Here is a 144,179-nt window from a genome sequence, read left to right as displayed (position 1 = left end):
GCCTTGCTGCCTTGGCATTTGGCCATTGTCAAGAATCAAGAATTCACCCCAAATTGCCCCTAAATTGATGAAATTACAGGCCTGGTATGGTCCATATTGTATACATTATTCTATGTTGTTGTTGTCCAGTCCAAGTTGTACTCACTTGACTTTAGAAGGTCCCACTGCTGCATTCTGGATCTCCCCATTGACACACAAACCACTTGTTGCACGATAAGATGCTTGTATTCCCACGAGGGGAGGCCCGAGTTCGAATCCCGGTTCTTACGTAGCCTATAGACGCACACAACGCAGCAAAGGGATTTTGCTCTTGTTTACACGGTCATTTCTGGCCTCCAGCTTAAAGGCTTGAACTCTGTGGATCCTCTGGTTGCGTCTCGGTTTTCCATCTTCACTCCTTTACTGGACTTCTCCCACGTGCATTTGGACACTGTGTTGAGCAATTATTAAATGCATTAAATCCACCTGTTCTGTTATGACGAGCAGAGCAGAGCTGTATAGCTTACAGTATAGGACTCGACTGATGGTCACTCTCCTTAAGGACTGGCTGGGTAAGATGGCAGGCTAATGTGGGAAAAGAAGATTTAGAGAGGCTTAGCAACGACCTCGAAATGGCTGTGAGCACACGATGCAGGGAAATGATCCATTACATCCCTCCCCACCCCACCGTGACTAATGTCAAATTACTGGCATATAGTTTCATTATACATTATGTAAAAATACTGAATAAATTAGAGTAAAATCTGTTGTCTTTTGGGGCATATTTCAGTTGTTGCCCAAGCTGAAACCTGATTGATATTGACACAGTTTTTGCACACCTATAGGCCTACGTTTATTCACAATTGTACACACATTACAAAACACACTGACACAGTTTACACTTTAGTACTTATTGGTTGAGTTTTTAACTCATATTACTTGTTTTATTATATATAGTTATTTTTTATCATTTATCATTTTGTATCATTGTGTATGTCATACCAACATTTCACTGCACATAGAAGCAGGACAAATACATCTTAACATAACCATTACACTTATTATTATTATTATTAGTAGTAGTAGTATTAGTATTATTATTATTATTATTATTATTATTATTATTATTATTATTATTATTATTATTATTATTATTATTATTATTACCCGTATTATTATTATTATTATTATTGGCTGAGTTTAGCTGTGTCTGCCTACAGAGGGCGCTGGAGGACAGGGCAGCCATGTGCTCATATGGATGCAACTGAACTGGCTCAGGAGAACTGGGCCCGGTGCAAATGTACAGTGTATGTATGGATCTGTGTGGAGCTGGAGCATTATGTTAAATTATAATATTGATTATATTAGGTGCATTATCTCACATGTTGTTTAACAATTCTCATACCCACATGAGCCACAGGCCATCCATCCAATCCATCACAATAAACCTTTTAACATAAATTGTTTTTTAGAAACATTCAGGTTTCATTTACATTTAATTAAAAAATGAATTGAGAACTTCTAGGTTGCTTAAAAAATACTGCCACTGTTTTGTAATTAAAAAGTACAATTCTGTTAAAAATGTCAAACTTTTGTGTATCCTCAATGTCTGAGTGAGCACCCTTGTCGTGTTTATGGATTTTCACAGAACAAAGAAAGCTGTATGTTTGAATAGTAGCCTGCTTGAATAGTATCCTCAATATGTCATAAAAAAAATGCAAAAAGCCAAAATCTCCAAGTGACTGGCTGCAGACAAGATGGCGGACCTCCACACAACAGTTACATGACAATAACCTCGCATCACCAGTCTTAACATGACAGTTACATGACCTCAGCAAGTCAAGTCTTGTTTAACACGCGACGCGGGGCAGCGCCAGCGGTGGCCTAAAGGTTAGAGGAGCGAGTTTGTAACCAAAGGGTTCCCAGTTCGATGAATGGCCACCACTTACCTCTCCCCCAACACTGCTGAAGTGCCCTTGAGCAAGGCACTGAACCACCAACTGCTCCAGTGGAGCCGCTCAGTTGCCAACGGTATAAGACTGTGGTTATACTGGTCAGCTTCCAGGTTTTAATTGTGTCTGTCTGTCTGTCTGTCTGTCTGTCTGTCTGTCTGTCTGTCTGCCTGTGTGAGTGTGATGCAGAGCATTCCTGAAAAAGAGAAATCATTCTCAGCCAACCTCCCCTGGGTAAATAAAGGTTAAAGAAAAATATTTCATGAAGGTGCAAACTCAATTAGCTTCACATTAAAATACAAAGACGCACAAATATAGAGTGACCAACCTAACCTCACGCACGCACACACACACACACACACACACACACACACACACACACACACACACACACACACACACGCACGCACGCACGCACACACACACACACACACACACACACACACACACACACATTCTAACCATTAACGCTAGGTCTTTGATCTGATTTTAAGAGTAGGTGCATAGTCACCAACACTGACCACACTCTAGGTTTGTCCAGCTGTAGACTCAGCACTATCCGCATTGCAGGGTGGGAATCTGTTAGAATATATTTTTAAATTGCACATAGAGATAGTACTTGAAATAAATGTTGTGTTCAGATGATACATTTTCATTATGGATATATGGTGGCCTGGTTACAGCATCATTACAGCAGCAAGTAAAGGAGTGAAGGAGCACAATGCTATTTGTGAAATATTAATCAACGTTGAGCATGGCCTATTACTCATTACAGAGGGTGTTTTTAACTCTATGTTGTTAAAAAATAAGTCTTCTTTCAATTTTAAAGCAGCTGTCATTTAAATGTGTTAATCCTTCAACGAATATGCAATATAACCTACAGCAGGCTATCTACAAACTCGTGTCCATGTTGAAGAGGTGCCAACCAGGGAACCATGGTGTTGGGGACAAAATCCCCTTGGAATCGCATGAACCAGTTCACCAGGTGAGGCTATGAGGTATAGCATAAACCTTAGTTTGCTATTTTTCAGCTACCTTATGCTGCATGGACCAGAATAACCCACAGATGCCTGCTGACCCAGCTGCTATCTCTGAAGCTGGTCCTAACAGTGCCGTCTGTGTGAGGGTGTCCCCACCTAGCTGGCCCTGGACCAATCCAACCAGGCGATTCAAGTCCAGATGAGCTGGTTTGAGGTGACCCAGATGACGCTGACGTCCGTGATAAATTGCTTGTCTCTGCCCTCCAGGATGTGGAATGGCCGTCATGCATGGCAGGTGAAAACTTAATCTCCAACCCTGTTGCTGCAGTGGCCAACTGTCATGTCTGGGCAGTGGTGAAAAGGGTGGGGCAGGAAGCAGTGTGGCCGCACAATGTTGTTGACCAGCCAGGAAATACTCATCAGCCTCCACGACTCCACCGCCAGAGTACAGCAGTCAGTCAGTGTTGACGGTGCTGTTGGCCAAAGCCTGTCTGTTTGATATACGCATGCTGTCCGTCGCATTTTATCAGTCCCATTCAATCCCATTCAAACATCTACACAGACTGGCGTTGAAGGATGGTTATAGACTGCTGCTCCTTCTCCTCTCCTGGTAATCCTTAGATTGGCACTATCCAGCCGCCATATACTCCATACACCTTTCAGTTCCAACTTTCCAGATGTCTGTACTATCCCCTGATCCACTGTTTCCACCATGGTTTGTGTAAAACACCCACCCCAAATTGGTGAATTATGTCCATAGAGCCTCTTCAAAACAGCCTCCCACAGTGTCACACCCCTGCAAGTAGTGGTGGAAGATAGTTAACCAAGTACTGTCCTTAAGTACAATTCTGAAGTATTTTTTACTTTAAGAGTATGCCTAATTCCAATTTCCGACGACCTGGAGCACGTCGATCACCTCCTAGACTTGAACCGCCTGGGACACCCTCCTCCTAGCCTGCCCCCACCCCCCAACAAGGCCCCTACGGTCCCCTCGCGCCCTACCCTACACCTCCACACTGCCGCAGGGTATAGACGAATCCACAGAGCGCTCCCCTGGCGCAATCATAACTGCGGTGTCAGAATGCACACCGCAGCAGGAGTCTGACACAGCAGCGGTCTGTGGATTCGTCTATGCTGTAGGTTACTTCTTAGGCCCCCACACCTGTTCATCAGAGCCGTCATGCGACGGGGCCATCCGCCCCTCCACGTTAACCTTTTCTATAATGATGAATTCTGGGGGTATATATAGTGGGCTTTATGGATATAATTCACCGTAGTTTAGTGATTTATACTGTGTTCTATACTATTTTTTTCCAAAAAGGTACACAGTGTGTATACCTTTTTTGGGAAAAAAATAACAAAAACAATGCCTGGGTGCCCGAGGCTATAGTGTTTGGGAGACACGGCCCCTTTAATAAGTGGTGCTTTCTGGGTAACTGAACTATGATTATTATTGTGTGCAACGCCATATTGAGTTGTTGGTGTGCTAGAGGAAATAAAAGGCATGTGTTCATTTAGTTCAATGAGAGAAATTATCTGTATTTAATTTCCTACAATTTCTACACTATCCAATGTTCTTGCTGATGGTAAATACATGGGGTCCTGCTCTGTCTAAAACCTCGACCCTGCTCCACAGAGCAATGGTTCTCAAACTGGGGTCCAGTGGCAGCCTGGCAGGGACCCCCAGGGGTCCTTGAAGGGGTTCCAGGGGTTCATCATGACATCAAAATCAATTTAACCACTTTAACCCTCCGATCTACAAGTTCACAACTTGTCGCAATTTTGTTGTAAGCTTTGAAGATCAGCTATTTTCAAAGATTCTTGAACCACAAAAATCAACATTTTCACAGCACAACTCTTGTAGGTTATGGGGGTTCCTATAGATGGCAATACATATTTTCAGATGGGGATCTGCAGCCAAATAGCCTACATCAATTTGGGGGTCCTGACTCCCTGACATGAACAAAGTTTGAGAACCACTGCCATAGAGAACACACATGAATCTTAACCACTAGACTATCTTATGACATAAGTAGTGGCAGTAAACTGTGGGTTCCTGAAATGATTGGTATGTTCCTTTAATAAGCCCAGACACCGGTGACGCTGCTCGCCCTTGCGCGGTTTCCTTGCTGCACACACAGAACAGAACTCATGCTGCATGCCCTTGAGCGTAAACATCCATCATTTACTACAGTACAGTTAATGTTTAGAGTGCGGCATAACAGTTCTACACTAAGTGATTCATGTGTAATAGTCCACATGATGTGAATTATAGGCCTAATGTCCTTTTCTATGCAACGCTGTGATGCTGTGCTGAAAGATCAGCATCGGTAAAGGGAACAAGTTTAGTCTTTTCAACCATGACTTTGCAAAAAAAAATGTAAAGGCTCAACTTGGATATTATTAGCTGGTATAAGACATAAACATTTGTCTTGCACTGTTAGGATGCACTGACTGTGTTGCTATGCGAACGCGATTCTAATGAAGAAGAGGGGGGGGGGCTGGAGCTTAAAACACAAAACAAAAACAAAAAAAGATCTACAAGCTGACAACGCGTCGCGACGTCAGTTTGTAGATCAGTTATATTGGGGCGAGCTAGCTCTGCTCATGACTGAAAATTCCTCTGCGCTACAAAATATTATTTTATTTGCTCCACTGCGCCCTCTACAGATCTGGTCAATATAAATTACCATTGATCAGATCTGTAGAGGGCGCAGTGGAGTAAATACAATAATTTCCATCTGGCGGACATATTTCATTTTCTGCCCCAAAAAGAGTATTATACAGAGAAGGTGGGGTGCTGGGAGGCTTGAATAGACTTTCAACAACACAAAACAATCTTTGTTTCGGTGAGTAGCGAAATCGTTTTGTTTATTTATGACTAAAGATTGAGACCTCGCACACTAGTGTAATTCTCAGTCTACGAGAATAGCAGCGCGCCTGGCAGAGCCAGGGGCGGATATTTGCACTAGGCATACCAAGCACTTGCTTGGAGCCCCAAGGCATGGGAGCCCCCACCCCCCCCCCCCCTTTTTTTTTTTCTTAATTAAAAAAACGTTTCTTCGCATTTTCGCGCGCGCAAAATAGGCCCCGAACCAGAGCTTTGCTTGGAGCCCCTAACTTCTTAAATCCGCCCCTGGGCAGAGCGTTAGAGAGAGAACTCACTAAACGCTATGGACCAGAGGTAGGGGCGAGCGACACCCGCGTACGACGGAGAATAAACGAGCCGCTCCGCTGCAGCGCATCTTTCTACTGCAGTGAAATAACGTCCCGTTGGCGACCCGCACACACCCACTGACCGCTGTGTGTAGCCTGTTATTTGTCACCCAAATAGCTGCCACTGTCATCTATAGGACTAGAATACACCGATTTATGTGACAGGATTAAAAACATCTAATTATCTGATCCAGAGGAGGTAAGACAGAGATCTTTGTGTTTATGTTAAAACTATGGGACGTGATGATGCCGATGATGATGATGACGATGTTGATGATGAAGGTAGGCTATAGGCTGCATATCGTGAATTCCTTTACAACATTTAATCATGGGTCCAAATAATATCAAATAAATGAGAGCTCTTGGCATCTATAGGCTCTGCTGTTTCTGATCAGTTTAGTTAGGCTATTGTGGAATTATTGGTTAAGTTGTGAGATGAAGTCAGACATGGAGGCAGGTTCATGCTGTATGGTGGCGCAGTGTGCTTGGAGACTTGCCAAAAACTGACTGCGTGGTCCTGAAGCTGATTTATCCTCTAAGGTGAATGTAGGCCTACTGCCATGAAGCAGCAATATGTCTCTAAGAACAGATGATTGGTTGCATGTTAATGTCATGTTTCTGATCAATTGTATATTTAACTTCCACATACTGCTTGATTTATAGTGCTTTGTTTAAAGATTATTAGATTATTGTTGAAAAGTAGATGATTTCAATATAGGCCTATAGGATAAAGTAGGATGATTAAATCAGAAGTCAAATTGGACTGGTTCCTTTAAATCTTTGCCTTTTAAATTGTTTTCAAGAATCCAGAATACAGGTAGAAAAAGGCTTATTTTTTAATCCAGTTTCCTTACATTCCTTTTCTTTCCCCTGTAGGCCTATGATTTAACTGATTTAAGTATATAGGCTATACAGGCCTATACATCATTATGTTTGCTAGTTGAAATGAATGTTTACCTCTTGATTTCTATAAAATGAGAGCTCCATTCAGTCAGTGTAAATAAAAACAATGTAACCAGTCAAAGTAACCACTGGAGGTCCCCCTCCCCTCTTCTATACTGAAACATAGGCATATATAAAGAAGCATACACTCAAATCATTATTTAATAGGCTCTATTCACAGCAGCCATATTATGAAGACATTCACAGGTGTTACCAATGATACTAATGAAGGCTTTGTTCCATTTAGTCTAGCACAGTGGTTTCCACGACCCCCACTACTCTGAGAGTGTACCAATGGAACCAAATGGACCCTTACGGGTCCATTTGGTTCCATTTGTACACTCTCAGAGTTACACACCTGTAAGGGGCCATTTGGAAGCCCATGAGGGTCCCTGGACCCCAACTGTAGACCCACTGGAACAGAGCCTTCATTAGTATCATTGGTAACACCTGTGAATGTCTTCATGATATGGCTGCTGTGAATAGAGCCTATTACAAACATATTGTTGCATGACCATATAATGGTAAAATATAGGTATTTTCCACTCACATTTCAATCGTCTGCCTTCTTAAAGCTTGTACTATGTGTTATGGAGTACATTTATGCTAATGTTTGCCCTTTTTTAAACTAAGGGAATAAGGGATTCATCATTGGCTGCAGATGCTTTGGAGAAAGATAGATTCTGTATTGTAGTGACCTTCTGATCTAAGTCATGACAACAACCTTTGTTAGGAATACTTTTTTTGATGTAACAGCACACATGTACGACGTGTCTCCAACCAACTCATGCTCCTATCAATTAACCCTACATCCTCCACTGTTTAACACATATCAATTATATAACACAACACAATACAATGCACGTCAATTCCCCTCCCAATTCATTCCCTTGACAAAGAACAATTGAACTACTTGAACCCTATAGTGTCTCTATTCTGTGTTGAAAATCCGGGGAAACTAACCGATCATGAAGTGGTAGCCACAGTGCGATCTGTGGAGGACATTGGCAAAACACAATTTGATGGCTTTGTGGAGAAGCGAATCAAGGATCCTTCTATCAATTTCTATGATAACATCGCAAATAACAATCTACCTCTGTTCAAATCAAAGCTGAGGAAAGCATCATCAAAGTCTCAGGTGAAGATAACAAGTATGAAAAGTGACGTGCAGCTGTTTTCCAAGCTACATTGCTTGCCAAGCTAGAGATGGTGATCTTGACACATTCTTTGAACACGAGTGCATTGGCTGAAGGTATCAATACAATGTGCCCACCAATCAGTAAAGCTGATCTCTTGCCCTGTTTGGAAACTGTAGCACCACGTCCTGGTGATACCCCCAAAAGAGTTTTGTATTTTTGATAGCGCTGCCTTAATTAGTGCATCAGTTAGAGCCTAAGAAATGTAACCGTGTGGTCAGTACATTTGATGACTATGTACAGCAACAGTTCCTTTCGTACATTGCACGAAAGTTGAACGAGGAGACTGTGATGCGTGTTGATGTGGTGTGGGACACGTATAGAACCGACAGTCTCAAGGAAGGAACTTGGTTGTGGCACCGGCATACCACTCCATGTGACTGAACAGACATCTGTGCCACGAAACTGGAGCAGCTTCCTTCGTGTAGATTCCAACAAAAAGACATTATTCGGCTTCCTCGCAGCTGCTCTGGAAATAATGGTTGTACTTGTTCCAGATGGGAAAACACTTTTCACAACCCATGAAGAAGATGTTTTTCAACTTCAACCATGTAGGCTACACATGAAGAGGCTGAGTCACGAATGTTGCTACATGCCTGGCACGCTACCAGCAGGGGTACAGATGTGGTTGTGTTGGCTATCGCAATGGCAAGTGTCATGAATGGTTGTGAACTGTGGTTGGCATTTGGACATGGGAAAAAGTTTGGAGAAAGTCTTCTTCATCTCTCACACGCAGCGGCAGAAGTAACAAATGATGATACTGTACGGATGAAATAGAGAGGTTCTTTGTTGTCCTGTACAGAAGAACTCCTCTGAAGAAAGTGAACGAGGCACCCAAGCAGCTATTTTCTCATAGAAATCGCAAAGTAGAAAATATTCCACCGACAAAGGAGGCACTTCGTCAACATGTGAAGAGAGCAGTCTTTCAAGCCGTAACTGGTCAGGTCAGAAGAGTGGGCACCTGGACGAGTGCGCACCTGAATTAGGATTTGTGTTAGCATGCTGCTTTGTTGTTGGTAAGTGTATATTTAACCCACTGTTCTTTAAACTCCCAAACATGACACAGCAACGAGGTCAAAAGTGCAATAGAAGAGTTTATTTGCCAAAATAGTACTGAGGTCAAAAGTACATAATAACATAGTTTCAAAGTACAATAGAAGGGTGTTTGCCAAAATAGAAGTACAGTTAAAAAATAGGGGAATAAATGGGAACATTTTTAAATACCAAAATAAATTAAGGATACCAAAGAATTGTCAAATGATCAATATTAAGATAGAGAAAACATAGCTAAACAGTACACTATAAATGATTGAAGAAAAAATAGTAGCCTAAAAAAATAGAACAGTACACTATAAAATGAGGGGGAAATGGAGATAAATAGTAACCTACTGTTAAAAAATAGAGGGGAGAAAAACAGTACACAATAAAAGGATAACAGTACTTCTATTTTGGCAAATACACTCTTATATTGTACTTTGAAACGCTGTTATAGTGTACTTTTGACCTCGTTGTTGTGTCGTGTTTGGGGGTTTAAAGAACAGTGGGTTGAATATCACTTAATACCAACAACAAAGCAGCATGCTATGTAAAGTTAAAAAAACACCAAATATTATTGTTTACTATGGGATTCAGAACTAACAAACATCTTAAGTTTTGTCATAGCGGCCATGTTGGAATTCAAGATGGCGGCAAACCCTTTGGTCCGAACTCTTGGATCCAGCAATGTTTGAATTCAGCCCACAAAAATACCTCAAGATGCAAAATTTCACACTTTCTGCCAGAAGCGAACAACTTTTTCACATATTTCCCTGACTATTGTGAATTGAACCCATTCTAAGAAAAAAGAGTGGATGTTGAAAGAATGCTGTGCTTCACCATATTATCTCTGTGCTGCCTAGGCCAGTGGTTCTCAAACATTTTCATGTTCAGGGCCCCCAAATTGATGGCCGTGGACCCCCATCTGAAACAATTTTGTTCTAGGGAATCTATAGCTGAAGCATACAATAGGGTTATAGTGGTGAAACGCATTTTGATGTTATATCAACTAATTTTGCTGGGAACCCCCTCAAGGACCACTGAGAGTCCCAGAAATTGCTTTGAGAACCACTGGTGTAAGCACATGTCTTGTGTACAAGATCTTTACAAATGTCATGAACAACCAACAAGGCTAATGCTGTGCCTACAAATCACCCAATTACTTTGGAGTGTGTTGGTTCAAAGAAATCAAATTCTGGAAAAACGAAACATACTCTGGAAAAAAATCTATTAAAGATGACACAAACTGATTGTGTTGATATTCAACTTAATACAGTATGACTGTACTGTTTTGCTGCCTTGATAACTGTGATGTTGTAATTTATTTTTTTACTGTGAATTTGTAAAATGTAATGCTCCATATAAGTTACATTTTGAGATTTTCTCTGTTCTGTTGTTCATTGTGTGTTAAACAGGAAGTCAAGTCACATTTCCTTGCACTAGACGTCCGAGCGACTCCAAGATGATGGCGAAGGACATGGCGCCCCCGGTGTCCACTCTGTCCCCGGGACAGGTGGATTCTTACCACCGGATGGAACCCAAAACACTCGGGGTGAGCTAACCTCATTCATGGCTTCCACTGCACTCTTTAAACACATCACATACACTGCACTGCACAAGAGTCAAGACTGCACTGATGTGTATGCACGCTGTGTAAATGTACACATGATGTAACTAGCACATAATAGAAACCATGGACACAGCATCTTCTCCAAGCGTGCTATGAACATGCTTATTCTCTTTCTTACTGTTGTTGCTATATGCTTAATTATTTCTGTGTTATTGTTGTTGTTGCAGCTACAATGTTGACGAACCAAAACCAAAGAATTGCACTCCTGTGTACTTGTACAGAAGATGTAACGCACGCACGCACGCACGCCAATTAAATTCAAATGAGCTTTATTGGCATGAGAAAACATACTGTACGTTCACATTGCCAAAGCAAGTGTCAAACCATTATAAAACAATTTAAGAAAAACATGGGGAAAGTGCATACAGTTGGAGGGGGTACAGCATCGTGTTAAACAGAGCTATGTCTCATTGGATGTTATATATCGTTGCTGTCCGGCAGAAACCAGCTACTGTAACTCCATTTCGACGCTTTTGCATGTTTTCCCATAAATCAGGGCCATTGAACACCCTTTATTTCTGTGTGTTGGTAAAAAAAAATATTGTAAAAATGAAAAGCATTAAAAAGCACTTCTGACAAAACCAGCTAACTCCATTGGATCCTCAAACTTTCTGCTAAACCAGCTTAGTCCACCAAAGGGGGGTGGAGTTAGCTGGTTTTGCTGACTCCAGGCTCCACCCCCTTTTGACCGCCAACCTCATTGTGAGCTTGGAGGTCCATTCAGCTGTTCTTATCAATGATGAACAAAACCTCCGAACTCCACTTTTTGTTTTGTTTTCGTCATTTCCTGAAAAATGCACATTTTGGAATTAGCTGGAGATACACACTAAATGTTATATATAAATGTTATACAGGGTATACATCTTTTTTAAACAAATAGCAGCAATCTTTTGCAGTCACTTTTGGGACAATTAGCAGCATTTTTCCTAAAAATATTTAAATAGCAGGCCTATACAAAAAAAACTCATATTTAAAATGTGTTAGCAGCTCTGTTTATATGTGCAGCAGGTCTATGTCAGAGGTCCCTATACATACACCTAGTTTATACATACTTATACTGTATCTCCTCCCAGGCCATCCAGATCATCATCGGAGCTCTCATCCTGTGTCTGAGTGCCTCAGTCCTGCAGATCCATGAGGTCCACTTCACTGGAGACGTGGCTCTGTTCCTCATTGTTGTGGTCCAGGTCAGTGACAACACACACACACGCACACGCACACGCACACGCACGCACGCACGCACGCACGCACGCACACACACACACACACACACACACACACACACACACACACACACACACACACACACACACACACACACACACACACACACACACACGTTCTGGGGACCCACATGCGGTCCTTGAGGGGGTTCCAAGGGATCCCCGGCAGCTAGGGTTAGGGACCAAATGGACCATTACGGGTCTGTAACTCTCAGAGTTATGGGGGTCAGTGGTCTAATGCATACCAAACTGGAGGTCCTTGAAATTAAAAAGAGAACCACTGTCATACAGCAGCAATCCATATACAGTAGGCCTACATAGTGATCCACATCATTTGTTTTCCTCCAATTTGTTTAAATTTGAGCTTATTCACCTTAAAACCTTCTCAGTTTTTACAAGGAAACCTTGTTTTAAACCTTTTTTTTGTGGTGGTCCACCCCCTTGTTATTAGAATGATTTTAAATTCTTATTTTATTACAGATTTTAGTGTAGTCTCGTATTTGTCAAGATTCGTGTCAGAACAGCTATAAGCTCAGTTTATTGTTGTTGTTGTTGTTGTTGTTGTTGTTGTTGTTGTAAAACATTTCATTGTGATGTACAGGTGACGTTGTCTGGTTCAGTGCTGGTCCACAGTGGGAGGTTCCCATCTCTCTTCTGGGTGAGTTTTAATGACAGGACAATGATCTTAACCACATTTACCGTAGTGTCCCAAAATAAATGTATACAATTGTCAGCTTGTACATCGGCTGTTTTCGAGTAGCCAAGGTATAAAACAGGGCTTAATAACTAGTTAAATAAGTTGTTAATAATACGTAAATAATAATAATAATAATTGCTGTGTTGGCAATGATTAATTAGTGTTAATTGATTGATTGATTGATTGATTGATTGATTGATTGATTGATAGTTAGACTGACAATAGAAGACATTTGATACTCACTGTAATGTACTGTAATGTATATGAGCTTTTTGTGTGACTTGTGTAGGTGAAAGTTGTGCTGGTGCTGCATCTGATCAGTGCTGCGTTTGCGACGGCAGCCCTGGGCCTGATGTCCAAACACCTGCCGTACCGCCAGGACTCCTACCACTGTGAACACTGCCGCAGGCTGGAGCTACACGCTGTGGTAAACTCTTCATAAGCCTTGTTGGCATGGAGGTGGGAATCTGGGTCCTGCACACTGGATGCTGAAAAAAGCTCCACTGTACCTTATTGCTGACAGCAATAAAATAGGAGCTTTTTTCAGTGTTTCCAGTGTCCATACTCTATTTCTTCTTAGAATAAAACATGGACATACCAGACAAATCATTCAGTGAAGTAATTGAAGAAACTTGCTGGATTCATAACATTTCACAGGTTGTAGGCCCTACCACTATGATATCCCTATAGTTTCTGAGAGGAGTTAGGGAGCACAGATCATGCCTATATTGACTGATTCTTTCTAGACCGGATTAGAAGATCATAAAAATAAATAAAAAAAGCCCAGACTAATGTCTACTACGGTAATCTCTGGATCCAAATATGTTATGATCACACTTCACACATTTAAGCCATGGTGATGATAAGAGTTGAAAACTAAGACAGCAGTCAGGGAGCATTTAGCGTAAGGATGGGGTACAGCTAAATACTGTAAGTGCACCCACGTGAAATTGGGTGCACAAATACAACTAATTCCACAGCATGTCAACACAATGGGCTGAACCTCACACAGTTTGATGATGACTATTAGTATAGGATCAACATTCATTGCATTGGTCCAATTGGTCAATCTGATATGCAATGAAAGCAAAAGACCATAATTGTGTGAGGATTGAATGAATTATTGTACCAGGTCGAAACATATTGAGTATTTTAAGGGAAGTGGGACAGCCTGCTGTGGGCTAATTTAGCAGATGCAGGCATGTTAGACTTGAATCAACCACTGTTGTTTTTAATATAGGCCCACTTAATCCATTACTGTGGTCAAAGATGCAGAATTCGAATCTCTGCCTCCAAGTCAAGCGATAATATTTTTTGCACATCTGCATTCAGATTGATTAAAACAATTGATGTGATGAAATTTAAGGTCTCATCAGTATACAACCCTTTTGAAGAATTATAGTAAAAAATTATAATAATTTACTGTTCAAAGTCCAACTACACAAGCTTGCCTGGTGCAAGAATGAAACAATGTTTGCATGTAGGACAATTCACACATGCTATTCTGTTCAATATAAAACAATTTGTATCAAATTCTGACAAGCATGTGTATAATCTAAAAATAGGTCTCAATAAATTCATGGATTTGAGAATTACTTCAAATACAATTACACTCATTGCACAATACAGTACATTGCAGCATACTGTGCATACAGGGCTTTCAGTTTCAACATTTCATCTTAGCTCCCTCTTTATAATTTGTATTATGTACAAAAGCTTCCTGCTCCGTAACGTGTTTATTCTTGTTAAATGGTTAGTTTGGTGATTTTATGCCTATGTATTATTTGTGTCTTGCATATCTGTAGTGTTTGGACCTGCATGGAACATAAGCTGGCGTCACTATTTTGGGCATATCATTAATTAATGGCATGCCCATTAATTAATTAATTAATGAATTGTCAAAAATGGTATGTCTTTTTTTGAATAATGAAAATAGCTCATAAATAAAAAAACATCACATGGATGCACCTGGGACGTATCACCAGTGTTGTAGCCTGGGGTCGAGGGGTGTTAACTTTCGGGTCTCGCAACATACACCCTCGCCCAGGTGACCCAGCCGGCGTTAATCAAGCCCTGACTTACGTCCCAGCTACCCACGGTCAGTCCTCTTAGGGAAAAACAGGGCCCCTCAGTACGCTTCTCCGGAACTACTCTGCCGGGACCGGGGGAGGCTCTGGCACGTGGAGGGACTAGGCTCTGTGGATGGCCTCCTGTCCGGGCCCCTCCTTTGTCTCACCAGGTCTACATTCCGGCCGTCAACTGTCTCTCCGGTGGTCACCAGACTGTTCCCGGTTGTCACATGCATTGTAATGCAAGTTGTGACCTTGTACGTACAGTGGCTATTTTTTCTATTTGTCACTAATTAACTTAAGTAGTTAAATTACCAAATTGACCCTTTAACTTACAGCAAAGGGGTACATAAATACAATTATCAATCACTATAATCAACAGCAAATGGCATGTATCATTGATGAGACACTTAATAAATGAGATAAAAGTTGGCCTGATACAGTAGATCCATGGTAGATCTTTGACCACAGTCATTAAATCATTGTTAAGTGGGAGCTATTTTGAAATCAGAAACCATCTTCATATACAGTATGTGGTAGAAAGCTTTAAGGAAAGACATCTCCCTAATATTTGACTGAAGAACGGAACATAAAACATACATAGTTGTTTATTTTTGTTGTTTTAGGAATTGTACTCTTTTGAAGAACATTTACTGAATGAATACACTTTAAATTTAGTCGAATCAAATCCATAATAATGTACATTAGAACATGATTTAAAAAATAAAAAAACAGATCCCATATCTCTTTGTCTGCAGCAACATTGTTTCAGGAAATGCACTGAGCTGATCGAGCAAAAGTGTAAAGTAAGTGATGCTCTTATCAAGCAATACTTTATGTTTTAATCCAAATTAATTGCATTATTCAGGACTCTTGAGTAGTCTTGTGAAATGTATTGTAAGAGAAAGACATGCCCTGAACCTATACAGCATGACTGGTGTTGGCTGTGTAAAAATAAACAACATGTTTGTATTTTGTTTTTATACCTACATGATAATTATGTAGCAAGAAACAAGGAAAAACAAATGTTTATTATAGTCACTGAACTTCAGTCACATTAAATGTTTCTTTTTGAATGCTGATATTGACAAATGTGCACATTCTCACAAGCAATAAGTAGGTTCTGTAGTCTAGGGTTTCCAGAAGGTGGTATGCCCACTTACTGCTCTGGTTAATTTTTTCATAGCTTAATTAGCTTAAAATATGCTTCTGAGCCAATCAGAAGCTATGGGAAAATCAACCAGAAAATGAAATGGGTATTCCACCTCCTGGAAACCCTAAATTACAGTTAAGCACAGAGCTACACCGTATGTCCACCATGATTGATATGTGTCTCTTCTTGTGGATGGTTGTGGTTAGCTGTTGATCGACGGCATCCTGGGAACCCTGGTGATCTTCTTGGTCCTGGAGCTTCTGCTCTGTATCACCGCCATGATGTTTGGACTCAGCGTCATGGCTGCTGGTGGAACCCAGGTGAGTCCACATGCATTTTTTTTTCTGCTCCTTTTGTCTCACTGGACAATGCTGTGCTAATATTTTCAAAAACGTATTTTTTCTTTTAATAGTTTTCTGTTTTAACCACTTAAACCCTATACTTTGTTGACTGGGTCCCCCAGGGTATTCCACTCTACACTACTCTGCACTATTCCACTATAGTATTCCACTCTGTCTACACCAAATGTCTTTGCCAAATATAGCAGTTTTACAATCTGACGACGCATCGCATTTGCGTTTGCTGATCTTGTAGATCAGCAAACGTTCACCCCATGACGCTAGCTTTTGCTATTCAAGTTAATTAATAAGTCTAGGTTGTTTTGGTGGTTTTTATTTTTATTTTTCTACGTTTAGCCACAAATCAAAAACATATCTGTGTCTAAGTTCTGCTACCATGGCTCTACATTAGCAAGTGATGTTACCTGCTCTTCACACTGTTTGATTCATCCTTGCAGGCTCCCAGCCAGCGGCCGGCCTATCCTCAGACTCGCCCTCCAGCCGTCCCTGCAGTGCAGGCTGCTACAGCTGCTGCAGCCATGCCGCCTGCATCTCCTGTGGTTCAGTCCCCTGTGGTGCAGCCTGCAGGACCACAGGTAACCCATGATGGTCCATAGAGGACACCTTGTTACTATACACCAGTGGTTCCCAAACCAGGGGGGTCCCCAAATTATTTTTTGGGGGTCCCCAGATGATTAGCTTAATGTGCAACATTGTTTTCTCACTCAACAGTAAACAAAGCAACATACAGTATAAGTGTATACAGGGTATCTGCACATTTCTAAAGTTACAATTCAATGACTTTGCAGAGAGTGGCTGATGTAGGCTACAGTATTCTACATGTAGTGTAACTACTGTATACAAAATGACCACGCATCAATGTTCTTAACCATAATATCCAGGGACGACAGTTATGTCAAAGAATTCAACTCACTGGATCATATGAATTTGAGCGAATATGTGAAACGCAGTTTAAAGCCTTCAAATCAAGTCCAGTTCTATCCTGTTGTGCGATGGATCATTTGTCTGTCGATAGGCTATATAGTTTGCAAAGTCATTATTTATTTATTTTTTATTTTTTTAAGATTTGTTTTTGGTATTTTTTTATTGTTTTTATTGGAGAGGGACAGGGAAAGTAGTCTGACAGGAAGAATGGGGAGAGAGATGGGGGGAAGACATGCAGGAAAGGCCGACGGGAACAGGACGCGAACCCGCGGCACACTGCAACCAGGGTGCCTAGACCGCGACGCCACGGTCTAGGCCTCATTATTTATTTTTTGACCTTCAATGATATAATTATAAAAGGACTTTGTATTTGTATTGCTTCATTGGGATTAAACAAACTGCATTTTTGTGTTGCAGTTTGTGGTTTTATCTAGCTCAATAATTACAATACAAAAATCCAGTAGTTCTATGACTTGAAATGTAAAATTGTACAAAATACTGTTTTCTCATGAAAGAAAGTGATTCATAATGTTTTTAACCCTCCATACTCTTACTGTACCTGTCCATATTTACACTCTAGAACCAACACCCAATATTTTACCATGCACTGTTGAACTATAAAGCTGTAAGTTACGTTATCAGGTCACTCACTGTACAACACACTTAGTAAGTTGTCTCTCTCTGCATCCCCAGCAGGTGGCAGTAGTTGTGACAGAGCCAGACTTGGAGCAGATGGAGGTGGAGGAGGAAGCCACCACCCCACCTACTGAACCGCAGGTGGAGCCCATTGAAATTGAGATCATCGCTACAGAACCCTGAACCCCCGCCCCTCCGCCCCAACTGTGTATTTAAAATCCTGTTTATTTTATAGTGGTGGTGAGAAGGAACAGCAATGTCCCAGCATGGACAGCTCCTGTACGGTTCACTTCATAGCATACAGGCACAGGAACACCTCAACGACACACACACATATGGGTCCTCACTAATGCTCACTATGTGACAGTGGCATTTCTGTCTACATGCTCTCATTGCTCTGTGTTTCTGTGTGCTCTGTGTCTGGATGGTTCCAAAATGTGCCTACAAATGTCATCCTGGTCATTTCAAACAACTTATTTTATTTATTCATTGTTTATTGATGCAAGAACACTGGCTTTTATTTCATCACGCAAACTTACCAGGAAGAGAAAGACTGTTGTTTCTATCAGCTTGGAATCCCCACCAAATCACCGATGATGTCATTGGTAGGCAGGTTTCTGAACTGTCCACATACCCTCCCCTGAGAGACAGTGAGTGGACAGAAATGGTGCCATCTTATAATGAGCATTAATGTATGAAGATAAGGTTGAAAATGGGTGACGTGCTCCTTTAACAGTAAGTAAACTTGAGGTGTGTTTACCTGTCAGAATGGATGTTGGGGAAAGGGTCCATATCGCTAGTGCTACAGGAATGGTGTCATCGTGTTCTAGACCAACCACAAGTTTACCTCTGACATGTGCTCCTACCACAGATTTACAATAGATTAAGAAAATCAGTAGCTTGCTCTGTAGCGAATAGAGGAAGATATATCCACACATCAACATTTAACATTTTTTTAACCACCCACCCGATTAATAGACGGTTAATAATGTTTAAGCTCACTATGGCTCCACAATTCACAGTTGCGATATGTACGTGTGTGAATTATGACATAGAACAAAATGTCAAATTCTATAGGCTTATATTCAGGCTGCACTATGTAACTTTCGTCTTCTACCCCAGTTTCCTGTGCAAGTGCTGACATTGTTACCATTGAGCAAATAGAGCCTGCCTGCTTGCTCAGGAGATAAATTGAATCTTGACCATCAGGTAAAAATGTGTGTCAGATCCTGTGTCTAGGTGAGACATGAACTTTGACACAATCTAAATGTCTCAATAGTCGAGCAGGGAGACAAAATACAACCACCCCAATTGAATAAGTTAATACATTAACATACTCTACCATACAGATTGGACACAATTTTAATTCATAAAAAAAAAGTTACATAGTGAGGCTTTAAATATTTTCCAAAGAGGCCAAAATGTAGTGCAGAATCATTGTACTAGGTTTGGCACAGAAAGTCGGCTTTGTTTCTTTGTCAACCTCACTTAGCCAAAGAATCAGAGATCTATGCCTACCAGTAGTCCGGTAACAAAAAACAATGTATGGGCTACAACAGTGGCGAACATTACCACTAACATATCTACTGTGAAAACATATCATATCACAGTCCCAATATGAAGGACCGCCCTAAAGTCTTTGCACTGGTTCTCCGAATTGTTTCCACACAATTTTACTCCAGTTTAGATGTCACCAGACGTATCAGCAGGCTGATGTATTATAATCGTGTGGCTGTACTGTACGTGAGAAACTACTTTTATCTGTTGCAGCCAAAAATCCAAATTCAGTGTGAGATGACACCTTTTCCCTATTCATGGTCCTAAAACATGCTCCCTCACTTACTACTGCTAAAATGTTCGATGATACATGTATGTTAATTTGAGGATATTTAGAAAGTTTAAGAAGTTATGGTAATCAAAGTTATATGAATGTAAAAAAATATATATAACTGAAGCGTTGAAGCGTTGTAGTTTTTCATGCACTAAATGTCTTATTGCGTTAGCGATGTCTTGTTAGCGAAGGAGGGTAATTGATGTTGAGCACAGACACTGCTGCATGTAGTGAACACAGAATGTCCATAATCATTTACAAAAATACCACGAAAATATAGACATAATGCAATATACTGTATCTACAGCTGCTGTAATGTTTCTTAGTTTACCATGTCATGTGTAGGCTGCAGCAGTGTTTTTCAAACAATAGGATATTACCCTAAAGATATCGTGTCGTGACATCTTGCAGGTTTGGTGTAAGGTAAGAGATTGCTTGGGTTCAAAGTAATGAATTATTTAATTAATGAATTACAGTATTAATATCAGTGCTGTCATATCTGTATTCGGGTATTTAGGCCTTTCTCGTGAGAACTGGGTTTTTCTCCAGACCCTATGGTGCTTTGATCTTCTCTTTAAAAGCTGGTCAAACTATTTAGCTCAATCGCTTCCTCTGTTGTGTCTCAGAATATCTGTTTGTTTGTTATTTTTCACAAGAATGTATTATTATTATTATTATAAAAAAAATGTTCAGGCCCCAAAATGTTGCACTTATTGACCACAGGGTCAAGACCCATTAGTAATAATAGTTCTTCACCACTTAAACCCTATAATTCTTATATATCTACCCCCCCCCCCCCCCACCGGTGTCATCGTCGTCACACACATTTTTAACTTTTAAACATCAAATACATCAATGACATCAGTCATTATTTATCGATCTAGTATCTGTCTACTGTAGCCTATCTATCTCCTCCATTTTCTCCCCATTCATTTAATGATTGCTAAAGGTACTACTGTGTTTCAATAAAAGGTTCTATACATCAAATATATATCCTGGATATGGTTTTCATTGTTTTGTTTCATTGTCGTCGCAGATACAGTATCTGTTTATTGTATGTATTGCATTGTATTGTATTGCATTGTTTTCCGGTATACACCTGTTTACAGTTCCATCAGTTAAAACACCCGTCTGTCATCAATTCATCAAGCCTTTTCTTTTTTTTCCAATGTTAAAATACAGGACATACATACACAGAAGAAAAATAATACAAGAAACACGACACAACTATTTAAACTCTGGTCTCCTCTCCACTCATCACCACATCGTTGTACAGCTTGGCTGTTTCACAACCAGTAGGCCTACTTTGACTGCTCACTGTGTATCTCAGTATTACCTCTGTGACTTCAGTTATCCTTTCAAGTTATTCTCAGTGCTCCTTGCCTCTGACTCATTACCTGCTCTCCCCCTGCCATTGAACCATAATAACTCATGCTGCCGTGCGTGTATGCCTGCTCGCCTCCTCTCCGCTGATCCACACATGCTTCCATGCCACCTTCAAGCCTACCCCCCTCAACCCCGTCACTTGTAGTGAATAAATACTTTTTAGCATGACTCTCTGAGTTCATGTCTTCATTTTGTTCACCGGCATGGCTCTGTAAGAGCCGATATGTCTATAAATAGGTCTGTCTGTTTGTTTTGTCTGTCTCTGTGTTCGCAGTCTGTTTGTCCGTGTGTGGGCTAATCTTGCAAACCACTTGACCGATTAGCGCAAACTGGCATGCTGCCAGAAGGCCAAATAACTCCCTCCATCCATTAAAATGTTTGCGTTTTATAAATTATTTTATAATAATTGTACGTACGCAGGCTGACGTCGCAGGCTGACGTCACAGGCTGGCCACATGAAGCCTGCGTTCCACATGTGAGCTTCGCTTTTGTTAGACCGCGTATTGTTTCATCGCAAAAACAAACTTGTATGAGCATGCATGTGGTGCCAAAATCCACATGGCTTGTGCAAATCCCTCGCTATTTATGTGTAGCTTATCAGCTAAATTTGCTTTTAGTTGTTCACAGTGTTGATAAAAGCTGATAAGATCAATAAAGGAAGTGTTTACTCCACCTTCTGTTTATGACGCACGTCATACGGGAGGGAGCGGAGGGGAGGGGAGGAGGACACGACATTAGAACCTACAAGTGCTGTGGAAGGTGGTGACGTTGGCGAGCACACACCAGGGAGCTCTCTCCCGCATCTGCAGGACATTATACAGTATAGGAGGCTATACAGTATGACAGCAGGTGCTTGAGTAGGGCAAAGAGAATTATGAAGGACAAACATCTTCCTAGACTTGGACTTTTTGTGATGATATGAAATGGGAAGCACTGGAGGTCTCTCACAGGGGCTCAAGTTTTTTCCCCTCCGGCTGTCAGAGCCCTAAATGAGGACAAAAAAAACTAAAAGAATGGAGCAAAAAATAGCCAAAACAAAATAGTGAAACATAGTGACTTTCTTCTGATGTATAGTTACCTTCTGCTTCTTCTGCACATTTAACATTGCTGCTAAAGATATAAAAAAATAATGTATTTTGCCTCTGCTCTTGCACTTTTTTACACCGCTGCTAAAAGATAGTGGATACTGCACTTTGAGAGGTTTAGCATACTGCCGTTTTACCTCTATCTACCTTTTTTCTATCTCCTCCAGAATTATTACCTTCATTTTTATTCTTGTTTGATTACTATCTTGTGTTGTATCGTTGTGTTAGCACAGTTCTGCGGAACATGTTCCACCAACATTTTGCTGCTTGTACTTGTACTAGAAGTTCGGGCCGCGAACGTCTAGCGTGACGCGTCGTTCACTTTGCAGTGCCACCTTACAGGCACCTGACAGTGTGAGAGAGAGTTTTGTGCTCTCCTAAATCCACGGCAGGCTTTGAAAGTACCCACTTCAGAAAGAGGTGAGGTGCATCACCTCTCCAATGACCAAAACCCACTATGGAAGCCGTCGAACTGGTGCGATCTGACGGCATCCTAGAATTTATAGGTACGTGATGTCAGATTACGTCACACTGGCGTGATGTCAGATTACGTCACACTGGCCACATACAACGTTCGTACATACTGACAACCGACATGGCGCAGGATTCAAATTGTATATATATACTAGAAGTTCGGGCCGCTACGCGGCCCGAACGTCTAGCGTGACGCGTCGTTCACTTTGCAGTGCCACCTTACAGGCACCTCACAGTGTGAGAGAGAGTTTTGTGCTCTCCTAAATCCACGGCAGGCTTTGAAAGTACCCACTTCAGAAAGAGGTGACGTGCATCACCTCTCCAATGACCAAAACCCACTTTGTGATTACTCAGACCTGGTATGGCAGACCTGTGGGGAGTGTGCAGTGGTGTACAATGTGAAAAGATAGTTGAAATCGCAGGAGATGAAGTTAGCAGTTTATTTGTGTAAATAGTCAGGTTCACTATGTAAAACAATATACCTTCGTTCAAAATTTGTGGAGATTAGCAAAACTATACATTTTTTTTATCTTCAGAACATGGGGAATCCAAAAATCTATGTTTGCATTTGCACACACACCTGCATGTCCGCCATATTGGACGTTCAAAATGGCCGCCATAAAATATATAATTTTTGCTATCTTGGCTTCTAGACGACATAGACAGTTAATTAAATATGCTAATCCTATGTTTTCTGGGTCAAGGAATCCAATAGAGACCTAAAGGATAGTGCACAGGGACTTGCAGCAGCGCCCCCTAGGGGATGGCCATGGAAATGCAGGTTGACTATGTTAGAAAATATACTTTTGTTACGAATTTTTGATTAGCAAAACTATAACACTTTTGGAATCTTCAGAGCATGGGGAATCCAAAAATCCTTGTTTGCATTTGCACATATACCTGCATGGCCGCCATATTGCATGTTCATTATGGACCACATAAAATATATAAGTCTAATTTGTGCTACGTTGGATTCTAGACAACCAACCTTAATTAAATATGTTTTCCAGGTCAAGGAGTCCAATACAGACCTCAATGTAGTTCTCAGGATTATAGAAAAGCAAGAAAACAAATGTAAATGTAAAACATAGTGTTTATTTGTGTAGTATCAACACATCATTGACTTTACAGGTTTACAGGTGTAAAGAAATGGGTGGAAAAACCCTTTGTTTCTGTTGTTTTCAAAGAGAAGAAAAGAAAAGAAGAGGGGGGGTAAGGGAGAGCAAGGAGATCTAACAGTAATAGAACACATGTCAAGGATATACAGGTGGCATAAACCAACAGATACAGTATGTACATGAGGTTAGACATAAGGCGAAAGGGCCTACTCTGTGTGGAGTTTGCATGTTCTCCCGTGTCTCCTAGGGTAGTTAATACCCTCACAAAAACATGTAGTAATCCTGGTCACTATACTGCCTCCCCCTGGTCAGCCGGGGCGCCTGATGGAGGGGAAGGGAACTGGTTGGAATAACGTGTTCCTTGCACACGCTACGTCCAACCAGGGAAACTCCCCCCTGTCAGGTGACAAGAAGGTCATTGGCTCTCATGCATTGAAGAAGGCATGAGCTCGGCCTTGGCCTCCCTAGGCTGGTGGGGGGAGTGTAGTGCCCAGGATCACTTAGCTAATTGGTACCGGGTGAAAAAAGGGTTACAGAATCGAGCGATAAAAATTAGGGAAAAAAAGCCACAAGGTGCAAGGAGGTGACACTTTGGTAGGTCTACATTAGCAGCAGGTATGATATTAGACATTAAGGTGCAAAAACAGTATGAACGATTGAACTATATACATACAATATCTACTAGATCTATCATTCAGGAATATTCTTTTACAGCTCGTCATCACTGTCTGGGGTGTCATTTTCAGCATTACAGACAGTCCGTGTCGTTTTCGCAGTCACTTCCACACAAACAAAGTTCTGTGCAAGCCAAGTTGTGTCCCCTGCATGAACTTCTCTGGGTTGTCCAATGGGTTTTGCACTGACATCTGACCACTAACAGAAACTAACAGAGGAAGGCGACCTAACACAGGAGGTGAATGATGTATTGGCCAACTTTGTATGATGTACTGCCCAAGGGGCATCCATATAACAAGCATTCCTGACCTAAGGTGGTATCTGTTTTGTAAACATCTGGCATAAAGCAGCAAGTTGCCTCCTACCGTTGGTGCCCTTGAGGAGAACATTGAACGTGTGCATGATCAAAGTAGGGTGTGGTGCCAAGCCACTGTGACGTGGCAGAGTCTTTTTGACCCACTCAAACATGGAGCCATGGTGAGATACTACCTACTACCACAAAGGTTCCTCCTGCACCACAGGCCATTGTAGAGTTGGTCAGATGTCAGTGCAAAACCCATTGTACAACCCAGAGATGTTCATGCAGGAGACAACTTGGCTTGCACAGAACTTTGTTTGGAAGTGACTGCGAAAACGACGCAGACTGTAATGCTGAAAATTACCCTCCTAACAGTGATGAAGGGCCGTAAAAGAATGATAGATGATATTGTATACAGTTCAATCTTATAACTTGTCAATACTGTTTTTGCAAGTTAATGTGTAATCTCATGTACATACCTGCTGCTAATGTAGACCTACCAAAGTGTCACCACCTTGCACCTTATGTCTAATCTCATGTACATACTGTATCTGTTGGTTTATGCCATTTGTATATCCTTGACATGTTTTCTATTACTGATAGATTGTTCTCCTTGCTCTCCCCGCCCTCTTCTTTTCTTCTCTTCTCTTTGAAAACAACAGAAACAATGGAGTTTTTCACCCATTTCTTTACATCTGTAAACCTGTGGTGTAATAAAGTCAATGATGTGTTGATATTACACAAATATAAAGACTATATTTTCCATTTACATTTGTTTTCTTGCTTTTATATAATAACTACATTGAGGTCTTTATTGGACTCCTTGACCTGGAAACATATTAACTAAGGTTGGTTGTCTAGAATCCAAGATAGCACAAATTAGGCTATATATTTTATGTCGTCCATATTGAACAATATGGTGGGCCATGCAGGTATCTGTGCAAATGCAAACAAGGATTTTTGGATTCCTCATGCTCTGAAGATTCCAAAAGTGTATATTTTTGCTAATCTAAACTTTTTAACGAGAATATATTGTTTAACATAGTAAACCTGAATTTCACTGGCCATCCCCTAGGTGGCGCTACTGCAAGTCCCTGTGCACAATCCTTTAGGTCTCTATTGGATTCCTTGACCCAGAAAACATTGGATTAGCATATTTAATCAACTTTCTATGTTGTTTAGAAGCCAAGATATCACAAATTATGTATTTTATGGTGGCCATTTTGAACGTCCAATATGGCGGACATGCAGGTGTCTGTGCAAATGCAAACATAGATTTTTGGATTTCCCATGTTCTGAAGATAAAAATAAAGTATTGTTTTGCTAATCTCCACAAATTTTGAACAAGAACACATAGTGAACCTGACTAAAAGGGTCGTCGGTGTGGGTTGTGTTGAGGATGGAAGCCGTCGAACTGGTGCATCCTACCTATTTATAGGTAGGATGTGATGTCATGCTGTCGAGAGATTACGTCACACTGGCGTGTCTCATCGTGATGTCACGACCGTGATGTCATATGACGTCACACTGGCCACATACAACGTTCGTACATACTGACAACCGACATGGCGCAGGATTCAAATTGTATATATATATATATATATATATATATAGATAGATAAGTAAGTGACAAATTAAACCCTTCTTGATTATTAAGTCTTGATTGAAGCATCTTCAATCTATTATTGGAATAAAGTTTAATCTCCCACATTTAGACTCATCAATCAACTTTCAATTATTGTACCATGTTTCAGAAATATACAAAGGACGAACAATGACTTCACAGTGAAGAATGAACGATAAAGATTTATAGTAAAGTCCACCGTATTAAAGGAAGTTAAATAAGAGGATTCTGCATCATGAACCAATATCAGTTCCAAAAAAAAAGTGTGTGTGTGTGTGTGTGTGTGTGTGTGTGTGTGTGTGTGTGTGTGTGTGTGTGTGTGTGTGTGTGTGTGTGTGTGTCTGTCTGTCTGTCTGTCTGTCTGTCTGTCTGTCTGTCTGTCTGTCTGTCTGTCTGTCTGTCTGTCTGTCTGTCTGTGTGTGTGTGTGTGTGTGTGTGTGTGTGTGTGTGTGTGTGTGTGTGTGTGTGTCTGTCTGTCTGTCTGTCTGTCTGTCTGTCTGTCTGTCTGTCTGTCTGTCTGTCTGTCTGTCTGTCTGTCTGTCTGTCTGTCTGTCTGTGTGTGTGTGTGTGTGTGTGTGTGTGTGTGTGTGTGTGTGTGTGTGTGTGTGTGTGTGTGTGTGTGTGTGTGTGTGTGTGTGTGTGTGTGTGTGTGTGTGTGTGTGTGTGTGTGTGTTTGCGTGCGTGCGCGCGCGCGCGCGCGTGCGTGCGTGTGTGTGCGTGCGTGCGTGCGTGTGTTTGCTTTGGATACACTGATTCTTCTAATGATATTTGGTTACACCTTGTATTGTGCACAGGCCCTTCAAAAGCTCTTAGTTTGTCCACTCCATTCTTTGTCCCTTTCTGTCATGTCTTCTGTTTGTAGAGGACCGATTAATAACTGTTAACAGTTCAAATAACACGCTGGACAATAGCCTTGAATGCTATTGTAGTATAACACACCTCAGCACTGGCTCATTCATGATTTATCTTTGTCATTTGCATTCTGATAAAGCGGTGAATTTCTTATATCAAGCCACAATAAAGTGTTCATTGAATGACTTGCGTGTGCAGTTCTGAACAGGGCTGCTTGCTCAGTATTGTCGCACCACAATGGACAATAGTGGCTTGGACTTAAATTAAAGGTTAAATGCCACTGTAATAATACTATTAAGTAAAGGCGTGACTAGTTTTCATTTTCCATTATACTCATGAAGTGAAACTTCGTTTTGATGTCACTCCTCCCTGGTTCCGGTCCATTGTTTCGACAAACACTAAGAGTAGCTTTATTCTAAAGCTTGGCTATGAAGCACTGTGGTAGTGGTGTTACAATACTCAAATACTATCTCTATCACGACACCCTCCCTATATAAAACCAGGAAAATAACTACATTTAGTCATGTACGGTATAAGTGCAATTGTGAGGTATGTTTCTTATACTTGAGTATTTCAATTTTCTCCTCTACATCTCAGAGGCAAATATTTTTACTCCATCACACTTATTTGACAGCTTTAGTTACTAGTTATTTTGCAGATTTAGATTATTAATACAAAACATACATTAAGTCACAAATAAAGATGTATCTATAGGTTAAGCTACCCAGCAGCACATAAAGTAAATGGTAAATTGTACATTTATATTATTGGAAGGCACCAACCTGCTCATTGGGAGCAGTTACGGTTCAGTGTCTTGCTCAACAAGGATACTTCAAAGGGTTCAGCCCCGCCTTTACCAGCTGCAACATTAAAGTGATTAACACAGGAATGCATGACTAATTACAATAATATAATATGTTTTGTGAAATAGACAATTTTGCCTAATGAGAAACGTTTGGTACTGAAGGTACAATTTTGAATTTTGAACTTTTACTTGTATCAGAGTATTTCGATATGAAATTGTGGTATTAAAACTTTTACTTGAATGAATCTTCTACCCCCCCCTCAGCTACGGGCCTATTGATTATCTGTTGACTTAAAAAGGTGGAGCTAAGGTGTGACCAAAAAAGAAAAGCTTTTTTTCTTTCTTTCTTTTTTCTCTTGTTGTGGTTCCCTTTTCTGTTCCTGTTCCTGTTTTCCCCTTTCCCTCTATGGCACGCTTCACAAACTAAATAACAAAACTGTTACATTATTAATGTGCCAAAAAAAAGCAATCAAGTTTAAAATTCAATTGAAACTTTTACTTGAGTAGAATAAAGATCTGAGCACTTCTTCCACTACTGATAAACTAGCGGGTTTATTCCAAAGCTTGCATGGCAGTGAATCACTGTGGGCTTTGTGGAGTATAATACTTAAATACTATCTCTACATCATGACCTATACAAAACAATGATACCATACACATACAGTACAATATGTAATATGTGGGTGTCATGAGAGATGAAAGGTTTTCATGTGAGTTATATAGAGTACATTACAACACGGTGAAATTCCCACTGTTCATTCATCAATTTTTACAAATTAAAATGGATGTGGTCAGCGAGAAGATCATTTTAGTTCATGTATCAGTTTGAAAAAATGCATTCACTCTGCTTTGAATTAAACTATTTATTTCAATGACCCATTTTATATATTTAAATGTAATGCATGGGCCATTATACTTTCAGAGTTTTTCCAGGGTTGGATTCTCTGAAAGGGATGGGGAAATCAATGCCTCTGCTTTTGATATCCCTATCTGGTCATTAATTTGCATGGCAGGTGGGGATATGTTTTATCCCTGCTTCTTGTCAGACTGAATTAAATGCATGCATTTCCTTTTGATATGTTTGATATGTATGGTAAAGGGATAGTACACGCTCAAAATAACTTTTTTTCAGGCGATTAGTCACCCCATGGAGACTTTCAATTCATGGATATTTTTTGTTTTTGTCGCATTCCTAAGCCAATAATTTGATGACCGGCAGAGGTTTCGGTAGGAGTCTCCTTTGTGTCTCCTACCGGAACCGCTGCCTACCGGTCCGCTGGGTCATCAAATTATTAGCTTAGGAATGCGACAAAATATCCATGAATTCAAGTCTCCATGGGGTTACTAATCGATCGAAAAAATACATATTTTGGGTGAACTGTCCCTTTAATACAATAATATCACAATTTGACAATTACAAAAAAAAAGGTTCAAGTCACGATGTGACACGTTTTCACCATGCAGCTATGGTCCATGTGATAGAGAGGTGCGGCCCCTGTTATGATTAATACTTAAATGTTTGCTTTTAATAAGCCATCCATCCACATGCACACATCAGATGAAGGATGTTGATGAGGTGCTGTCAGTCACACCTCATTCAGTGTGTTATGGGTGGTACCACTAATGACCTGTCACCTGTCACTGGAACACCGTTGCCATGGGGGAAAATAAATAAACACTAACATGCCCCCCCTCCCTCTTTTTCCATATTAAAGGGATAGGTCACTCACCCCCAAAATGACGTTGTTTCTATCGATTAGTCACCCCATGGACACTTGAATTCATGGCTATGTTTTCGTCTTTGTCTCATTCCTAAGCCAATCATTTGACTTTGTGTCTCCTACCAGAACCGCTAGGAGACTCCGGTAGGAGACTCAAAGTGTCAACTCTGTTTCTCCTACCGGAACCGCTGTCTACCGGTCCGCTGGTCATCAAATTATTGGCTTGGGAATGCGACAAAAACAAGAAAATATCCATGAATTCAAGTCTCCATGGGGTAACTAATCGATAGAAATAGTGGTCAGACTCAGAACACACTGGGACACTAGCTGGAGCCCTCCAATATCATTTTGACTATGCATGCGCCTCATGGTACTTTAGCACCACAAAGGCATAAAAGCAAAGCTCAGACCCCTCAAAACAAACTGGTCAGGATAACTTCTAGGCCTTACACCCAGAACTCACCTAACGCCTGCTCATTATGCTAGGGTGGGATGGCTCAGGGTAGAGGATAGAATAAAGCAATTAGCAATGGACCTGGTCTTCAAGATACACAAGGAAACATGTACCTGTCAGACTACTTCAATAACGTGAAAGACCCAACACACAACGCCAGATTTGGCACAAACATTCGTTCTATTGCTATGCCACCAAAATGTGGAATGCCCTTCCAACAAACATTGTCTGCAATTTGTAAATGGTCGTTGAAAAGCCCATAAGCTTAACATCCGAGATGACCCCACCCCCCACCCAAATGTTTACTGTATATACGTTCTACTACGTTCTAATAGGTTGCTACTAGTGTTGATTATGTCTTGTTTATTATTTGTATATTATTGTATGTCTTTAAATTTCTTAATGAATTGAATACATAGGACCACAATGGAAACAAGGGCTTTTTGTACTATCCTTTTGACAATCATTGTAAATCGTACTCTGTACTAATTGCAAATGATAATAAAGTATTCAATCAATCAATCAATCAAAACATTTTATATCAAATGTTACGTTCTTCAGGTTGAGCCGAATGAGCACTGGTACTGCATTTTGACAACAGATTTCCTTGGAAACCAATACAAATGTACATCAGCTGCCTTTTTAAAACGCTGTTTATTTACTGTTCGGTGTTGTAACGTGTTGTCAAAACATGCTTGTATGTCTGTCATCATGAATCACGTCATTATTTAGGACGGTTAACCATTCAGTGTACAGTAAATAGAGATGACTATAAAGTTGGGCTTGACTGTATGGGAATGCTTCCTGCTACAGCAATAGAATACAAGCATAAGAACATGAAATATGCATGATAAAACATGCCTGGAGCATTACACAACCTACTGTAATGCAGGTGGAGGCTGGGCTGGAGGAGGTTTTGATTGATTGATTGATTGATTGATTGATTGATTGATTGATTGATTGATTGATTGATTGAGTGATTGATTGATTGATTGATTGATTCATTCATTCATTCATTCATTCATTCATTCATTCATTCATTCATTCATTCATTCATTCATTGACCAAATATTTGTAAATATCTGACAAAAGGATAAAACACAAAAAGCTTGAGCACTTATTTTCATTGTTGTCATTTGAGTGCAAATGTGTGTAAACTGAATACCATGCAATGTTTTATTTTATTTATTTATTTTTGTATTTATTTATGTCAATGTACTAGACAAGTAAAATAGCAAAGAACATTAATGGTATACTGTAAATGGAACATGTTACAACTCGACTAGTTGAAGATACAGATAGCAGCAGCAGCAGTAGGAACAGCAGCAGCAGCAATACACATCAATATACACATACTGTAGCTTAAAAAGTGTAGGTGAGCCTCTTAACTTACACTCTATACACGATATATAGAATTTTACATTCTTTATATTTTATGACATTAACTAGCCTCTTAAATATGAACATTAATTACAACTAGCATACATAATGTAGTAATGTTACATTTCTACTTTGTAGATGTATGAAATATGTACTGTATATCTATCTATATGACTGCAGATTTACAACTCCTATGATACATTACATGAAACACATATTAATAAATAAACTGTCAAACCATCCATGGCAATGACTTAATTCGTGGATTGAACAATAGCATACATTTTACCACTGAAATCATATAGACTTAATTGACTGCAGTCCCAGAGGGCGAGGTTAGTTAGTTCCTTAAACACCAAATTTCTTGGCCGAAAACAGTCGATCTACAAACGCACATCGCCTTGCAAATGTTCGCTCCAGAATAGAGACGCTAGCGTTCGTCAGGTTAAACTATTCCAATACATGATCCACAGCAGATCTTTGACTTTTAATTGGAGCTCTGTCTTCTTTACCGGTGTTAGACTGGTCACCTGAAAAGAGAAACACATTGTTACCTTGCTAAAATAATGGCCTAATTTTTTTTCTTCAGAAAACACAAAAAACTTAACCAAAACAAACAACATGATATTATTAAACATTTCACCTAAAAGGTTCATAACAATAGGCCTAGATGACTATTGACATACAAATAACGCTGTCTGTCAACGAATTGGTGACCTTCTGAATTCCAGACAGCCTCTCTATCCACTAAGGAAATAAATTCCCTCAAGACGTTATTGAGATGCACTCAGGAGAATAGGAAAGACAGACGGACGAATGAACACACAGACCGACGACGGATGAAAAAAAAATAACACAATGCCTCCAGCCACTGCAGAAATGCCTAAATAACAATCTCACCTGCTGCTGTTATTGTTGTGGCCCCCGCTGGTAGCTCCATCTCAGGGGTTGACTGCATAGAAACCTGATTTGTTCCTCTTGGGAGCGTCACCCTGTTTCCAGAAGATTCACACCTCAAACTGTGAGACCGTTCATCATCAAAACGAATTCAACAAAGAACCATAACTGAGTTTTACACTATTGTCTTTTACAGTATTTTCAACATATACAGTTCAATAGATAAAAAGTAATATAGCTGCACACAACCCTTTACTTTACAGTGTCTTTTACCATTTTTGTTGAACAGTATTGCATTGGTATAAAATGGGAATTATAGGCATAAGCCATGCTTACAATGATGAGGGGTGTTTGTCCTGGCGATGGCGTTGGTCTGTTTGGCGCTGGCGAGCGGGGGGAGTATTCTGGCAGAGAGTCCTGAGGAGGCGCTTTTCTCTCGTTATAAATCGGATCCCCAGTGTTATCCATGTAGTCACCGTTTGTCCTTACACAGCACCAGCGAATCACCTGGAACATCAAACAATACGAACAATTATTATAAAGTTTCCACGTCATGAAACTGTACACAAATTAAACGCACCAGGGACAGGTGTACTGAATGACAACCACTGTCCACGACCAAATGAGATCACAGGAAAACGGCCAACACAGCATTGTTGCGCTTCCGTGGCCACTTATCAAAGAAACACAAGAGAGGCTGCGATAATAAAACACACAGCAATGCAAGTGCATACATACTGTAATATGATCCTCATGACACGAAACACACAACAACGTTAGCACAGACATTCTTCTAATACCAGAGCAAGCTACCTACGCTAGGGCACAAAATGTGCTTTAGGTCTCACACACCCACACACACGCATGCACGCACACGCACGCACGCACGCACGCACGCACACACACACACACACACACACACACACACACACTGTCTTTTGACAACTCAACCTCTGTACCCGCACATTTGTCAAATGGCTTATACAGGTTCTTTGTATGCCAGCTGTGCTATATGGCACCTCAACTGCCCCAAAGAACTGCTTTTGTTTGTCACGTCAAGTTTTCATTTATTTTGTTATATTTAGGTCAAATTATCAAAGTGGGTGCATGTTTGATAACTTACCATCATGATGAATATAATGATGAGCAGCAACAGGATGGCAGAAGCTAGCACTAGCAGAGCAATGCCCCATCCAGGTACCCTGTCTGAATGCTCACTGCTTCCACCGTCTGGAGCGACGGCGGTGGTTTCCGTTAAAATGTCGTGGTGAGCATCTGTTGGGTGTCCAATGGGCTGGTTCGCCGTGGGGTTTCCTCCTCCGCTGGTCGGGTGAATGTTACTGCCATTTTTCTTTGAACTTGGCTTGGTGGTTGAAGCCAATGTCACGTCACCAAACGAGCCGTTTCTTGGGTTGGACGAAGATATTGGCACTGTAGAGGCATGGTTTGCATTTTTGGATGTAGACTCTGGGGTTGTGGTTGTAGTTTTGGTTTCTGGGGTTGTAGTTGTAGGGTCTCTGGTTGTTGCTGCAGTTTCCCGGGTTGCAGTTGGAGTTGTAGGGTCTGTGGTTGGAGTTGTAGGGTCTAGGGAGCCGTTTCTCGGGCTGGAGGAAGATATTGGCACTGAGGTTGTAGTTATAATGTCCAGGGTTGTGGTTGGATTTTTAGGGTCTGTTGTAATAGTTGTTGTTTCCTGGGTTGTGGTTGTAGCTTTAGGGTCTGTGGTTGTAGTTTCCCAGAGCATGTTTGTAGTTGGAGGGTCAGGGATTAGAGTTGTAGGGTCTAGGGAGACATTTCTTGGGTTGGAGGAAGAAACTGGCACTGGGGTTGTGGTTGCAATGTCTGGGGTTGTGGTTGCAATGTCCAGGGTTGTGGTTGGATTTTTAGGTTCTGTTGTTATAGTTGTAGTTTCCTGGGTTGTGGTTGTAGTTTTAGGGTCTGTGGTTGTAGTTGTAGGGTCTGTGGTTGTAGTTTCCCAGAGCGTGTTTGTAGTTGGAGGGTCTGGGGTTAGAGTTGTAGGGTCTAGGGAGCCGTTTCTTGTGTTGGAGGAAGATACTGGCACTGGGGTTGTGGTTGCAATGTCCGGGGTTGTGGTTCGATTTGTAGGTTCTGTTGTTATAATTGTAGTTTCCTGGGTTGTGGTTGTAGTTTTGGGGTCTGTGGTTGTAGTTTCCCAGAGCATGGTTGTAGTTGGAGGGTCTGGGGTTAGAGTTGTAGGGTCAAGGGAGATGTTTCTTGGGTTGGAGGACGATACTGACACTGGGGTTGTAGTTGTTATGTCTGGGGTTGTGATTGGAGTTGTAGGGTCTGTAGTTGGAGTTGTAATTTCCGTGGTTGTAGTTATAGTTGTAGGTGTAGGGGTTGTAGGTGTAGGGGTTGTGGTTGTAGTTTCCATGGTTGTAGTTGTAGGCTCTGTGGTTGTAGTTGTAGGGGTTGTGGTTGTAGTTGTAGGGTCTGTGGTTGTAGTTGTAGGGGTTGTGGTTGTAGTTGTAGGCTCTGTGGTTGTAGTTGTAGGGGTTGTGGTTGTAGTTGTAGGCTCTGTGGTTGTAGTTGTAGGGGTTGTGGTTGTAGTTGTACGGTCTGTGGTTGTAGTTGTAGGGGTTGTGGTTGTAGTTGTAGGGTCTGTGGTTGTAGTTGTAGGGGTTGTAGTTGTAGGGGTTGTGGTTGTAGTTATAGGGTCTGTGGTTGTAGTTGTAGGGGTTGTAGTTGTAGGGGTTGTGGTTGTAGTTGTAGGGTCTGTGGTTGTAGTTGTAGGGGTTGTAGTTTTAGGGGTTGTGGTTGTAGTTGTAGGGTCTGTGGTTGTAGTTGTAGTTGTAGGGGTTGTTGTAGTTGTAGGGGTTGTGGTTGTAGTAGTTGAGGTTGTAGTTGTAGGTGTTGTGGTTATGGTGGTAGTTGGAGGAACTGTTGTAGTCAGATGCGCAACTTTTGGTGGTGACGCTTTGAAAAAAAAAGATAGATAAGATTACATACGTACAAACTCAATATATTTAAACACACACCTATACTTGAAGAAAGAAACGAACTAGAAAAAGTGCTCCTCGGAGCACAAGTCTCCGCCAGGTCAGGTAGATTATTGTGGCCTCCTGGTGGTGCTATAATAGGCCAATGTGAAAAGGGTGCCATTTCTTCTTAGGCCTTGCACGGCAATCGGACACTGCATTCATGATTTGAGGCATTTTGTTCCAAAAATATGGTTTGCTAAATTAGACCTGCTGGTGGCGCTATAACAGGCCTATGTGAAAAGGGTGGCATTTCTTCCTCCTCCATGTGCGTGCAAAATTTCACGTAAATCGCACACTGCATTCACGATTTGAGGACTTTTGTTCAAAACGGACCTATCCTGCAAACTTTGGAAGCCAATGTTAGCCAAGTAGGATGGAATATGAAATATCGGACAAATCCATCTTGATCACATGACTATAGAGATACTGTGTACCGATTTGCGTGATTTTTGGACGGAATCTGAAGCAGTAAGAGCAAAACTTGTTTTACAAAACTCAAAGCTCTAAAAGGCATATGTGAAAAATGCAGGGTTTTCCTGGGCCAAGTGGGAATCTACGTGGAAAAATTCACGAAAATCGCATGCTGTGTTCATGATTTGAGGCATTTTGTTCGAAATGAACCAATCCTGCAGACTTTGGAAGCCAATTTTAGCCAATCAGGATGGAATATGGAAAATCAGACAGATCCGTGTTGATCACATGGCTATGGAGATACTGTGTACCAATTTGCGTGTTTTTTGGACAAAATCTGTAGGAGTAATATAAAAACATGTGTTTAGCAAAAGTCGGCCTCATGGTGGCGCTATGACAGGCTGATCTAAAAAATGTGGGGCAGAGGTTCTGCTGTGGCATCCAGGGAGTGTGTGTGCGCAGTTTTCACAGCGACCGGGTCAACGGTGGCGGAGATGTATACATGTATGTGTGTCTGGCCCACACCAACCCCTGTCAAAAACAAAAAGGGAAAACCTTTTTACAACCAAGGTTTATGTTTTAGATTGTAATTAAAGTAAATAAAAGATGAGTGTTAAAATGTTTTAATTTACTGCTCAGTGTAGTTTTAGCAATTTTGGCAATCTTTTTTTACAGTGGGTGGGGGCATTCTGTCCGGTGGCTAAATATGCCTTTTTTTACACAATAACCCAGTGTTTTCTTTATTATTATTCTAGCTATCTCTTCTAGCCCCCAATAACTCACATCTGGCCATCAAAGACGACAGGACCTTTTTTATTGTGTAAAAAAGGCATATTTAGCCACCGGACAGAATGCCCCCGCCCACTGTAAAAAATATTGCGAAAATTGCTAAAACTATAGAAAGCAGTAAATGAAAAAAAGAACACTCATCTTTAATTTACTTTAATTACAAGCTAAAATATAAACCTTGGTTGTAAAAAAAACAAAGTTGTCCTTTAATGCATCAAGTAAGCCTTGCCGAGGCCTGAGGCCCATAGGGCAGGAGCCTATCTCCTGTTTCCTAAGCGTGCGCAAGGCAGCTTGATGTACAAGTACACACCTTGGACATGACGCTAGTATGTCGCAGGGACATACCAATCCAACCCCTGATGCTGAGTGCTAAGCAGGAGGCAATGAGTAGCCTACCCTTTTTAGAGTCTTTGGTATGACCCGACCGGGGATCAAACCCCGACCTCCCAGTCTCAGGGCGAACACTCTAACCACTGGTATTGCATCAAGGAAGGCAATTATGTTTCTGCAACTGTCAAATAGGTCTACATGTATTCTAAGATAGATAGAGTCGAAGCCAAAGCTTTATTGTCTCCGCCAGGCCGAAAGGCACGGCGAGAGAGTATGTTTTACCCCCTGTCTGTCCGTCCGTCCGTCCGTGTGTCATTCTGTCATTTTGTGTACAGCTAATCTCCGGCACCGTTGGCTTGATCGCAGCCAAACTGTGCACACACACTCCCTGGATGCCAGAGCAGAACCTCTGCCCCACATTTTTCACATAGGCCTGTTATAGCGCCACCAGGAGGACGCTTTGTGCAAAATATATGTTTCGACAGTACTCTTACAGATTTTGACCAAAAATCATGCAAATCTATAGTCAGTATCTCTATAGTCATTAAACAAAACGAGTCTTTCAGATTTTTCATATTCCATCTTGATGGCTTCCAAAGTTTGTAGGAGTGCTCCGTTTTGAACAAAATGCCACAAATCATGAACTCAGCATGCAATTTCCATGACATTTTGCATGCACATTCCCATTAGGCCGAGGAAGAAATGCCACTTGAACATTTTCAAATCAGCCTCATGGTGGCGCTATAACAGGCCCATTTGTGTTTTTACCTATAACTGCACCGATCTGTGTAAAACTGTAAAACCGATCTGTGTATGCGCACTCCCTAGAGGTCAAGGAAAAACCTTTGCCCTGCATTTTTCACTTCTGCCTTTTATAGCGCCACCAGGAGGCCGACTTATGTAAAACATATTTCTTTATATTACTCCTACCGATTTTATCCAAATTTCACGCAAATCGGTACACATGATCTCTATAGTCATGTGATCAAGCCGGATCTGTTTCATTTTTCATATTCCATCCTGATTGGCTATAAGATTCACATCTAAAGTTTGCAGTAGTGGCTTGTTTTGAACAAAATGCCGCAAATCCTGAATGCAGTGTCCTATTGCCATGCAAGGCCTAAAAAGAAATGCCACCCTTTTAACATTGGCCTATTATAGCGCCACCAGGAGGCCACAATAACCTACCTGACCTGGCGGGGACCTGTGCTCCGAGGAGCACTTTTTCTAGTTGTTTTTTTTTACGGTTAACCATTAACTGTTAATATCAACCGGTTACCAATTTCTTAACGATTACCGGTTAACGGTTGGCCGTCACTAGCTGCTAAATGCATACTTTTCAAGCACACTGTAACAACCAAATAAATGGTTGGTTCTCAACTTATTTAGTTTCAACTTTCAAGAGTGCATTATTTCCTTGAGTGACCCTCAACACAGGATTTAAAGGTTTCATGACATGCTGGTTTTACAAAACATTCAAAACAAGTCTTTATCATGGTCCTTCAAACGTGTATTAAACGGGAATGCCAACCCCCAAGCCCCAATCTGTTCGCAGGTTGTGTGGCCCTCGGCTTGGTACCCTAAACATAATTTGGCCCTTGGGGAAAACTAATTGGGGAACCCTTAGGTGTTTGGTGGCCTTAAGTAGGCAACCCCAACCAATCATTGGAAGGGCTGATGATTGGCACCCAGCACTCAGCAGATAGGCAGCACCTGGAATTAACCACATCCACTCACAGACCCACTCTCTGACACAGACACACACACACACTCTGTCACACTCTGACACTCTTCCACAGACACACTCACACACGTAACACCCCCACCCTTAAAATCAAACATCTCACCTGATGCTTGTTAAATTTACTGGATTTACGAGGTTTACGAGATATAGAAATTTACGCCGATTTACGTTGACAGTACATACATATATACAGTATATACAGTATTTACGGTACATACATACATTCTCGCATCGCATACATACATACATACACAACATTTTTACTTACTTTCAGTAAAAGTTTCATTAACCTTCAGCTGGGGGTCTCTGGCGACATTGCGGAGGAATATATATTTGACGATGAACTTGTTTATTTGCACTTCGTCAAACATAATGGTGGCATTCGCTATGACACCAACTGATGCGTATCTGTGAATAATGGGAATGTTACAACAAGGGCGAAGCAAACAGGGTGGGTTACTGAACTGTAAAATAGATTTCCAACATGTACCAGTTTCTTGATTATTCTTAAAAGTATTGCTATGGTGTGTTGAAGAAGTACAGTACCTGAAGGTCATGTATGCAACTCCACCATAGGAGTCATGCGTTGGGCATACCGGCATGCTATCCTCTATCGTCTGACAATCGTACACTTTGTCGAGCTGCAAAATAGAACAAAATGTTATTCACTTTCACATTGTATAACTGCATTGAAAACATATCCAGTATAAGTCTTAATCAGAATCCAACAGATGTGTGTAATATGACATATATTTTAGCAAAATATTCCAGTTGTTGCAGCTCTGTCTGCTGGTGATTTTCTGCCATGCATTTCTGGTAAAGATGGGCTAGTAGCGTTCCTTTTCCCAGCACCGCGCTCTTGGCATCCAGTGTTTTTTTAGACAGAGCACCCTGGGCACCTCGAGTAGGAAATAATTCAAGTTTTGGAGAGGAGAGAAAAACTCGAACCCCCGTCCCCTTTTCCCTATGCGGAAGATGAAACAATCGACTGAAACAGACTTCAACACAACTGTATGAAAATACTGAATATTGTTAACAAAGTCTTAAACTAGCAGCTGTAGACATGAAATGAATCAAGATTGAGCAACTGTATGACCTATTTTTCACCTAAAATGCATGTATAGATTGTTCACAGACAAGACGGGTTGAGAGTGTCCATTTCCCCTCCCTGCCTGTCAGCTCTCCGGACAGGTTACTATATACAGTAGGCCTAGGTCTGCCTTTATCGAACATACAACTCCACGATGAATGTAGCCAATAGGATATCATTCTATTAGATAATAATTAGATTTATTGGCCGCATATCGGTATCGGCTGATATTTGCCTTGTTGACTGCCATCGGCATATCGGCAAAAAAGTCGACATTGGCCGATGGCAGTAGCCGATATTTATCTGTTGTTGGGATATATCAATATTGCGCTGTAGTCTACAAAGGTGAAGATTATTTGTAATGAAGATGCATTTGTTTCCGTGTTACAAAGGGAAACAACAAACTGACGAGAATAAAATAAACAAATATCTGAATCGGTATCGACTATCGGCTTAAAGGTAGGGTAAGTGATTTTCTTTTGTCAAAATAAGTGTTAAATAGCTCTATATTCTGATAGTACTCATTGCTATAGAGTGTTTGTTCAGTAACAGGAGTCTCCATGTCTCTCCAGCTCTTCAATAAACAGAAAATGCATTTTCAGGTCAGGATATCAATTTTATCCAATCGGGATAGAGAACTCAGTCAGGATACAGATTAAACAAGTGAAATTGGAAGTGATGACACTAAGAAATGAGCTGAACAAATTGGAACTGGAACGCTATAAAAACAAATCTGATAAATGGGTACTCTCTCCTGATTGGCTGAGATTTTGTCACCTACCAGACAATGTATTTTCTGTTTATTAAAGACCTGGAGAGACAGGCAGACTCCTGTGACTGAACAAACACTCTATAGCAAGAATTACTATCCGAATATAGCGCTTTAACCATTTAATACAAAACTTTTTTTTAACCAAAAAATATCACTTACCCTACTGCTGATAACTGTTATTTTAAACATCGGTATCGGCCCACATATCGGTGCATCCCTAATAATAATAGGTTTATTATACTGTTCTTGTTGAACTGAAAAAAGACAAGGTGAGGGTATACGTGAAACGTTTAGGGGAAGCATCTCGCTCAGTGCTCTGGACAGAATATCCACAAAATATAGAAAAACACTTAATGTGGACCTGGTCCCTTACACCAGTGGTTCTCGAGCCTTTTCATGTCAAGGACCCCCAAATTCACATGCATTTGCATTTGGCCACAGACCCCAAAACAAGATGTGTGTTGTTAAAATGTTATTTTCTAAATGCTATTTTCAAGTAGCCGATATAGCCGTATAGGGTTAAAGTGGTTCATTCATTTTACTGGGGACCCCCTGGAACCCCTTCAAAGACCCCTGGGGGTCCCCGGACCCCACTCTGAGAACCACTGCCTTACACAGTAAAGAGTTACCAATGGAGTTAAGTCCTGTTTTATACCTTTTCGTACAGCGGTATCTCAGAAAGAATTGCAAAAATAGCCCATCTCACAACGTGTCTGCATTGATCTGCTATTTTTGCTATTGATATGCTATTTCTACTTATTGTGTTTTTGTGGTGGAACATATCATGACATTTTTGAAAAACTTTGACAAATGTTTACCCATATCCCTAATTTTGGTTCCCAAAACAGGGCAAGCGGTTAAATGAACACTTTTTGAGGTATTTTTACTTTAGTATTTCCAATATTCTGTACTTTTACTTCTACTCCACTACATCTCAGAGGCTAATATTATACTTTTACTCCACTACAATTATTTGACAACTTTAGTTACTAGTTACTTTGTAGATTTAGATTTTATTTGAAAACTTGTGAAATGGGACATTCTGCATAAGGAGTACTTTCTACTTTTGGTGCTTTAAGTACATTTTGATACCAATACTTTTGTACTTTTACTCAAGTACATTTAGAATTTCTGACTTTTACTTGTAACAGAGTATTTCTACATTGCAGTATTGATACTTTTACTTAAGTAAAATATGTGAGTACTTTTTCCACCACTGATGGTATGGTTACTGTACCTTACCAGTTCACTGACTTCCCCGTACAGTTTCTCAAAGTATGTTGATGTGGGGTCCAACAGGGAGCTGTTGTAGAGCCTGTTGGTAATCTGCATGGGGATATAGTAGTTTCTCACGTCTGCCATGTGACGCACTGGCACTGCTGGAAAACTGTAACACACCAACCCTGTGGAGGGAGGGTAGATAGATAGATAGATAGATAGAGAGAGAGAGAGAGAGAGAGAGAGAGAGAGAGAGAGAGAGAGAGAGAGAGATGATTGATCGATCGATCGACCGACTGACTGACTGACTGACTGACTGACTGACTGACTGACTGACCGACTGACCGATTGATCGATTGATTTAATATCAATAATAGGGTTTCCTTACGCTGTACAACAGTGATACAAATCAGCTACCATCAGGTCAAACAAAAATACCTGTAATAACTGTCAACCTCTTTATTTACAAAGCACCCAGGATCCTTTGAATCCGAGATGTGTTGTGAGCTTGTTCCAGTGTTGTATGACACCTCAGACAGAACCCATTCCTGTATAGGGCTGCAAGTGCAACTACTGGTTAATCTACCGATTTCTTTCGCGATTAATCAAATATACATTATACTGTATATTTTATATGTTAAAGAAAGGAACCACACCAAGGTGTAAAAAAATTGGCTGCAGTCCAAAATAAATGATGCAAGACAGTGGCTTAGTCATGCATTCTCTTCTATTTTAAGCCCAACATAAAAGAGAATGCATAACTGAGCCAGTGTCTTCATCATATATTTTGGAATTCAGACATTTTTTCCACCTCTGTGTGGTTCCTTTCTTAGTCATTACTGTGGCTGAGCACACACTGCTTAGGAGAGCATCCAGAGGAAGCGCTTATGTTCCATATATACAGTATATATATATATCCTCCTTTATTCCCTCTAACAAAAAAAGGATGTTTTTTTTCGACCTCTCATACCAAATGTGTTGTAGCCTCCAAACAAAGTATCATTCAGTAATATGTAAAATGCATCATTTTGACACGCAGGTTAAAGGAAATCAGGAAAATAAAAGCCATTCAAGCACTTTTATTAGACAATCTTATTCAAGCCTTCTCGACACATTTACAGAGTGGGTACGTTTTAACAAGCGTGTGCTCAATGTGAGGAAAACAGTGTTTGTGTTGGACATTGCATGTTTCTCACTTGAGCAAGAAAACTATTGGATCTTCATGTATGTTATGTAGAGTTTAACATTTTTCCAAAGAAGTATTATAAATCAAGTAGCCCAAGCACTTTTACAAAGTCAGATGTCTTACTGCGTAGGGGAAATGCAGGGGAAGGTGAAATAAAGAGGCTGCAGATAGGATACCACATAAATGATAGAATAAAGCAGCTAGAATTGTATTAAAGGTAGGGTAAGTGATTTACTTTCGTTGAAATAAGTGTTCTATATTCTGATAGAACTCATTACAATAGAGTGTTTGTTCAGTAAAAGGAGTCTCCCATGTCTCTCCAACTCTTTATTAAAAAGAAAATGCATTTTCCAGTGCGCTCTCCTGATTGGCTTAAACTTTGTCACCTACCTGAAAATGTACTATATTCTGTTAACTAAAGAGCTGGAGAGACCCCTGTGACCAAACAAACTCTCTGTAGCAATGATTACTATCAGAATATAGTACTTCAACCTTTTTGACAGAAATCTGATTATGTTATTCCACATTTTAAACTTATAACCTAATACTTACATTTTCCCATTGATCAAAAACTTAAGTTACCTGCAACTATACAAATTTTATCCAAATTTCTTAAGAAAAAGGTAAGAATTATTTTAAATGGGCATTGGGCCTAATTGATATTTTATTTTTATTTTATTTCTATTTGAATCTTTGGCTTTTACATTTTAAATATTTGTTTTACTTAAAATATTATTGGCACAATGTATTTGTGTCTACTATATTCCACTGTGTTAAGTTTGTTTTGATTGATATTTTTATGTTCATGTTTTAATTCAGGACTCTTGGAAGAGTTGCCATTGGCTAAACGAGATCCAAATAAAGTCAAAGTCAAAGCCATTACAATGTATCATTATTGCTTTGAACCTACTATGTGTAAGTATGGGCCTATCCAATTGCTGTCTACAGGGTAGGGATTTCAGGGAGGCCACGAAGGCCATGGCCGTCGTTGCCCCTCAGTTTGGTCGAGTGCCCCTTAAAAAATGGCATGCCCTGGGGCCATAGTGGTCTTATGCCCCAGCTGACTGTACCACTTTCTCCTCTGTCTCTTTCTTGTCAATATGTAGACACCAGTGTCTCTTTCTTGTCATGTGTAGACACCAGTGTCTCTTTCTTGTCATGTGTAGACACCAGTGTCTTTTGTTGAGATTCTGAAACTCCCATGAGTCCCCATCTTTAAACCAATCCAGTAACTTTAATTGGTGCAGGGCTGGGCATGGATCAGATTGTAAATACCATATTTTTTTTAATTTGATTTCACTACAGAGGACAACACCAAAGGCCAAGTGGCCTTGCCCTTAAAATGACAAAATTCCAGGCCTGGCTGTCTATATGTATTTGTTAGCTTACTTCATCTGTTAAAGCAAACCATCCAATTCCAGAAACCCTGTTACAAAACAAAGAAGAATATGCACAATTATCTTACCTGAAATCAATAAGCATGTGAGCAGTGATGGTGCCATGCTGATGAGAGGTGTGCAGAATCACACTTGGCTAAAGGCTAAATACAGCCCCTTGGCAGATGTATATGTGATGTTATTTGACTAGTTTATCCTAGAGGAGATCGCATAGCGTTCCATCTCAAGGGTTTTATCCATGGGCATCATGGGCAGGTCCTATAATAAACACACCTCTGTTTTATTAACTTGTGATTCACTGATTACTGATTAGAAAGGCATGTTTGATTAATGTGCAGCCTACTGTATTTACTTTGGTTATTAAAAGAGTTTGTGAGTAAACAACGTCAATGCATTATCACCTGATCTGTAATAAAAGTACGTCCTGACAAGCCTGCGTCAAAGTGTAAATATTGACCGATAATGATCCATTTTTACATTTTTACACCAAATTAACTTGTACTGTGTATGCCAGTATGCCAAAACAACATATTTAGGTGATAACTAATGCAACTGAGGCAAAAACTCACTATTTACTGAAAATATTATATTATAAATATCATTGGGAGGTTGTCCATGGTAGAGAATATGTTAGTGCAACACTGAAGAAATGCAGTTGTAGGCTATATGAACTCACAGGAATCACACTTTTTTCAGTGACTATGAGGTGGAATATGTAGTTGAAGCAATTACTGTATCCACATCATTTGTGGAGGTGTATTTATTGTAGGCCTAGTAGAGGTTTGGGCCGCACGGCACATCTAGAGTTCGGGCCGCTACACGGCCCTCACACCTACGTCGCACCGCTGATCCGACTGATATGTTAGAGTCATAGTGTTGGGGGCTTTGTCAGAGAAGTGAGAGAACCCGCTGTAGCCATCTGTCTGTGTCCCTTTTGTGCCCATATATGGAGATATCTGTATCTGTCAGTCCCTTTTTTTGCCCATATATGAAGATCCCTGATGTCATTAGTATATGCCCATACCCTGTATGGCATGGGCATTATGGTCGGATTGACAAATGGATATCCGAGCACTCGGCAGCCGGCGCCGCACTCCCTCGAGTCCTTGCCGATGTGCACAATGGGAAAAGCAGTCGGATCTGGCTCTGGAGAACCGGATCTCCCATTTATGCCTATATGAGCATATCGGGTTTTGCTTATATGGTTATGTCTGAGTCATAGTGACATGCCTATATGTGATGTGTATCGGGTTTGTTTATGGTTACTTATGTCAGAGTGACGTGGTCCGCACGCCGGCCGGCCCACTCTCCCATTAGCCAATTTTAATATAGGATGTGGTTGTCACTGAAAAGGTCTATTCTGTCCTATCCTATTTAATAGAATAGTAGGCCTACTATATAGAATAGTTTAGTCATGGAAGTATATCATACATATTATGTACTATGCATTTTCATTTAATTTAATGCAATATCATTTAATAACATACTAATGTAAAGTATTAGATAATGTTATGTCATTGTGTCATGTATTCTGTGTAAGTGGAAATGATTAAGCTAGAAAAAAGAGAGAAAAAATAATATAATTATAAATATCAAATAAAATACAATACAACAACTAACCCATTGTAGGGGCATATAGGCCCTCATTGCTTGACTGATACCAACACATTAGCCACAGTCCAACCTACTTAATTTAATTACAGTAAAACTTAATTGAATTACCGACCTGAAAACAACCTAATTATCCACCTGAAACAAGGTCTCAATACCAGGAGTGAGATCAGTGCAGCCTACAGAAGACCAATGATGACATTTGTAGGAACTGAACTGTCCATAGCCCACTAATGAGACACAGAGTGACTCTGAGTAGACAGAAATGGTGCCATCTTAAAATGAGCATCAGTGAGGACCAATTATATGAAGAAGATAAGATTGAAAATGGGTGACAAGCTCTTTTAATATGACGACCATGAAACAATTACTACCCCCTTGAAAACTTATTTTGTGAGTTCTAAGAAAATCAAATGCGATATGTTTGGTGCATATAGCACTGGTCCATTTGGTTCACTTTGTACACTCTCAGAGTTAAATTAACAAACAGGATTTAATTTTAAATTTAGTAATCTGCTCAATAAGCCCTGAACTTTCTTAGAAGACTGCTGGAAGTTCAGACATGACAGACAGCCATTTCAGAACATGACAGTCAGAGTGAAACTCGTGGTATATGACAGCATTTGAGGATGTTTTATAATGGATGTTTTGCTAAAATTATCTTAATTGACCTGGCAAGGAGAATTAGGTGATTAAGTGATTAATGTCTGAAGTTATTATGGGACATTCATCACCCATATAGCCCATTCCATTTGGTATGCTATTATTAAATGATGTTTCCATTATTTAGTGTCATGATTTATGAAGATCTTCCTATTCCTGGGTTGGTTTGGTTAGTTATGTTCTTATTTGTTATTAATGACTATAGTTTTACAGTCTTCCATGGTCCTTTTGTATAAAACGACAAATGCACTTTTTTTCTGTGTTTTGTCAATAAAGAAATATTATTACTAAACAAAGGACAAAACGTCTGACTAACTGCACAAAACTGTTCTGCGGTCCTTTTCGCCCTCATGTGGACAATTTGAATATTACAAGTGAGGTGCTCGTCTTGTTAATACTACAATTATACTATTTCATTCCAATTAACTCTTTTTTGGACCGAATATTATTATTACAGTTTATGTTATTTCTCACACGTTTCCATAGATATCTCCTCAATTGAGGATAATACATTCACATTATGTTTATGTTTTTTGATTTTTTTTCAGTAACTCAGTATATTTACTCACATACTGTTGTACTGTAATTTTGAGGTATATATTTTTTTTACTTTACTGGAGTATTTCCTATTTTCAGTACTTTTACTCCACTACATCATCTCAGAGGCAATTAAATATTATACTTTTACTCCATTACAATTATTTGACAACTTTAGTTAGCTACTCTGGAGATTTTGATTATACAAAACATACATAAACCACAAATCAGCGCTACATACATTTTGGCCATTTGAAAATAGTTCACTTTATTTTTCAAAAGATTTTTAAGCATTTTGTACATTTGAAAACTTGTGAAATGGAACATGTTCTGCATAATAAGGAGTACTTTCTACTTTTGGTACTTTAAGTACATTTTTATACCAATACTTTTGTACTTTTACTCAAGTAAAATATTTGAGTACTTTTTCCACCACTGTTTTTTTAAATATACATTGTAATGCATTGCAATGCATTTGATGCCTAAATGGTAATTGTATAATCATGTATGCATTGCATTGCAATGCATTTTTGATACACTGTAATTTATAGCAATGCATTTCGGTGATACCTGTATAACATGTATTTAAATCAAATGTGTGCATTGCAATTACAATGCGCTTGCCTTTCCCAATGCCCAGATTTGGCACAAACAAGGGAATTAACTCGTTCTCATGCTATGCAACAAAATGTGGAATGCCCTACCGAAAGGAGTAAAGGGGTGTAAAACCCTACCCACTTTCAAAAACTGCCCTAAAAAAAACAGCTTCAGGAGGCTGCAATTCCAAACTGACCCCTGTCAGAGTCTTATAATAAAATAAAATAAAATCTCCTAGATTCTGACAGTCCAATGTTGGCAGCCCATTTCTGCCAATAATCATATTCTTGGAGACACACATCAGGGGTTTTTGCCGGGTCAAACAAGGGAATCACGTGACGGTGATCCCCTTCCCCTATTCGTTCACACTAGGACATGACGTAGGCCTATGTGTATAGGCAGAATAATTGTGTTGTAAAAACTAATAGGCTCTATGCACAGCAGCCATATTGATATTGGAAAGAAATTGGGCCTCTTCTTACTTCCTTCACAGGTGTTACCATTACCAACGATACTAATGAAGGCTCTAGTCTGTTCCATTCTGGTCAGGGTGCTGATATCATGCATGTTGGCTCACTAGAGCCAACCCTTACCCTTACGAGTCCATTTGGTTCTATTTTGTACACTCTCAGAGTTATGGGGGTCCTTGAAAATAAGACAACCACTCTGCTACACTAAATGGAACAGAGCCTTAGTTAGTATTATTGGTAAGACCTGTGAAGGAAGTAAGGAAGGGGCCCAATTCACTCCCAATATGGCTGCTAATGCATAGAGCCTATTCCACTTTATTTTGAAGTCGCGTGGCGGAAGCAGACTTGTTGTTCATTTCATCATCGCTGACGCATCCAGTCAGTCAGACCACCAGACCAACATCCATCACACCGGCGTTGAGCGCTGAATACTTTCTCCGTCGTTTCTGTGTTTCCAATCACCAACACGTCTTACGCAATGAGGTGACTACGATATTTTACATGCATATTCGCATTAACATCAATAATATGGACACGACGTGGTTTATATGTAATAATAACCACCTTAGCTGTTTGGCTAAACCGCGCGTGCAGCAGGAGTTGGAACGGAAGTGGAGGCCTAGCTAACACAGGTTAGCCAGCTTTGGCTAACGTGCTAACGCTGCTAGCTCGGCCGAATGGACGAATGAATGAATGAATGGATTTGTTATGCAATAATAAAAACCGACTTAAAACATCTGCGATCATAGCAAAACTCTCAACGCGTCTTAGTGAGCTTGTTGCTCCGGTATTTTCTCTCTAGCGAAGATGGCTAGCTATTTTTAGCACGAGAATGAATGGATTCAAATATGGGGGGGCGGTGTGTGTGTGTGTGTGTGTGTGTGTGTGTGTGTGTGTGTGTGTGTTAACAAAGCAGCTGAGCTATCGTTAGTGGACAGACCGACGATGTTATGTTATATCGATATCGGTGTATTTGGTGGTCAAAAACGATATATTTTCCGTATCGATCAGCCATAAATTCCCACTCCCTACACTTGGTGTCTAATATTTAGTTTTTACAAGTAGGATCCAATGCTCAGAGCACCTACAAGCACAGCAGAGGGTCCTATTCTTTGATGCACATAATAGGTTGTTGATGATTTTTTTTGGTATTGTGGCCACACTTTTTTATTATTTTTAGTTGCTGCTGCTACAATGTTGAGGAAGGAAACTAAATAATGTGACTCTTGTATACTCCTTACATACATGTACGATAGATCATGCATATACGTAAGATAATAATTATTAAAAGGTAGAATCTTGAATATCACTAATGTGCCGTGGGTTAGAATATGCATAAAACAGGTGAAATTCTTGGATTTGTTCCCAAGATCCAGTAATCACACACCAAATGTATTACATTCATGTTGATTAGAGCTGCAACAATTGATTATTTTCTTAATTGAATAACCAAAGCATGTTTTTGTATAGATATTATATTTTTCCCCTTCATAATCAATTAAATTGATTAATTTCATTAACCACTGAAGCATTTCATGAAGGGCCCTCTAGTCTGTGTTGTTGTGTGATACATTTAAGTGTTTGCATCTTTCAAGTGGCTAAATTATTTCTTTTTTTGTCTCTACAGAGGAGATCGGGGCCGGGGGAGGGGAGGGCGTTTCGGCTCTCGTGGAGGACTGGTACAGGGGTAAATTTTGCTCCTCTGTTGCACCGTATCATCCATTGTTAACTAATGTATGTCATTTATAAGATATGGAACTTACGCATCTTTATTCTTTTCCATGTTTTAGGTACCGTCCCTTTGTGCCACACATCCCGTTTGATTTTTACGTGGTGAGTAAAGGAGTATGCTTTGAGTGAACATCTGTGGCCATGTTTCTAGCAGAGAGTCAAAGTTCACCCCGATGAAAAGAGCTGCGATCTTAAATATAAATGATTAAAAAAAACACTTGTCTCTGAAGTCGAGACCTTTTTCTTTTCTGAAGCCTTTTGCGGCTTGTGGTGTTTTCAGGGATATTGTGCTCTGTGCTACAATATATGCCAGAGAATTAGAATTCAAATGGCACCATTTTCACTGAATGTTTGCCCCAGAATTGGTACACTAGGGTTCATGTGGTTAGATGGATGATGATGATTGGCAAATAGATTAAAAGCTTATAAATAATATGAATACGCTTTTAATCTATTCGCCAATGTTATGTTTTAGGACAGGATTGGTTAACAAATAAATATGCCTGTAGCAAGAAGACGGTAGAATACATACTTAGATTTCTTTCATACTACAAAATGTTTGATATAATTTAGAACTGCGTTGTGCTAAAGTATGTGCATGTTGTGTCCAGTGTGAGATGGCCTTTCCCAGAGTGAAGCCTGCACCTGATGAGACAGCGTTCAGTGAATGTCTGCTGAAGAGAAACCAAGACCTGAGCCCCTCGCCAGCTGAGCAGGTGACCTACACACACCTATCAAACTAATAATTGATCTGTACTTTGTGGGAAAGTCATTATAAGTGAAAAGTTTCAAAATGTGTCAAAAATATGAAATACCCAATCAACAAGCTCACGTGTTGTGAGCTTGTAGATAGACCATCTTCAATATTTAAGTATAAAATAACACCTGACCGGGTAAATAGAACGCAAAACACTTGTGGTTGTTGCCGATGTTCCTTTGCATCAGGAACTTGACCTGAACTGCTTGATCAGTCATTTTTAAAAGTATGTCCAAGCACTGCTGCTTTAACTCTCTCTCTTGTCTTCTCTTTGTTTAGTCTTCCATTTTGTCCCTGGTCACAAAGATCAACAACGTCATTGACAACCTTATTGTTGCTCCTGGCACCTTTGAAGTGGTGAGTCTTCGATTTCAAATGGATATTAATGCCAAATATTAATGGAAGCAATGACTACATTGAGTATAGGATGCAGAATACCACCTTCTATGCTGAATGTAATGTTTTTTGCTAAGTTAGACTAAGTGTTGTTTGTCATTTTAAACATCGAACAAAATATCTTCTAAGATAGGGAATATTGAGATATCAGATGCATTGCATATTCCAAAATGACTTAAAATGCATATCACTGTCTGAAAGACTAGCGAGTATATCAGTGGGTGTTGGTAAATAAATTACCATATTCACAGGGGTTTAGCTCTTACGTGATGTCACACTCGGGGTGGCTTAACCACATTAAACCTGGTGTCCCTATTTTAGGCATGTTATAGGTGAAAACGTTCAACAAATGGAAAAAGAAATTCTACAAGTTTGTAGAGCTGCTATTTGCCCTATGGCGAAGAATATACGGCATAACCACTTAAACCCTTTACATATACCTTCTTGACCTGGAGTCCACATCCTGTTTTTGCTCTACACCTAATGAATGAAATGTTTGCAGAAAATAGCCGATCTGCAACCTCGCTAGTAGATCTGGTATTTTTTCGCTGAATGTTTGCCCCCGAATAGGGATTCTAGGTTTCAGTGGTTGAGAGCAAAATGTATGAATATGGTCAGTTACCATCGCGCTAATACTTGTCACATTGTTCACAATACTCTGCGTTTTCCCCCATAGCAAATTGAAGAGGTGCGTCAGGTGGGATCTTATAAGAAAGGCACCATGACAACGGGACACAATGTTGCTGACCTGGTGGTCATCCTCAAGATCCTTCCCACCCGTAAGTCAACACAGAGGGTGATGTTTTCATTCTGAAGACACAGATCCTATCTAAAATGATTGTCTATCTACAGCCATATTTTAAGCATTATCTACTGTCCTTTTTAGATAAAGCTGCAATCCCTAACTATCCCTAACTAATCTGTATGTTGGTGTATGTTAGCACAATATAACTAGAGGTGGTCATCCTACTCTTCCATTGAGACATTTTTTATGTTATGTGGTTAAGTAAGACACCTACTGGTTGACCAGAGGTATTGCATGAAGGTCAGAGCACAATGTATGTTCTTCTCAAACAGGCTTTCTGTATTTTGCTCAACACTAGACATATGGGTGTGTGAATCCTGGGTGGCACATGAAAGTTCCAGATTGCAGCTTTACAGATGCTTGCTCAGATGTCTTTTGAATGTCACATCTCTGATGTATTCTGTCTTGTGACAGTGGAGGCAGTCGCTGCGCTTGGCAATAAGGTTGTGGAGACCCTTCGCACACAGGACCCCGCTGAAGGTGAGTTCTTTGTGTGTTTTTCAAGTCCACGTGTTCAGAACTCAGAATTAACCAGAAACATGAAGTTAAAGGAATACTCCATTGTTTTTTTAACCATATTGCCATGTCTATAACCCATTAAGACCTGCGGCTGATTCCACAAATGCCTTCTAGATCTGTAGTTCTCACACTTTCAAGATTTTTCAAAAATAGATGTACCTTTTTGCCATGCTGTGATTTTTTTTTTTTAAATAGTAACTGCTAAAATCTAAAATGACACGGATGCTTTCCCGTTTTCTAACAGCATATTGATGAATGCATTGCACATAGTCTGTCTTTACTCTGCTTTATTCTGGTTTAGAACAATGGCATTAATCCTTTTCCTTCATGTCCTTGTGTCCATGTCAGTGCTGTCCATGTTAACCAATGAGACTGGCTTTGAGATCAGCTCAGCTGATGCCACGGTCAAGATCCTCATCACCACTGTACCCCCAAATCTACGCAAGCTGGACCCTGAGCTCCATCGTATGTACCGACACACATGAACTCATTCACACATAATACCGCATAGAACTGAATAAGTGTTCACACTATCCACCTTTTGCAATGAAATTCTATGAGAAATTACCAAAAGGCTATCGCTTTTATACAGTGCTGGTCAGAGCGCTTTCACAAGTTGAGAATAGATTGGTCTTTTTGAGAAATGCACATAAAGACGTGGACTGCTGTTATCACTTACACAATCAGGACTGTAGATGAATGCAGCGCTGATGTTCTCTCTGTGCCCGGCTGTCTGCTACGGAGGCAGCCACACCCAGCTAACTCTAGTGTCCCTCCTCTTCTGCCTAAAATAAAGCCAACGGGAGTGTAATGTTTCTTCTTGTTATTCAACATGAATGTTAGGTAAAATACAAGCCTAAAATACTGTTGAATGCAGAGCCGCAAGTTTGAGCTAACGTTATGTTAACAAAATGCAGGTTACGCGATCCGGCCTTTCTTTCTTTTCTCTTCAATTTTCAGTTGAAAAAAAATTCTATGTAGCGCCTTTTCTTCATGAAAGGCATGACATGATGACCAAAATAACCTGGTTGGAGGTTAACTCAATTCAGTACTTTGACTCTGGATCTTTGTCTACAGTGGATATTAAGGTGCTGCAGAGTGCCCTGGCTGCCATCCGTCACGCCCGTTGGTTTGAGGAGAACGCCTCTCAATCCACGTAAGAAACTCCATTCAACTCTTACTTGTTAACACTGTATTGGGACATTAAAGGCAGACATTTTCAAAAAATGACAAAAGCTTTGAAAATGGTGACAATGACAGAAATGCCTGCGGTGGCAGGGGGAAGCTCTTCATTAGGAAGAGAATGGCAGAGAAATGCCCATCAGATTTGTACCGAACCACTTTTCTTTTCCTTCAGGGTCAAAGTGCTGATCCGCCTGCTAAAGGACCTCAGACAGCGTTTCCCTGGGTTTGAACCCATGACCCCCTGGATCTTGGACCTGCTGGTGAGACCACAAACACCTTGCAAATGATAACAACATGAGGCTATTAAATATTGAAGACGTAGCGTCCCTATTCTGGGGTTAACATCTGGCCATAAGTAGACCATCTCCACGCATCACAAGCTTGAAGATCAGCTATTTTTGGCAGAACGATTTAGTGTAGAGCGAAGTGGTTATTCCCCATGAAGTTGGGTTTTTAATATGTAATTTAGGTACTGCGGGCATGGGAGAAAGGTTATTATGCAATTAAATATGCATGAAATTGGACATAAATTATAGACAATGTGTCAAATTCAATACGAAATGTACAATTTATCAGTCGCTTAGTGCTACAAAAAAGTGCTACAAAAAAGTAGCTAGGATACCAGGTAATCAAACCGATCTGTCTAAACAACATGCTATCTAAACATTCTTAGTACCTCAAGTCAAGCAAACCGTATATGTCTAGATAAACAATATAACGTGAACAAAATTGCCTTGATATTTCCGTGTGCTCTGGTTTGCCAGCTTATAAGTATTTAGTTTAGCAAACCATGCTTGTATCGTTCTGACTTTTGGAGATGAAAATCATTGATCCATAGGGATGGAAACATGACTTTCATGCATTAATCTCATTGGGTTCTCCTGGCAGCGGGCTAGCAGGTACCAGAACTAAAAGGTACATCCCAGTAATCATGCTTCCCTTTCTCCTCTCCCAGGGTCATTCAGCAGTGATGAACAACCCTTCCAGGCAGCCGCTGTCCCTAAACGTGGCTTACAGGTTAGTAACCGCCAATATTTCTATGTCCTTGTACAGTTAACACTAGGCATTCACAGTTATTACATAATCGTCTAATTGCAATTATTTTGCATGATCGTCATAATCGTTTCCATGTTGAAAAATGCATACATACATTTTCAAATATAAAAATAGCAGAAATGGCAGATCTACAAGCTTACAAAGCGTCACGTGTTGCAAGCTTGTAGATAAGCTTTTTCTGCTATTATTTTTATTTAAATTTATTTTTTAAGTATAAAATTATTAAATAGGTCAGTCATGCATTTGTATATTTCAGTTATTTGTCATATCTGCTCTGTGCAACTTTTTATTACGAAGCCTAAAATGCAAACACAAATGTGGCACGAATATGTTCCAATCTTCAATGCCAAAAACAAAAAAGTTAACTGCAATTATTAGTTAGTTAGTGACAATTAATCGTCAACTTAAAATGTTTAATCATGACAGCCCTAGTTAACACTTTATACATTCTGGATCTAGATTTTTGGGAGGTTAGACAGTTAATTTAACTTTGGGTCAAGCTAAGTTAAAATAACAGTTCATGTCGCTCGATGAAAGTGAGCTATTTTCCTTGATGGTCACGGTGTAAAGCAGTCTTCTTGACGTTGGTGTCCTGTTTGGTTGCTTTTCTAGACGTTGCCTCCAGATGCTCGCTGCTGGACTCTTCCTGCCCGGCTCAGTGGGCATCACAGACCCCTGTGAGAGTGGAAACTTCAGGGTGCACACTGTCATGACTCTGGAACAGCAGGTACGTCTGCTTTTCACACTAGTTCTTAGGATCTCAAACTGTCATGGGTTTCACGTGGGTTTTTTCTAGAACAGGTCTTGTTTGTATTTGTCCCCCCACAAATACTGTTAGCATTGTTCTTTTATAAGATGTCCTCCACTGACTTACCATAATTTATTTTTATCCAGGACATGGTGTGTTTCACAGCCCAGACTCTGGTGAGGGTTCTATCTCATGGAGGCTACAGGAAGATCCTGGGCCTGGAGGGAGACGCCAGCTGTAAGTTGCTTTCCTCTCTACTAAACGCATTGTCATGCGAGAATTAATCTCTCAAGAACAGATTCAGAGCTGCGCTAACTGCATCTGTCGGCAGGGTAGTTCAGAACGTGTCAACATTGGCCTACAGGCGTGTGTGCCTTAGACCAGGAAGCAGGCCACACTTTACCCAATCAAATGTAGTGGGCGGGATTTACATCTGTGTGTTCGCTTCCCACTGGAAATAAACCCAAACTCATTTAACAATAGCGTCCTCGTAGCCGACAAAACCACGGAACGTTAGTAACATTTTAACTTGTTATTCCATTATAGAAACAAGTGGTCTTATGGTTAGTGGTCTTAACAAAAACGATCCATGTTCCGTGGGAGAAATGTTGTTAGTTTTCCGTGGAGAAATGTTGTTAGTGGGAATGAAAACATAGGCGCCCCCCACCGGAAGAGGAGGGCTGAGGGCAGACCAAACGGGCCTATTTCCTGTACCCTCATTGTATTGAGAGCTCCCCCCAGAATCAAATTCAAAGGTAAAAAACGCTGTTTTTTCTTTTACATGGGTTCCCAGTTTGTGCGAGAATAGACTTAGAGAATAGACTAGGCTATCTACAAGCTCACAATGCATGGTATTGCAACGTGGTGTGAGCTTGTAGGTCGGCTATAAATCATCTTGATTAGAAGTCTCATCGCCCAGCACTACTACACAATACACAATGAACAGTACACGTCTTCTCGGAGCTTGATAACGAGCAAATGCAAATAGAAAAAAAGAACAGTACTGAGTCATTTGTGGGCAAATCCTCCCCTATTTATTTGCAATATTCACAATCTGAAAATGTATTGTACGTGTTTATTAATGGATGATATTTTGGCCTGTGTGTGTCAGACCTGGCATCCGAGATGTCCACGTGGGACGGAGTGATCGTCACGCCGTCAGAGAAGGCGTACGAGAAGCCCCCGGAGAGGAAGGAGGAGGATGAGGAGGTGCAGGAGGAAGGAGGTGATGGAGAAGACGAGAGCATGGAGACCCAGGAGTGAAACACACACACATGACTTTAAGGTAGGAACGCCAAGCCTCATTTATACTTTTATATGGTCATGGTTGGGCAGAAACCTTCTACATTTTTCATCTTTTTTTTTACTTTTGTAAATTAATGCCCTATATTATACTTTGTAGGAAGACGGTGTCGCAAAAATAGTAGATCTACAAGTGCATAATGTGATGTGAGCTTGTAGATCTGCTATTTGACATTTCTTGAAATTCTTCGGCTATAATGACCCAAAATGGGGGGGCCAGGTTGAGTGTGTGTGTGTGTGTGTGTGTGTATTTTATAAATGTTTAACCAATGAAAAGTATTAACAAGAGCTACATATACATTGGATCAATGCATTTTTACACTTCCTGAAAAGTAATGGCTTTGAACATGTGAGGTTTCCATCCAACAGCGATGAATTGTATAATCGTGTATATTAGATCAATATAATCTTTATTATGAACAATTCATATGTTCTCTACCACACAATGCTGGAATGATCAAATTGGCTTCTAAAAAAATCACATCTAAATGATATATTAGCCACATAAACCCTACTTATATACTTTGTTGACCAGGGTTCCCCAGGGGTCTATAATGGGCCCCCTCCTTTTGTCCGTCTACACCACATCTCTTCACTGAAAATAGCCTACGTATATAAAAGCTCACAACACATTGCATTACAGTGCGCTTGCAGAATGTCTTTTAGCTGAATGTTTGCCTATTTTGACTCGGTCCTTTGGTATGACTTGGACACAAAATGTTGAAACCACTGGTCTAGGCTACTTGGTTCTATACACACATGCTATTGTCAGTGTTTAAGTATAGTTTTTGGCCTTGCATATATTATATATAAATATGGCCCCATACTGTATGTTCAGTCCTAGTGTAACTTTAAGCATGATTCTGATATGTTTGATAAATACAGGCCCTGATCAGTTTGTGTTTCTCATCTTTCATTCTAGTTCACCACAAGAAGTTTCTTTTTTTTGGAAGTGTCCCTTGGATCTTGTCCCAGGCTGAAGCGACCGTCACAGGCCTCGACCAAACTGCACCAACTCATCTTTGATTGGTCCCTCAATGTCCTTAGACACACATTAGATATTGACGTCATTGTTCAGTGTTGTTTTTTTATGGGTTGTTGTACTTTGTAAAAGCAATGACTAAATAAAAGTTTCGTTTTTTTTTATTATTTTAGCCAGTCTCTGTAGTTATTTTATACCATTATTGTTGGTTGAAGATTATCACTTTAATATCAGACTAAAATAACAGGAAAACATGTAAAGCTACGGTCACCCATTTGCTCCAGAAGCGTTCACTTCATTATATGGGAGAAATGGGGTGGAGTGTCCCGTTGTATGCCCTGAAGCATGTGCAGTGTTGGGTTCACCTGTGGTGAACCTTGACAGCGCACAGACCAATGCCCAGTGCCAGTTCTGGTGCCCCTTTTTCCAGCAGGACTTGGCACGAGGGCTGGTAACTATACTAGTCGGAGAAATATGTGAAAAAGTTGTTCACTTCCGCCAGAAGGTGTGAAATTTTGCACCTAGGGGTATTTTTGGGCGCTGAATTAAAAAATTGCCGGATCCAAAAAGTGGGACCAAAGCGTTTGCTGCCATCTTAATTCATTTGTTTTTATAATTTTATACTTTTTCTGTTAATATTTTTTTTTGTGCATTTTACCCCTTTTTCTCCCCAATTTAGTCATTATGCCAATTGATTCCTCCCCACACACACTTGTGTGTTGTCATTGGTGTTCGACTGACTCACCTGCCAGTGAGGAGCCCCCACCGGGAGGACGTAGAGCTTTCCACATTCGGGACAATACATTTTACTTCTCATTAACTTGATTATTTAATCATTCCTACTCTGTTCTTCTTGGAAGCATTGTCCTAAACAGAAACATAGTTCTGTGCATGGTAGATTGGCCGCAAAACATTTGTAATTTCCAGCACACATTTGATCAGCTCTCGACTAGTTCTGTGCATGGTAGATTGGCCGCAAAACATTTGTAATTTCCAGCACACATTTGATCAGCTCTCGACACCCTTTTGACGCCTTTACCATCACCGTCCAAAATGGACACCAGCCATTGTACTCACTTTTCACCCATCCCAATCTGCAAGGAATCTCTGGGTTGGCAATTTGGGACTGTCCCCAGATGTGACCAGCTTGAAAGACTGCTCTCTTCACATGTTGATGAAGTGCCTCCTTTATCTGTGAAATATTTTCCACTTTGCGATTTCCATGAGCAAATGGCTAATTGCGTGCCTCGTTCACTTTCTTCAGAGGAGAAGTTCTTCAGTACAGGACAACAAAGAACCTCTCTATTTCATCCAAAACCTCATTTGTTACTTCTGCCGGTGCGTGTGAGAGATGATAGACTTTCCCCAAGCTTGGCATTAGATTAAATATGTCCCACACAGTCTTTTTGCCGATCCCAGATAAGGCAGAAACTGTATCGCATCCGGAAACAGTGTGCATGAACAAAAGCCCCCTTGAGCGTTCAGGGCCAATGTGAGTGGCAATGGTGTGTGGAGCAATGTGCCTAAACCTTTTCCCATGTCCAAATGGATGGGTATCTGGGGAATCATTTGAAAGTTCCTGAGGGTCCGTTACGTGCACTGTCAACCATCTGGCGTAATGGTAGTGGTCCATGGCGAACATTCACGGAATGATGGCAGTAAGGCATAATACAGTTGACCTGAAATATGCTGTTTTGGAAGAATGAGTTTTCACTATTGCTACAAAAATATTAAATAAGTGTGAACCCATAGTAATATGACCTTATGTGAAAGAGTACCCCTGAAAAACATAGGTAGAGACACCAACATCATGAGGCTCAGATGAAGCACTTTGGAGTAACACTGGTTTCAATCAAATTAGCCATAAAAGCAGACCGTAAGCTGCTAAATGAATCTACAGAAACACAAAATGTCAAAGTATTGCTCCATTACAATTTGGATTTCATCAGAACAAACTTGTTTCACATTCAAAAGTGATGAGGTGTCAAAGATTGGAATACAAAACCTAATTGAACCAAAAACATTGGCGGCCATCTTTAAATCTCATTTTACGACCAGATCCCATGGGAAAAGTGGTTGGATCCGGCAAAATTTGAAATCGGCATACTTCAAAAATGCCATATGCAAATCTTCACACTTTCTGCTGGAAGTGAACAACTGAGCCTTTTTTTGTTACATATATCCCTCACTATACCTGAAATTCAAATAAGGGACACAGTGCCGGGCATCCCTTATTTCTAAGAAAAATAAGGGCTTTCAAAGTGACCTCAGCAGTGCTGCAGGCTGATCACCTCCCTGCCACATTCCATTGATGCAGTCATTTGTGTAAAAGAAGCCCCTATGCAGAGTATTGAGTGCATAATGAATGAACATACTTTTCAACAAGGTTGATGTTTAGGTATTATAAATACAATTTCAATATTTTTTGAGATGCTGGATATATGAGTAACAGGCTTTGTGTAATTATGTATTATATTCAAATAGCAGATGTATAAACGCACATGGCATGGTCTTGTAACACATTTATGACATGCCCAGAAAAGGGGGAGGGGGTGCTTTATAGCAGATCAAGTGATTTCCACTAAATTACTCTCTAGACACGAGTCAAAGTGAAAAAGAAAGTTTGCAGCTGTCTGCCTTGTTACTATGAGAATACACTATTCAGTGTTCATTACACAACCTCTGCTTTACAGCAGATGAGGCCATTTCCAGTAAATGATTCAACACAACAAAAAGTCATAGTATGCAGCAATTACTAACAGAATGTACACAAAATATAGGCTAGATACTCCGGGGTCAAATATTACTTCTCTCCAAGTAAAAGTACTGGACTACTTACTTGAAATAGCTAGGTATTCAAAAGTAATAGTTTTAGTATCAGTGAATTGCTGTGTTGATATTGCAGTTACTTAATAACTCTGCAAACCACCTATTGGGGCGGTTGTGCAGCACAGAAAATGTACGCTTCACCGGCAAGTTTTGCCATTTTAGCGCTCCTTCACCAGCCTTTGCTTCAAAATGTTGCCGCTCTTGCAGCGATAGTTGAGTCTTCTTTCAGTTTCTCCCCGCCATTTGTTGCCCCCCCCCCCCCCCCCCCCCAAGATTGGTGCCCTGTGCTGCAGCACCTAAAGCCCTTCCATTAAGCCGGCACTGATTCCTACTACTGTAGATCTGCCATGCTGCATTATCATGCCTAGTCCATAATTGCCTCAGTTATCAAACTGCAAGATTTTTGATTGAGGAAAAAATATGAATTCAGATCATAGTTTTACTGCAAAACATGGTGTTATTCTGTGAAACAACGTTTTGAAAAGGAAATCCCAAAGCCTTCAGGTCTATGTCACAACCACACTTTGCAATTGCCAATTGCGACGCGTCTAGTCTGTAATTGAAATGGCATATTTATGCCCATCTTGACCAGTTGGGTCAATGGGGCCTGCCAAGTCAGTATGTACCAACTCCAGTGGTGTTTTAGCAATTAGCATCCATTTTAAATGTGAGAAATGTGGGAGAAGCTCCGTACAGGGCTATGTCCCTCGCCCGATCGTAAGTCGGGGGAACAATGTGACACCTCCTACCAGGAATTTCGTCATTTTTGTGGCAAGGCCACTTGGCCTTTGTGTTGTCCATTTTTTGAGGGCACAAAGGCCAAAATGCCAGGGCAGTAAGGCCATCAAATAAAACAAGATTTGAATCCATTAATCCATTAATTAATTGAATTTAAATGTTAAGGATGCTTTTAAATGTAATATGTAGACTATCTGCAGTAAACTAAATACATTATGGTATCCATGCTCATCCCTGCACCAATCAAAGTTACTGGATTGGTATAAAGATTGGTATAAAGTTAAGAATTCAGAATCTCAACAAAAGACACTGGTGTCTACATGACAAGAAAGAGACACTGGTGTCTACATATTGCCAAGAAAGAGACAGAGGAGAAAGTGGTACAGTTAGCTGGGGCATTAAGGCCACTGTGGCCTCAGGGCATGCCATTGTTTTGAGGGACACAAGGTCAAACTGAGGGGCAACGGCAGCCATGGCCTTTGTGGCCTCCCTGAAATTCCTGCCCTGCCTCCTATGCTCACCAGGCTCCTCTACCAACCAACCCCCCCGAACAGAATTATACAGCAGTATTTATACAAGGTGATTACATCCAACAAACCTAATATGGCCTTGCTTCCCCAAAAGTCCCCCATTGCAGCTGACACCATAGCAACGGGTCATAACATACATTGATGTGGGTCAGATCCACACCCACGAATACCTCCTCGTCAGTGTGAGTGAGTATGTGCACATGCGTGTGAGTGTGTGTGTGTGTGTGTGTGTGTGTGTGTGTGTGTGTGTGCGTGCGTGCGTGCGTGCGTGTGTGTGCTTGTATTACACCAGATGTTGTTGTTGATGACACAGTGTTTGCTTACAAGAGTTCTCCAAGCATCTCGGTCCTGAGCCAACACCTCCAGCTGTCCCCATGCGTGGCCCATTTTCTCTGCATCTGCCTCCAAGTCTCTGCGCCAGTTGTTTCGTGGCCGACCTCTCTTTCTGTTCCCTTGGGGGTTCCACTTGAGGGACTGTCTTGTGGTGTTTGAGACTGGTTTACGGAAAGTATGGCCTATCTCTCTCCAACGCCGTTTGAGGATCTCTTCCTCCAATGGTTTTTGGTTTCTTTGTTGCTGATGGTGTTAGGCCAGCGGATCTGGAGGATTTGTCGCAGACAGGTGTTGATAAATGACTGGATTTTGTTTGTGGTCTGTGTCAGCACACAGACCACAAAGTAGGACCATAGAGTAGGACTGACTTCACATTGGTGTTAAAGATCCTGATCTTTGTTGTGATGGCCAGGTATTTCACACTCCAGTTCCCCCAGGAGGGGCTGGAGCCCTCTGCTGGAACTGTTGCCCCTACGACCCGACTCCGGATAAGCAGTTGAAGAATGGATGGATTTGACCGGAACACTGCAGAAGAGTTAAGGATGCTATTATACAGCTTGGTTACAAATGTAAACTACGTGTGTTCATATTTGGAAGTCTCTGTAATGTCCATAAATTAGTTGTGAGAGGCCTGTAGATTGCAGGAACACCCAAGCCAAGAGCTAAGGCAATTCTGTTCAGTGTGATAATTGGTCACATATGGAGGAAACAATGCTTCCTGTATCCTGAAACACTTGTTGTTGAGTTGCCCAAGCTTGTGCCTCTACTATTGTTTCTGTTAAAGAATTTCTTGTTAAATGTGAATGCAAATAGAGTGAGTGAGTGAGTGAGTGAGTGAGTGAGTGAGTGAGTGAGTGAGTGAGTGAGTGAGTGAGTGAGTGTGTGTGTGTGTGTGTGTGTGTGTGTGTGTGTGTGTGTGTGTGTGTGTGTGTGTGTGTGTGTGTGTGTGTGTGTGTGTGTGTGTGTGTGTGTGTGTGTGTGTGTGTGTGTGTGTGTGTGTGTGTGTGTGTGTGTGTGTGTGTGTGTGTGGCAATGTTATGCTATCACTCACTTACTTTGTAACTGTCTGGTGTCCTATTGTCTGACTGCACTGGCAGTGTTTACTGTATGTCCTTTGTACAAAGGACATCTGTTTATGTGGACATAAATAAACATTTCAAATGTGTGTGTGTGTGTGTGTGTGTGTGTGTGTGTGTGTGTGTGTGTGTGTGTGTGTGTGTGTGTGTGTGTGTGTGTGTGTGTGTGTGTGTGTGTGTGTGTGTGTGTGTGTGTGTGTGTGTGTGTGTGTGTGTGTGTGTGTGTGTGCTTGTATTGCTTCCTGGTGGGGGGCAAAAATCCTCTGTTCTGGGCCCCTGGGGTACCACAGGAATGTTCATGGCTCATGGAGCTCTGGTTACAATTAGTAAAATATTAGGATTAGACATTTAGGGGGTTAGGTTTGGCACAAACAATTTACAAATTGCATTTTGTAATCCCTGAGGTCCTCACGGGGATATAAATATGAATGCCTAAAATGTGCTTTGGGTGCTTGAGCACCGACCCCTTTGCCTCTGATGCCCAAAGGGCTCTAAAAAAATCACACCTGTGTGAAGGTAGCGGCGCCTTTGATACATTTTGTCATCAATAAGTGTTTATAATGTGTTTATAGCCACGTGTCACGTGAAGCTTGACCAATCACTTTGTTGACGTGTCTGACCAATCAGAGAGGGCTAATATCCGCTCTATACCTAAAGGTATAGAGCGGCTAGCGCCGCTAAAAATACCAAACAGTAATAATGACCCGCCCAACACCCGTGGCCCTTATCAAGAAGAACATTTGACAAATAATACTAATTTCACTATCATAATTGTCTCCGCCAGGAGACATTGTTTTCACTTTCCACATGTCAAGCTAACATTGGTCAAGCCTCACGTGACACGTGACAATACGGTGAAATAGTGTGATCTGATTGGCTAGTGACGTATAGCGGCCTATAAATACATGTGTCACTTTGAAAGAGTCTTAGCCTCTTTCAAAGTGAGGTAAGACAGGAATAATCACGAAATGGCTGAGAAATGGCGGATACTGTAACAATTGGATAGGACACTTACACAGACAGGACAGATAGGACACTTACACAGACAGGACGGATAGGACACTTACATAGACAGGACGGATAGGACACTTATACAGACAGGACGGATAGGACACTTATACAGACAGGACGGATAGGACAATACAGACAGGACGGATAGGACAGTTATACAGACGGACACTTGTGTCATGTTACTATGACACAGTAACATGTTCTATTTTTTGTAAGAATTAGAACATAAGAATTAGAACATTCCCAACATTCCCAACACAAGTCTGCTGGCGGAGACTTGTGCTCCGAGGAGCACTTTTTATAGTTATTATTTATAATGATATTATAATTAAAATGAGCTGGCTCCAATCAGTCAGTTTTAGTTTCACTTTTCAACTAATGCTGTGATGACAAGTGCCCTCCCACCTTGTTAATCTTGCAACTGCATTGCAAATAACTTGAGACGGGCACTCAGAAAGCATGCTAAATTCACCCCCCCATCAATAAATTGTTGCTTTTACACTCAGATTGACACTGAGATGCATTCATTTCATGAGCTTTTGTTAGCTTGGTTTGTACTGTGTCAGGCTAATTAGTTTCCCCTTGTTAACATGTTGTGCTGTTTGCGGTAGAGATGTACAGTGTAGGAGGCAGAGGATATAGGGGGGTTATAGCAGGAATGACAAGTTATTGTGAAATATCCATATGGACTACATTTCTGGTGTGAAATGGCATGAGGGACTGGCCAAAAAGTTCTCTCCAGTGGTCTCTACACAATTTTCTCACAGTGTTGGGGGGGCGGGGGGGGGGGGGGGGGCGGGGCCGGACAGGCCCAACTCCCTCAGATTTACCTCACATCACCCGGCTTTATGCTTTCCACATGGAGGAAAGCCTGGTTTTCATTCCAAACTGGCCCATGTGATCCAGTCCAGGCCACACCTAAAGGCGGACTAGGTCGTTACTAAAAGTTTCATTTACTTCGTGCGATGGAGCACAATTTCAGATTAAGCTGGTATGTTTGTGTGTGGAGCTACAGAGGCAGTTGAGACATCAGCCAGTAAGTAGAATCATCATCCAGTTCATTATGGCATGTTCATGTGTTTGTTGTTGAAAAGCAAAGATCAAGCCATCGGTTATTTTAGCACCCGACTTAATTTGATTGCCAGTCTGTAGTATTCTGTAGTGTGGTTGGTGTGTTGGTAGAGCCCAACTGATGCCATATTCTTTTGACCCGATTCCGACTTTGGAGAGTCTTAGTCTTAGTCTTAGTCTATTACTGATGTTTTGACCTATATTTTGTTAAATAAATAAATACATAAAAAACATAAATAAATACATTATTCTTTGGTTAACTTAGATTTGATCAAAGTTTATATTTGAGAACATTTAACTTCTAAGGCCTAAGCAAACAAATTAAAAACATTTATGAAAAAATAGTAAAGTAACATTTTACAATTAACAAGCAAACAAGTAATGAAATACACATATCTTAATTTCATTAACCATTTAAGCCCTATTACAATTTCCAAAAATAACCGATCTGCTATTTTAGACATTTTTTAAAAGGTTAAAAGTCAGAACACATGGGCTGCATAATTGCCGATACCAATGTCATCACATCACAAATCTTGTCAGAGAATTTTAATTTAAAGCAAGCACAGCTCAGAGAATTGTAAATACTAAATTTAGAGGTATAGATTTGACAATCAACCAGTCAGAGAACAACCATCCCTCCAGATGATGGGATCGGGATAATCAAACTTTCTACCAAACACTGTGTCAAGAGCAACTTACATTTTTAAACTTTGCCCTCAAAATGCAATTATTTGTAAAACAATTAAAAAAAAACGGTCTGTAGTTGCTTTTCCATTGCATGGTAACACTTTGACTCGACTCGCCTTTTTTATTTTCCATACCTGGTGCTTTTTTGGTATCCCCTTCGTCGAGGCTCCAAACAAGCTGAGCTTCAGAAGGTGACGTGAAAAGACTGCAGACTATTTTGGCCAGAGAGAATCGTCATTAGCTTCATTGCATCACGGCGAAGCATTGTTATATAGAGGGGTATAGCTCCAATCGGAACCTCTCCCTCCGCTGTATAGCCCTCGGAGCTATATAGCAGAGGGAGAGGTTCCAAATGGGGCTAATAGAGGGGTCCTCTGTCTGCAGTGGCAACACATTCTCACTCCCAACTAGTCACTTAATGAAGGACCGTCAGTAGCCCCTAGACGTCCGATTATGAAGGTCCTGGTTCCCCTAAAAGTCCGATTTTGCAGCCCTGGTTATTTCTCCCTAACGCCCGAAAAAGTCCAAACGGGACTATGTCGTTTGCGCATGCGCAAATGAACGTTCAACATAGTGTGGTGGATTGCTCCATTTACAACGCTAACGTCCAGGTCATAAACGATCAGATTTCAAATATGAAGTGCTTAACTAAAGGCCACGGATGTTATAATTGTGTACGTTCCAGTTTGAGTACCCATATCTTCCGTATTGTTCAATAAAAAGCCTTTTAATCCGATCGACAGCCATTTGCTCCGTCTTTTCATCAGCTTTCAACTATGCGATCCTATCGGTTGGGAGGTGTATTGCACATTATAACTCTATGCGAAAATGGCCGACAATCGGATTAAAATGCTTTTTATCCAACAATACGGAAGATATGGGTACTCATGCTGGAACTTCGGCATTTATAACATCCTGAGCATTTAGGTAAGCACTTCATATTTGAAATTTGAACGTTTGTGTAGACGTTACAGTTGTAAATTGAGCAATTCATCACACCAGGTTGAAGCATGTCCATGACCGTCATCTTTCAGGCCTACCGCTGATAACCATTAGCACATGAAGTCAATACGTCCAGGTCATAAACGATCAGATTTCAAATATGAAGTGCTTAACTAAAGGCCACGGATGTTACAATTGTGTACGTTCCAGCTTGAGTACCCATATCTTCCGTATTGTTCAATAAAAAGCCTTTTAATCCGATCGACAGCCATTTGCTCCGTCTTTTCATCAGCTTTCAACTATGCGATCCTATCGGTTGGGAGGTGTATTGCACATTATAACTCTATGCAAAAATGGCCGACGATCGGATTAAAATGCTTTTTATCCAACAATACGGAAGATATGGGTACTCATGCTGGAACGTCGGAATTTATAACATCCTGAGCATTTAGGTAAGCACTTCATATTTGAAATCTGAACGTTTGTGTAGACGTTACAGTTGTAAATTGAGCAATTCATCACACCAGGTTGAAGCATGTCCATGACCGTCATCTTTCAGGCCTACCGCTGATAACCATTAGCACATGAAGTCAATTCATAGTTTAATTTCAAATACGTTTAATTTCACTTATACCACTTCATTCTGTTGATGTTTCCATTTTACTGCTAGCCTATAGCAATTCATCACGAGGCTTTTTCTTAACTTACACTATATATATATATATATATATATATATACACACACACACACACACACACACACATATAGATAGTTATATAGTTAATCAACATATCAAGCTGTGTGTGTGTGTGTGTGTGTGTGTGTGTATATACACACACACACCTAAATATATTGACTTTCTGCTTTACCATTCTTTTTATACATCCATGTTATGATCCCGTTGCAAACTTGCATTTACTATAATATGTTAGTCAGACAAGCCAGTGTTATATGCAACAACATATTTGAAACTGTCCATGTATTACTTCACTCCAACACTGACTGCACACACATGACAACCAGTTTTGGGCAGTAAAATATTACTTATATAATGTACTGTAATTATTACTAACGAGTAGTGTAACTTATTACAATTGCCAAAACAGTATTACTTATCCAAGTAACGCTGTATTACTGCATTACAATGAATGCAATTTATTTTGGACTGAAGTGCTCTCTTCTCTGCATGGTTTGTATATGCGCCATCCGTCCATCCAGCTGCATAGAGGAGCCCGGTGTGAAGTGCCATAGTAGTTTATCACATGCTCAAAAATAACAGATCTAGACGCTGTGCATGAGCACAGCTTGAGCATGTGCCATGTAATATTATATATAATACATTATTTGTTGTCCAACACTATGAATTATATAAGAGAAGGAGTTCTGACAGATGAAGATTCTCTTGGCATTGAAACGTTAGTCCATTGTTGCTACAGCACCTTACCAATAAGGCAACCAATAGTCTGTGATGCTTCAGTTCTGCTGACCACCGTGTATATAAAGCTGCTTGTATATAAAATTGCACAACTTGCATATAAGAAACTCTAAAGAGACTGCATATGAAGGAATCAATTATAAATTGAATGACAAGTCAATTCTAAAAAGGCAAAAAAAAAACTTTTTGTAATAAAACAATTTTATTTTACAGAACGGCAACAATAAAACATGAACAAACTAAAAGAATCAAAATCAGAAAAAGTGCTCACGGAAATCGCAAGCTGCGTTCATAATTTGAGGCATTTTGTTGAAAACGGACCAATCCTGCAAACTTTGGTAGCCAATCAGGATGTAATATTGGACATGACTATAGAGAAACTGTGTACCGATCTGTGTGATGTTTGGACAAAATCTGAAGGAGTAGTATCAATAAATGTGTTTTGCACAAATCGGCCTCCTGGTGGCGCTATAACAGGCCAATCTGAAACATTTGGGCCAGAGGTTCTGACTTGGCAGCCAACGGCGCCAGAGATTAGGTGGTAACGGACGGACAGGACACACGGACGGACGGACAGGGGGTAAAACATACTCTCTCGCCATGCCTTTCTGCCTGGCGGAGACAATCACTCGAAGTTCTTTGCTGGCTGCCAGCTGTCAGGCCACGTTTTCCCACTGCAAAACATCCATGAATGCAACAGATTATTTCATTTGAATGGGGTATCATAAAAACAAATAACTTGGCTTTTGAGCCTGGTACTAAAAAGTAAATACATTTATAGAAGCACATTAGAATACAGCCAAAGGTGACCAAAATGCTGAGATCTTACCATGACGCACAAGGCAGCCACACAATCTTCACCATCTTCTTTCCTTCCTACAGACGGCCACACAAACAGACAAAAATAACTGTTAGCCATTTCAGCAGGTACTGGTAAATCCAGTACCATTTCACCGTCAAATTTAACAGCTTACCTCCGTGGTTTTCCTTTCGGTGATCTTTTCCCAGTTCCAGAGCTTGTTCTTTTTTCCACAATCAGAGCAGCCTAAAAAGAGACAAAAGAGAAAACGGTTAGACAATGAAAGACGAGGGGTTGATATCCTCCAGGAGAATCTGTGAGTCCTGCTTTCCATGCAAGATATTATATACAGTTTTCTTCTATTTATGTCCAAACTGGTTTTTAGTTTTATCTCATGAAACAAGATACAACAACTTAGTTAGTGAGCAATCCTTTGTTTTTCATGGTTCCTTGAAATAAAAGTGACTCTGGAAAGTTGGATCCGAGCTAAGAAATCTTTTTTGTTTATACTGTAGTTCTTTGAAAGTGTACATGCACACCTAAAAATAACTCACCAACTGAGTTAAGAGCAAGGTGGTGTGTTTCGGTTTCCAGATATACTAACGAGATGACAACTCAAATTTCAGCTCATTTTTGGGATATGTGTGTAAATAACAAACTGCTGTATTATATTTCCATTAGTGTTAATATTAATTGTCTAATCTGGTAATGTAATTGAAATCCCCAGGGTGTAGTCCAAACTATTGTTGAGTAAAGTGATGTTGACTAACCCTGTATGTGTATGGCATTTCCTGTTAAAGTATCTGAATCTTATTCAGAGCCTTTACATGTCTGTTTACAAGTGCCTGTTATGCTGTTACATTATACAGTAATGCTGCAGTATATGTTAAGCACAGTTAGATCCCTTTACAGAATAATGCTAGGTACACATCAATATCTTAAAAGTCGGCAAGTAGTCTTAAAAATCGCTATGCACTTCATACTCTGATTGAAATCAGCGTTCAAATATCGTTGTGGCTGATTGCTATATGACAAGGGATCACACACACACACACACACACACACACACACCCTGCAAGATATTTCACTAGGACTATGATTAATCCTCGGTCTGAATGGGTTAACAGGATAAATTATGTCAGCTGCCAGTTTTATTATTAACTTTTAAAGCTCTTCATGGTGTGCCAGTCCTTAACCTGATGTATTTAGTTAACCAGGCCATTCTCATCAAGGCAAAGAGCCAGCTCTCCACCGCATCGATATCGGCCCGACAGCAGAAGTTGGAAAACATCTGCTGCCGACAAGCTGCTGTTAAATTGGCTCTAAATTAATCGTTCATCATGATGAATATAATTTTATATTTTTATATAGAAAGTGCAGACAAGGCCAGCAATAGGCAAGTCACTCCCTTCAGAGAGAGTGTTTTCAATTGCTGGAGACACTATTAGCCAGGATAGGTGTAGGATATAAAAAAACATATGCTAATTTTCTTGCAAAAGAACTGTTAGAAGTTAGACTCATGCTCTCACGCAGCCTAAATGTGCAACATTAACAGTGCAAGAGTTGTTTACTTGCAAACAATCTGCCTACCTCAATTGTAATATGCAATTACAATGTAATGTAATGTAATTGGATTTGTGTTTATTTTGTAAGTATAATTGTAAGTATAATGGGTGTCATAAAAAAGGAAGGAAGCGGAACCTTTAAAGTCCTAACGAATCACAACCCTAATCAAGACAAAGACTCTGTAACAGTCTGCCTGAAGACATCAGGGTGTCAAACTCAGTAATCACTTTTAAATATCTAAAAAACCTACAGACCTGGCTTCATTCTCTTCTGCCGTCCTGTGGTTGAGGGTTTTGGAGCAGATGTGAGCTCTGAAGGGACACCTGTGAGTGACAGATTATACAAACTTAAATGCCAGTGGCCTATAATTATGTAATTTTCACAGAACACACAACAACTAGGCAATTTGAACAAAATAAACTAATTTAACCCATTTAGACCTAGTGTAAGCTATACGCTGTTATACCTTTCATGGGAGACACCTCTGTGTCTCATACACCTGTGTCTCATATAGCAACATCTTTTTTGTTTAAAAATAATTTGAAGGTTTTCAGAAAACCTTAGGTTAGGTTTTAGAAGGCGTTTTTAAGAATCGGCTTCAGGTCGAAATGGGTGAAGCTGCACATCACTGCCTGCCAGTCAAATTTAGAAATCATTTTAAGGCACACTATATGAACTTTTAAAGCTGGTCTGGCATAGAGATACTCAACTGACCTCATAATTCAATTATGTGCCATCACTTAACCCCATGTCTTCAGGTGGACAGACCTTTCTCCCATCAAGACAAAGACTCTGTAACAGTCTGCCTGAAGACATCAGGTTGACAAACTCAGTAATCACTTTTAAATATCTAAAAAACCTACACACCTGGCTTCATTCTCTTCTGCCGTCCTGTGGTTGAGGGTTTTGGAGCTGATGTGAGCTCTGAAGGGACACCTGTGAGTGACAGATTATACAAACTTAAATGCCAGTGGCCTATAATTATGTAATTTTCACAGAACACACAACAACTAGGCAATTTGAACAAAATAAACTAATTTAACCCATTTAGACCTAGTGTAAGCTCTGCGCTGTTATACCTTTTAATGGGAGACACCTCTGTGTCTCATACACCTGTGTCTCATATAGCAACATCTTTTTTGTTTAAAAATAATTTGAAGGTTTTCAGAAAACCTTAGGTTAGGTTTTAGAAGGCGTTTTTAAGAATCGGCTTCAGGTCGAAATGGGTGAAGCTGCACATCACTGCCTGCCAGTCAAATTTAGAAATCATTTTAAGGCACACTATATGAACTTTTAAAGCTGGTCTGGCATAGAGATACTCAACTGACCTCATAATTCAATTATGTGCCATCACTTAACCCCATGTCTTCAGGTGGACAGACCTTTCTCCCATCAAGACAAAGACTCTGTAACAGTCTGCCTGAAGACATCAGGTTGACAAACTCAGTAATCACTTTTAAATATCTAAAAAACCTACACACCTGGCTTCATTCTCTTCTGCCGTCCTGTGGTTGAGGGTTTTGGAGCTGATGTGAGCTCTGAAGGGACACCTGTGAGTGACAGATTATACAAACTTAAATGCCAGTGGCCTATAATTATGTAATTTTCACAGAACACACAACAACTAGGCAATTTGAACAAAATAAACTAATTTAACCCATTTAGACCTAGTGTAAGCTCTGCGCTGTTATACCTTTTAATGGGAGACACCTCTGTGTCTCATACACCTGTGTCTCATATAGCAACATCTTTTTTGTTTAAAAATAATTTGAAGGTTTTCAGAAAACCTTAGGTTAGGTTTTAGAAGGCGTTTTTAAGAATCGGCTTCAGGTCGAAATGGGTGAAGCTGCACATCACTGCCTGCCAGTCAAATTTAGAAATCATTTTAAGGCACACTATATGAACTTTTAAAGCTGGTCTGGCATAGAGATACTCAACTGACCTCATAATTCAATTATGTGCCATCACTTAAACCCATGTCTTCAGGTGGACAGACCTTTCTCCCATCAAGACAAAGACTCTGTAACAGTCTGCCTGAAGACATCAGGTTGACAAACTCAGTAATCACTTTTAAATATCTAAAAAACCTACACACCTGGCTTCATTCTCTTCTGCCGTCCTGTGGTTGAGGGTTTTGGAGCTGATGTGAGCTCTGAAGGGACACCTGTGAGTGACAGATTATACAAACTTAAATGCCAGTGGCCTATAATTATGTAATTTTCACAGAACACACAACAACTAGGCAATTTGAACAAAATAAACTAATTTAACCCATTTAGACCTAGTGTAAGCTCTGCGCTGTTATACCTTTTAATGGGAGACACCTCTGTGTCTCATACACCTGTGTCTCATATAGCAACATCTTTTTTTTTTTTAAATAATTTGAAGGTTTTCAGAAAACCTTAGGTTAGGTTTTAGAAGGCGTTTTTAAGAATCGGCTTCAGGTCGAAATGGGTGAAGCTGCACATCACTGCCTGCCAGTCAAATTTAGAAATCATTTTAAGGCACACTATATTAACTTTTAAAGCTGGTCTGGCATAGAGATACTCAACTGACCTCATAATTCAATTATGTGCCATCACTTAACCCCATGTCTTCAGGTGGACAGACCTTTCTCCCATCAAGACAAAGACTCTGTAACAGTCTGCCTGAAGACATCAGGTTGACAAACTCAGTAATCACTTTTAAATATCTAAAAAACCTACACACCTGGCTTCATTATCTTCTGCCGTCCTGTGGTTGAGGGTTTTGGAGCAGATGTGAGCTCTGGAGGGACACCTGTGAGTGACAGATTATACAAACTTAAATGCCAGTGGCCTATAATTATGTAATTTACACAGAACACACAACAACTAGGCAATTTGAACAAAATAAACTAATTTAACCCATTTAGACCTAGTGTAAGCTCTGCGCTGTTATACCTTTTAATGGGAGACACCTCTGTGTCTCATACACCTGTGTCTCTTTTGTTTAATAAGAATTTGAAGGTTTTCAGAAAACCTTAGGTTAGGTTTTAGAAGGCGTTTTTAAGATGATTAATACTTACTAGAAGGGACAGTGCTGTCCTCAAGACAAGAGGAGGGAGAAGGGAGAAGGAGGGTAGACTGTGGAGCAGGCTGTGGAGCAGGGAGATCTGAAATAAATGGAATATCATTGTAATAAAACTGACTGCATACAAAACATATATTGCATTATATTATAATACATTCAATGCAATAAACATTATAGATCTTGGGTCTTCATAGGGGGTCCACAGAGTTACTACATAGGGCCGCCAAGTCTTTGTGTGAAAGTATATATTTTTTACATTAACCACTTGAACCCTTCCATATTCAATACTATCAGCGAAAAACGTCAGATCTACAAGCTCACAACGCATCACAATACGTTGTGAGCTTGTGGGCTATTTTCGGTGAAGCGATTTGATGTAAAGGGAAGAAAGAGCAGACCAAGTACAAAGGTCAAGTTTAAGTGGTTTCTGTAAGCATCTGAAAATACATTCATTATTTAACAGCACCAATGACAGTGCTGTCAAACAGTCTATGAAGCCATCTATGAAATAGTTTTATCTGCAACACAATGTTATACTATGTAGTGGGGGTCCTCTCTCTCTCTCTCTCTCTCTCTCTCTCTGCTAAGGGGTCCTTGGTCTGAAAAACATTGAAGACCCTCGATATACTGGCTGAGGAGGTTACGGAGCTCATAACACCCTGAAGCAGCGCAAAAGGTTATTACATTTACATAAACCACTCTTAATGGCAGAACTGAAAGAACTCATAATTTTAATTCTGTAACATAATACATATCCACGACCACTTGTATTGAATGACTTGCTAACATAGTGTAAACGTTCCTAAATGGAGGCTAGAGGGAGTTTGATCAGTCAAGCTGTCGTGGCAACAACTAGAGATTTTGAGCTGGTCTGCTTCGATCGTACATGGGGACACGGGGCTAAATGCACCCCCAACCTGAAAACAAGTTCTCAGAGGACTAACTATTTATACTGGATGGGGCTCTGCTCTGGGTTCTGAACATTAAGTTCTCCGAGATGAATGAGACAACTTAGAGTGGATAAAGGTGTTATCAGTTTCTATTCATTAATTAGCATCTGGTTAAAACTATCCATGGTACGTTGCAGGCAGATTAAAATAAATACATTATAAATTCTAACTGCAGATCGCACACAATGTTAACATTAGTGTCTTCTGCTGTGATATTCAGCTAGTTAGAATCTTAGCTGCAGTCTTAATACTTACTATTGTTCATGTCTTGTTGAGGAGGAGATGTTGGGGGGAGATGGGTGCTTGAGGTTGAGGGAACAGTGGTCAGCAGAATAGTCTCCTCAGCATCCACTGGCTCATCAGGAGATGAGAGGACAGAGGAAGTGTGTGGGGGATGAGGAGAAGAGGGTTGGGAGGGAGAAATGGTTGGATTGGGAGAAATGGTTGGATTGGGAGAAATGGTTGGATTGGGGAGAGGAGGAGGAGAGGGCAGAGAGGTGGACGCTTCTGCTTCTCCTTCCTGGAACCGTTGAGAATCTGAAAAACATATCAGCATATCATTTATACACTTTCATGCAGAGCGACTTACACATGTGAGATTGCAGAGTAAGCATGAACTTGACTCAACAGACAAGGTAACTGGTCACATAAGTATAGTGCAAAGAACAATGTAGTGTCTCAAAGAGACTAGGATACCAGGTAAACAATGGGGGTTTTCAGTGAGCATTTCACACAGTGAAAATAGACAATTTACAAGATCACCATGTAAATCTTCATTTTTGGTGTGACACCGTCGTACAATGGGGCATACATTTTACAACACATTTCAGACAAAAGTTCAACTAGGTAGATAGCATGCACTCGCAATTGTCGTCCATAACACCTAATTTAGCTAAAACATATCACAATGACAGGCAGCACACTCCAAAGCATTGCCTTACTTATCAAAGTGTGCTCGTAAGCCCTCTTCATTTTATCCAAGAAGATTTTCATGGGCCCAGTTCCTTGAGGGCACACATGAGTGATGGCCTCCGCAGTGACCGAATTTGCGCCCTTCACCTTCTTCCCAATAAAGAGAATTGGGCTGTACCCCAGGGCATGAAGCTTTTGCACCTACATACAGAAACACACAAAATATTTACACATACAATTGTACATTGACAGGCACAGACTGCCTGTGTTATAAACAATGCCAAGGCCACTTGCCAGCTTGTGCATGCTCCCAAATATTTGTGATTAAATATTGATAACCTATTACTTTGCGCACAGCATCGTCAAGCATCTTAACTGGTGAAAACATGTGATAAAAACTGTTTTTGCTTATTACATTAACCACTTAACCACCTCCAAGCTCACAACACATCGCAGCGCAACACGTTGTGAGCTTCTAGAACAGCTATTTTTGGCAAAGAGTTTTGTTGTAGAGCAGTGGTATAAATAAATATCATGAATGAATAACCAAATAAGAAAACACATGCCATTAGATGGGCAGAGGACACCACTCTGCTGGCATTCCCGTGCTTCAGAATTTTTTGGCCATACTGCTTTTCCTTCAAAGCATCTTCTCTATGTTTGAAGAGCTTTCTTTCAAGGAGACTTCCATAGCAGTTCTGGCAAGATTTCCTTGCCGCATTGTTTTCCGCTGCACAGTGGGGACAGCTCCTCATCTTTGGTTTGGTCATGGCTTAGGGAGAAAATGCATGAAACAGAATATAAGAGCTCGACACATACATGACGTGAAGACATGATGATGATGTTTAATTCATAGCGAAAATAACAAATCTGTAAACTCAATGATTTAAGATAGCCCAGAAACCTCCTGCAACCTGGTGTGGTGGTTTGCTCCAGTGGTGGAAAAAGTACTCAAATTCTTTACTTAAGTAAAAGTACCAATACTACAATATAGAAATACTCTGTTACAATTAAAAGTTCGTAATTTTACTTGAGCACAAGTACAAAAGTGCCATCACAATGTACTTAAAGTACCAAAAGTAAAAGTAGTAAAATAGTTGAAAATAGCAGATGTACAAGCTCACAACGCTCCGCGATGTGATGCATTGTGAGCTTGTAAATCGTCTATTTTCAAATAGACTTGGTATAAAACAGGTAACTAGTAACTAAAGTTTTCAAATAATTGTAGTGGAGTAAAAGTACAATATTTGCCTCTAAGATGTAGTGGAGTAGAAGTAAAAGTATTGGAAGTTGGAAATACTTAAGTAAAGTACAAATACCTCAAAATTGTACTTAAGTACAGTAATTAAGTAAATGTACCTAGTTATTTTACACCACTGGTTTGCTCCATTCCTAGCCCTGGTCTAGAGCGTTAGTGAGTTCTCTCTAATGCCCTGGGCTCTGCACGTGTACAAAGAATTCCACTGCCTTCCGACGGCTCCAACAGTAGTGAAAATAAACAAAAGCATTTCACTACACACCTAAATAAAGGCTATTTTGTGTTGGTGAAAGTCTGTTCTCGGAGGTGGGATGCCTCTCAGCACCCCACCTTCTCTGTAAAATACACTTTTATGGCCAGATAAGAAAATATTTCACCGAAGGGGAAATATGGTCAATAGGAAAATTCCATTGACCAGATCTGTAGAGGGCGCTGTGGAGCAACCTTTTTTTTTTTCCTTCCGGTGAAATATTTTATTTTCTGGCCAAAAAGTGTATTTTACAGAGTAGGTGGGGTGCTGAGAGGCTTCCCACCTCCGAGAACAGACTTCCAACAACACAAAATAACCTTGGTTTAAGTGTGTAGTGAAATGGTTTTGTTTATTTTCACTACTGTTGGCGCCTTCGCACAACAGTGGAATTCCTTGGATATGCGCAGAGCCCAGGGCCTGTCATGGCGTTCGAACTCACTAACGCTCTGGACCAGGGCTACTCCATTCACAACGCTAAAAAACGTGTATACGAGCGTCATATTTCAGGGCTAGATTTAAGATAGCATGGATGAACACATTGTGAACGTGCACCTGCTTTGTAATATTTTGTTCAACTAGGTAGATAGCATGCACAACTTTAGAATATCTGCTGTAGCCTTTTAGCGAACAGTAACAGTAACCTACTGACTGAGCTGTAATTTCAATGAGACCAAACAATTACTTAATATGCAGTCTGTCTCTAAATGAAACAAACAATTCCTGGATGTAGTGTACAATAACCTATATTTCAAGTAAATGCGCAAAATCTGCAAAATCTTACCTCCTAGAATGTATTGTGTGAGGACATACGTTGAAGTAGATTTGGTTTCTTCACAGCTGATTTCTATGCTGGCTGATTACACCCGTGCCAAAGCACAGCAACATGACCCTGCTCTGACCTGTCCCATACTCACTCCCAATTGGCTGACTAGGCCCTAAACCTACAATGACTGAACGTCACAAATGAATTTTATATTAGTTACCATTTAATCTATCTATCTATCTATCTATATCTACTTTTTATATATATATATATATATATATATATATATATATATATATATATATATATATATATATATATATATATATATATATATATATATATATATATATATATATATACATATATATATATATATATAAAATATATATATATATATATATATAAAATATATATATATATATATATATATAAAAAAAAAATATATATATATATATATACACACACACACACACACACACACACACACACACACACACGCACGCACGCACGCGCGTGTGTGTGTGTGTGTGTGTGTGTGTGTGTGTGTGTGAGAGCAGGTTGTATTATTATCCTAATGCATAGTGTTATTATATACAAACATTGTCAAGGAAAATGTAATAGCCAAGGGCCTTCTCACCTACAGTGCTAAAATGACATACAAGCATGCAGTATAGAACCACTTGACCTGAGATGGAGTTTAAAGCCTGACACATATAGCCTATATCAAACCTCTATTGGGATATGTTCCATAAACAACCAGTTGCGAATTTAGCTTCCAATTAGCCTACTGTAGGAATAACAAATAGGCTATTTGACAATCAATTTCACCTGCTTGTGTGCAAACAGATGTGACACCAGGTCCAATCGGAAGGCAAAAGCAAGACAAAATGGAATAGGTTAATGTAGTGCCCACAGAGAATTGTTATCTCTGTCCTTCCTTCTCTTGTTTTGTTTTGATACTGTTCTTATAGCATGAAGTGGTACATGTGGCCCGATCAGGTTGTACAGGTAGTCTCTACGGTAGCTCTGGGACATAACATGTTAAGGATAACGCCTTCCTATCTCTACAGTGTAGAGATAGGAAGTTCTCCTTAACACATGTCCCAGAGCTACTGTACAGCATGACATGGCCATAGAAGATTATCAACCCAACTGCAGGACCTGTATCTGCTCCTTTGTGCTAGAAGGGAAGGACACTGCCATAGCCTAACAAATTGACCTCCAGCATGCTATGGTGTGCATGTTTCTGACCAAACTATCAGAAAAAGACGCCATGAAGGTGGCATGAGGGCCTGTGCTCTAGCCCAGCAGCGTGCAGCTCGATTGGCGTTCACCAGAGAACACCATATTTGGCAGGTCCACCATTGGTACCTCATTCTCTTCACAGATGTGAGCAGGTTCACACTGACCAAATGTGACAGGCATTAAAGAGTCTGGTGTGACCAGTTTGCCTTTGATGCATTGATGGCCTGGGGAGGGTTGCACAGAGCTGCATGTCAAAGCCAGCAGTACCCTGGCTGCTGTTAGGTACTGGGATGAAATCCTCAGAGTGATTATGTAAACTTAAACTGGTGTAATTCCATGGCCTTATGTAGCCTGTAGACAATTCATGGATGACAAAGGCATTGATGCCTTTGACTGGCCCTGTTGTTCCCCTGACCTAAATCCAAATGAAGCCTAAGGTACTATAGGTTCATAAAATGTACCTCTGTACAGTTTGTGAGGCCTAAGGTTCACCCTTTTTAATTTAGGGTTAGGCTCTGGCGATACTGTACAGTAGCATACCTCATTGCTATAGTTTGCACATATCCATTCATATATTCATTGGATATAGATGTATATTCATTCAGATTTTCGTTTAGTTGGTTCACTGGTGATAGATAGAAAATCATTAGCCTTACTGCCTGACTGACTGTACATTAACACACTCATTCAGAGACCCAGTGCAGATATCCTGTACCAGAAGTCAGCTTGACTGCTGTATACTGGGATGACATCCTCAGAGTGATTATGAGACTGTTCACTGTGCCCATGGGTTCCTCTTGGTGCAGGTAATTCCCCTGGCCTTATCTAGGCAGAGTGTGTACAGTTGCTGGATGACAAACACTGACTGGCCCTCTTGACTTCCCCTGACCTAACCCAATGAAGCACATATGGGACTACTTTGCCCCGTTTTTAAAATGTACATTGTGGCCTTTGTGGTTTGAGACTTCTAATTTAGGGTTGGGCTCTGGAACAGTGGGTCTCAGTCGGCCCAATTGTCTAGAGTGTCCTCCTGACCTTTGGGCCAAGACAGGCTCATGAAGGGATCGATTTCGGATGAAAGTTTGTACAATTACCATATAAATGGGATGAAGGAGTTATCTAACTTGAACTTAATATCGAATCCCTGTCATACATTGCACTAAACTGGACTCTAGAGTGTTCACTGTTTAATTATTTAGTATTGCACTTAAGTACATATATATAACTACAACTAATGTATGTGTAGCTAAGCTATTACATAGTCATAGACCAAATGTGATTATATAATTCAATTTACATTTCTTTGGGACTTTGTACATTTTACATACCTGGTTGACAGCTGAGATGACAGTACTATTGTAGGCTAAGATGATTCAGGTGTAATAAGCTGATGATCGTGAATCATATAATTCTTGATATACTCAACATGTATTCATTCATACAATCCCTGTTGATACACTGTACTATATTCATTCATATAGTCCCTGCCAATAAATTGTACATATAGCTTATACTAGATACTTGTTATAGTTGAAGACCTATTATTACTGCTGTTGCTTCTGACACAGGAATTTAAACCAGGAGAGCAATAAATATGACCTTATATTCACTTTAAGAACCTGTACCCCTTGGAATGTAATTGTTCAAGTTAGGATAAAAACACAGTTTGCAAGTAAAATTTATTCAGCGATCAATTCAATAGGGATACATACCAAGATAAGATACAATTCAATCAAAATAACTCTCTGAAAGTAACTCTCTCTGACAGTGTTTGTAAAGTCTGTAGAAGCTGTTAGGGTGCATGCGTTAGTGTGTTTATGGTGATGGGTTGTCTGAGTACATGTGGTTGGCGTCTGTGTGCCTATCAGTACCCTGGACTACAATATAGTCTTTGTCACATTACAGGTTTACATGTGTAAATAAGGGTGTGAACATCTTTTATGTGCAAGATCCATCATACAGTTCTGAGAAAAATAAATGGGGGTTGGGGGCATACAGAGGGAGAGCAAAGACAAGAACACATAACAGAGCAGGTCAAGAGAAGAGTCAAATATATTTACATTGTACCGGTACATAATATACATACTAGTCCAATTATCGCCATTTCCACCCACCGGTGTCCCAGTGTGGTAGGCCAGCTTGGCGACAGACAGTGTTCAGGCCTTGTTCAACAGTCTCATGGTAGCCGGGTAGAAAGCAGAACCTCTTCAGAAATCAGGTGTGGGGTGAAATCGGTTTGCATGTTCTCCCTGTGTCCCCTAGGGTAGGTACCCTCACAAAAACATGCAGTCGTCCTGGTCTCTATACTACCTACTGTACGCCTGATGGAGTGGAATGGAACTGGTTGGAATAACGTGTTCCTTCCACAAGCTATGTCCAATGGGGGAAAGTCCCCCCTGTCAGGTGAAAAGAAGTGGCTTGGACTCCTCAGGCAATGAAGGAAGAATGAGCATGAGTCCGTTGCACAGGAGTACATTACAGAGCATCAACATCTGAATCTGAACTTTCAGAATCAGAACTCAAGAACACAACTTTATCTGAATTATCTGTATCCACAACATGACTGTCCTCCGCTGTTGATATGCCATGCCGATACAATGTCCTTACACGCCTCTGCAGCTCTCTCACTTCCATCTGCTTTCTGCGTAGGAGGCAGGTGAGACCCTTCCTGGCATCCTCTGGTAGATCACCTTAAAAAGGAACAGTATGTGTCACTATACAGGAAGCAACACATCTTTTACAACATAATCATAAGATATAAAAACTTCAAGTAGAAGTGCACATTTACTTTGCAACATGTCTTCACTCTGATCGAGAGACAACTCTGACAAGACACTGGCACGGGCCTTGAGAGAATCCCAGTGCTGCTTCATTTCTCTCACAAGGATGACCTTCTCTTCTTGAAGCCTTCGAACAGCCATGACCTTGTCAAAGACTTCCTTTTTAGTTCTGTAATCCACAGAACCTGTAATACATAGTGATGAGTAGATCATAAGTTTGAGACCACTGCACAAAGAATGTAGCTGCATAGATAATGTCTGTCCTTCATATGCATGATTTATCAGTATGACATCATGTACACTGTAACAACATGAACACATACATATAGGACATTAAAAGCGTACCACTGTGTGTAATTTGCCACGGCCAGGGATGTTCGGTGTCCAGGAGAGGATCGAAGCACACTGCTTGCTCAGGTGGAACGAGACCGTTATATTCTTCTACCATGGCCGTCAAAGCGCTCTTCTCTTGCCTTAATTTTCGGCGGATTCTGTGACGACCTTTGTTGCTGTCTGAAAAAAACAAAAACATTTTGAATACAAGATATATTTCACCAGGGTCTACGACCCTGGTGAAATTACTGCTACGGGTACGCTACTAATTTTTAACCCTATAGCATTTCTTCAAATGTTAGCGTCTGTAAGGTTTTACAGAAAAAGCAGTCATGTGTCATTTCTGTTCATGGAATATATAAATATGTTATTGTCCTTTCTGCTACGCAGCAAGTTAGATTTGGTTTGGTATCCAGTAAGACTGTTTTATGTGACAGAAAGGTTAGTGGGTGTGTGTGTGTGTGTGTGTGTGTGTGTGTGTGTGTGTGTGTGTGTGTGTGTGTGTGTGTGTGTGTGTGTGTGTGTGAGAGAGAGAGAGAAAATCCACTTGGGAGGTACAACACAGAAACAATACTTTTTACTATTGTATGGACATTGTAATAGTAAAGGACATTTTCAGACTGAGGTCCTAATAGGCCTAAAATATTAACATACCATTTTTTCGGTAGAGGCGTTGATCTCTTGTTTTTATACTACTGGTGAGGGCTTCAATCTTCTTGCACAAAGTCTGCGGTGTGCCTTGATGGTCAGTTTCTCCTGATAAAAGTGATCCAACACAGTGTCACTTTCACAATAATAGGCAAAACATATTCATATCAGATAATGTTTATAATTGCTTACCATCTGCCCATTCTTTGACATCTTGCACAAATTCTTCCAATTTGTCTTCTTCCAAATGAAGTTCGGCTTTCAGGCTTTCCAGGTCTGCCAACTTGACTTTTAAAGCTTTAGAAGTCTAAAATGACAAGATTTTTGACAACATTACAAAAACCTACAAGTCATTCAAGTTTATAACAGCAACTCAAATCAATATTTTCTGTTTGAATCATGCAAAAGTTACATGTGGAAAGGCTATAAGCAAGTGCACAGAGCTGTTTAGGTGTAATTTATCACATGGCACATTTCTATCTACCTTCTGGTATCTTTGGGCAAGTGAATTAGCCAGGTTGTCACATTTCTGCTGGTTCCATCTTATGGACAAAAGGGTCAACATGTCATTGCGTCCTGCAAGTACACAGAGATGAGTTCAGCAACAATTCCCATGTAATTATAATAATGTCATTCACACTATTGTATCTTTCCTGTCGGGCAGAAACCAGCTAACTCCAAAATATTACCACCACTTTACCGCAATCCAGCTGAAGTGAAGTTAGTAGGTTTTGGCCATAATTGATAAGAACAGCTGACAATGGATCTCCAAGCTCACAATGCATCACAACAAGTGTATTAATGGCCTGATGCTTCTGCTTATTATATAGGCCTACAATAACAAGCAGGACTTTAAATATTACAATAACTTCTGCCTCGTTAAAGTTTGTTTTCTTCCGCTCCGAGTCTGCAGCTGTACTGTGTGCCACCCAGGGGAGAGGGGGTGGAGTTAGCTGGTTTGGACGACAGTTTGAGGATCAAATGGAGTTAGGCGGTTTCGTCTGAAGCGCTTTTTAATACTTTTCATCGGTTCAATATTTTTTAACAAACACACAGACGTAAAGGGTGCTCAATAACTTTGATTTATATTTAAAAAGAAAATAAAAAAGCACCTTCTTTTGACATGTGTTTAGTTGTGACTGCTATCCTGGAGAGAAAAGCATTACACTGTTCCACTTCCTCCCCTAGTGTGGAACCAGCACCCTCTTGATTTGCACCGCTCCATTTCACCTGGATTGAGATACACAAACATGAATATCAAGGGCATTCATTACAGCCAATACCTTCAGCCAGGTTCAAAAGGCCCTTTAATTCAATGAAAGACAAATACTAATTCAAAAGGCTACAATATTCTTCCACAGAGTTTTGTGAAATGCTGCTTACGAGCAGAGGCAGATATCTGCCTCTGCTCGTAAGCAGCATTTCACAAAACGTTTTTGAGCCTGGCTGAAGGTATTGGCTCAGTCACTGTGGTACATGATTGTTAGTGATAATTTATAGGATTGCACATTATCTTCTTATAACAATGTATTGCAATACACTAACCTCACATTTGTAGTCATGGGCTTTAGCATGTACAACAGACAGGAAGGGCCTCATGGTCTGAAGGGGCTGAAGCTCTGGACAGTCAGTACAGACTCTTTGTAGGTACGGCCAGTATTTACAGGCAACGTCCATACAAAAAAATGTGATGTCATGCTTGGACGCCAGTTGTTTCTGTAAAAACATGGGGTATGCAAATATTTCACCCCTAAACATATTAAGGGCAGCCAACAAGACACCATGTCTGCAGACAGCCAGTTCCAGTCCCTCCTCTTCCACGTTACTCTTGGACCTTTGGGAAGTTTCTCTGGCTGCTGTCCACTCCCCACCACACACGCCCCTGCCAGGGACCTATGGTAGAAAATAATGATTGACAATTCTGTGAGATACTTTCAGTAGTTTTTTTACATGGCAGTACTCAATCTATGACATATAGTATACTGTTATCTACGTTACATATTTAGATAGAAGTGCAAGTCTGCAATTACATGTTTGGTTTTGCTGCGTATGTGATCCACAAATCTGCCTACATCCTCATCATCAGCGATGAAGAGACCGTCAAAGATGGCTTGCTCCTTAGATCTATAAAATAGAAGTTACATGTAAGATTTTGAAAAGTGTTTAAGTAGCCTGACATTGCCAGACTAATCATGTGGGATCACTCAAACGTTCACCATGATATTGTGGGGAACATTTGAGTGATGAAAGGTTACTTTGTGTACAATACATAATTGACTACTTTGTGTGGACATTTACAATACCTTGCTGTACTCTTGAAACGGTAATGCTTGCGGTTCCCATCAACAGAGACTGCAAGCATGGATGGTGTGCAAGCAGGACAGCTTAATGGCTTCTCCTTGCAGATAGAATCTACTTCATGTCGAACAGCAGCCCATTCAAAAAAGCTTTTTTGAAAGCTGTCCGATGAGATTTTCCCAGTCTATAAAAAACACCACAAAACAGTTTAACAGAAATGTTCATATCAAAACTGTTCATATCAAAACACTAACAAATTAACAATGCTGCAGAATGAAGACAGTAGTACTTACACGGCCAAAGCGAACAGTCCTCTTATCAAGCATTCGCAGAAACGCCTGAAGTGACAGCCCTGGTGATGCCATCTTCATGTCTTCAAAACTATGAAACAAGTCTGCCTCATAAATTGTAGCAAAGTTGAGGGTGGCTGGCCAGTAGCCACTTTGTATAAGGAACTCCACTCCTGCCTCCCAAGTAGCCTGACATCCTTCACAAGTCAGCTGTGGCATGTGGAGATCGTACCGTCCTACAAAATAACATGCCAAAGTTAGACTGTCATACAGTAACGACGGCTGACTTGGTAGTAAGTCTAGGAACTATAATAAGCAAGTCAAGAGTAAGAATTAATAAGTGTTAGTAGCCCCCCCACCCCAAAAAGACATTGGCCCCCATTCACTAAGCGATTTAGGCCCATATTTAGGTGTCAGATTCGTTAATGTTTTTTGGTCGGTCAATTTCACGGGAGGTGCGCTCTTTCTCACGTCTGCTGTGAGGCTGGTGTACATAGGCCAAAGCTTGCGTATGTCTTTTATAATGCTTTATTTTTCATACTGAATCAATTAAAATAGTGCCAAACCTCAAATAGAAATGTGCCCAACAGTCAACACATACATATATAAATATTACACGGATCATGTCGTGCGCTGAGATGCGCTCGTCTTTCTCTCCAACAGCCACGAATTTACAATCAGCTGACAACTCCGCACATTTCAGGGACATACACACCCCTTTCTGAATTGCACGTCAGTTTTTGATTAGAGAAAATACACCCTTCTTTAGTAACTTCATTTACACGCTATTTACGGACAGCTTAGTGAATCGGGCCAATGACAACCGTAATGTGCACATTTCTTTCAAACATTAAGTTCTTGAAGGAGTTGTTGAAAAGGGAAATTAGCCAGCCAAATCTTTTTTCAAACAGGGCAGAGGAATTCTTTAACATTTACCATGTATTGTGACCAAAGCAACAGCCTTCCCTTGGCTGACCTTCAACCCTTCTGGTGGACAGCCACAGATTTGTAGAGGCATCTCAATAGGCACAAATCGCACTGAAAGAGAGTTAGAATAATTAATCATTAGCAAAATATACATAATACTATATAAACTCCCATAGGTTTCAATCATTATCAGCATGTTTGCTGACTAGGGTTCAGTTATTTTGATTGTGTAAGTTGCTCTGGATAATATTGTCTGCTAAATGCCTATATTGTTAATTGTAACTTACCACATTGTCTAATAGCCTTGTCCACAACACAACTGGTTGGAGGCAATGGCTGCAAGAAACCAGCAGACATCGCATCCCTGTTGTGGAGCACACAGGTTTTGTTGTGTCTGCTAATATCACATTCTCCACAGAGGAATGGAGATGGGAGGCAGTCTCTGCATTTGACAGCTGCCATGCTGTTCCCACACTGGCTGCAGACGCGTGTTGCCACGTTACCCTGTGCCAGCATGCTGTTAACATGGCACGGCCTCTTTTCCCTCCATCTTTCTGAAAAAAGTGTATTACGTGTGCTCCAATCCACGTTAGCCTGAGGAGCTCTTTGTTCTTCTTCTTCTGGCTCATCATCACCGATCAGGTACTGCTGCAGATCTCGCAGAAGATATTCTATTGCAGTTGTAAAAGAAAAACAGTATGTATGAGGCCCACTAATATTTGTTTTGGCCAAAAACATGGATATTAAATTGTAACCGCGTTACGATTAAACATTGTGAATAATGTTTGGAGATTGCTGATCAGTAGCTTAAAAAAACTAAAACAGAAAGCTCTGACTTTTTTTTCAGATGCAATGTACAAAACATTAAACATTGAATGACCTACCATCAGAAGCAAAGCCCGCCTCTGCATTAGGGGGAGGTGGGGAAGCAGACCCGGAATGGCACGGTTCAGCTGTAATGCAGAAAACATTAACCTATTTAAGCAGTATTTATAATGTAGAACCATTACATTTGTACACAATCTATATTAATATAGGTTTTGAATCAGACTTATAAAGGTTTTGTATGCTTTGATATAGACCACATCATTGAGTTAGAGTTTTTGTCATTTCTCTGTTTTTGGATCTAGATACATCAAATGTATGCTACTACGCTTTAACTTTTGAAAAGAGGTTTCTGGACCAAACGCCGCCTATATCAAAAGATGTTTCATGTTAAATGTGTGCCAGTCAAATCATGCTAGGATTAGAAAACTTTTCTTAATTTCAGGATTTGAGTGAGTAGGTCGGAGTGGCTTTTTGTCAGTATCGACCAGGAACGAGGGTGTCTATCCCCTTTTCAACACGCTAGGCCCCTGGTAGATGTATTGATGAGACCTACCATCAGCTCCCAGACCTTACCGCACATCTTACCCAAGCAGTGCTACTCATACACTCAGTTAGTGGTGCCCGGTATCGAACCACCGGTGTTGAATCGAGGTCCATGTGGTCCAAAGGCTAGTACTCTACCGACTGAGCAACCCGGACACAATGAAGAGGCTACTGGCTAGCACTATAAAAAGAGCACTTGAGGTCAACCGAATGGGGCGGCCATAGCCAAATGGCTGGAGGGGCCACCCTCAGGTATGACCCTCGGGTCGTCCAGTGTAGTGTGTCAAAATGTCTGGAACAAGTCACTTAACCCCTAACTGCTCCCCGGGTGTCGTATTAATGGTATTAATACTGCTCCAAATAGTTAGGCGCAGTAGAGGAAGAATTTCAGATAGTGTAATGTGTAAATGTACCATGAAAATAATACCCCTAGAAATGTAAGATAACCCAAGTATTATAATTGTGTTTCTATTTCTGTGCAATAGCCAATTATTTTCACCCCTTGTTTGTCTAATGTCATTATAAATTGCATTGTTTTAGTCAGTCTGAAATAAGGGTGTAACAGTAAAAGATAGTTAAAGCTCTATATTATGATAGTAATGATTGCTATAGTGTTTTCAATAACAGTGGACTCCCCGCCTCTAATAAACAAAACATATTTTTAGGTGTGTTGAAATTTAAATCCAATCAGGAGAGTACCCATTTATCAGTGTTCCAGTTTCAATTTTGTCTGCTCATTTCTTCATGTCATCACTTCCAATATCACTTTATCCGGTATCCTGTAAGTGTTTTCTCAACTGATTGGATGAAATTGGTATCCTGAAAATGTTTTGTTTACTAAACAGCTGAGACAGGGAGAACCCGTTACTGAACAAACAACCTATAGCAATGATTACTATCAAAATATAGAATGTTAACAAATAACAAAAAGTAATTTAACTACATTTAATCAAAATAATCAAATGATTATTAAAATTATCAATTTGAATAAAATATATTAAAAATCGTTTTAACAGAATTTGTTTTAACCCCATAGCACATTTAGTACATTCATAGTGATGCATGTATGGTCTGGCAATGATGCTTCACTAACATTGAAACACAAAAGCGTCCCAGTCCAGATATATACACATATGTAATGTCTATTGTGTTTTGATGGTGCAGGTAGCAGTGGCACTGGCATCATAGACGAGATTGGTTAAGGAAGGACTGAAACGATATCAAATCATATGTTTTATATTTGGAAGAATTAACACTAACCGTGACTAGTCAGACTAGATGGTCTCCGACCAACTACTGGCCTCTTGCTTATTACATTGCCATCGGAATCTCTCTTTGTCCACCTCAATTTAGCCGGTTGTGCAGGAGCAGGACGTGGTTTTACTGTTTTGGCTGGAGCTGCTTGTTGTCCAACAATGTCATCCAAGCCTTGCAGTATCTCATCACCCTCTCTCTTTGCTCCCCTCACGTTCAGTGGTCGTGCGGGAGGTGTTTGCTGTCCAACGATATCATCCAAGCCTTGGAGAATGTCATCGTCCTCGGCACTCATACTAACAACAAAGAGTAAACAAAGAGTTAGCTTGCTATAGTATGAATGTCTAAAAGTTTTGGTGAATTGGATACATAGGACCACAATGGAAACAAGCCCTTAGGGCTTTTTTTGTGTTATACTTGTAGCATCATTGTATAAGCGTACCACTTTATTTTTTGCAAACTGTTAATACAATATTCAATCAATGAAACGCAACGGGCTAACGTTAGCCAAGGCTAGCCAGGCATGTTGCTCGTAACATAGGAGGATAACATGGATGATTGATTAGCTGAATTTGACAAAAGTGCATTAGATACAAGAATCTCTCTGTCTTACCTTTAACTTTAGCTGCGTGCCTGCAGATGCATGAAATGTCCTGGGTGATAAATTGATGAAGTAATAAAAACAAACAGGTTTCACGTCCGCTGTATGTGTTGTTGTGTGCGAGTGTGCACAGCCAGCACAGATAGTTTCCGTTTCCTACCAGACCGGATATGCAAACACGCTTGCGCGCAAGCGCGCGCGTACACACACACACACACACACACACACACACACACACACACACACACACACACACACACACACACACACACACACACACACACACACACACACACACACACACGGCTTAAAAAAAATGAATTAATGAATTAAAAATGAGTTAATTATTATTCATTCATTCGTTCTTTTAAATCGTGCTGCTTATTATACGTTCTTACTGTGGAAAAAATATTGAACATATTAACATTGACACCGGAGCTGAATTAAGTTATATATCAATTGTGTCTTGTCTATACTCATAGAAGATGATGACCATGCAAGTGGTCATCAACATAATATTAAACTTAATAGTAAGATTAAAAAAAAGCCCTGTGATTAATTTCTATTGCAGCAATAGCTACAGCAACATAAACAATAATGCGGTGGTTGATTAAGCAAACACGGTTGTTGTGTAATGAAGAGGGGGAGCGTTCATAGCAACCAGTATAGTAGCCCAGTATTGTCTTCTTCTTCGACCTGGTGTGATGAATTGCTCCATTTACAACTGTAACGTCTACACAAACGTTCAAATTTCAAATATGAAGTACTTACCTAAATGCCCAGGATGTTCTGAATGCCGACATTCCAGCATGAGTACCCATATCTTCAGTATTGTTGGATAAAAAGCATTTTAATCCGATTTTCGGCCATTTTTGCATAGAGTTATAATGTGCAATACACCTCCCAACCGATAGGAGCGCGTAGTTGAAAGCTGATGAAAAAACTGAGAAAATGTCCGTCGATCGGATTAAAAGGCTTTTTATTGAACAATACGGAAGATATGGGTACTCAAGCTGGAACGTACACAATTGTAACATCCGTGGCCTTTAGTTAAGCACTTCATATTTGAAATCTGATCGTTTATGACCTGGACGTTAGCGTTGTAAATGGAGCAATCCCCAACACACCACCACACCATGTTGAACGTTCCTTTGCACATGCGCAAACAACATAGTCCCGTTTGGACTTTTTAGGGCGTTAGGGAGAAATAACCAGGACTATATATATATATATATATATATATATATATATATATATATATATATATATATATATATATATATATATATATATATATATATATATATATATATATATATATATATATATATATATATATATATATATATATATATATATATATATATATATATATAGTAAGTTAAGAAAAAGCCTTGTGATGAATTGCTGTAGCAGTAAAATAGAAACATCAACAGAATGAAGTGGTATACGTGAAATTAAACATATTTGAAATTAAACAATGAATTGACTTCATGTGCTAATGGTTATCAGCGGTAGGCCTGAAAGATGACGGTCATGGACATGCTTCAACCTGGTGTGATGAATTGCTCAATTTACAACTGTAACGTCTACACAAACGTTCAGATTTCAAATATGAAGTGCTTACCTAAATGCTCAGGATGTTATAAATGCCGACGTTCCAGCATGAGTACCCATATCTTCCGTATTGTTGGATAAAAAGCATTTTAATCCGATCGTCGGCCATTTTCGCATAGAGTTATAATGTGCAATACACCTCCCAACCGATAGGATCGCATAGTTGAAAGCTGATGAAAAGACGGAGCAAATGGCTGTCGATCGGATTAAAAGGATTTTTATTGAACAATACGGAAGATATGGGTACTCAAGCTGGAACGTACACAATTGTAACATCCGTGGCCTTTAGTTAAGCACTTCATATTTGAAATCTGATCGTTTATGACCTGGACGTATTGACTTCATGTGCTAATGGTTATCAGCGGTAGGCCTGAAAGATGACGGTCATGGACATGCTTCAACCTGGTGTGATGAATTGCTCAATTTACAACTGTAACGTCTACACAAACGTTCAGATTTCAAATATGAAGTGCTTACCTAAATGCTCAGGATGTTATAAATTCCGACGTTCCAGCATGAGTACCCATATCTTCCGTATTGTTGGATAAAAAGCATTTTAATCCGATCGTCGGCCATTTTTGCATAGAGTTATAATGTGCAATACACCTCCCAACCGATAGGATCGCATAGTTGAAAGCTGATGAAAAGACGGAGCAAATGGCTGTCGATCGGATTAAAAGGCTTTTTATTGAACAATACGGAAGATATGGGTACTCAAGCTGGAACGTACACAATTGTAACATCCGTGGCCTTTAGTTAAGCACTTCATATTTGAAATCTGATCGTTTATGACCTGGACGTATTGACTTCATGTGCTAATGGTTATCAGCGGTAGGCCTGAAAGATGACGGTCATGGACATGCTTCAACCTGGTGTGATGAATTGCTCAATTTACAACTGTAACGTCTACACAAACGTTCAAATTTCAAATATGAAGTGCTTACCTAAATGCTCAGGATGTTATAAATGCCGAAGTTCCAGCATGAGTACCCATATCTTCCGTATTGTTGGATAAAAAGCATTTTAATCCGATTGTCGGCCATTTTCGCATAGAGTTATAATGTGCAATACACCTCCCAACCGATAGGATCGCATAGTTGAAAGCTGATGAAAAGACGGAGCAAATGGCTGTCGATCGGATTAAAAGGCTTTTTATTGAACAATACGGAAGATATGGGTACTCAAACTGGAACGTACACAATTATAACATCCGTGGCCTTTAGTTAAGCACTTCATATTTGAAATCTGATCGTTTATGACCTGGACGTTAGCGTTGTAAATGGAGCAATCCACCACACTATGTTGAACGTTCATTTGCGCATGCGCAAACGACATAGTCCCGTTTGGACTTTTTCGGGCGTTAGGGAGAAATAACCAGGACTGCAAAATCGGACTTTTAGGGGAACCAGGACCTTCATAATCGGACGTCTAGGGGCTACTGACGGTCCTTCATTAAGTGACTAGTTGGGAGTGAGAATGTGTTGGCAGTGGAAAACCGGTACCATGTAATGTAAAAGCACCATAACTTTTTTTTTGTCTTTGTCCATGTCACCAATTCCAACCTGTCAATTGATGTGTAGGCCATGAATGAAGAATACAGCAGGAACCCCTCCGGAACCGCACAGGTAACTCAAAGCACTGGTTCCCAAACAGTGGGTGGGGACCCATTTTTGGGTCGCCGACCCATTTTTATGGGGCACAAGTAAATATCCAATTTATTTAGTTTTCTACAATTGTTTTATTTCAAAAGAAGTTTGTCCCGGGGAGACATCAGATTTCTCTTTTGTGTCTCGAGCTAAGAAGTTTGGGAACCTCTGGACTTACATCATACAAAGCTAAACAAAAACACGTTGAAGAAGAATCAATGACAGAAGTCTTTGCTAGCATCGAAATATTGACTGGATGTAGCTTTGTGTTCATAAGTGGTTGTCTGTATGATTTCCCAGGATGCCGCTCCAGTGGGAGATGGAGACGATGGTAGCATGTTTGACACAGATCACACTCCTTCATCTAAAAGAGACAACAGCACAGACGTGTCCGGGAACAGTTCTCCTGTACGTTAAAGTTAATAAGCCTTTTATCGTTGCTGTTGGGCAGAAACCTTACCTCCATATTTTAACTTTTTGTGTTTTTTGTAAATTAGCGGCCTACTTGATCATACTACAGTGTCACACAAAAGCATAAAAAGTTTGCTATTTTTTTATTTGAATCCTGAAAAGTAACAGTTTTTAAAAACTCCAGTCGCAAGTTGATGATGTAATTTGTCTATGTGTGGTTCAGCCTTATGGAATGAATGGAATGCATTTGCTAATAAAAACATCGGCCTATTTAAAATATTGTTTTAATGCTTATTAACCTTAGAAAGTATTAAGTTGTTTTTAGTTAGCACAGGCATTCCATTCATTCAATAGGGCTGGACCACACATGGACAAATGATAATGATAATTTTAGTTAGAGATTGTGATTGATATGAGCCAGGTGCCTTGAGTCTTTGATTAGACAGCGGTCTGTTATAGAGTTCAGCAATCATCATTTAAAAATGACCGATTCAGTGATTAACCAATCAGAATCAAGCATTCAACCAAGCCATGTAATAACTGTTGTATGTGGGTGTGTTGCAGACAAACAGCCAGTGTGACAGCTTCCAAAGCATCCAGCTGCTCAAGTCTCGTCCTCTGCACCTGGCAGTGTTCCTGCATCATGTTATCACACAGTTTGACCCTGCTCCACTGGTAAAACACAATCTCCTCTTTACCAAAAATGTTTATATGTCGATATAACATCGAGGGTGCATGTGGCTCGGTTGAGATAAATGAGGTGGGGCGTACACCATTACACCAACACTATTACAACTTGTTCAACTTTGTCAATAGTGGTACTGTAGTAGTAGATAACGTTGATCCATCTGAAAATGTACTGATAAGGTGTGATGATGTGGTTGATGCCATAGAGAACCGAAGTCTGACATCACTGCCGCTAGAGGCCGCTATGCTCCTGAGTTATTTTTTCTATTGAAAATCCCATAGGGTCATCATAGATTGCGTCATGTAAGAACTGTGTTCCAAAATTAGACGAATCAGCCCCAGTTCTTAATATTGATCTAAGATAGAAAGATAGAAAAATACTTCTGTGACGCAGGGGTAGTGGCAGTGACGTCAGAACTTCTGTACTCTATCAGGATGCTGGATAACAACAAAGCATGTGGCATTGATCACATCACAGCTCAAGCATGCAAGCTATAAACTCCAGTTATTGGGAGAAACGCCCTTTATTGGACATGTGTTTTACAGATTTGTTGGTTCATGGTGTCCATCCAGAGTCAATCATCTCTGTATAATTAGTGCCTGCCTTAAAGACAAGGCCGGTAAACTGAACAGCATTGATGAGTCCCGGAACAATATTATTGAGGATATAGTTAATCCTAGGAAGTAATTGAGCAATGAACATTTATTTATTCCAAATCATTATTCCAAAAACATCGGTATCATCGGCCCATCATTTCCCAATTGGTGCATTCCTATTGGTTATTGGTTGGAAATGTTTGTACTGTATGTTTCTGATCAATGTCTCCGTAGTTGTGCTACCTCTACGCTGAGCTGTACAAACAGACCAACTCCAAAGAGAACAGACGGGTGCTCACGAAACTTCACACCTTCTTTATTGACCGGGGGGCAGTGAGTACACTTCATTTTGCAGATCTGTATTTTGCAATGTTTGCAGCAAACCTCTTATATCCATATTTGAACACACAAAAAAACACTCAATAACAAGCTCAAAACATGACACGTTTTGAGCTTGTAGATCAGCTATTGTTGCTATTTTTTTTATTTGAATTCTTAAAAGTAATAGTTTTGGACGTATCCACCCGACAGCAAAGACATAATAAGTGCTTCACTGGACCTGCAAAGTGTTGCATCGATTTACGTTTAAAGCTACAAGCGTTCATGTCTTACCGGGAATCTGAACCCAGGTCCCCTGTGCGAGTGCCAAAATATCAATCGGTTGATATAATACATAAAGCTGTTTTGGTGGAGGTTATATTGACAGCATTGTGTTTTATTCACAGCATTAAATGTTCAATTAGTTGAATTCCTTCACTTCTTAGAGTAGGTCTATATTGTTGCTGTCGGGCAGAGCTCGGGACACGCTGTGAGCTTGTAGATCGGCTATTTTCAATATTTATTTATTTTTAATAACAAAGTAAAAGGTCTCCACCCGACAACAACGATATGTTGCTGAAACGAATGAAACAATCTTCTTTCTGTTGTACAGAATTTAAAAGTTGCTGTTCCCGAAAGCGTCTCTGCTGATCTTGGTGAGCTTGGTGATGTTAATGTTCGGTCACACTTTCACTTCTCTTGGTTTTGTTTTTGATATACAGTACTATAATGTTGTTCTCTGTATTGGCTGTGATTATCTAATGTTGTAGTTGTTGTCTCATTTCATCCACATAACATATTTTACATTACTTTGCCAGCTGATAATGTATCTAGCCAAGACAAAATAAATAAAGTTGATTTAAGTAATGCAATTTTCCAGTTGATTATTTTAGCCCAATTGATAAATTATTATGCTTTTGTTTACGATCTTGCATTGGTTGGGCTCTATTTTGTTTACATCATAAACCAATATGTGCGCGTGTGTGCACTGACAGCCTGCCGACGGACAGAGTCGACACTAGAGGAAATAAACCGACATGTTCAGACACTGCAGGACTCTCTCGACGCCAACATCCAGAAGAACCTCGAGGACTTCAGGTACATTTCTTAATAAATAGGCTCTATGCACAGCAGCCATATTGGAAAGAAATTGGGCCTCTTCCTAACTTCCTTCCCAGGTGTTACCAATGATACTAATGGGACCGTACCTATGTTCCCCAGGTTCTATGTTCCCCAGGTTCTATGTTCCCCGCAAAAAAGGTTCTATGTTCCCCACTTACCAAAAAAGGTTCTATGTTCCCTGGGTTCTATGTTCCCCTTTTACCTAAAAAAAGGTTCTATGTTCCCCACTTACCCAAAAAAGGTTCTATGTTCCCTGGGTTCTATGTTCCCCTTTTACCTAAAAAAAGGTTCTATGTTCCCCACTTACCCAAAAAAGGTTTTATGTTCCCCATTAACAAAAAAAAAGGTTCTATGTTCCCCGCTCACCCAAAAATGCAGGAAACATCCATTTTTTATTTCCAATTATTAATAACATCTCTGAACACACAACTGAACATAATGGGGATAAATTATTATCAGAAACTTGCCCGCCTTTGCCCCCCTTTCCCCTGGCGGCCATCTTGGTGATATAGAGCACCTTGTAGCAACTCATAATGTAATAACGGCGTAATAACAGTTCATAATATAATAAACTAAATGTCATAAAAGCTCATAATATAATAAAATCATGAGCGGTAGCGCAATAACGGGTTTTTGCATAATATAATAACGTAATAATTTGTTAAATTAAGATTTTTTTTTAAATAATTGTTTTTGGCTTTATCTGCCTTTTTATTAGATAGTATACAGTAGTCTGAGAGGAAATGGGGAGAGAGAGATGGAAGTGACACGCAGCAAAGTCCGTCAGGATCGGGAGTCGAACCCACGACACGCTGTGCCCGGACCGCCACGCCAGCTGTCCGGGCCATAACTGCTCAAATTGTTGAGAAAAGTGTTACATCTTATAATCAGTATCAGTATCATGGTCAGTATCATGGTCAGTATCATGGTAGCATCATGGTCAGTATCATGGTCAGTAACATGTCAGTATCATGGTCAGTAACATGTCAGTAACCAGGCACTATAATAAGGTTAACAATTATATTCAACCACAACACTTTTTATCTACCCTACCCTCAGGGAATTTCCCGTGTAAAGGTTGTATTAATTGTAATGCCATGATAACAGGAGACTATTTTACTCACACTTAAAACAATTTAAGTCAAAGGGAGAATTACATGTAAGACAAAATATGTCGTTTTTTTTAAAGTGCCCTTGTGGTTTTTGCTATTTGGGAAAGACCAAAAGAGAATTGAAAACCAGAATTACGGAGCACAAGAGTAATATTAGAAATAAAGATGAGAAGTCTCCAGTTGCCAGGCACTATAATAAGGTTAAACAATACATATGTACACGGGAGGTGATGATTGACAGACAGAATTGCTCAGTAGCACCCCTCTGCCCAAAAGGACGTTTTGGTATTGCAGCTGAAAAAGCTTGGAATGACAGATAGTCAGATTGTGAGAAAAAATATCTGGATGTTTTTTTAGGCTTACAACCTGTTTAATACGTATTAGGGGGCAATATTTATATATAATATATATTTTTTACATTCATGGTGTAGCCCCTTTAAGCTTGTATAATTGTCTCCGCCAGGCCGAAAGGCATGGCGAGAGAGTATGTTTTACCCCTTGTCCGTCCGTCCGTCCGTCCGTCCGTGTGTGTCCTGTCCGTGTGTTACCAGCTAATCTCCGGCACCATTGGCCCGCTCGCTGCGAAACTGCGCACACACACTCCCTCGATACCAATTCAGAACCTCTGCCCCAAATGGTTCACATGGACCTGTTATAGCGCCACCAGGAGGCCGATTTGTGCAAAACCCATTTTTTGACATTACTCCTACAGATTTTATCCAAACGTCATGCAAATCGGTACACAGTATCTCTATAGTCATGTGATCAACCCGGATCTGTCCGATTTCCCATATTCCATCCTGATTGGCTAAGGTTGGCTTCCAAAGTTTGCAGGATTGGTCCGTTTTGAACAAAATGCCTCGAATAATGAACGCAGCTTGCAATTTCCGTGAAATTTCACATGCACATTCCCACTAGTCCGAGGAAGAAATGCCACCCTTTTCACATTGGCCTGTTATAGCGCCACCAGCAGGTCTAATTCAGCAAAACACATTTATGGAACAAAATGCCTCAAATCATGAATGCAGTGTCCGATTGAAAGGCCTAAGAAGAAATGGCACCCTTTTCACATTGGCCTATTATACCGCCACCAGGAGGCCACAATAACGTACCTGACCTGGCGGAGACCTGTGCTCTGAGGAGCACCTTTTTATATGCTTTATAAATTAAGCACTTTGAAACTGAAGATGATGGCCAATGTTGATGATAGTAAAAATGATAATAATATCGTATCGATATCGTGAGCCCAATATCGTGTATCGTATCATATGTATCGTGAAATTAATGTTGTGACACCCCTAAATAGATTTTGAGTAATTTCAAAGAAGTTTTCAAAACATGATATTTTGACACTTTAAAAACTGAAAAATTACAAATAACTAATGGGTATAAATACATGTATTTAAACCTTTTTAAATGTCTCACCATTTCCTGCATTTTTGGGTGAGCGGGGAACATAGAACCTTTTTTTGGATGAGTGGGGAACATAGAACCCTTTTTTGGTTGAGTGGGGAACATAGAACCTTTTTTTGGATGAGTGGGGAACATAGAACCCTTTTTTGGTTGAGTGGGGAACATAGAACCCGGGGAACATAGAACCTTTTTTGGGGGAAGTGGGGAACATAGAACCTGGGGAACATAGGGATGACCCCATACTAATGAAGGCTCTGTTCCATTCTGTGTAGCACAGTGGTTCTCAAACCTTTTAATTTCAAGGATCCCCATAACTCTGAGAGTGTACAAATGGAACCAAATGGCCTCAGAGAGAGTGACACATCCGTAAGGGGCCATTTGGAACCCCCTCAAAGAACCATGAGGGTCCCTGGACCCCAATTTGAGACCCACAGGTGTATCAGAGTCTTTCCATTGAGCGAACATGTACAATAGCAGCACCGTGACTATGTTTGACCAGAATGGAACAGAGCCTTCATTAGTATCATTGGTAACACCTATGAAGGAAGTAAGGAAGAGGCCCAAATTCTTTCCTATATGGCTGCTGTCCATAGAGTCTATTTAGTTGCGACAGTGATCCTTATAATTTCACTGATCTGCAGCCTCCTCAAGGGCTCACACATAACTCTCACAGACGCATTGAGGCGTGCCCGGCCAGCCGGGACCTGGTCCATCCACTGCTGTTTAGCCAGCTGTTTTTCCAAGGTGTCGTCAACTTGTTTTCAATGTGACTTTGAGCAGACATGTCTGTGTGTACATGCTTGCAGGCAAAAGCGTAACATGGGCCTGACGCTGGCTGAAGTGGAGCTGGCCAGGCTGGACCAGCGAGTCCGAGACCACTTACCACTCGAGAGGCCAGAGCGTGCGTATGCTGATAAAATCATCACCAAGATAGAGGATGTCCTGTGAGTGGAAGCATGTGTGCTATATACACAATCTCACATGCTAGCATACAAGCACGCACGCACACACTCACACATGCACGCACACACACACACACACGCACGCACGCACGCACGCACGCACGCACGCACGCACGCACGCACACACACACACACACACACACACACACACACACACACACACACACACACACACACACACACACACGTTGGTATTACTATTGAAGTATATTTTATGGTCCAACAGCGGCTATAATCAGTTTCCTGGGAAAAGTTTCAAGGAGAGAAGATCCGGTCCAGGGTTTCAAGTCAATCGTATTTTATTTCCGTCCAACTGGCCAACTGCCTTGGGGTCTAATAGGCAGCGCACTCAGTCACATACAACAAGTAAGACGCGCGAACGCTGGAAGCGAACGCAGTTCTATATTTCAGCCACACTGTAGTAGTGAACTCTGGCGCACTCTAGCGGCTGCACACAGGTAGTGCAGCTGCTATATTTCAGTCACGGAGTTTTGAGTCACATGGGGGCGCGAGCCAATGAGAGCGTGAGTGACATGGGGCGCGGCTGCACACATACTGCACACAGACACACAAGCCGAGCCGAGTTACATAGTAGGCTCCACTTGGGCGGAGACTCCTTCCGCGTTCGCAAAAACATCATTTTATACAGTGTGTATCTCCTGTAACAAGAGGAGGGTTCAGGTAGTTTTAAGTCCAGCCCCCAATCCCAGTAGGCCTATCACACATACAATACATGAATATTGAAGGGTCGTGGCCGAACCCCCGCCAACATCCTGCTATTTCACATTAGCATGTCCTTACAGTGTACCAACTTGTCTTATTTCCAATTATCAAACTTTACTTTTACACAAAGGCTGGTTTAGTATTTCTTGTTCAACATCTCTTAAACTTTAGAATAAGTCCACACACATTATACATTCATGATTGCAAACAGCAGTTAAAATACCATGCGTTCAACAAAAACAGAAGTTACTTCAGACTGAATACTTTCCCTAAATTACATTTCTCTTTGTTAACAGCACAAGTCATAGTTATCAAAACTTTAATAATTTCAACTACTCATTTAAAAGGCTCTTTGTATTGTGTACAATGTACATAGTCTTACTCAGCTTGACAGAGTTAAAGTTAAACTTAAAGGTCTTCTGCAGACCTCCTGTCCCTGGATTACCATCCACGCATTCACTATCTGTGACCAGCTGCCTCTCACAAGGGAACAATGGTTATTTTAATCCGTTCAAATTAAGACAAAAGAGGCCAACCTCAGCCTAGGGTGTCGACACTTGGACTCCAACGATTTACATCTCTGAACCAAGAAACAAAAGGTTTGCCAGACAGCCTATTCCATTTCTCACCTCACCTGGGCTTCCAAAACTTAACACAATGGCCAGAACTCTTGGAGTGTTTGGGAATGCAAATCGATCGCATCTCAGCCTGCATGAACAGATGGAGAAACCCCAACCAACATTTAAATTCATTAGTGTGTCTTTACTTCAAGCAAGTTCTTCTCTCTCCAATCCTTACTTATATGTAAATACCATTTCATGTTTGAAAATGATACCACACTATACTTGTGAGGACATCAACATATTAGGACAGAAATATTATACAATATCATAAAATCTTTCCATATTTTTTGTAAACATAAAGCCTGAGTTATACTTAGTTGTGCGTGGATATCGCACTCTGAAAATGGCAAATCTACAAGCGCATAATGTGTCACAGTGCAACGTGTTGTGACCTTGTTGATCTGCTATTTTTGGTACGTATGTGTGTGGAAAATTGTTGTCTATTGGACTCAAATTCTATTATAAAATCACAAGCATAGTAATACAAGTACGAATGCATACACACAAGCACGCACACCCACACATTATTTGTGTGCAGAACTTCCAGAACCTTACAGTATAAAATGCGGCCCCTTTGTCATGTAGCCTACTGTATGTCTTGTTTCTACTGCAGGAAGAAAGAGAAGGAGAAAGAGAAAGAGGAAGAGAAATGGTAAGCAGATTGCCACTGTGGCGGGTTTGGAAGACTAGATGAACTTCATCTTCATATGGATGAAGACAACTGCTCAGACGCTATACGGCACGAATGCTTTAGGGCCACATGGTGTCACATGGCCTTTCTAACCATCTGTCATCACTATGTACATGAAGTCATCTGTCTTAATATTGGAGCTGAAGCTCTGTGTCATTGCATGCCAGTTGAATTACTTCTTAGAAAAAGCTCTTTTGATCATGATTGATGTGCGATTGATTTTATTAGAAAGGTAAAATTCAGGTTTATCTATTTATTTTGTATATATATTTTATATATATATTTGTTATAGTTTATAGTTTCCAGGTCCCTTTTGAAGTTGCTCTAATAAAACATATAGTAGGGTGACTTATGACTATATAGAGGAGCAGATGCAACATGATTGGTCCACAGTGGCTTGGAATCCATGCACCAATCAGGGGTCACTGGTAGATGGGAGGCGCTCTGGATGATTGGTCCACAGTGATTGAAATCCATGAACCAATCAGGCTGATAAATAGGATGATTGCTGGATACCCACAGCCAATCATCTGTCGGGCCTGGCACACTGTTTATGCAACATGGGCGGGGCTTCACTTAATGTACCTGCATTCCAGTAATACGCTGAGGGGCGTGCCTGCTGAATCTCTACGTTGAATTCCCATGATGCACTTTGGTGTCGGGAAGCAAATATCCGTACGCCTGAATATTGTTATATTATATTAATATTGCATATACTCGATAAGACACTTGGGTAATCTTAGGATTCCAAACTTTAAATCTTTATAACTCATGAACGGAAAAAATATATACTCAGCTTATTTTTTTCATTTGGTCCAAACCACAATAGTAAAGGAATAAATAATAAGTATCCAACAATTACATTCTTGATTGTGATGTGCTGTTGAGATACAGCCTGACTTCCATCATTCATGCATCTACATTCGTAACATGTTTTCATAGTTCTCTGATATGAGTTAACGTATGAACATCATTTCCATTTGCGTCTTTTGAAATGCATTCAAATGTATATCAATTGATCCTGCGTATAACCCTGTTTTTTTGTTATGTAGATACGTGTTGGATACTCTTGTCCAGTGCAGTGTGTCCATATAAATGCATGCAAGACTGATTGACATATGGTAGCAGCATACTGTATCTCCCAGATGGTTTGCACAGAAGATGTTAAAGGAGTTTGTACATCATATAGTTTCATTAAGTCACATTATAGACACTTGTGAATGTGATAGTTCTCTTCAGATTTATCACACTTATTGTGTTGTTGAGTTGATTATTATACAGAAAAGGTAATCCCAATAACGTGACTGACATGGCTGTTTGTTTTGTAGCTCTATTATGCAGTATGTCATCCTTACATATATGAAGCACCTTGGTGTGAGGGACAAAGAACCACGTAGCCCTGAGCCCAAATGGCGTTTCCTTCCCAAAAAGGTACTGCTACACCCCCCCCCCCTCCACCCCCTCCATGTATTTTTCAGTTCAAGTACTGTTCCCTCCCCATATCCCCATTGGTTCCTGCTCCCTTGCAACATTCATTCACTAACCCATTCATTCATATTCCTTCACCTATTAACTCTCTCTCTCTCTCCTTCCATCTCTCTCTCTCTCTCTCTCTCTCTCTCTCTCTCTCTCTCTCTCTCTCTCTCTCTCTCTCTCTCTCTCTCTCTCTCTCTCTCTCTTGCTCTCTCTCAACAGAAAATTATCAAAACCGAGAAGGAGGGAGAAGAGAAGGTGAAGAAACCCAGTTTTCCCAGCATCCGCGGACCTCAGCCCAGTCGCGTCGAAGCTGCATCAGGCGAGTCTGATAAAAAAAATGTTTTCTTTTTTTTTTTTTTTTTACATTTCCTACATTTAAAAAAAAAATCTAGAGATTTTCTAAAATAAAGCAAACATTTTTCAAAAATAATTTCAGAAAAATATTTGTTTTCAAATATTGCGTTGGCCATGCAATCGCAGCGTCCCTGGTTCGGTTCGGCCTCGGGACCCATGTTGCATGTCCTTCTCTCTCTGCCCGCAGCTTCTAACCTCCCTGCACTGTTCGTGTTCGGTCTCAAAGGACCATACCATACCAGTCAATTTTTTATTTCTAACCATTAGCAGAGATTGCCCGTCTTGTGTGTGTTGTGCACATACAGTAAGTAAGTGTATGCAGTGCATACTTTAGTGTACATTGTTAAATGTCATTCTCTGCCATTCATGTTGACAATGTGAAAAAAACTAAAACATTTCAAGTAGCTACATACATTTATTGAATGTGGACAAAACCTGTCATCTGGGAGAAATGGTGAAATGGTGAGGTTTACAGCTATACAGCCAGGCTGTTGGGACTAACGCGTTACAAGTAACGCGTTACTGTAACACCGTTATTTTTTTTCGGTAACTAGTACTCTAACGCATTATTTTTTTAATTCAGTAACTCAGTTACCGTTACTACATGGTGCGTTACTCCGTCATTTTTTATATAGTATTTATATATACAGCGAGGCGAACAGTGACTGAGAATTGTACTTAAGTACAGTACTTGAGTAAATGTACTTATTTACTTTACACCAGTCTGTGTCACATGCAGAGACGCACTGTGAGCGGCTTGCAAGCTCTCTCTCTCTCTCTCGCTCGCTCTTTCATTCTCTCTCTCTTAACAGCGTGTGTGTGTTTCTGGGACTAGGAATACCACGATAACGCAATGGTGACTATGAACCACGTACCCAAACCCGTTGGAGGCTGCTTTTCTCAAGCTGAAATCTGCACTTAAACTGCAAGGCTTCATGGCTGTGTTAACTTGTCGATCAGAATAAAATGCTTTTTATTGAACAATACGGATGATACAGGTACTTCTGAGAGCCCATGTATACATGTAACAGCCGTGGCCATGGGATAAGCACTTTATATTTAAAATATGAACGTTTATGTAGATGTACGGGCCATAAATGAAGAAAGTGCAAACACCAGGTTGAAGTTCATCCATGACGGTCGTGACAGTCGACCGTCGGGTATCCATGGCTATTACTCCCTCTAACATTTCCCATGTTTTTAGTTTATTGAAATAATGTCATGCACATTTGTCCAGTGCATAGCCTACTGCAGGCCTTGTTGACTAGATATAGAAGAGATTTTGAAGCTCTTGCTCCTGAATTGATCGATTATTTTTAAGGGGAAAAGCCTTCATTTAACATGCAAGTCAATGGATGAGAAACAGAGATTGCCAGGCGCAAATGGTAGTGTACTGTAGGTAATTAATGTATTTGTGCAAGATGGCCCTGCTACTGTATATAAAATGTGTATATTACTCGTTCATCATGGTTCATGTTCAAATAGCTCAATCCAAAATATAATGCTGTAGGCCTAAGTGTTAGGCTGTATTTACGCACCTGCTTGTAATTAATGCTTAAACATAATTATGACCGGTATTTTTTATCAGATGTCTGATAAATTTGAATCATTCCGGACATTGGGACCAGCAGATTACAATCATATAGCGCGACCCCCGGTATAGACCACATTGCTTAGCAGAGTTCAATGATGCAAATGCATGTCAAGTTGATCAACAGAATGTATTATTCTCCAATGCAATAACAGTACTGAAATGAAGGCTATAAGGGCAATAATGGGAGCCCTTTAAAAAAAAAAAGTAACTAAAAAGTTACTTTTCACAGTAACGCATTACCTTTTGGTGTAAGTAACTAGTAATTTAACTGAGTTACTTTTAAATGAAGTAACTAGTAATGGTAACTAGTAACTGGTTTTCAGTAACTAGCACAACACTGCACGTAGTAACAGTTGTATGGTCCTTTTAAAAAAACACATGCCAACTTGTCAAAGGAGATGATGGACATCTTTCAGGATAAAAAGAGAAATGTTTTTATAAACCACTTATACCATTTATAAACTCCTACAAGTCACACTGTTTCAGCTGGAAGTGAGATTCACCATTCTAGTGAATGAGGCAGCCTAGATGGCGGGCCAAACAATACACCTTCTGTATGTCACTGATCAGATGACCCCAACAATAAATTCTCCAGTTCTAGGTGACATAGAAGGGGGGGGACTTTTTTTATGTATTTCCACACAACAATAAGGTATATTATGACATGGTTCAATGTTGAAAGAATGAGTGGCATTCCCCTTTAACACATTAAATCGTTCTAATTTGGCTGGGTGGTTTACAACATTATTATTATTCTGTGGTCTGACAAAAATGTAATACATAATGCTGTTTATTGGCATACTCATACTGGGTTAGGTGACTTCCTGTTCATGGGGTCTTTAACCACTTAAGCGATATTTACTTAATCATACCACGTGTTGTACTTTCTTTCTTTCTTTTTCCTTTATTTATTCAGGGAAGCCCATTGAGAGCAAGCTCTCTTTTCCAAGGACACCATGAGAACAGCATATAAAATACAACACATACATAATGAAAAACAATAACAAACATTTGAAACATATTACAGTGTCACAGATGCAAATAAAAATAGAGTTACATGAAGCAGTTGCAGTCACTATGTAGTGACTACAAAAACAGTTAAAATAGCAGATCTACAAGCTCACAACGCGTCACATCGTAAGCTTGTAGATCTGCTCTCATAAGAGACAATTGATTCAATTCAAGTTCGACACTGATTTTGCACCCCTAAACTCCTTACTCTTCACCCAGGTGGGACACCGACCTCCAGCCGCTCCAAGCTGAGTGACAGCCTCCAATCAGATCATCTGGATGTCGACCCCTTGGACCAACTGCAGGAGGAGGATAGAGAGAGTGATAGGTGTGACATCTTCACCTAAAGGGGACGGTTCATTAATTAACTACTGTTCTCATTTACATTTTGTGCATAACTTTTCATAACAGAATATTTTTTGTGCAGAGTGTCTGAAGTAACACGATTGATGGCCATTAGAATATGAGGTTTTTGGGTGCAATCCCAACTTGGAGAGTCCTAGTCTAGACCACGCACTTCTGATGTTTTATTTTTCTTGAAATCCATTTGAAACACACGTGCACGCACGCACACACACACACACACACACACACACACACACACACACACACACACACACACACACACACACACACACACACACACACACACACACACACACACACACACACACACACACGCACACACACACACACACAGTATATAATAGAGAGTAGATAAAACATTTAAATTGTCTGTTCTTGTTCGTGGATGACTCCTGGTCTTCGGCAAGGACAGATTGCAGGTTTAGGAGGCCCTACCCTCTGAACTCGGTAGAATCTGCACCTGGCTCACCGATAACACACTATCACTTCACCTAGGCAAAACTGAATCCATTCTTTTTGTCATTTCGACTATGCATGCACCTTGTCGTACGTTAGCACTTCAAAGGCATTAAAAACAAGTGCAGACCTCAAACTAGTCAGGTTACTACTAGGCCTTACACCCAGAACTCACCTAACCCCTGCTCATTATGCTATGGTGGGATAGCTCAGGCTATAGAGGACAGAGTAAAGTAAGTAAGTAACTTGCAATGGGTCTGGTCTTCAAGATGCGTGAGAAAACAGTGAAAACAGGGATACCCATGTACCTGTCAGACTACTTCAATAGCGTAAAAGACCAGAAGGAGCCCCACTGATCTCACTGAACCCAGTTTCGGCACAAAAATAGGGTCAAATTTGTTCTAATGCTACGCCTCCAGAATGTGGAATGCCCTACCAACAGTCATAACAAAGTGTGACTCCTTACCCTCCTTCAAAACCTACAGGTGCGGGACATCAACATATTAGACATATTAAAAAGCTTTTCACCGGAAATGACCCCCCCCCCCCAACATTTACTGTACATGTCTTTCTTTCTTATTACTACTCGTATAATGATGTTTTTGCATATTACTGTATATCATTGTTTGTCTTTAAATGTCTCGATGAATTGAATACACATGACCTTAATGGAAACAAGCCCTGAGGGCTTATCCGGGTTATCCTTTTAGCATTATTTTGTATAAATCTGTGCCACTGTGCCTTTTTTTGCAAACTGTTAATAAAGTATTCAATCAATCAATCAATCAAAAAAGCAAACAAGTAAATATAAAATGCTCACATAAACTAAACTTAAGCCCCAATCAAACATTTTCAAACATAGCTGATCTACAAGCTTTGTTGTGAGCTATTTTTGAAAAATAACAAGTGAAATAACAGCAGATATATTGCCCAAACCGATATATCGGTCAGCCTTTACTTTATAATATGCAGCTAATAGGCGGGGAGGTAAGCTTGTACATGTTTCTCATGAACCTGGGCTGTGTGATATGCTATAGGCTTGAGGGGCTGGGCGCCACCAACGTCCAAAGCGAGGACAACCAGGCAACGGACTTGGAGCATCACCCCTGGTACAGTAAATGGCAGCAGCTGGTGGGCGGAGAAGTTCTGGCTGGTCTTACGCCTCATGAAATACAGAGGCAGGAGGTCATTCATGGTGAGGAGAAGTGTTTTTGTTGAGCTTTGTTTTGTGATGACAGTACGCAGTGAAGAGACAGAGAGACATGCAACAGCATCTACAAGCTTTATGGGTCATTTATGCTCCCTAAATATTCATGTAAAACTATATTGTCAGTCCAAAACCATTCCAGTCACACCTACACACTGGTTCCAGGCTGATAAAAGCAGGTTGTGCGCGGGCAGCGCGGCCGCCTGTTATGTGCAGCCGGCGCAGCCTAAAAAACTGATAAAGTTAGGTGCGACCATAGCCTGAGGGTCGAAACATGGCAGACGCGTGTGTGTGTGTGTGTGTGTGTGTGTGTGTGTGTGTGTGTGTGTGTGTGTGTGTGTGTGTGTGTGTGTGTGTGTGTGTGTGTGTGTGTGTGTGTGTGTGTGTCAGACGGACGGACGGAGGGACAAGTTCTCGACATCTCCTTAAGCGACTTCATTGTGTCGTCAGAGAAATTTTACATTCGGCGTAAATTAGCTGTTTTGAATCTCATATGTCCTGTTACTTTTCAGGATTCAAATAAAAAAATGGCAAAAATGACAGATTTACAAGCTCAAAATGTGCCGCATTGGGATGAGTTTTGAGCAACAATTTATAAATAATTGGGTGTGTCCTTGTCTCCAGAGCTCTTAAACACAGAACGTGCCCACGTGCGCGCGCTGAGAGCTTTAGACCGGGTCTTCTTCCAGATGCTCTCCAAAGAGGCCACCCTGCCTCCTACTGACATCAAGAACCTCTTCACCAACCCGGAAGAGATTCTGCAGCTCCATGGTGAGACGCATGCACGCACGCATGCACACACACACACACACAATCCATCGAAACGTCAGTAGAAGAAAAAGAAAGAATATGTGGAAAAAGTTAATGTAGGCCTGCAGTACTAAAGTTAACTCATTTTCTGTTCTTCAAAATCCTGTTATCACACACACACACACACACACACACACACACACACACACACACACACACCCTTTATTTCTTTCCCCTGTATTTCAGTTTCTATTGAAGATCAGATGGTAGCCATTCAGAAAAGGAATGAGTCTGCAGTAATTGCTCAGATAGGAGACGACTTGCACTCCTGGGTAAGTACGGTTCTCACGTTCCATACTGTTTCCTTTTCTTGAAATTTCTATTGAGATGACGGATGTGATGAGATTAAAAAGACTATATGGTACACACATAAATGTCTCACACAATTTTCAAATGCTTCGGCCTAACAGTCTGTACACAAGTAAGACGCGCGAACGCGGGAAGCGAATGCAGCTCGAAAATAACAATAAGAAGAATAGAAAGGAATGAGCTATTGTAGAGAAGTGGGTGGTACAGAAGAAATCTCAAACTGTCCTCAAACTAAAGCGTTTTCAACTTGCCATCCGGCCTGAAATATGCACAAATGACATGGAATTCTTAGATATCCCAATAGATGAACTCGTGTAGATGCTTTTAGATGTGTTATTTTTGACTGTAGCTGATATATTTTTCTCAGAGGAGTGTAATTAGTCACCCAGGGGCAGGCGGATTTCAGCCACACTCTAGTGCCCTCTGAGATCTGTCAGCAGCCAATGAGAGCGTGAGTCACATGGGGGCGCGGCTGCACACAGGCTGTGCACACAGACGGACACACAGACACACAACCCGAGCACGGTTTCATAGTAAGCTCCACTTGCGCGGAGGGAGGCTCGCCTTCGGCGTGCCTCCTTCCGCTGCGTTCGCAATCAGAAATACGTATGTAGGATTGTAACTGTCTGTTACTTTCACAACGATTATTCTAACAATACATTTTTCTATTAATTGGTACATGTTGAAGTAATGTAGAAGTAAAATATTGAAAATTGGAAATACTCCAGTAAAGTAATATACCTCAAAAGTCTACATAAGTACAGTGCTTGTGTACATGTACTTGAAGTCACTTTCCACCGCTGTTGCGTAGCAGAATTATTGTTATCTGTGGCGAACGCACAAATCAACTGACTGGCCAATCCTCATCCTCTCTCATGCGGCCTTTGTTGTGCGCTTCTAGTTCAGTGGTGGACAGGAAGAGAAGATCAAGCAGGTTGTGGGAACGTTCTGCAGCAACCAGGCCTTGGCTCTAGAGATCATTATGACCCGGCAGGAGAAAGACTCACCCTTCACCTCCTTTAAGCAGGTAAGAATTTATTCAGTCAACTCTAAAGGCATAGTATGTAACTTTGCCCTGTGTTACATAACAAAACAATAGATAATTGTTTTTTTTACCCATAATTCCCCTCTATACCAGCAGTACAATCAACCACTCCAAGCGACCCGACCGAAGCTGATCAGTCCCCGGCCTGTGTCCAAGTGGCATGCTACTGCCCCCACTCTCTCTTGGGGGTTAGAGGCAGTGCTAATTAGGGGGTTAGGATTAGCCTGGCACTAGCCAGACCGACTATGCAGATCCATGCATGCTACAGCTACAGCCTGTATCCTCGCCATCAGTCTGGCCGATGCCAGGTCAGGTTAGCCTGGCATTAGCCAGACGGACAACACGGACCCACCCACACATGCTATATGTGAACAAATCCACGCCATCAGTCCGGCCAATGCCAGGCCAGGTTAGTTGAGATGTTGCAGCTGTTGGCGACACAAGGAGGCTCTAGGCACTGTGGTTTGGCTCTAGGCCTGGCTCCTCCTTCGTCTGACCAGAAGTAATTAGGGGCTTTTCTGTGCGTTGCGTCGTCGTTGCTGCTGGGCGCAAACATCTCACTCTGCCTTGATGGATTAAACCCTCCCTGCAGGTTTCACCGCAGTCTGTGACTTTTGGTTCTTCCTCACGGAAGAAGTGGTTTGGGCTGCCAACCCTCTCCACCCCGGAGATCTTTAAGCAACTAATTTGATTAAAAGTTAATCCTGACCCTAAACATTTTTGACAGTCATATTTCATTACTCAACATAGTTACACCGAATAACTCGTCAAAAGAAGAAAATGTGAAAGAAAAAAAATGGTATGAGCTCATTAGGAGAGGTAAGGATGTCAGTGGAAAGGAGTTGAAGCTTTAATTTTGTCATTGTCTACTGCACTGAAGATCAATTTATGTTATAAGCAAGACTGGATAAAAGAGGAATCTTTCTGTTTGGTGACATTTTTCGTCATAGCACCAAAGAAGTTTGTTGACCTCTTAAAGTGTAATGAAATTGTATTTGTGTCGTCCGCAGGAGGCAGAGAATAAAAGACAGTGTCGCAGGCAACAGCTGAAGGACATCATTCGTATTGAGATGCAGAGACTTACCAAATACCCCCTGTTACTAGACGGCATTGCCAAGTACACAGGTACAAATACCCTCTTTTACTAGACAGTATTGCCAATACCAGGTACAGAACACTCAACATCTTCTCTGCAGTCCCTTCTCCATTGAGAATAGATCTAAATAGATGGTTTTCTTCCAGACAGAGGATCTGTCTACCCAATAGATCAGGCTCCCACCCACTATTTATTTATTTTATTTGTCACAGTATGTTTTTAATTATCCTGTAACTCACTTAACCCACACCCACTTTATTGACAAGAATAGTGATGGTGTGCTGCTCCTAGACGAATAGCTCATCACACACACACACACAGACAATCTGAGCTCATAGCAGCAGAACTGATAGTCAGTGTCTTTACCCTTCCCTACCCTAAAACATTATTATGATTGTGTAATAATCATTTAAATAATTTTGTCGGCTCTAGATGTGTTTACCTGTATGTTGACGGCCGCCATTATCCAAATGTGCTTCTGTTTTCGTTGGGTAAGGTTCTTTTCCCCTAAAGACACTCTTTAGGCAGTCATCGTGGTACAATGTTGCAAAGTGCATGATTTCTGCCTCATAGACATAAATCAGGGAAGCACCAACATTATGCAACAGAGGTGTTCTGCGTCATCTTGTGGCTCAATGTTGTCTATTGCACCCTTAAGACCAATATTCATAGTCCAGATGCAGCATACAGACCTGACTCCACTGGTATTCACATGGACTAAAATGACGCAAAAGCGGACCTCAGTAAAAAGCTGTTTCACCTGTCTTTAGACTTGGCAAATGTAATCAGCTTTGGGGGATTTTGTAATTGCTCAAAAAGAGGACAGTAATATATCTCTGCTGTCCGGCAGGAACCAGCTAACTCCAAAATGTTCATTTTTCAGGAAATGAAAAAAACAAAACAAAAATGGAGTTAGGAGGTTTTGTTCATCATTGATAAGAACAGCTGAATGGACCTCCAAGCTCACAATGAGGTTGGAGGTCAAAAGGGGGTGGAGCCTGGAGTCTGCTAAACCAGCTAACTCCACCCCCCTTTGCTGGAGTTAGCTGCTTTTGTCAGAAGCACTAATACTTTTCATTGGTTCAATATTATTTTTTACCAACACACAGACGTAAAGGGTGTTCAATAGCACTGATTTATGGAAAAAAAATGCAAAAGCGGAAAAATGGAGTTAGCTGGTTCCTGCCGGACAGCAACACTATATATATATTACTGATATATAACATGAGAACATGACGGGTGTCCTGACTCCTGAAATGGAATATATGGCATTTGTAGACAAACTGGACTAAAGGCAAACAGCTGTGAACTGTCCGTCCGTGGGCGACATTCCAACCATCAGTGAATTACAGAGGCAAATGGACAGACTATCATTTTAATAGTCCGTTAATGCAAGTTTTGGAAAATGTCTTCTCCTTTATTTATTCCATAATTTTAATCATTGCCACGGTTTCGGGTTGACACTGCGATTATGCACTATTAATAAAGCATAATGTTAGATTTATTACTGAACCTTAACTCCATAAAAGTAAATCTAGATAAGGTTAAGGTACCTGGTTCAGTGGTTCCATAGTGTGAGGAGTCACCCCTTGAAAGAATTGCTACACAGGTGATTACAATTGTAAGAATCAAAATGGTTTATTATCCTTAAACTAAGTTTACAATTATTGATGAGCCTATTAAACAATCAGAAATGAATTGTCATATACAGGAATAAAAGATACAATACCACTCAAATAACAGCGCGCTGGATACAAAAATCTCTCCCTAATCACAGAGTAATGATGCTCCAGACAGGGCGATATTTCTGCACTGAAGCATCCTTTCCCTAGCCCAGCGTTACATCATAAAAACATTATCAATTAGATCTTGATGTTGGCTTCAGAGGACGAGGCTTCCTGCTGTTCTCACGCTGACTCCACACCTTCCCCGTCACAGGCCTCTCCACTCCTCACCTCCCTTCGATGGCCCTACACTCCCTTACTTTTGATTGCGATAAGCGTCTATGAACCCTTTGTCTATTATAATTTGGCCAAGGTATATGGCATTTTTAGTTTTCTATTTCCTGGCTGGGAACTAACACTCTGACTTCTGCTGTGTCATTTTATGTCATTTTGATCACTTAAGTCCTTCAGACCTCCCCACCGGGGCGCAGTCCTAGGCTAGACCCCTTTCCACTTGAGGTCTACACCCAGGTCACCCTGGATGGAGAGTTCAAGCCTCCTGCTTCCCGGCGTCTTCTTTTCAAAGCACACCGATCACAGGAGCATCACTCGCTTAGTAACTGTTGCACTACGGCGGTCGCTTTGAGCTTGTGATGGCCTGACTGTACATTGAGCCGAACGCAGCGACCACAGCACGCCATGGCTTTAATGCTATTGCGATCCGACCGGCAGGTGACCCAGTCGATAGCGATCCCTTACCTGTTGGCGTGGTTGGCGCCCCAGGCAGGAAACCGACGGTCTTGTCCTGGCCCCGCTTGGCTACGGGAACCAGAATTTTAACTGTTTTCACCCGCCTTGCCTTTTCACAGAGACCGTCCCTCAAGACCGCACCCCATAGGTGTGGTCATCCACGTACCACGCAGTTGCCCGACACACAACCATGTGCGACAACCACGAAGGCTAGACGGAAACACAGCTAGGATGTTAATTCATCCTTGACAGAACACGGGGGCCTTCAGTATCTCCCCCGCACTATATAGCGTCTTTAACGTGCTCTGGGAGCCTTGCGACCCCGCTGCCGCCTGTTATGGACAAGGGATTGGGGAGCCTACCCCCTAACCTCATCCATATTAAAGCTTTTAGTATATTACCATAAGAGTATTACAACAAGAATATACAATTGTTATGACCTAATATTACTTTTGAGGCATCCCTAGTGCCTGTATTTTCAGTGAAACATTCCTTTCAAAAGGGAGTGAATGAGAGAGAGAGAGAGAGGGCCTCTCACCTATCATGCTTTGATAAACACAGTTTCTTTGAATACTAAGGTTACATTGACACAGTTATGCTAAAACTTAACATTTTTAGTCATACTAATGATTAAGATATACGGTATATATACAGTACACAGTATAATAGTCTATATATCACTGTGTGGCTTAAGTGATTAGAATAGCTGAACTTAAAGCAGTTATATGTTTAAACAGCAGGATATAAACAGGAGCCACTATGTGCCCCCCTTTTTACTCTTCTAAATTCCTCCATTTATGCAGTTTTCTACAGACACATTCATTATACTTCTAGACTTTAAATCTAATTTTCCTAACAATAACCAGCTATTATGGGATCATAAAGGTCCCTTCTACTGTATCATCATTTCAGAGGACAATAATGTTGGCCACAGTGATAGGTTCACACTGTGAGAATGCACTGATAATAAAACCAGTTATTATGAGATCATAATGCTCCCTTCTGCTGTATCATAATTTGTGAGGAGGAGGACAGTGTTTTAATGGATGGAGGAAGTCCCCCGTCCCCCCCGTCCCCCCATGCACAAGCTATGAGGCCTCTTTCATGATGTGCACTAATATCTTTCAGACGATGCTGTGGAGAAGGACAAGGTGAAGCAAGCTGGGGAATGCTGCAGAAGGATCTTCAATCACGTTAACCAGGCAGTCAAAGAGTCAGACGACAAGCAGGTGGGGTAGTCTTTGTTTGTATTCACTTGTTCGTATGTGTTGCACCATCTTTCATGATGCCTTTTACAACGCAACCCCTTCAATCTATGTCTGTCCATATTCTTCACGGGAATCTTTGCTCATATAGCTTATGACTTAGGGTATGTTCAAACCATAGACTGTAAAAATAATGGACGATGGGAACGTGACGTCACCCATTGGTTTCTACAGACCGTAAATGAAGCCGATTGTTCAGGAACGTGCATTCCTCCATCTTTAATATATACAGTTGGGCACGCCGGGACTCAAATGCTATTGTTTGAGACCAGACATGTGACCAGGGAACCGGAAAACAACCCTCAAAGAATGCTATTGGTTGGGTAGCTTGTCAATCAAGAGCGGGGCGGGGAATGAATGCTATTGGTTGTGTAGGTTGTCAATAAAATCATCCCGCCCCTCCTGGAGCATAGCCTACTTTATCGTCAAGTTTAGAATAAACGGGACCATAATTTAGCAAAACGCATATCATGATGATTGAAAGGAGACTTTAAACTAGCGACTGGAAGTATATAGTATTTATGACAATTTTTATTAAGGTAAGAAAATCTAGTCTAAAGTTCGTCCAAAAACCCATCCGCTTTAATGAGAGAATATTCTTTCTGACACCTGCAGCCACCTACTGGCCATTTATATGAACTGTCTCTCTTTCGTATTGGCCCCCCCCCCTGCCTCCCTCCAGAGGTTGGAGGACTACCAGAGAAGGTTGGACCGCTCTACTCTGAAGAAGACTGACCCCATGATCCTGGAGCTCAAGGTGACTTCCTTTTCTTTTTTCTTTTTGTCTCCGCCAGGCCGAAAGGCATGGCGAGAGTGTTTTGCACCTTGTCCATGTGTCCGTCCGTGTGTCCGTCCATCCGTGTGTCCGTGTGTGTGTCCTTCTGTCTGTGACCAGCTAATCTCCGGCACCGTTGGCCCGGTCACTGCGAAACTGTGCACACACACTCCCTCGATGCCAATTCAGAACCTCTGCCCCAACTTTTTCACATGGGCCTGTTATTGCGCCACCAGGAGGCCGATTAGTGCGAAACCCATTTTTTGTATTACTCCCACAGATTTTATCCAAACGTCATGCAAATCGGTACACAGTATCTCTATAGTCATGTGATCAACACGGATCTGTCCTATTTTCCATATGCCATCCTGATTGCCTAAGATTGGCTTCCAAAGTTTGCAGGATTGGTTCATTTTGAACAAAATGCCTCAAACCATGAACGCAGCATGCAATTTCCGTGAAATTTTCCACGTAGATTCCCACTTGGTTCAGGAAGAAATGCCACTTGAAAACTTTCAAATCAGCCTCAAGGTTGCGCTATAAGAGGCCGATTCCATTTTTACCTATAACTGCAACGATCTGCGTGAAACTTTGCACGCACACTCCCTAAAGGCCAAGGAAAAACCTTTGCCCAGCATTTTTCACATATGCCTTTTAGAGTGCCACCACATTTTTTGCTCGTACTCCTTCTGATTCTGTCCAAAAATCACAAACATTGGTACACAGTATCTCTATAGTCATGTGATCAAGATGGATGTGTCCAATATTTTATATTCCATCCTACTTGGCTAACATTGGCTTCCAGAGTTTGCAGGATAGGTTTTATTTCAACAAAATTCCTCTAATCATGAACGCAGTGTGCGATTTCCCTGAAATCTTGCACGCACATTCCCACTAGGCTGAAGAAGAAATGCCACCCTTTTCACATTGGCCTGTTATAGCGCCACCAGGAGGCCATAATAACCTACCTTACCTGGCAGAGACTTGTGCTCCGAGGAACACTTTTTCTAGTTTTCCTTCATTTTACTTTTTTTTTTAACTTCGATTTTCAACCTAAAAATCCCATTGTCTGATGTGAGGAGATCAATAATATAGCCGCTGGGTGGACTTAGCTTGGAAGAACTTACAGTCACTCAATGTTAATAATATTTGTAGTAGATAACAGTAGCAAAATTTGAAATTTGCACCCTATGGCCAGAAAAATATAGAAGTCTGTGTTTGACTGGGGTTTGACTGGACTGCTGCATCTTTCCACTCAAACAGAGAGCGTCTCCTTTCAAACCCCAATGGTTCTAATCAGCCCCCCGCCCACAGGAGTGGCCCAATTCTCTCACAACTTGCTACAAAAATCCCTCATGAAAAACTATATAATCTACTACCTTTCATTTTCAACCTTCACATGTGTCTCCTTCTCTAATAATCAAAAAGTGCTATATATTTCATCTCGCAATTTACTTCCGGATGGTTCGTTTTGCACTTTTTTTGCCACATCGGTCACGGGAAAGAAATAAGCGCTGCCGTGGTCTATGGAAACGAGCCCAAAAGTGCACCCAAATAAGACCAAAATCGCTTATACAAACAGTCAGACCTGGCAACGCAGCCTACGCCAATCATGCGTGAGAGATCTACAAGCTATGGGGCAGAGACGCCACCGTATCTTAGCAACAACTACAGCGCTCACTCTCATTGGTCGTGTCACGCTAAGAGCAGTCTCCAGACAATGGCATCGCAGACAGCTTGCTGTTACTGCTGTAGCCATCACAGTCAGTCCCAGCGACGACGGACAGGGCGCTGTGATAGCTGCCATGTCGCTAACGCTAACGTGGTTGTCATGCCTGCAGCGGCTGTGCAATCACTTTGTCAACAATGCACGTTAGTGTGGTGAATGTCAATATTGCTGCTCAGTTAGTCCATTGTAGATGGTGTATGTTTGTGTGTGTCTTCTGGAGAACTATGTAGCTCCACAGCAACTACAGTAACTAACGTAATGGCAGGACCGCCCCGTGCAACGCATGTTAGGCTGCATTATGGTCATGTAGTAATTTCAGATAATTTCGCTCCGATTACAGCAGTGCTTATCAACCCTTACACGCCGCCCCCCCCCCCCCCCAAATAAACGTACTTGATCTGGGGACCCCCCCATTCTGTTTGACTCCGTTCCACAAGTACATATTGTGAAAATAGCCGATCTACAAGCTCAAAACGCCTCACGTTGAGAGGCTTTGTAAGCTTGTAGATCGGCTATTTTCTACATGATTGCCTCTTTCTTACATTCTTTGACAATGTGGCCCATGTTTTCATAGTATAGTTTGTTGACTAATTTTGTTGCAGAAATGCTCATTTCCTTTACTTTCCTTTTTTTATTGTCTCCGCCAGGCCGAAAGGCATGGCGCAAGACTATGTTTCACCCCCTGTCCGTCCGTCTGTGATAGCTAATCTCTCACATCGTTGACTTCATCCCAGCAAAATAACAGCCCGATGAGTCAGTGAGAGCTGGATAAACGAGGTAAAATGTGTCAAAAGGAGTCTGTACGGCTGTCGATAAATGAACACATGACGTCGGTGGGAGAGGAGATATTGTGTCTTTTGGACAAACAGCAGCGTCGTGCTGATGTTTGTTGTGTGAAGCAGCTTAATGTCAGAGTGTTTGTGTTGGAGCGCCTCAGTGCGGCTGCAGAGTTCATGTGCAACCTCTTCCAGAGAGAGACAGAGACACTAGAAACTCTGCTGGGGAAAAAAAACACTGCTGGGCATTGACTTTCATATGGACATTGATCTACACACTGCAGGTATATCTGCTACACACACAACATCAAACTACACACTGCAGGTATGATGCAGCGTTTGCATTACAGCCAGCATGCCAGCGTAGTTCCCATATGGTTTCAAGGTGGGCTAAACCATATGGACCCCATGTCAGCAATGTCAGCGGCATCCACTTCAGTCCCAACTGCGATGCCCATGCAGGCTATAAGTAGCTTCTACCTGGCCCTTAGGTGGGCCCCAACTACCCATGTTTATGTGGGACCAAGGCGGGTCCTACCTGGGTTTGCCCATGCAGGCTTTAACTGGGTTCTACCTGGGCCCTAGGTGTACCCTAACCAACCACAGTGCCGTGCCCATCGCTCCAATTGTTGTGACGTCAGGGCTCTCGATACTGCACATTGGTGGAGGAGGAGGGGCCGCAGGGCGACCGCACACATCGCTGAACCAATGGTAGCCCACGGATGTTTCCTCTGGGGATTTACAATCTGCCCCTCTATGCCACATATCATCCGCACTACAGGGTCTTCACTGACCGAGCCACGGCCCCACTGACCCTCATGACGCTACGCCACTTATATGAGTTGCCAAGTGGCCGCGGGCGCTACGTGGGCGTGGCCGCGGGCTAGACGCGAGCCCCCGCGTAGCGGGGGCGAGCTTCTAGTTACTACAATGACCATAATGCTTTGGGGCACTGCCCTTCCTTGTGGGGAGGGCAGGCTGCGTGGGGGTGTGGTCTACATTGTAGTCAGGAAATAAGGTGAGATAAAGAGACTATGAGTTAAATGACTCATAGGCTGAATTCCATTCCCCAAAACTCGGTCACTCGCTCACTCTCCTCGCTTCCTCCACTCGCGCCTAAGCCCCGCCCCTGCGAGGAGCCGAGGATTATTTGAGAGGACGAGTGGTCGAGCGGTTGCCCTCAAAGGATCGGACTGCACTCAGCAGCGTCATTTCAAAGCGACGGCAAATTCCGCGATCACTTATGACATCTCACACAGCTGGACCAGAGCCGTGGATGAAAATATACATGCATAGAATAATATGCAGGTATAGAATTATACAGAATATAAGAATAGACAATTCCTCAATGTGGATGGCCACATCGTTATCTTTATAGTTAACATTGTTGTGCAAGGCCATTTAATTCTGAAATAGTGAATGAAGCGCCAGGATGAGCAAACTTACATTTATGAATTTAATCCTGACCTGTCCCTCTTTTTGCTCGTACAGTCCCCAGAATCCCAGTACAAAAATGTACTCCATGAAGTGTAGATGTGTGGCAAAAAGGAAACGTCGCAGCCAAGGGGCGCGCAGAACGGTGGATGCATATTTATAGCAGAAACAGGTTCACATTTAATTATAGCCGTACAGTACTCATTCAATTCTGAACCGATTCTTAAAATGTAAAATTCTCTATTAGCTGTGAAGGGTCTTCTTTCATGTGTATCAGTCATGATTGTTTCACCATCAAACAATATTAAGCAAAAAGGAAATATTTCGGACGAGTGTTCCGTTTTCCACCCGTTTTCTTTTCTTTTACTTCGTCCCAGAAGTTAACAATGTTAATATAATCTTTGTCACAGTCATTTATAGTAGTCCGTGCACTGCATTGAGGCATGCATGGAGAGAAACTATCAGCTTTTGAGACAGAATAAGTGTGCACAATATATTACAATGTATAATTGTATGTATTATGCTTTATATCATACAACGCAATAAAGCCAGTGGCTGGTTGCGGTCTTTTCAGACACTGTGTGTGTGTGTGTGTGTGTGTGTGTGTGTGTGCGTGCGTGCGTGCGTGCGTGCGTGCGTGTGTGTGCGTGCGTGTGTGAGTGAGAGAGAGATGCGCAACGAGTGAGCGGGGCGAAGGGGGGGGGGGGGGGTGTTTTCGGCATGGTTTCGGGTTTCAAGCATTGTTTGTGTGGCCACATGTGGAGGTGGATCATATATACGTCACGGGAGAAGGGGAAAAAACAAAAAAAACGTGTACACGTGATGCGGAAGTCTGCCGCGGAGGAGCTGTGGAGAGTGGTCGAGGATACACTTGATGTACACTCGCTCAATGCGGAAGTGGAGAGCCTCCTCGCCTCCTCCACTCGACTCCACTCGCCTCCTCCAAGACGCACATGAACAATTGGACCGCGACTACTTCCGGTTGGAAGTCGGAGTGACCGAGTGGGAGTGAGCGAGTGGCCGAGATTTTCGGTATTGGAATTTGGCTATAGTCTCTGAGGATATGGATGAAAATCTAGAAATACAGATAAAACACAAAAAACACACCAGGATCATGTTTATGGGTATTAGACCTAGATACAAATAGGGGTTTGATGCAAAATCGGAAAAATGTCCCTTTAAGTTATAGAGGGCTTTGATTTAGGAGCTGAGTCCACAGAAATGTTTTATGAGCAGGGGTGCACTTTGGCTATCATGTCCATAGCGAGCACACAGAGCGTTTATTCACAAGCGGAATGTTCGAAGGAACGTTGTGTTATTAGCACAAATAACTTAGCTGAAACAATGTACACATGAACTGCATGTTTGTGATACGATACGACTCAACATCAGGTAAATGACCGGGTTGTTACACACAGCCATGATCAAATGAGCAGCCTCCTCTCCAAAAGTTTAACTAGGCATAATACTGTGTACACAGCGTTGAACCCAAAGTCTACAAATACTTTGAGTATTTCAGACTTGAACTATATTCAGGAGTAGTTCACCCAAGAAGTGACTTTTCTATCAATTGCACACCCCATGAAACCTTGAATTCATGAATATTTGGTGTGTAATTGATAGAAAATAAGATTTTTTTGGGTCTGAACTACTCCTTTAATGTCCATCAGAACCTGGACCTTACTAAGAAGACAATGGTACATGAGGGTCCACTGTCATGGAAGGTTAACAAAGACAAGACTATCGGTATGTCCCTGACTCATTTTTTCTCTACTATCTAGCAGTGTTTTATTGTGCATCTACTTGTCCAAGGTGTCGGGTACTGTATAACCTCTACTCCATTTCTGTGCAGAGTTGAACACACTCCTCCTGGAAGACATCCTGGTCCTGCTACAGAAACAGGACGAACATTTGATCCTCAAATGTGTAAAAAATAGAATGAGTAAAAAACTGGTGGCCACCGCCAACACCAAGGACATATTTAGTCCCATCATCAAACTCAACACAGTTCTCTCTGTTCGCCCTGTCGCCACAGGTCAGTTTGACAGACAACTCAATGTCTGTTTTTGGGGTTTCTACAGATCCTTAGGATGAACCTGATACATAGTTATAGTGATTTTAAAATAAGAGTTAAATAACTGTAATCATTGCTGAATAGAATGTTTGTTCAGCAAATGATTGTTCTCCCCATCTCTCTGTGAGCTCTTTAGTAAAGAGAACATACATTTTCAGGTTGGGATACCAATTTTATCAAGGGATTTTATCAAATCAAGTACATAAATGAAAGGCTTCCAGAGCCTCTCTCCATCACATTTACAAAACATATCTAATTTCTCTGTACCACCAGACAACAAGTCCTTCTTCGTCATCTCCATGTCGGAGAATGGAGAGCGCAAAACGTACGAACTCATGGCACCCACAGTCTCCGATCAGAGAACGTGAGTCCTCCTTCTCAAGCTCTGTTTAAAGCATCATCATTCTCATGTTTCTGTTACGTTGTGTGGTCTAATGCAGTGGCTCTCAAACCTTTTAATCTCCTGGACCCCCAGTTTAATGATAATGAATGTATTTACATAGCGCTTTTCCAAACAAGGTTACAAAGTGCTTTACAGATAAAAGAGCAGCATAATAACCATACAGGTTAAAACAGAATACATAAAATCAACACATACAATCAATGGGTAACATAATTAAAACAAAAATAACAGAGAAGAAAGAACAATTAAAACACAAAAACTGAAAAAGGCAAAACCACTAAGAAAAGGCCTTAACATAAGAGTTTAAGGGTTTTTAGAAGTGATATAAAGGAAGACACTGATTTTGCTTGCCTCAGCTCAACGGGCAGGGCATTTCAAAGCGTGGGTGCCCGGACTGCGAAAGCCCTATTGCCCCGGGTGACGAGGTGAGACGTGGGGATTTTTAGGAGGGCAGCGCCAAGGTTCATAGGGGGTCTTTTATGTAGCTGGGGGCCATTCCCTGGCGGGCTTAAACTCAGTAAAATCTTAAAATCTATTCTGAATCTAACAGGTATAACCAGTGAAGTGCAGCTAGGATGGGTGTAATGTGATCACGTTTCTTAGTGTTGGTTAGTAGTCTGGCTGAAGATCTATACCAGTTTGTGGCGGGAAATGGCTTTTTTACAGAGGCCAGAGGATAAGAACTTACAAGTCCAAACGTGATGAATTGAAGGCGTGAATAACCTTTTCAAGGTCTGCTGGTGATAAAAAATATTTAATTCTGGCTATGTTCCGAAGCTGGAAATAACATGTCTAAACGAAATGAAAGGTCTGAATCAAAAATCACACCCAGGTTGCGGCCTGTATGTGTGACATTGGACGATAAGCTACTAAGCTCAGACTGGAAGGAAAGTGTGGAGTTAAGGGGACCAACAATAATTATTTCAGTTTTGTCTCATTTAGCTGGAGGCAATTTTTTGCTATCCAGCCCTTAATATCTGAGAGGCATGAGAGTAAATTACTCACATTACCTGCAGTACCTGGTTTTAATGGTATGTAAAGCTGTGTGTCATTCTCGATAAAAAGGAGAGTTTGGAAAAATACATCTTTTCAGGTTGGACCAGAGCGCTTTTGAGGCTGTAGAAAAAGGAACCAGAGGACAGGGAACGGTTCAAAATGGCTAAAATGTTTGGACCAATAGTTTGTAGGACCTCCCTCATAAATCTGGTGGGGATAATGTCTAATGGGCAGGAGGAGCTCTTCATATGAGAAATTTTGTCCTCCAGGGTTGCCAATGAGATTGGATTAAAATAAGTAAAATATGAGTTGTAAAATTAGTTTGGTTTGGACACCCCAATAAGTCTGTACTCTGTACTGAAAATGTATTTGTACATTATCAGAGTTACAGACCCTTAAGGGTCCATTAGGTTCCTAACTATCAATCATATAGACGGGGACCCCCTGGAACACCCTCAAGGACCCCTTGATCAACTCTTCTAATGAAATTGTCTGCTCTTCCTCTCTCCACTTGCAGGTGGCTGCGCCTAATAACTCAGAGAGCCGACGCCATGAAAGTCAAGCCTGACAGCGTCATACCCTTACCACGGACAGAGTACGTTTTCCTGTTCACAAAATGATTTCCACATTTTACAGAGCTTCGTGCTGAACTGAGTGTTTATGCTTCTGTCTTTGTATGTCAATGGGAACAGAGACGGAGTGGAGATCGTCAGGACAGGCGTTTCCAGACTCGCTAAAGGGGCAGACCGCACGTCCACAGGTTCTACTGGTAACTGGAGCTACATTTATCCATTAAAACTGCATTCAGTTGTAAATATCAGCCATGTTTGACATTTATGATTCTAAATCCTGTAGTGTGAAAGGAACAATGCTGGAATTTTGAGCAGAAACCTGCAATAGCTATGATTGGAAGCATCAAATAGCCTACTTGTTTATCATATACTTCACGAGAATTGAAATGTACCAGTGGAGACAGAGACGAAAATAAGGCATCAAGTCAGGTTATTTCTTCCTGTCCATTATTTCACAGCGATTCACCTTGCAATGGATACACTCAAATTGATGATTTGACTTTGTGGGGATGCCTCCTTTCATCTTTCATAATTAGGATCATCATTCACTAGATCGTTGTCAATCCCTTCCTTCTGTCATGTGAAGTCCACATAAAAAATCATTTACCACAAAAAGTGATCCTATAGTTTTAAAAGGAAACTGATCCGTTATTTCTCTGTCCATGAAGTGAGTGGAAGTGAGTGAGGCGTTTATTAGTGCATAAATAGATAAGTGACGGACAGACTTAAAGTTTGGGTGAATGAAATTCGGTACATTTGTTTTCATGGTTCTTGCTCTGAAGTTACGTTGCAAGTTATGCTGTGAGATATCATCTCCCTGGACTCACAATGGATAATGAATAATATAATCGCCAAGTGTATGGTCCTGTGTATTAACTGAATTGGCTGGTGTATGATTAATCATATCCCTATGATTAGAATATAAGCTATGTCTGTGGTCTCCCACATTAAAAAATCGGTTAAGAAAATCCTCTATTGTGCACCCAGTTTAAGGCAAGGTTTCAGTGTAAACAATGGGCCATAGAGACACAATTGGACTAGAGAGCAGTGAGGCGTGGTTTTAGGTCACTTAGCTCACATCCTGGTCCTAAGTTTCCCATTTGGAATCTTGCTCTTCAGCAGTGATATATTTCATAACTACCCTGTAATGGCTCTAACTTTCATAATATTACCCACTGTTCCTTGAGGAATATACTGTAAACACACTTTAACCACCTAAGCCTTCTTTTATACTTTTAAAAATGTATTACAAATTGTGAAAATAGCAGATCTACAAGCTCACAATACGTGTGTATTGTGAGCATGTAGATCGGCTATTTTTGCAATTTTCTTTTACATTTTTCAATATTTTTGCTTATAACAACATGCCCAAAATAGGGAACCCAGGGTTAAGCTGCATTTACACTGGCAGCTATAAAACATACAGACTAGAAGTTTGTACGTTTGAAGTTTGAAACTACAAACGCATATGTCGTGTCATGTGCCTGACGAGCAAGAAAAATATAAAGGAAATTATAAAGCCTGGAGTTTCCCTCATTACAACTAAGAATTGTGTGAAGAGCGAAGGTGAATGGAAGTGGTTAAAGAACACTTGGTCGTTTTGTAGCTTTGTAGCTGCAGTTGAAGCCATCTCAACTTGGATTGTAGCTTTGTAGGTGCTGCTGATTTTGTAAATGCTACAAATGTCGGGCGTCGCTTTGTATCTTGTGTTGCTGGCCTCCTTTGAAAATGAATGGTAGCTTCGTATCTGCCAGTGTGAACGCAGCATTAATGTGGTTAATAATGAAGTTGATCTCATCGTGGCCCTTACCTCCGATAAAGAGAGAAGCCCCGCCCCCAGCGGCATGACGCAAAGTTCCCTGCTGGGTAACAACCCGTTTGAAGAGGTGAAGATGGAGGAAGGGGAGGAGGAAGCCTTTGTAGACCCTGAGCTTCCGTACCAAGCAGCTGAAGACTCTGGCGAGGGCGACTCCTTCAACCTGTTCCCTTCAAGTCTCACACGGGCAGAAAAGGCACTGAAGGAATGTGAGTGAAGATGGTGTCCAGTATTGCACATGTTTTCTGGTGAAATTACTCTAGAGCAGTGTTTCCCAAACAATGGGTAAGGACCTATTTTTGGGTCACGTAACCATTTTTATGGGTTGTGAGTACACAAAACACAGCACAGAACACGTTACATAGCGATGCGTTCACTATTATGTTATTTCACTATTTTAGAAAATAGTGTTATATACTCCAAGACACCAAATGTAGACACCAAATGTATCGTTTGTGTCTTGAAATGAAAAAGTGTGGGAACCCTTGCTTTAGAGTGTATGTAAAACCAACCTACAGTATATTGAGCTACGTCAGTGATAACTTATGCTTTAAACCCTGCCTGTGTACCCGCAGTGGCGTCATTGAAGCAGGTGTTTGTCACCATAATGTCCCAGGAGGCCAGCGAGCGCACCCATCGCTCGTCCATCCTCAGGACTACTTCTGTGCAGACCCCCGTGGACAGCCGAGCCCGGGTGCTGGTCGACACTGGCTCCGAGAAGAGCCTCACCCAGGCCGAAGACCCGGCTCAGGACCTGGCCTCAGGGGACACAGGCTTCTTTGATTCCCCTGAGGACTATGGTAAGTCACCCTCTGTCGTGTGTAGGGCTTGCTTGAATTTTGATGTCCATTCCGATTGACTACGATTGGCCTTCAAAGTTTGCGAGAGAGGCCCATTATGCATGAAATGTCACAAGCATCGGTGAGAAACTTTGAACGCACACTCCCAGCAGACCAAGGAAGAATTTACACCCAAAAGTTTTCAAATTGTCCTGTTGTAGAAGGCAGATTTTTGCAAACAATTATTATACTAATACAGAATTTGTCCAAACCTCGCGCAATTCGGTACACCTTATCTCTGTAGTCATGTGATCAAGACGTACATGTCGGATTTCTCATATTCCATTCTAATTGACTATGAGTGCCTCGTTTTGCCCAAAATGCTACAATCATGAACGCAGCTCCCGATTGCTGTGAAACTTTGCACGCACACTAACAGTAGGCCAAGGAAGTACACCCCCAATAGGCCCCATCAACTTTACATTTGCATTTTCGTCAAAACATACTTTTTGCTACTACTCCTACAGTTTTGTCCAAAACTCACACATCTGTACACAATCACACATTATCTCTGTGGTCATGTGATCAAGATGTATGAGTTTTCCGATCGCATTATGACCAAAGTTTGTTGGTACTGGGTAGTCAACCCGGCCTGGCGGAGACCTGTGCTCCGAGGAGCATACTTTTCTAGTTTTCTTTTCGTAAAGAAGTTACAGACAACTTCAAGTTGCGTTAAGCAAAGTTTAATACAGTAGGCTTTATTTATGCTGTAAATAAAACTGCTTTCAAAAGTACAAAACATATGACTTGTATCATAAATTCAATGTGTAATATAGTTTTAAAGCAGTGTGTATTACGGTACAATATAACCAGACAACTTAAATTGAATGGTACAGGTTTTGCTAAATTATATATAATCTACTATCAAAATTCTATGGTAATGGCGTAAGAATGAAAGACAAAAGCATCAGAGATCCATTGAGAAATGTAGATCCTGTGTCAGGACACCTGGTTGACAAGTAGTACTGTCTGAAGCTCGTGTTTACCTTGCCTACTGTAAATTGCTCTGGACTAAGAGCGTCTGTAATGCCTTCATTGTAAATTGTATAATGGCAGTATATGCCCTGGCCAAGCAAGGATTAGGTCTCTAACACTAGAGACCTGGTTTAGGACATCAAAGTTGGGGACTGCAGCTAAATCGCATAATATACTTTACAGGTGTTTTCAGCGAGCCCACACAGTTTCTACAGGAACTGCCTCTTCTAGTTGGTTCTAAACATCAGTTTGATATGTTTTTGATTAATTGATCAGCCCCTACCAGTGGTGTAAAGTAACTAAGTACATTTACTCAAGTACTGTACTTAAGTACAGTTTCTAGGTATTTTTACTTTACTGGAGTACTGTATTTCCAATTTTCAGTACATTTACTTCTACTCCACTACATCTCAGAGGCAAATATTATACTTTTACTCCACTACAATTATTTGAAAACTTGAAAACTAGTTACTTTGTAGATTTAGATTATTATTAAAAAACATAGGCCTACATTACCCACTTCAGCCCTATATACATTTCGGTCTTTTGAAAATAGCCGATCTACAAGCTCACAATGTGTCGCAATGCAACGCATTGTGAGCTTGTAGATCTGCTATATTCAAAAGATTTTAATATATTTTATACATTTGAAAACTTGGGAAATGGGACATTCTGCATAACGAGTACTTTTACTTTTGTACAATATACCCTGCCTGTGTATTGTATATAGTATTGTATTGTATAAGTATTGGTATATTTTGATACCAATACTTGTGTACTTTAACTCAAGTACATTTTTATGTCCGAACTTTTACTTGTAACAGAGTGCTTCTACATTGCAATATTGATATTTTTTTAAGTAAAAAAGTGTAGTATTTCTTTCCACCACTGCCCTATACTCAGCACGTTTGTTTTTGATTCCACCAGCAGGGTGCCCTGTCCTGGAGGGTTACGGAGGTCCAGGGGAAGGTACCATAAATGATGACATCATGGCGGTGAGCACAGGGAAGCAGCTGAGCACGTCACAAGATTCCGGCATCAACCTGAGGTTCTCCTCGGCGTCTGCGGCCGGCAGCCTCTCTTCTTTCAGAGGACAGGTGCTGGGTCATCTTAGAAACCTGCAGTCTGACCTCAACTATCTGAAGGTAACACATAAAAAAACGAACACACGCGCGCACGCACGCGCGCACGCACGCACGCACGCACGCACGCACACACACACACACACACACACACACACACACACACACACACACTACGGCTGTCAAGAAGACTGGCATACAAACTGAAACGAAATATTTTAATGAAGCTCAACTCAAACGAGCATAGGAAACATAATTGAACAAAATTTTACAAAAACGAAATACAAATGCAAACTACAATTCCTAGTGCTCTTATAACTAACAATGTGTCATTTTCTTTTCTTGCAGGAGGTAGAGTATAATAACATAATAAGCCAAAGTCCAGAGAGGTCACCATCAGATGCCTATGGAAATAAAGGTATGGCAGATATTTTCAATATTCACAATACGACGTATTGCTATTTGTCATACGATAAAGTATAAGGCTTAGATGGTTAAGCCTCATTAATAATATATGAACTGCACGACACCATCTAGTTCCGCAACGTAAAGTGAACCATTCATATTAGTTCACCAGAAACATTGTTGTACAACATAGTGAATAGCCTACTCCTACTGTACATTCTTTTTTCCAGTGTAAATGTTCATACAGATTAACGTTTGGTAAATAAAGTCTGTGATAAATTATCACATTTTTAAAAGTCTGGAGTTAGAAAGGACTGCTATTTACATCAAGCAATAATATTGAAGTGAATACAAGTGAAACAAATGAGAAATTATTAATGTTAAATTGATGTTAAAATGTCTGTGATTCCTCTAAACATTACATATATTATGTTCTATTTATGTGTTCTATTTTTCCTATAAAAGAACTGGACATGACCTGGGATCAGAGAAAAGTGTTCCTGAATATGACCCACAAAATGAGAGAGACAGATCGATACATGGAAGAGATCAAGAAACTGACCCAGGACCTGGATGATGTCATCAGTGAAAGACATAATCTTGGTGAGATTCTACTGATAACTACTGATCAATTTAATACATTTACATGATGTTCTTTATCCAGAGTGATTCAGAAACAGCAGATTAAACACTCATTCCCATTGGTGTAAATATTGGTTAGATTTAGAGTACAAGCTCCCAACGTGTCGCAACATGTTGTGAGCTTGTAGATCAGCTATTGTTGGTGAAGATATTTAGTGTGGACAGGGTGGGGCCCAGTATAGAGCCCTGGGGAACTCCAGCCAACTACAGTATAGGGCTTAAGTGGATACATTCTCCTCTCGCTGGGATTTAAAAATAGTGTTGTGCTCGTATTGACTGGACAACAGGCTGGCTGCCGTTAGAGTGGAGCTGAAATGGCTTTTCTTGAGTCTCCAACTTCCGTATCGCAATGTACTTCCTAGTGAAACAGGATGTGTGCAGCTCAGACAATCACATTGATGATGGGGCCATGTTTTTTTTTGCTCTACTGCGTCTGCAGTGGTATTGCTTACACATCGCCCGGCCAGACACCTCATCACCTCACTCTTCTATTCGGATATGAGTGTTGATCTCAGTAATGCCTGCTAGCATGACCCGCCTGGAGGTCACCTCAGACCACAACCATCAAAGAGGTAGTGATAATACAAATATGAATCAATATTATTTTTTATGTGTTGCCTATTTCTCACATTCAATCTTTTCCAAAACATATTTTAGTGTACTTTTTAGTTGAGATGAGTAATGCGGCCAAACATCTTGGATATGGCAACTGCATACAGAATACAGCACTGCCCTCTAGTGTCTGTATATGTATACGTCTATGTGTCTGTAGAATAAGGAATTCTAGTTCTGTGTGGAAGATGGATTGGATGTCATGTTATTATTGGTTGAAATTGGTTTGTGCTGTACATGCTGGTGTAAGCACAAGTCATATTTTGTACAGCATTAATGGTGTAACATTATATTAATGCAGTAACATGGTACATACAGTTAATGCTCTAACATGGTTGTTAGTTGGTAGTTAACATGGTAGTTAAAGACGGGGTGCCGTGATTTTCAGTGACCCCCCCCCCCCCCCCCCCCCCCCAAACATAATCATCAGGTATTATGGTTATACCAGGAGGAAGATTTTTTTCAAAAAAGTGTACAGAAAGTGTTAAAATTATGTTTTTATGTGGACACGCCTCCAGTTCATTAAGTATACCTGGTTCTCACCTTAGCACCTCCTCCACCACCTTAGCACCACCCACCTGTCCTAGTCCCTCCTCCTCATGCCCACACCTGCTGTGTTGTGATAATGAGGGGGAGGGCTTGTTTTTACTATGTCACTAAAGCGCTGTTTTTCTATTGGCACGCTTGACCCTCAAGGTTTCAGCCTCCAGGAAGAAAGTCAAAGTAGTCAGAGAAGACATAAAACACCATAAAAACACCACCAGGCGGCTTAATAAAGTTCTATCAACCTCATAGACACATGAAAAACAGAAAAAGTGCAAAACCATGGCACCACCTCTTTAATGCTATAACATGTTAGTAAACGTAATAGTTAATATCGTAACTTGGTAGTTAATGCTGTGAAATGGTAGTTACATGGTAGTTAATAATCTCACATGGTATTACATGTAACATAATAGTAAATGCTGTATACTTTCCAAATACATATAATATATTTGAAAACGTACAAACATTTTTCAACATGCAAGCATGCAAACGTGATCCGAGGAGAATTCCTTTTAAGGGGGGAGTTGGTACACACTGTGTGTGTGTGTGTGTGTGTGTGTGTGTGTGTGTGTGTGTGTGTGTGTGTGTGTGTGTGTGTGTGTGTGTGTGTGTGTGTGTGTGTGTGTGTGTGTGTGTGTGTGTGTGTGTGCGTGCGTGCGTGTGCGTGCGTGCGTGTGCATGGAGAAGGGGTTAGATATCAGCAATCTTTCTTGAAGGTAGCTTTGTTCAACTGTATTCTTTAATTTTGACAGATATTTAACAGCCCCCTCAGGTACAAGTATTTCAGCACTGGGAGGATTATATTTTTTTTTTCTGGATGGTAGATCATGTTGAGCTGGTTATTTAAAAAGTTACATTGAGGGTTTGACACTGATCCTACATCAGCGATTAATGCAACGTTTGCCTCAAGTTTATTCTAATATATATGCCTGTGATTCATCAAACGTATACTGTGTACTATGTTCTATCTGTTGTTTAAAAAGAGAGAGAACTGCGGTGCAGCCATGAAGAAACAGAGCAGAAAGATGAAGAGCTGAGGAAGAAGAAGAAGGAGTGGGATGATGCCACCTCTGAAAACACAAAGCTTGGTAATAATTGGACAATAATATAATAATAATACAAACGGTCTCTCTAGATTGATGATATGGTTTATAAAATATCTGTGTGGGCATGTGTGTTTGTGTTCTCTCTCTTGTTGAAAAAAGAGAGAAAACTGGATGACATGAACCAGCAAATGACAGAGAAAGAGAGAGAACTGCAGGATGCCACCAAACAGATGGAAGAAAGCAAAGTACAGCAACAAAAACTGCAGGACCTGACCAACAAAGTAGTGATGCTCACAGTTCAACTGCAGGAAAGAGAGAGAGAACTGGAGAATATTAAACGCACACTGATAGAGAAAGATGAAGAGTTGAGGAAAATGAATAAGGAGTTGGATGATGTCATCAGTGATAAAAGTCATGTTGGTGAGATTATACAGTACCTGTCATGTTTTATATTCTGTCCACTTATGTACCTGTACCCTACAGTATGTAACACAAGTTGTTGTTTTTGAGTGAGTGCTGGTGAAATACAGATTACAATTATTCACATGTTAAACTTCTTCTTAAAGTTTCACTAGATGCTTTTTATGACTAGTTTGTTGGAATGTATACACGGTAGATCAACTAACTTTCCTTTTTAAGTATGGCGGATTACAATAAGTATTTTGCCATCGGCATGGCAGGCACATTTTTTAATTGTCAAATCTTTTAGAGAGTGTATACCTCTACTACACTCGTTTCTTTGTTTCTATTGGTAATACATCCACTGTTCATGTTGTTTTAAAGAGGATGGAGAAAACACAGACTCCACGTTTCCACCAAAGACGAGAGACGGTATGGAAGGACCTGCAGACAGTGAGTCAATTTTGTCATCCTCTAATATTGGTGATGAATTCGTTTTATGTTGTGATCCTAAAATGTTAAAAACTACAATTAATACAATTTGCATAATTACACTTACTTACACTCTATTGATAAGAGAGTAGCTAGTCTTGGTTTAGAGCAGTGATTTTCAAACCTTTTGTGTCCAATTCCCACCAAAGGTCAAGTCAAAATGTCTGTATTCATCCATGCAAAATAGCCTCTTATAGTGATATGAAAGAGAGAGAGAGGCAGATTGTGTGTGTGTGTGTGTGTGTGTGTGTGTGTGTGTGTGTGTGTGTGTGTGTGTGTGTGTGTGTGCGTGCGTGCGTGCGTGCGTGCGTGCGTGCGTGCGTGCGTGCGTGCGTGCGTGCGTGCGTGCGTGCACGTGTGTGCGTGTCTGGGGCTAATCTTGCAAACCGCTGAACCGATCAGCACCAAACATAATACTAAAAGCATAAAACACTTCTTTGTTTGACAAATATGTGTGTTTTTTAGGGTATAGAATGTGAACCTAGAACTGGCTACGTGTGTGAATGTTCACACAAACTGCGAGTCTGCTGTAGTTTAATCTCTCAAGGATGAGGGTGGACCTAATGTTTAACATCCTGTTATCCACATTCTATTGGGAGGTCCCAGCAGAGGGCGTTTTTTTCCTTCTTTTTTTTTACTATGGGTTCCCAGATTCACGCACGCCTGAGTTCGTATATTCATGGGGGAGCCTCAAAACATTAAGTCGGGTGTCTTTGTGCGATTTGTTAGATGTCCCTCCAACGTCCAAACATCTCCTAAATTCATCATTTCCAGTTGATAACATGCTATCTAAATTACATTTGACCGTCTCATAAATCTACATGTTTCTCACCCCCGGTGAGATGAAACTAGTGTTGACAGTTATGTGAGAGAGCAATAAGCAACCAGGTCTATGAATACTGTATGCGCAAATGCATCACTTAACAAGCATACTTGCCTTGTTAAGCAAAAGCCTGGCAACCAGTGTTGCCAGGTAATGTGCAATTCTGCGAGAGAAACAAGCAACCAGGCAGACTTGACAATACTGCAAACTCATCAGACATGGGGGGGCCTGGCAACCATGAGAGAGAGAAAGAGAGAGGACAAAGTTGAATTATACCAGTATTGATACTAATTCATCTCCCATCTTATCTTCAAGGTGCTTTTACCACTAAAAACAAAATCACAATAACGTTCCAGGAAGCAGAGAAATGGCTGATGAATGTGAGGACTGAGTTTGTTAACAGAGTCTCAGAGCCCATCCTGGAATCTCTACTGGATGAACTTCTGCGTATGGGAGTAATTAATGGTCAAGAAATGGAGAAAGTACAGAAAATACAAGAAAACACAAACAAAGCACGGGCAATTATAGACTCGGTGCGGAATAAGGGAAAAGCTGCAAGTTTAAAAATGATTGGCGTCCTTCAAGAGAAAGACCCTAATCTTAGTGGACACCTTTGTGAATTTCACAGACTATACAAGGAGACTGAGCCCCAGATGAAGATTACAATTCAGAGACACACAGAGGAGAAGAGACATATGGAGGAGCAGGAGATGATAGAGAGGTTTGAGAAGGAGCTTAAGAACTCTCTGGGGAAGATGGATGGCTCCATCCATGAACTCAAGGGAGGCATTAGGAAGATTGCCCATCAGTTGACTGACATGAAGACACAAAAGAAGGAGGTGAAGGATGAAGAGAAGAAAAGAGAGCTGGAACAAGAACAAGAGCAGATGAAAAGAGACCTGGAGACATTCAAAACAGAGCAAGCCGATGAGATTAGAAAGAGGGAGGAAAAGCACAGACAGGAAATTGAGAAGATTAGAAAGAGCTACGAAGGAGAGCGCAGAGCCAGAGTGGAAGCAGAGATGATGGAGGTTGTTCTGCCTGAGTTTGTCAGCAACATCATGATCTCAAAAACAAAGATGCAGAAAGACTTTGAGAGACAACTGGACGAGAAGAACATAGAGATGACAACACAATTAGAGAAACTGGACAAGAAGAACAAAGAGATGACAGCACAGTTAGAGAATCTGAGGATTGCAGCTCAGAAGCCTGGTTAGTAGGTTGAAATAGATTTTCTTTATCCATGTTTTAGATGTTTGTAAAAATAGACTTTACACACTTCATAAGCCAGTGCATCAGGTGTAAAACACTTTGGAAAAAGGCACTATGTAATTTCACCATTTGCCATTTTTCTTGTTCAATTGAAAGAGTCTTTCTTCTACTTTTTATATTGCGCTATGTTCGCAACACAGTCCTGGGTCGGCAACTCACTCAGAGGAGTGCACTTTTCTAGTTTTTCTAGGAACATTTACTGAACATAGCCCATCTACAAGCTCACAACATGTGTGAGCTTGTAAATCGCCTATTTTCTGCAAAGATTATTTTGTGGAGCTAATGGGGATATGGTCTACTATATATAGGGCCCACGGAATATGATCAACTAGAGTTTAAGTTGTTAAGAGACATTTGGAAAGTCTCATAAGATGAATCTTTGTTTTCTCCAACTTCAGCTGAAGGAGTTGTTACGAGACTGAGGCTTGAGAAGGAGTATAACTCTCTGATGACACAAGCGGAAACCGTCCAAGAGCTCCTCCGGAAGAGCCACCGCCACTAGAAGAGTTAAAGGAGACACACAACCATTATTCAGTGTTGGAAGAGAATAATCTGGTCTGGGTCTGTGAGTTTAGGCTGTAAGGTGAACCATGAATAAGTGATTTTGTTCCCACGTCTGGGCACTACTTTTTAGATGCATTTTTGCATATATAACAACCTTGTGGACTAAAAGTTATCTGTGGGTTAAAAGTTATCTGTTATCGCTATTGCACTACGGGCTGAGGAGAGAATTAGGGGCGTAATTAGGGGGGAAATTATTCATAAGGTATCTTTATATGCTGATGATCTCCTACTCTATTTAGCTGAGCCACTTCAATCTATACCCCCCCTTTTAGAGATATTACAGTCTTTCAGTAAGATTTCTGGCTATAAGCTTAACTTGAAGAAGAGTGTGCTTTTCCCTATCACCCAGTCTTTAGATGAGGCTCAGTTTGAGCAATCATCCTTTAAAATAGAAAAAACGGCTTTCATCTATCTAGGTATAAAAATTACTCGCTCTTTCAAGGATCTGTTCCAAGCAAACTTCAAGGTACTATTAGATTGCACAAAGCTAGATTTAACAAGATGGTCATCTCTCCCCATCTCATTAGCCGGTCGTATAAACTCTATTAAGATGTCAGTGCTGCCTAGATTTCTTTATCTATTTCAGATGATTCCGATCTTCATACCAAAATCATGGTTCAAACAATTAGATTCTTATATTGCCTCTTTCATCTGGAATAATACCCATCCAAGAATTAGAAAATCATTTTTAAAAAGACGCAAAAATGATGGTGGACTGGGCCTCCCTAACTTTCTTTTTTATTACTGGTCAGCAAACATACATAAATGTATATATTGGATTTCTACTTTCAAAAACAACAGCAATGCTCCAACGTGGGCTCGTATAGAACTCCAATCAGACACAACAACTTCCCCGGTGTCTCTACTATGCTCTCCCTCTGGCCCTGGCACCCAAATCTCCAAAATCTCCAATACCATTGTTAAACAGTCCATAAAAATTTGGTTCCAATTTAGGAAACATTTTAACCTCACTCAGATAAGCTATCTCTTTCCATTGGTGTCCAACCATCTTTTTCCTGCATCACAGTCCGACTTTGCATTCCAGCTCTGGAGGAGAATGGTCTGAATTTTTTAGGTGACCTTTTTGTGGATAATACTTTTGTTGCCTTCTCTACACTTACAGAAAATTATAATATTCCTAATACCCATTTTTTCAGATATCTTCAAATTCGTAGCTTTGCGATACAGCATTTCCCTTCATTTCCACATCTTACGACTAAGTCAAAGTTTGATGAATGTCTGATTCTGAATCCTTCAAAGAAAGGCACTATCTCAAGTCTATATAATGCGATTCAAAACCTGAATCCCCTTTCCTGGGTGGGGGTAAAGTCGGCATGGGAGCAAGACATAGGTATAGAGATCCCAGATGCTATATGGAACCATAGTATTGAGCGTATTCACTCTTCATCGTTTTGTATTAGACATAGTCTCATCCAATTTAAGGTCTTCCACCGATTACATTACTCAAAGGAAAAATTGGCCAAAATGTACCCAAACACAGATTCCAAGTGCCCAAGATGTAGCCACAGCCCCGCAACCGTGGGACACATGTTCTGGTCCTGTCAATCGTTGACAGATATCTGGAGTAATTACTTTAAAACATTTTCACATATTTTCAAGAAAACTATCAACCCGAATCCATACATCGCCATCTTTGGAGTATTCCCCATTGAATATAAGCCCTCAAAGCATGAATCAAATGTTATTGCCTTTGCTTCACTAGTTATGCAACGTCTCATTCTCCTGAATTGGAAATCCACAATACCACCCTCCTTCCTTACTTGGATTGAGGAGATGATGAAATGATTACCATTGGAGAAGATTAGATACACTACATATGGCTCACTAACTAAATTTAATCTTAATTGGTCTCCATTTATAAATTATGTCACAAACTTGACGTTCACTTGATATAAACAGTCTAGGTGGTTTGTGATGTGCTTTTGGGCCAGCGGCAGTGCCAGGAGGTTGGGTTTACCACCCAATTATTTTCATCTACATTTATATGTATGTATAATATGGTCCGTATTGTGCCTCGAATGTGTGTGTTTTTTTTTTTTTTTTTTCTCTCCCTCCCCTCCCTTTGTTTTGGTCTAGTTTATTTTTATTTATTTTTTGTTTTGTTGTGCCAAATGTGGGTGGCTGTGCTGGGCTCCTGTACCTGTATGCCTTGGTGGGGTGGGCGGGGGTGGGAGCGGGGTTGTAGATGGACAGCACTGTCGATTGCTGTCCATATGACAAAATGAAAAAATGAAAAATAAAGTATCTAAAAAAAAAAAAAAAAGTTATCTGCAAAATATCCTAAGTAACCATAACGCATAAATAGTATATAAATGTGGGGGGGGAAAATCTTATGGTGATGGTTTGGCTTATGTATTAACATTAATTTGGGCAACATAAAATCTGTATCAAACTGTCATTTATACATACAGTATATCTAACATATGAGACTATTGAGTATTGATGCATTAGAATACTCAAATGTGAATTTAAGTGATTGCCACATGTTTCATACTATACATAAACAATGTCAGAAGCTACAGTGTAATGAAAGGAAGAAAAGGAAAGAAGTACACTTTAGCACCAAATGGCTAAAATCTATCAAAATGCTACCCAGCCCCCAACATTTTGAATAATGCCAAAAAATTACAATACTAGAATAGATTGATTACAGCTGAGAATCAGTACAAAATGTGGTATACAATACAATATTTATTACAAAAGAACACTTGTTAATGTCAAAGCATGTCTCATGAGTAGTGCAAAACCCCCACCACCCAAAAAAAGAAAGAAAAGAAAACTCAAAATCTGTCCAAACTATGGTGTACAAAATATGTGTCAGTGTCACAGCATGTCTCAGGTCAGATCAGAAACCTGTTAGCGGAATCTGTCTTGAGGGATTATTCAAAGATAGACTGATCCAGGTTAAAATTGCTAGCCAGATTTGTAATTGCTGTCAGGTATTCCTTTCTGACAAGCAACAGAGTAGGTCCTCCTTTTGCCTTTGCCATGAAAGGTGCTGAAGGTATGGATCCCAATAAGTGCTGATCAGTAATCACACAGTGGTGCCAAGACCTGATAACACCTGGTAAATCTGTCTGCAGGCTTAAATAAATCACTGCCACATCAGTATCAGGGTTCATCAGTATCAGCATTGCATGTTTGTGTACAAATGTGTACACACAGATTTAAGGGGTCCTTCAAGGTTTTAGAGGCACTGAGCTAAACATATTTTTGGGGCGGTGTAGCCGCCCCCTATAAGTGGGTTTTGGACACCGACCAAAAAATGTATGTACCCCCTAACCCTTCCATTGTTAATGCAAATCGATACTTTTTTCATATCAGCCAATCACATTACAGCTAGTGTCATCACCACTAACTGTAATGTGATTGGCTGACTTTGCAAATTCAGGACTGTGATTGGCTAGCGAAACACATGACACATGTGCAGCCCTATGAATAGCAGTATGGACTTTTAAAAAAGTCATTTATCCTTTTTGGGGCGGTGTAGCCGCCCCCTATAAGTGGGTTTTGGACACTGACCAAAAAATGTATGTACCCCCTAACCCTTCCATTGTTAATGCAAATCGATACTTTTTTCATATCAGCCAATCACATTACAGCTAGTGTCATCACCACTAACTGAAATGTGATTGGCTGACTTTGCAAATTCAGGACTGTGATTGGCTAGAGAAACACATGACACCTGTGCAGCCCTATGAATAGCAGTATGGACTTTAAAAAAAGTAATTTATCCTTTTTTAAAAGTGAGTCATGTTGTGATGACCACACACCGCCCACTTCACACTGGGTGTGATTTTTTTCTTTTCATTTTGTAATCGACATACATTCAATGAGTTAAACATTCCATTCACTAGTAAGAGACCACACCTTCTGCTCAAGTTAAACAGTATTTATTGAATGGATTGAGATGTAGTATGTGTATTGATGAGGAGCCCGAGGTGGGACGAGACTCAGGGTGGGGGTGTAGTCTCGGGAGCCAGACGACCATGGTTGCTCGGCCCTGGACCTGTCTGTCGCCTCTGCTCCGAACGCTCAGAGAGGAGGTCAGCTCAGAGCACCGGAGGAAGCCGAAAAAAGCCAGGAGGAACATGCTTTCCAGGGTGGAGGAGATGTGGGGTGTGAGGTAGCCGGCACGGAGGGTACGGAGGCAGTGAAGAAGCAGGTCATAACTATTCTAGAAATTGAGGCAGACACACCCTCACGCATGTTGCACACTGCGTTTAGACCAGGGGTCTTCAACCTTTTCAGGCCAGGGACCCCCAAACTGATGGGGTGATGGAGCAGGGACCCCCTACCTTGTAGGGTAGGGGGTAGGCCACCACATATATCGTATATTTATGTATAAAATTGTGTTTTATATGTATAAACAATTACACATGAACAAATGGTTGCCTGGAGCCTGCTCCCACAGGTTGTCCCAGTAGGTGCAAAAGACCTTTTCTTTCTCTACAAAATATGTATAAACATACCATGTTATTGTGCATTCAATACTAAGCTATTAAAATATGTCATGTTATGTTTAAAGACATATTGACATTTTTGGAAAAAAAATTAACACAAAGTTTTTAAAACGTTTTTTTTTATTTTTATCAAACAACAATTTCGCGGACCCCCTGCAGTACCTCCGCGGACCCCCTGTTGAAGACCTCTGGTTTAGACCGTGCGCCATAGATCTTCTAAATAGGGCCCAATGAGTTAAACAATCCATTTTCTTTGCACTTTGTAATCGATGTTCATTCAATGACTTTAACGTTCCATTGTCTTTGCACTTTGTAATGACATACTGTACTCTTTTATCTTCAACTTTTTATATTAATAAACAATTCTTATTAAAGAGTTATCCTCTCTGTCTTCCTATACTAAATGGTTAATATCCTGGCTCATTCTTTTTACATCACATCCTTTGACAACACATTATGATGATGATGGTATTATTATTATTATTATTATTATTAATGATGTAACACACACACGCACGCACGCACGCACGCACGCACGCACACACACACACACACACACACACACACACACACACACACACACACACACACACACACACACACACACACACACACACACACACACACACACACGACAAACCCAGAGACAACTTGAACTTTATTTAGCACAAATAATTATGAAATGCAGAGAGTCAATGAGCGAGGCTCTCACTTCTCTCAGTCACCATTAGAGAGCAGCATTGTAATACAACTGAGTCCTTTAACCATCAACTCTATTGACTAGGCTGTTCTAGGTAGTAGCATCCTGATAGGAGCAACCTGCAGTAGGAGCACCCCACATTAGAAGAACCCCGACCGTATATGGGAGCAACCCACATTAGATGTATTCTGTATGGGAGCACCCCACATTAGATGTATTCTGTATGGGAGCACCCCAAATTAGATGTATCCCGTATGAGAGCACCCCACAGCAACGGGTTGTGTTGGGTTACAAATATTTTCTTTTTTTATTTAGTACTTTTGTAGTGACTTTTTCACATGTGATTTACATTTGACTGCACTGCCATTTGAACAAAAGACAACTTATTGGACTCTATATATAGTAGCAATACACTGCATGGATGTGGGGGGGGCCTTAAAAAAGGCTCAATTGTTTTTGTTTCGTTCATGTGTTGAGAGCCTTACATTTGGCTACTCTGCCAACAAAAGATGGTACGATAGAAGAAGGACAGGGGAGGTATTGTCATATTTTCTTTTTTCTATTTTTAAGTATTTTTATTCACTTTTTATTTCCTTCTTTTTTATGGCCCTTCAGCAGCACACAGACACCACAGGTACAATACTGAAGGATTTACAGCCGTTGAGGCCATATTTTCAAATAGGAAAAAAGATGTCGACATTCTGAATCATCAATTCACTGCCTGGGAACCCTGATCCTACATCTTCCCACCTAGCATGTGGTGCTTACACATACACGCACGCACGCACGCACGCACGCACGCACGCACGCACGCACGCACACACACACACACACACACACACACACACACTTCAAATTGACAGTGCAGCAGGTTTGAACAAGTATTGTCATTCCTAAGTAAATAATGCCTGCAACTTGAGGGTGGAGAATTACACAGACTGCCAGGATCTTTTCTGTGTTTCAGTTAAACTGAAGTTCCTGTCACAGTAAACTGTTTTCACTCAGTTAACAAACCAGGCTTTTGTAAGAAGTGTTGTACTTTCAAAAAGGTAACAACACTCTGGATTTTAGTGCATAGGTGTGTGTGTGTGTGTGTGTGTGTGTGTGCGTGTGCATGCATGCGTTTTTGTTATTATTACAAAGCTTGTGACAATACCTATAAGTGACAATGACAATGACACAGGGTGGAAGACATTGTGTAACTCTCATATCCAGTGTGTGTGTGTGTGTGTGTGTGTGTGTGTGTGTGTGTGTGTGTGTGTGTGTGTGTGTGTGTGTGTGTGTGTGTGTGTGCGTGTGTGTGCGCGAGCGCGCGCGCGTGCATGCGTGTGTGCACGCGTGCATGCGTGTGTGCGTGCGTGTGGGTTCTGGCACACCCTTTTGTTGGACACTATTTATCCTAATGACAATATAAAGCCTGCAATCCACTACTTGTTAATACTATATCTACATAATGATGTATGGTATGAGTATGTATACTATAACTACATCTGTAAGGTATAGAGTATGTTAATACAATATACTGTAACAAGTACATTATGTAGTGTTTGGAAGTGTTCTCCCAATTCTTCCATTTAGACATTTAGACACTGGTGTAGCAAGTAGCGATTGCATCTTGAGCCATGTTTTCACTACAATGGCAGTACTGTTTATTACCAGAAAATTGCATAACTTGCTGGCATAGGCAGAGGGTTGGATGAGCAATAGAAACGTGGTCTCTCAAATCTTACCTGGGTGAGGTAAACCATACAAATTGCAGATTGCACCATTAATGCATAATCCCACACCACACACCTCTGAACCTGTCTGTATGTTTAAAACTCATAAAACCAGACTGTAAGGAATGTGGTTCACCCTATAGGCTGCAGTGTGTCTGTCTGTCTGTCTGTCTGTCTGTCTGTCTGTCTGTCTGTCTGTCTGTTTCACACACATTCTCTCGGTCTCTCTCTCTGTGTCTGTCTAGACTGTCTGTCCCACACAGATTCATTCATTCATTCTCTCTCTCTCTCTCTCTCTCTCTCTCTCTCTCTCTCTCTCTCTCTCTCTCTCTCTGCCAGTGCCCCCCCTCCTTATAGTTATGTGAAACTGTAAACAAAATATTCCGTGACATGTTGTCTTTTTTTGTTTTTTTCTTCCTTCGTGCTCTTTCCCCAGTCCCCATGTGTAAAGCCTCATATAGTTTTATTACACAGGCCACTCCTTGCCTGGTTTTTATATGAATAATATTCACCAGCGGGATTCAGCACACACGTACGTTTACTTTAACTACGGGGGGTCAGTCCACTGTCCTATAAACGACTTCCAAACATTTGTGTGTCCAAATGTTTCCCAGATGTGGAGGTTGGAGGAATTACCGAGTGGATTTCTTCTTGCAGCATTTCCCCAGGGAACGTACTAAAAAAAACAGGGGGGGAAAACAGATCTACAAGCTATCAACGCGTCGCGGAGTGACGCCTTGATAGCTTGCAGATCTGTTCTTATTGTGCAAGCGACACCGTGGAACTGCGGAGCGAAGGATCGGCTTTAGAGCTGTGTTCCGTGAGCAGAAATAACGGAGCAGAAATAAGACTTCCGGTTGACGGCGGTGGCAGCGGTGGCCTAGTGGTTAGAGGGGCGGCCTTGATACCGGAAGGTCCCTAGTTCGATTCCCCAATTCATCACATCGATCATGAATCACCGCTGAATAGCCCTTGAGCAAGGCTTCCATGCAGGGTCCAGCTGGAAACAAGCTTCGTGCTTAGTCCGACACCCTGGGTAAACAACAAACTTTGCTTTGCTTTGCTTTGACGATCTCTTCAGAATAAGAGTATCCTCTAGAGTAAAAAGAAACCATTGAAAATCATTGAAAAACGGTTCATTTGCACATTAAAACTACAAATTCAGCATTTAAACGAAGCCATATAACACATATTATGTTTCTGTGTAACAAAAACGTTTTTTAAAACATTAAAACATTATCTAAATGGATAAATGCTGTTCAAAGGACTGCATAGCCTATACAAATTGGACACTGGACCGGAGACGGCTGCCGATGCCAGCACTTGTGACATACACACGCGTTCGGGGAGACCCCCTCTACAATGCCACACTCTCCGCTAAGCGGGAGAGGTGTAAAAAAAAGTGTGGCGGACCGTCCAGTGAGGTCAGAGGTCAGAAAAGTGCCCTTTTCTGCCATTTTCAGACAATAGTGGACACTGGACCGGAGACGGCTGCCGATGCCAACACTTGTGACATACACACGCGTTCGGGGAGACCCCCTCTACAACGCCACACTCTCCGCTAAGCGGGAGAGGTGTAAAAAAAAGTGTGGCGGGCCGTCCAGTGAGGTCAGAGGTCAGAAAAGTGCCCTTTTCTGACATTTTCAGACAATAGTGGACACTGGACCGGAGACGGCTGCCGATGCCAGCACTTGTGACATACACACGCGTTCAGGGAGACCCCCTCTACACTGCCACACTCTCCGCTAAGCGGGAGAGGTGTAAAAAAAAGTGTGGCGGGCCGTCCAGTGAGGTCAGAGGTCAGAAAAGTGTCCTTTTCTGACATTTTCAGACAAT

General features: G+C 40.8%; 5 protein-coding genes across 5 annotated transcripts; 3 read left to right on the top strand and 2 right to left on the bottom strand.

The window, feature by feature from the left end:
- Positions 1 to 9,153: 9,153 nt before the first annotated feature.
- On the top strand, positions 9,154 to 20,800 carry LOC311061866 (uncharacterized protein). The gene is made up of 9 exons (XM_084080567.1): positions 9,154 to 9,281; positions 10,716 to 10,852; positions 12,004 to 12,117; positions 12,755 to 12,811; positions 13,140 to 13,277; positions 15,678 to 15,725; positions 16,279 to 16,392; positions 16,869 to 17,006; positions 18,049 to 20,800. Exons 2-9 carry the CDS (start codon positions 10,763 to 10,765, stop codon positions 18,172 to 18,174), a joined length of 825 nt encoding a protein of 274 aa, XP_083936693.1. The 5' UTR covers positions 9,154 to 9,281; positions 10,716 to 10,762; the 3' UTR covers positions 18,175 to 20,800.
- A 10,719-nt stretch (positions 20,801 to 31,519) lies between these two features.
- On the bottom strand, positions 31,520 to 44,729 carry LOC311061512 (uncharacterized protein). Its single transcript, XM_084080171.1, has 8 exons — positions 44,599 to 44,729; positions 41,972 to 42,132; positions 39,414 to 39,508; positions 39,136 to 39,275; positions 33,715 to 35,528; positions 32,928 to 33,098; positions 32,595 to 32,686; positions 31,520 to 32,224 (listed from the first exon to the last, which is right to left on the bottom strand). The coding sequence occupies exons 1-7, from the start codon at positions 44,633 to 44,635 to the stop codon at positions 32,636 to 32,638; spliced, it is 2,469 nt and encodes an 822-aa protein (XP_083936297.1). The 5' UTR covers positions 44,636 to 44,729; the 3' UTR covers positions 31,520 to 32,224; positions 32,595 to 32,635.
- A 4,058-nt stretch (positions 44,730 to 48,787) lies between these two features.
- ilf2 (interleukin enhancer binding factor 2) lies at positions 48,788 to 58,061 on the top strand. Its single transcript, XM_084080161.1, has 15 exons — positions 48,788 to 48,891; positions 50,036 to 50,095; positions 50,199 to 50,241; positions 50,751 to 50,855; positions 51,176 to 51,253; positions 51,969 to 52,071; positions 52,512 to 52,577; positions 52,965 to 53,081; positions 53,694 to 53,772; positions 53,974 to 54,061; positions 54,757 to 54,818; positions 55,470 to 55,584; positions 55,752 to 55,842; positions 56,717 to 56,890; positions 57,830 to 58,061. The coding sequence occupies exons 1-14, from the start codon at positions 48,887 to 48,889 to the stop codon at positions 56,866 to 56,868; spliced, it is 1,164 nt and encodes a 387-aa protein (XP_083936287.1). The 5' UTR covers positions 48,788 to 48,886; the 3' UTR covers positions 56,869 to 56,890; positions 57,830 to 58,061.
- A 7,309-nt stretch (positions 58,062 to 65,370) lies between these two features.
- Positions 65,371 to 135,479, top strand: LOC311061642 (uncharacterized protein). Its single transcript, XM_084080333.1, has 35 exons — positions 65,371 to 65,442; positions 93,042 to 93,086; positions 93,408 to 93,515; positions 94,083 to 94,193; positions 95,037 to 95,135; positions 95,734 to 95,776; positions 96,116 to 96,218; positions 99,574 to 99,711; positions 101,689 to 101,727; positions 103,095 to 103,197; positions 103,462 to 103,561; positions 106,421 to 106,529; positions 108,061 to 108,218; positions 108,855 to 109,001; positions 109,227 to 109,312; positions 110,251 to 110,376; positions 111,405 to 111,519; positions 115,033 to 115,133; positions 115,852 to 115,926; positions 121,554 to 121,629; positions 121,736 to 121,918; positions 122,231 to 122,321; positions 123,874 to 123,951; positions 124,049 to 124,166; positions 125,425 to 125,504; positions 125,754 to 125,953; positions 126,320 to 126,544; positions 128,486 to 128,703; positions 128,989 to 129,058; positions 129,511 to 129,648; positions 131,829 to 131,933; positions 132,051 to 132,311; positions 132,675 to 132,743; positions 133,921 to 134,817; positions 135,276 to 135,479. The coding sequence occupies exons 2-35, from the start codon at positions 93,045 to 93,047 to the stop codon at positions 135,377 to 135,379; spliced, it is 4,716 nt and encodes a 1,571-aa protein (XP_083936459.1). The 5' UTR covers positions 65,371 to 65,442; positions 93,042 to 93,044; the 3' UTR covers positions 135,380 to 135,479.
- Positions 81,120 to 89,973, bottom strand: LOC311062068 (uncharacterized protein). The gene is made up of 16 exons (XM_084080832.1): positions 89,857 to 89,973; positions 89,250 to 89,539; positions 87,503 to 87,571; positions 86,906 to 87,289; positions 86,628 to 86,729; positions 85,695 to 85,927; positions 85,407 to 85,585; positions 85,134 to 85,227; positions 84,649 to 84,996; positions 84,216 to 84,333; positions 83,588 to 83,679; positions 83,296 to 83,410; positions 83,110 to 83,211; positions 82,468 to 82,635; positions 82,131 to 82,307; positions 81,120 to 82,032 (listed from the first exon to the last, which is right to left on the bottom strand). Exons 2-16 carry the CDS (start codon positions 89,536 to 89,538, stop codon positions 81,818 to 81,820), a joined length of 2,685 nt encoding a protein of 894 aa, XP_083936958.1. The 5' UTR covers position 89,539; positions 89,857 to 89,973; the 3' UTR covers positions 81,120 to 81,817.
- Positions 135,480 to 144,179: the final 8,700 nt, after the last annotated feature.

This window comes from Gymnoscopelus microlampas, assembly GCF_963454915.1.
Source record: "Gymnoscopelus microlampas genome assembly, chromosome: 15".
NCBI classification, from domain to species: domain Eukaryota; kingdom Metazoa; phylum Chordata; class Actinopteri; order Myctophiformes; family Myctophidae; genus Gymnoscopelus; species Gymnoscopelus microlampas.
Note: the sequence above shows the minus strand (reverse complement) of the source record. Positions and strands in the feature narration are given on the sequence as shown.

Coding starts and splice junctions, on each gene's coding strand:
- LOC311062068 (XM_084080832.1), bottom strand. CDS start 89,538: ATGAGTGCCGAGGACGATGACATTCTCCAAGGCTTGGATGATATCGTT. Junction 85,586..85,694: donor GGACTGTTCGCTTTGGCCGT/GTAAGTACTACT, acceptor TGTTTTTTATAG/ACTGGGAAAATCTCATCGGA. Junction 83,680..84,215: donor TAAACACATGTCAAAAGAAG/GTGCTTTTTTAT, acceptor GTGTACTTGCAG/GACGCAATGACATGTTGACC.
- LOC311061642 (XM_084080333.1), top strand. CDS start 93,045: ATGAATGAAGAATACAGCAGGAACCCCTCCGGAACCGCACAG. Junction 103,198..103,461: donor GGCGTTTCCTTCCCAAAAAG/GTACTGCTACAC, acceptor CTCTCTCAACAG/AAAATTATCAAAACCGAGAA. Junction 128,704..128,988: donor CTGACCTCAACTATCTGAAG/GTAACACATAAA, acceptor CTTTTCTTGCAG/GAGGTAGAGTATAATAACAT.
- LOC311061512 (XM_084080171.1), bottom strand. CDS start 44,635: ATGGCACCATCACTGCTCACATGCTTATTGATTTCAG. Junction 39,509..41,971: donor ACGGGGAAGTCAGTGAACTG/GTAAGGTACAGT, acceptor TCTATTTTGCAG/CTCGACAAAGTGTACGATTG. Junction 32,687..32,927: donor GACAAACACCCCTCATCATT/GTAAGCATGGCT, acceptor TTCTGGAAACAG/GGTGACGCTCCCAAGAGGAA.
- LOC311061866 (XM_084080567.1), top strand. CDS start 10,763: ATGATGGCGAAGGACATGGCGCCCCCGGTGTCCACTCTGTCCCCGGGA. Junction 10,853..12,003: donor TGGAACCCAAAACACTCGGG/GTGAGCTAACCT, acceptor ATCTCCTCCCAG/GCCATCCAGATCATCATCGG. Junction 15,726..16,278: donor TGATCGAGCAAAAGTGTAAA/GTAAGTGATGCT, acceptor GGTTGTGGTTAG/CTGTTGATCGACGGCATCCT.
- ilf2 (XM_084080161.1), top strand. Junction 52,072..52,511: donor CCTCAAGATCCTTCCCACCC/GTAAGTCAACAC, acceptor GTCTTGTGACAG/TGGAGGCAGTCGCTGCGCTT. Junction 53,773..53,973: donor GAGAACGCCTCTCAATCCAC/GTAAGAAACTCC, acceptor CTTTTCCTTCAG/GGTCAAAGTGCTGATCCGCC.